We start from the raw sequence: 144179 nt of genomic DNA, 5'->3' as shown, positions 1-144179 counted from the left end.
GCGTCTTCTGGGTTCCGAAGTCTGACTGTCTTGATTGGCTGTTGGGGGGTGGCGTCACTCAAACGCATGCACAGGAGTCATTCAACTCCATACATTGGCACCATTCTGGAGATGTAAACAGAGCATGCAGTTCCATATAGATTCTGCAGGGGATTGCGAACAGGCAGGTGAAGGTACCTTATTTGACATTGCAGGTTACTGGAGCCTGTGGGTTTGCATTCTTTTTTATTTTAATTTTTGCATTTAATTCTACATTCAAAATTGAAATTTGTAAAAAGGCAGGCTCATATGATGTCTCTTCTGAAGTAAACCAAACTTCACAAAGAATTGTGACCCATTACCTATTGCATCACAATTCCACCTCTGCGCCACAGAAAAATGTAAAACATTAATAAGCAAACTCTAATTCCGAAGTTCTGCTGCTTTAAATAAATTAGATATCACAGTTATTAACAACTAGAAAATAGCGGCGCTATCAAACTATAACATTTCAAATATACTATATGTGGTGCAATTAATACACCAGTGATACAAATAAAATAACAAAAGAATACATACAAAATGACAAAACAAATCAGCATAAGAAGGTCAGTAAAAAAAATCCTTCAATCTACAAAATGTTGTATGGTTACTAATCTGACCATGCAAGTTAGCAGACTGCAAGATTTATGCTGAACACATAATATGTGAAGGAATCGTTCTCGAATGGAATGTGAGTTCTGGTGTTTGACAAAGTCTCGATGATGAAACGGTCCGGGATGTGACTTACGGCAACCAAAAGTGACATATCATACCCAGCCGGAAGTGGTGATCCAGGAACGAGGAGCTTGTGGTCAGGGTAGACGCAACTTGGTTACCTGGCTACTAGGTGCCGCTCATGGATAGCGAAGGGGTGATCGCATCTTAAGATTTTTACATATTTTTTAACATTTGCCAATTTCCAATCTTCCGGGACGACTCCTGTTACTAATGATTGGTTAAATAAATCTGTTAATGGTTTTGCCAGCTCACCACTAAGCTCTTTTAAAAATTTTGGGTGTATCTCATCAGGACCCTGTGACTTATTTGTCTTCACTTTAGACAGCAATCTTAGAACGTCTTCCTCTGTAAAGACACATGCATCAAATGATTCATTAGTCATCCTTTCAAGTGGAGGTCCTTCTCCTTCTTTTTCTTCTGTAAAAACTGAACAGAAGTATTCATTAAGGCAGTCGGCTAGCCCTTTATTCTCTTCTACATACCTTCCGTCCTTTGTTTTTAATTTAGTTATTCCTTGTTTTAATTTCCTTTTTTCATTTATATATCTGAAGAATGTCTTATCCCCCTTTTTCATAGACTGAGCTAGTTTTTCTTCTGCCTGCGCTTTAGAAGTTCTTATAACTTGCTTGGCCTCTTTCTGCCTAATCTTATAGATTTCCTTATCTTCATTGCTCTGGGTTTTTTTATAATTACAAAATGCTAGCTTTTTATTTTTAATGATTTGGGCCACTTCTGCTGAGTACCACAGTGGTCTCTTCCTTTTTTTGCTTTTACTTTCAAGTCTAATGCAATTTTCTGTTGCCTTCAATAATGCACCTTTTAAGTAGTCCCATTTTTCCTGGACTCCATGTAATCCGTTCCAGTCTGATAAGCACTAATTTATGACTAATTTCATTTTTGAAAAGTCTGTTTTTCTAAAATCTAAAACTTTTGTTTTTGTGTGGTGTGACTCTTTCACAGTTCTTATATTAAACCACATTGACTGGTGATCACTAGATCCCAAGGTTTCGCCTACAATGACATCATATACCGAATCCCCATTTGTGAATACCAAATCCAAAATGGCCTCCCTCCGGGTTGGCTCCTCAACCACTTGTTGCAGAGACAACCCCAGTAGGGAATTTAGAATATCTGTACTCCTGGTAGAACTTGCTATTTTGGTTTTCCAGTTTGTATCTGGAAGATTGAAATCTCCCATAATGATAACTTCTCCTTTCATTGTCATTTTAGCTATTTCTTCAACTAGTAGATCATCTAGTTCTTTAACTTGACCAGGTGGTCTATATATCACACCTACACGAGTTACTGCATGATTAGCAAACTGCAACGTAACCCAAACTGTCTCTATGTTGGCCTCACCAACTTGTATTAGGTTAGATTTAATGCTATCTTTCATAAACAGGGCCACTCCTCCTCCTTTCTTGCCTTCTCTGTCTCTTCTGTATAAAGAGTACCCTGGTATGGTTATGTCCCAGTCATTTCTTTCATTAAACCATGTCTCCGTAACAGCCACTAAATCTACATTCTCAGATGCCATTATTGACCCAAGTTCATTGATTTTTTTACCTAAACTGCGAGCATTTGTAGACAGGACTCTGAGCTTATCATTTCTTAACCTCTGTGCTTCTGACCTGTTCTGGCATTGTTTCGGGGGGCAATTCGACTCTTGTATTTTCACTCTTTTGCCCCCCCCCCCTTCCTAGTTTAAATACTCTTTCGCAAATTCTTGGAGTTGTTCACTAAGTACATTTGTTCCTTTGAGAGAAAGATGCAAACCATCTTTTTTGTACAGTTCCTTTCTATTCCAGGTAGAGCTATCATGAGAAACAAACCTATTTACTAGTGGTTAATTCATTGTAGTAAACCAAAATTATTTCTCTTTGCACAATTTTATTTTTTAAAATGTATTCTTTGTAGCCAGATGCCGGCAGACTGTTTCATTTCAACTGTGAACAACCGAAATCTGCAGATTCCAGCTCACCTGCCCGCCATCTCTGTTTTTGCTTCCTCTCATCCCCTCCTTTCTTCTCCCATTAGGAGGCTTCAGACTTCAAGAAAAAAAATACAACTTTGAATGGCATATTGGGAGATGTGGTTTCGATGAGGGACACTTGTGTTGTGTTAGATTGGCAAGAGACTATAGTTCCTAGGAGGCAATAGGAGGGAAAGGAGGAATAGAGGCTTGAATAACGGACTGTGTGGGAAAGTGGGACACTTGGTGCAGGGACAACAGAGAGTGCAGACCTTCTTGCCGTGTGTATCTAGCTGCAGGGATAAAGTCTGTGAGTCAGCTGCTGCCTTCGGGAAACAGAGGTTAACCACGTCAGCTGTCTTGCTACTGCCAAACGTTGGAAGTAAAGATGGTCTGATCAAACTCTATCGTCAATCGCACTTCTGTTTGCCAGAGCTGGACCCAGAGATTGATGCCCCATCTACGTCTGCAACCAACGCTGTGTCGCAGGACTGATGAAAGGGTGATAAACCCGCTATATATACTGTGTGGTAGGACCTAAGTCCCCCTGCAAACGTTTGAGTGCCATATTCTTCCTGCATATACTCGGCCTCATCACAGATATCTTGAAAAAGCATTCCTCTTTGACTTTCACTTTAGACAAATTCCATTTCTCTAAATTGCCTCTACTTTGAATTATCACCATCATCTCACCTCTACTCCTTGTGCCTCACTTTTCGACCAAGACAAGGGTCATGTCCGAACTCTATTCCGGTACATCAACTGGATGCAGTTTAATTATACACCGTTGTATGTGCCCCAACGCTAAGGGCCCCAACGATAGCCGGCAGAAGAAACAACTTAAAGTGGTTGTTAAGCCACTTAGTGTTCTTTCAACAATCCCCTCTGTTGTATTAAATAATGTCCCCAGTGTATGTGGTTTTTCAAAGAATAAGCCGCTATATGCGTTATTTTATAGCACCGCTTGACGCTCACATGACCAGCTGCCTCTCTCGATCTGACAGCTACAGTGTTAATGTGTCATTTACTGGCCCCTTCCTTTTCTGAATGAAGAGTCAGTGATCTGTACCATGTCCATTTATAACTGAAACATTGTAAACTGTGTTTACTATCCTTCAGTTTGTGAATAAATGGGACGATCTGTGCAGAGCTATTCCTGTCCATTCATTCTGTGCAGCTGAGGCTGCAGTGAAGGAGATTGAGGGTTGTGTCCTCAATCTCCTTTCTCTGTCTCAAAGGTGGAACATCGGAGGTCTGTTTAGACCCCTGATATTTCACCAAAGCCCCCCCAACAATGCTCCTTAAAAAATTGTAAAACATAATTTAAAAAATAATATTGTGAAAAAATTCACACTCACTTCTGTCATCTTTTCAGCACCCTCTTTTGGTGGTTTAGGGGAGTCACTTGTCTGTTCAGTTTTACCCTCTTCATGCATGTTTCACTTTTTCCTCTTTTCGGATTGGCTGATGTACAGCCATACACATTTTGGTTGTTTTTCTGGTATCTTGGTCTGGGCTCACTTTCTTTGCCTGGTCTGGGCTCACTTTCTTTACCAATATAAGTTTATGATCTCCACATATATACTATTGGCTTGATATATATATATATATATATATATATATATATATATATATATATATACGTTTTTGTACAGCTTTATGCTACTACCAAGCAGAGCCTTTCAAGACCTCCTATTGATATCTCTATTTCACTATGGACCTTACGCTTTGACCATGTGCGGGGACACCACTCTCTCAGTTCCCACCTTGGACTTGTTTCCGGGCGATTTTACAACCTCATTGACATTCAATATTCATGTGTAAGTTATATTTCTTACGCAATAATTACAAAATATCCTTTCATTGGATGCAATATCATTTATGTATATGTATTTTTTAGATACTATGATCATGCCTGCTCCTGAGGAAGTGAAAATGTATTTCACGAAACGTGTCGAGCTTATGAGGCAAACGATTCACCTACAAGCTCCATCATGCATATACTTCTTTTTCATTCATCTTAATTATTATTATTTGGAATACTTCCTATATTGTCTGTAAACATTATATATGGTTTTATTAGATTTTACATATACATACCTTTTATTCCTATTTACTGCTGTTGTATTGGATTTGTACAATGATGTCAACTACCATTCTTACATACTAATAAACACGTGATGTCAACTGATTCTATACTTGTTTTGTGCTTACCAGCATATGTATATGAATTACTATTCACATCATCATTTGTAAACTGGCCACATCTCATACAAAGTCCCAAACTCTTTCTGAACACTACGTGTTCTATACTTTATGTATATATAGGGATGGAGACTCAATGGCAAGAGTCTCATTTAAAGTCCCATTTATTCCCTATTTTTCCCCATTGTCCCCCCCCCCCGTTTTTTTCCTCCCCCTCCCCTTTATATAATATTGTGAAAAAAATGGTAAAAAAAAAAATAAAAGAACAAAAATAAAAAACTTTTGACACCAGTGGCAGAACTCCCAGGGCCGCAAAGGTCGCACATGCGGAGGGTCAGGGGGGTCCTTCATGGTTTCTTGCACCGGTACCCTGATATTAAACTATTTTTTTATTTCTGTCTATGAGCCCCCTTAGGGATATTTGTTCTCATTTCCTGTACCTGGGAGGCCAGAATAAGATGTGGCAGTCCTGCTAAAAATCACCGCCATTACTATTAAAAAAAAAAATAAATAAATAAAATATGCCATAAATCTATCCCCTAGTTTGTAGACGTGATAACTTTTGCGCTAACCAATCAATATACCCGTATTGAGATTTTATTTACCAAAAATGTGTGGCAGAATGCATTTTGGCCTAAAATGATGAAAAAATTAGATTTTTACATTTTGGACAAAAAACAAATAGAGATCCACCAGAGCACACTTCGTTCATGCCGCTCTGTGTGTGCAGTGTTGGTCCACAGGTAGATGACGTGATTGTAGAAGTCTGCAGGGTCTGGTCTAGGAAAGGACGTCACAAGGGTAATGACTATCTGCTGACATTTTTCGTTTTATTGGCTGTGTGTTATAGCAAAAGTAAAAAATATTGTTTTTTTTCCCAGAATTGTTGCCTTTTTTTTGTTAATAGTGAAAAAATAAATATCCCAGATGTGATAAAATACCACCAAAAGAAAGCTCTATTTGTGAGAAAGAAAGGGCATCAATTGTATTTGGGTACAGTGTCTCACGACCGCACAATTGTCAGTTAAAGTAACGCACTGCCAAATCGCAAAAAAATGGCCTGGTCATTAAAGTGGAGTTCCGGCCACATACACATTTTTTACCTAAAAATACCCCCCTAATCCTAAACTGTCCCTAATTACCCTAACACTAACCCCACATTACAGGACATTACAGTTATAGAATAAAGATAAATACTTACCTTTAAAATTGATTGCAGACCATGGCCATCTCCGGTGTGGGCATCTGTCCCCCGCTGTGTCCTTCTTCCGGGTTCCTGGCTACCCAGAATGCCGATCGCAATCTCGCGCATGCGCTGGAGATTGCGATCGGCAATCAGAGTAGCGGCCGGGGCAGTTCCCATTGCATCCTGGGATTGATGACGCTCGTTTCCCAGGATGCAATGCAAAGGAGAAAGTGACGTCGACGGCCGTGCCTGCACAAGGAGGAAGAGGAAGGAAGGTACGTTTATTTTCATTAAAAACAAGGTAAGTGAAAAAAAAACCTATCACCCACAACCCATGGCCCACTCTTAACCAACCTCCTTCCAGGTGGTTGCACCTAGATTACAACCAACAACCAGGTGGTCTCTCCCATATCACACCCACATTTTTCAATAAATGCGGGAATCAACCATTTCCTGCGGCAATCCTTTTTGTTGTAATCTTGAACACATCATCATCATGGGCAGAGCACCTGGGTGTTGGGATGTCCTGGCAAATAAAGGAAACTGGCAAAGTATGTGTCAGGTAAGACGCATGCATGTGCGCAGGCGCATGGTTCCTGTAAGCCTTATTCGTGGCTGTTTAGCAAGTGCGCATACACAGGTTTGCGCATATACCAGGCAAGCTATTTAAACTTTATTAGTGCCTTGTGTCAGTCCTGTTTGGTCTATTACGCTCCTGAAGCATTGTGTATCTGTTCCTGTATTGCTCTTCCGTCGCTGACCAGATGTGCTCCTGACTTGTACTCTGCCTGCACCGACCCTTGGCTTGCCTCTGGACTACACTTCTGCCTTCCCCTTCAGCTTCTCTGCCTTGTTGTTACCAGAGATGTATAGTAACTAAGTAGAACTACTTCACTACTGTACTTAAGTACTGAAAGGCGGTATCTGTACTTTCCTGGAGTAGAATTGTTTTCTCCTACTTCCACTTTTACTTCACTACATTTTTTCGATGATTTCAATACTTCTACTCCAATATTTTTTTTTTGTGCTGCATAGTTACTCGTTACTATTATAAGAATTACCACTGCCAGAACAGTAGATGGCAGGTTTCATGAAGTACAAAAAATTGTGATGGAAGTCTTCACCTATTATTTGGAATAGCACCTGTTTGATTCCTGCACCGTTGAAAATATATTCATCTTGTTTTGTCACACATATATATATATATATATATATATATATATATTTGAGGATTCACATTACTTTGGACTTTTTATTGACTTTGATTTCATACACTCTTCCTTTATTTCATTATTGGAATATATTGTTGTATATCACATTGGTTTATATATGATTTTGCGCACCAATAAGCTGTGGAGAAGAAAAACATGCAGGGAAGAGAAGGAGGGATGCTTTAAAAGGGGAAGGGAGGGATATACGTTATCTGTTTTTGTTTACAAAAAGTTACAGCCAAAGGAATTGTGATTGTCCTTTAGTTTAATCATTTGAAATAATAAAAAACAATATGATGTTCAAACTTTTGACTTCTTTCTTTAATAACTACATAACACAGTACTTGTACTTTTACTTTCAGTACTTGAGTAGCAAAATTAAAAAAAAAACTACTTGCAATACTTAAGTACAAAAAATGTTGAATACTTTAGTACTTCTACTCAAGTCACTTTTTGATAGAGCACTTCCACTTCTACTCAAGTCACTTTTTGATCGAGCACTTGTACTTTTACTCAAGTTTGGGTTTCGAGTACTTTATACAAGTGTGGTTGTTACCAACCCCAGTCTGACTCCTGTCTACTCTTCTTCCTGCCGCCTGTGTCTGATCTGCTTGCTAGTTGCTGACCCGGACTGATCTTGCCTGCACTGATCTGGACTGTCTGACCTTGCCTTGGCTCTTCTTCCTGCACCTGATCCAACCGTAGCTGTGCCTGACACCATTTCCTGCTCATCTGCCAGCGTACCACCAGCCAGCTGCTCCTGCGTATTCTGACGCACATCAGCATTCTCCAGAAAAAGTCTTTTCAGGCACTCGTGCCACTCGGGTCTCTGGCATTCCCTGTTACTCTACCAGGGCTCCTGAGCCAGAGCTGTAGGAGTGGCCTTTCTTTTACACTTCCAGCTCCATTACCAGGTACGTTATGTTATGTATTTGTGGGTTGGGCATCCATTTGCACCCCCCCTTTGCAAATGCAGTTGCACTTATTCAGAGCTTAGCAAATGTGGTAAGCTCTGCTGATTTCCATCATCCAATCATGTGCAAGCAACAAATGCAGTTTTTACAAAGTAAATCTTTACCACATTTACATTTACTAAGAGAAAATAGGTGCAAATGCACGTACAAAGTGCAGTCTTTTTGCCTTTAGTAAATCTACCCCTTAAAAGTGGTTGTAAAGTCAGAGTAGGATTACTGCCAGCCCCTCTGTTATACCAAGGTATACTACGCAGTGTAAATATAATTTTAAAATTATGCCGCCAAATACCTTATTTCACATCGCCTCTGTGCGCTCACATGACCTCCTGTTGCTCTCCTCCCCGATCTAAGGGCTACAGCGGGAGGGGCTGAGATCCCCTCTGACTTCAGCCAGGAGGTCTTTGTGTTGTCTACTGTAGCCCTTAGATCGGAGGAGGAGAGCGGCAGGAGCTCACATGACCGCACAGAGGCGCGATCTGAAAAAAGTATTTGTGGCATCATTTTAAACAAACATTTACACTGTGTAGCATACCTTGGTATAACAGAGGGGCTGGCAGTAATTCTACTGTGACATTACTGCCAACCACTAATAGCGGGAGGGAAGAGGAAGAGACAATGGGATGAAGGAGGCACGTAAAATGACCATGGTATCAAGGATCAGTAGCCACGATTACCGTGGTCAGTTTACATAGGGGGGCACGGGAACAGGCAGGATCAACCAGGTTTTTTTACAGCATAGAAAGGGACAGATAAGACAGCACAAGCACTATTCTGTTTAACCTGCTTTAAAGGAACAAGATCTTCTTTCTTTTTTTCTTTTAGGGTTACAACCTCTACTTTAAGTCACACCCACTCAGAGTATTTCTCTACCGATTTCCTTTTTAGGTAGAAATCATGATGGGTTCTAATGGTGTTTGTGTCTAAAGAGGATGTGTTTAGGATAAGATATTTGAGGTAGTTCTACCCTGCATGAGCATGTGAACCAGAACGCCTTGCATGTGGTTATTGGTACGTTATTTGATATGGTTCACGTATGTCACCTTGCTGGGAAGAACAGATCATGTGGGGCTTCCTGCTGTCCCCTCCTCTGTAATACCATGGATTCCCTGCTCTGTTGATCTTTTATTGAGCTGTTAACATGTATTGAGTTTACTAATGAGGACAAATGTCAGCGCTGACTGAATCGGAGCTATGAGGGACCAAGTCTCCAGCTGGAAAACAACATCATTTATTATCTATAGTCTAAATGCCTTGATAATATTCACTAACACAGGGCAAACAGTAGGAATTTGCAATAAACCCCAGCAAATGGAGATTTTAGTTTTCAATCAACTGTCTGATCTGTTAAAAACTAATTTTGGATTGGATGCTCAGCACTGCTCTTCGTATGATCTCATTAAAATAAGGCTGGGTGATGAACTTCAATAGATTTCAATGCTATAGATATTTTATAGCAGTCGTTCCGTTGCTTTGACTTTTCACACATAAAGACGCAATATACAGTATTTAAACTGTATTTAACTACTTCAATACTGGGCACTTTCACCCCCTTCCTGCCCAGGCCAATTTTCAGCGCTGTCACACTCTGAATGACAATTGTGCGGTCATGCCACATTGTACCCAAATGAATATAATTTTTGAGACAGAAATAGCTTTCTTTTGGTGGTATTTAATCACCACTGGGGTTTTTATTTTGGAAAAAACGTTTTTCTTTGTTTCTAATAGAACATTTTGTAAATAAGTAATTTTTCTCCTTCACTGATTGGGGCTGATGAGGCTACACTGATGGGCGTTGATGAGGCTACACTGATGGGCACTGATGAGATGGCACTAAAGGGCACTGATGAGGCGGAACTGATGAAGAGGCACTAATGGGCAACACTGATGAGCACTGATAGGTGGCACAGATGGACAGCACTGATGGGTGGCACTCATGGGCAGCACTAATGAGCAGGCACTGTTGTACCCAAATGAATATAATTTTTGAGACAGAAATAGCTTTCTTTTGGTGGTATTTAATCACCACTGGGGTTTTTATTTTGGAAAAAAACGTTTTTCTTTGTTTCTAATAGAACATTTTGTAAATAAGTAATTTTTCTCCTTCACTGATTGGGGCTGATGAGGCTACACTGATGGGCGTTGATGAGGCTACACTGATGGGCACTGATGAGATGGCACTAAAGGGCACTGATGAGGCGGAACTGATGAAGAGGCACTAATGGGCAACACTGATGAGCACTGATAGGTGGCACAGATGGACAGCACTGATGGGTGGCACTAATGGGCAGCACTAATGAGCAGGCACTGATGGGCACTGAAAGGCAGCACTGATTGGCATTACTGATGGGCATCTTTATGGACCTTGCTTTGTGCACAGTCACAATGGCATAATGTGCTAGTAATTTAAAAAGCGGAGTATACTACCTGTGACAGGAGTCACTTTGGCTGGCAGGCTCGTGGAACCCAGATTACTTTAGAGAGGTCAGGAAAATCCTTGTCCAGCTTCCCCGGCCCCTTTTATGTGTAAGTCACCCTGTGTCTATTAGGGGCACAGGGTGACCAAGAACCCCAATCGGATCTGCACTAATCAGACTCGTTGTACAACCACACTGGACTCAGCCTTTCATGTTACCCCGGTTATCCTGGGTTCTATATGTGTGGTTTGTGTTGAAAGAGTGAGGAGCTCTTTCCCTTGGGACAATAATATTTCTGGACAATGTCCCTTAAGAGATATATAGAGATAGACAATTTGACTTTTCAGATTGCTAGAATATTGCAGGAGTGTCTCATAGACCCTTGCTAGATAGTGAGGTGGGTTGGGGTTTGTTATTGTTAAGTACCTGTATTCCATTGTTCTATTGTTTCTGTTTGCCTTAAGACCAACTTATTATGGGATGTATATGTGTATGTGGATTGGCAGCTAATGAGGAGGGGGGGGGGGGGTTGTCCCAAAGTGTATATCTCGTTGTGCCTGCGTGTGAATAAACAGTTTTATTCTGGTTCACTTCAAAACTTGTACTGTCGAGTTCTTGGGGTAACTATAGCCATATTCACGGATCCCATGTTCCAGAGCTTAGGAAGCAGCTTCTTGGCAGAGATACCCAGTCGGGGTGTCCGGATTCCATCATACTACCGCTTTAACTTGTTGTGTGATCAGGCAATTAACTCTCTTTCCACCATGTATGTCCTTGAGCAAAAATATGTGGTAAAAATTAATATGACTAATTTGTGGTAAAAATGACCATTTTCTCATGGTGCAGGCATGGCCATCTGATATTTCTATCATATATCTATATAGGGTTCAGATCTGGTAACGCCGTTTAATGAGTATGCATTATTAATACAGTATATATATTGATTAGGAATAAATGATTTACCTATATATTATATAGTTCACATTTAGAAGAATCAGAAACTGCTATGGATACATACACAGTTATAGTATATATTGCTACACAACAACTTGTATATGTAAACTTTTCTACATATGGGATATTTCCAATCAGAATATTATCTACTAGAGGATTATTATGCTAGCAAACAATACAATCATGATTTGGGATTGGATATAAAATACGGGATATAGTCTGATCATCATACACTACTATATAACAGATATAATGTTATTCTGAATAGAATATTGTTCATTTCCACTTCATATTCATCATTTCCACATCCCCTCTTGGTATATGATGGACCATGGAAGTTGTAGATAGTTATGATCATATTCCCAAATATTTTAAAATAACGTCTGAGTAGTATGAATTGGTGACAAGAAAATAAAAAAAAACTTTCTTTCTATTGAGGGCTCTCTGTATTTAAAGTGGAGTTCCACCCATTTTAGTAACTTTAGATATATGTAATCCCCTTTAAAACTACTTTTACGATTCGCAGGGGGTGCTGGGATGTATCTCATGGCATGAAATCTCGCATTATTACACAGGAGTCCTGAGCTGTACTGTTTGTATTGAGGCCGTGCTAGGTATTTCCTAGCAAGAAAAAAAAAAAAGTTTCCATTGGTAAAAGTAATTTTAAAGGGGATTACATACATCTATGTAATCCAAGTTATTAAAAATGGGTGGAACTCCACTTTAACTTTCCCAGAGCTAAAACAATGGTCTGGTAATTGGATAACCCATTTTACTGCTGTCTCTTTGAGGTCCGTTATGCCTCGTACACACGCAACGATTATCGGCCGACCGATCGTCCGACTTTTGTCCATTGTGGTGTTTTGTTGGTTGGAATGTGCCTAGACTGTACACGAATTTTCTCGGCCAACAAAAATCTACTTCAGAAGTGATGTCATGTGCTGGTTTACTTTCCGCGTGTTTTTTCTTCTCTGAGCATGCCCAGTCTTGCTCATCAGATTTTTGTCTGCCGAAATCTGTACTGACTGACGGAAAATCGGCCGTTGTGTTGACGGCCAACAACAATTTTATAGCCTGCACACCAGATTTTATTTGGCCGAAAAGTCGGAGTCGGTTGTCGAAAGCATCATACTAACAAGCCGATCAGACGTTGGCCGAAAATTCCCGGCCAATAATCGATGCGTGTGTACGAGGCATTAGGAGATATCCTTGCATGTAAATCTCCCCCCCCCCCAATGTTGTCCCACCTGGAATAAGCAATTTAGTTGGCTGTGTTTCCAGAGTATTATATTCAAGGCTCTTCAAATACATTCTCTTTTGGTGACCATAGAATATAGCTTTTTATCTCAAGGATTGCAAACAGCCTATTCTATCTGAAGAAGCTCTGTGAATGCCTTGAGTCTGACCCTGTTTTTGGGGCTTATTCAGTTCCTAAATCTCCACATGCAATTTATGAAAAATATATCTATTTCTTCACAATAGTTCTGACTATATATATATATATATATATATATATATATAATATATATATATATATACATATATATATATATATATATATATATATATATATATCTGTCCTGCTTGATAAGCTGGTGCATATGAAGGACAGCCTGGCACGCACATACACCTGAGCGTACACATTCATTACTGTCATTGAGTCATTGACAGATGAAACATTCCTACCTCTTGGATGGAAAAGATGACATTTTAACAGTATAATCTAAATTGTCATCTCTGTAAACATGAAAAGATATCACCTCTGTTATGTTCAGGTATAAGAATTTGGGTTTAAACACTCCATGCTGTTGAGCTTGGCTTTTGATCAAGATATTATAAATGAAATCAGTGCCACGCTACCAGTCTCTACACAAAATACGTATTAATAAAGTGAAAACATTTTTTTTTTTTTTTTATTGCTTAATGGTTTCATGCAATACCAACAAAAAACAAAACAAAAAAAAAAAAAAAAGAAAGAAACCCCCCACGCAGGGCTCAATATACAAAAACATCAAAATCACAGCCTTCCCAGAAGAGTTGAAGTTGTTATAATGGAAAAAATAACTGCGCTTACAAAAATAATATGTGTGACAACACAAAATAAACAGTAAAAAAAAGAAATTTGCACTACGTGCATAAAATATTAAAGTATAAATTCAATAGATAATGCAGTGAAGAGAATAGTTCATAATATTTAATGTAAAACACAAGTGAAGTGAAACAATATCTTCAAATGTGATCCTTCCACAAATCTATGATTGATATCGCCCAGAATGAGATTCCATCTACCAAGTAAAATTAGCTTCTTACCAAAACAGAAAGACCAATGAAGGTCAACAGCGCTAGTGGTGTAACGCCACCAAGGCCTCAATGGATTGAGGGGACACAAAGGTAATCCTGGGATCAGTGTCTGCACATCCGTTCCCCCGCACTTATACAAATATCATTACCCATGGAAAGATAATAATAGCCACCATAGTGGCTAAAACCTCTTTACTTTTTTTAAAAGGATTAAAAGATTGCACTTACATCAGAAAAAGAGAATGCGCATTATAGGGATCGACCGATTATCAGCAAAGCCGATATACCGAGGGCCGATCTGCACTTTCCCCGATATATCGGAGTCGGCCCCGGAGGTTACTGATATTGCCGATATTTCGGGAAAGTGCTGTACCGGAGTGATGCCTGCAGCTAGAGGCATCACCCGGTACCGGCATCCATAGCCGACGGTCGGCTGTCTTGTAATGGCAACCAATGAGAAGCCACTCGGCTGTCATTACAAGAAACGGGAGGGGACGCCCCCTCGCGCCGCCTTCCGTGGCTCGCCCGGGTCTCCCGTCCCACCTGGAGACCCGGGCAACCAGCCTGCACGGCCGCCGAAGACCCGATAAAAGCCGCATTCGGCTCTGACCAGGTCTCCATGTAAAAACCTGGAAATTATGTCATGACATCACTTCCGGGTACTGTCTGGCGCCAAATTAAAAAAAATGCTTTTAACTGCAAAGGATGGGTTTGGAGTCTTTTAGACCCCCAGATCCCTCCACAAGGGAAGGGAGAAGCCGTGACATCACACGCCGTCTCACGGAGCCGTTCGAGGAAGTGTATGACTGTTACATTCAGCAAGAGAGGATGTGATGTGCCTGCTGTATACTGTTATTAAGTAAGAGGCTTTCTTATGTTTTAATTAATAAATGTGTTAGACATACTTCACTATATGCGATCCCTTGCCTTTCTTTGAGTCACACCACTAAGAGAGCAAGCTTTTGGATTGTCTGATCGGTATCCCCTGGAGGTATTTGGAGCAGCTGGGATCATCCCATCCATCCATCTATTCTGCCAAAGGTGTTATCGTCAGTGTTCAGTTGCAAGTGGAATCTGTCCTGGTGTTTTTGACCCTTTGTGATCAGTGCTTTAAGGTGAAAGGCCATTCTATCTGGTGGTGGATTTGTAGTTTCAAGACCACAGCATTGGCTCTGAGTGCATCTTTATCCACACGGGGCCCTTCCTCCTTTGCATGGACTATATTTCCAATTCAATCAATTCATTTTAGTTTTAGCGCTGCACTAAATTCCTATTATTGATTTTTTTGGTTATTTAGATTAACTTTGAGTGTCAGCTACTTTTGTCTTTAGTGGAGGTGTATGCGCTGATATATTTTCACTTTTGTACCCTCCACAAGGGAACTACCAAAAGAATAAAAAAAAAATAATAACATTTTTTTAAAATGTACAAAAATATCGGCGTATATTGGCCGATACCAATATGCATTGGCCAAAATATCGGTATCGGCAACTAAAAACCAATATGGGTCAATCACTAGCGCATTACAATCACATAGATGCTGGCCGCCACTTATAGTTACATAGTTACATAGTTACATAGTTTGTGAGGTTCAAAAAAGACACCAGTCCATCCAGTTCAACCTATGATGTGTGTGTGTGTTTGCTGTTAACCACACATTGTATACCCCTGTGTGTTGTGGTTTTTAATGTGTCCATCTAATAGTTTTATAGTTACATAGTTGGGAGGTTGAAAAAAGACATCAGTCCATCCATCACTTGTATACCTCTGTATGTTGTGGTTTTTAATGTGTCCATCTAATAGTTTTATAGTTACATAGTTGGGAGGTTGAAAGAAGACATCAGTCCATCCATCACTTCAAAAAACACGCCCGCCCTTCTGGGACACTTGTATGCGGTGACGTCAGCACGTCATGATCCGACGCGTTTCATCACAGATGACGTTGTCCTAGGGGCACCTAGTACTCTGGATTGAGACACACTATATGAGGATGATACTTCTAATATCGCCACTTTTACCCCCTTCCTGCCCAAGGCCAATTTTGAGCTTTCAGAGCTCTCACACTTTAAAATGACAATTTACCCAAATTACATTTTTATCATTGTTTTCACACAAATAGAGCTTACTTTTGATGGTATTTATTCACCATTGGGTTTTTATTTTTTGTTATAAAAACTACGGACAATTTTGAAATATGTTGTTTCTGTTATAAAACTCTGCAAATAAATATTGTTTCTTCATAAATTCAAAAATCAAAATACAAAAATATATTCAAAATATATACTGCTACTTTTCTTTGATGTAAAAAACTCAAATCAGTGTTTATTATTTATTCTGTAGGAAAGTTAGAGTCAACAAACTATGGTATACAGGTGCATCTCATAAAATTAGAATATCATCAAAAATTTTATTTATTTCAGTAATTCAATTCAGAAAGTGAAACTCATATATTTTATATTTATATTTTATATAGATGCATTACACACAGTGATATATTTTATGCATTTCTTATTTTAATTTTGATGATTACGACTTACACCTAGTGAAAACCAAAAATTCTAAATCTCAGAAAATTTGAATATTACATAAAACCAATAAAAATTAAAAAAAAATTAATACAGAAATGTTGACTTAATGAAAAGTATGTCCATGTACAGTATAGTATGCACTCAATACTTGGTCGGGGCTCCTTTTGCATGAATTACTGCATCAATGCAGCGTGGCATGGAGGTGATCAGCCTGTGGCACTGCTGAGGTATTATGGAAGCCCAAGTTTCTTTGATAGCGGCCTTCAGCTCATCTGCATTTTTGGGTCTGGTGTCTCTCATTTTCCTCCTGACAATACCCCACAGATTCTCTATGGGGTTTAGGTCAGGCGAGTTTGCTGGCCAATCAAGCACAGTGATACCATGATCACTAAACCAGGTATTGGTACTTTGGCAGTGTGGGCAGGTGCCAAGTCCTGCTGGAAATTAAAATCAGCATCTCCATAAAGCTGGTCAGCAGAGGGAACCATGAAGTGCTCTAGAATTTCCTGGTAGAGGGCAGAGCTGACTTTGGACTTGATAAAACTCAGTGGACCAACACCAGCAAATGACATGGCTCCCCAAATCATCACGGACTGTTGAAAATGTTGCATTTCATTTGGAAATCAAGGTCCCAGAGTCTGGAGGAAAAGTGGAGAGTAGAGTTGCTCGATTCTGAATAAAATGAGAATCATGATTGTTTTGCTTGAATAAAGATCACGATTTCTCGAGGTAACATCACCTGTTACATTATACAAAAAATTGGGCTTTGAGATTTTTAAAAATTCATTAAAGTGTATTTTTTCCCAAAAGACTGCGGTTGAAAGACTTATGCGCAAATACAGTGTGACATAAAAGATTGCAACGATCGTCATTTTGTTCTCTAGGGTCTCTTCTAAAAAAAAAAAAAAAAAAAATATATATATATATATATATATATATATATATATATATATATATATATATAACTTTCTAGAAAAACATACTGATTTTAACTTGTAAGCAACACGTGTCAGAAAAATGCTTGGTCTTTAAGAGGTTAAACTGCCCTCACAGACAGAAGTTCATTGAAATATGAGCATGCAATTTCTTTTTCAACCGATTTATAAGTATGGGCCCCCTTGGTGGCCCCCTTAGTGTGTTGCATTAGTACATTATCTACTATCTTTATCACATACCATAAACTGTTTTATTTCATAGACTTTATGTATTGCTTCAACCCCTGAGGAAGTGAACGGTTCATGAAACGTGTCGGACTACCAGGATGCATTTTCATACCTACTATGGACTGTTCTATGGAATACTGTACCTGACTATGAATATATAATATACTTTGTATAACATCACAAATCTGTTTGACAATACGGTACTTGTCCGTGTTTATTTGTTGACATTGTATGTACCAATAAACTTGCATTTTATATCTCATCATTTGGCGTGTCGCACCTTATTTAAAGTCCCAAGGGCAAACTGTTTTTGCAACTTTCTATGGTAATTAGGGATAGGTGTGCGTCACAGGGTGCATCAGGCTATATTTTATTATTGTAAATGTCCAGATTAGGGCTTCGATAGGGACACAAAGATGTCCTCCAGAGTGGTTGCTGCAGAGTACATTGCCTATGCTACAGAATATCTCAGTAAATGTGTGAACACAAAGGGGGGGGGATTTATTAAAACTGGTCTACACAGTATCTGGTGCAGCTCTGCAAAGAAACCAATCAGCTTCCATATTTATTTGCGTTTGTTACCCCCAAAACTTCATATACCTGATATGTGCCTGCTGTACCGTATACTTGTATGAGAAAGTCTCCTCTTCTCCTTGTATTGCTTCCTTTGCGTGAAATTCCTGTTGTGAGCCCCTCTGCTTTCTTAATAAAAAACTGACCACACTAAGCAGGAGATCACAACATGTATGTATGTAGGTGTGTGTGTGTATATATATATATATATATATATATAAGTGTATGTGTGTGTATATATATATATATATATATAAGTGTATGTGTGTGTATATAAGTGTATGTGTGTATGTGTATATATACTGTATATATATATATATATAAGTGTATGTGTGTATATATATATATATATATAAGTGTATGTGTGTGTATATAAGTGTATGTGTGTATGTGTATATATACTGTATATATATATATATAAGTGTATGTGTGTATATATATATATATATATATATATATATATATATATAAGTGTATGTGTGTGTATATAAGTGTATGTATGTATGTGTATATATATATATATATATATATATATATGTGTGTATGTGTATGTATATATATATACACAAACACAAAAATGTGCCTTTCACTTCTATTTTAAATTGAATGGGTTGTTTTACAAGGTGATCCTTTACAATCCCTTTAACTGAACAAGCTGAAGTTAGAAGCTGATTGGCTACCATGCAGAGCTGCACCAGATTCCGAGTATGCCAGTTTTAGTAAATCTCCCCCATAGTGGAGGGGCCGGGATCTCCCAGAGGGGATCTTGGCTGTGAGTATTTTAGAAGAACACGTGTTGTAAAATAGAAGCCAAATCCCGAACCTCCAGGCGCCAGCCGCTAATATCTCTTTTCCTCTGCTTCCCGTCCCCCCCCAAGCTGTCCCCACACCGCAGGATTTGCCCTTTTCTCTGACAGATGAAATCGCTCTCCTGATATATTAGCGGCTCTGAGAGCTTTTTCCCGCTGAGCGTCCTCCGCCAGGCGCTTCATTACTGGGAGTTCAGCACCTTGGACAGCGACACGGAGAGACGCGAGACAGACGGGGGGCTGAGACAGCTGGTGAGTGGCAGAGAGCGGAGATAATGACCGAGAGAGGAGAGGCGGCTCAGAGACAGCGATGGATGAAGACGTCTCCCTCTATGTACAAAGATAGACAGAGAGAGCCGGTGATGAGAGCACACAAGCCTTGTCTGACATCCATCTACAGGGGAAGACGGACAGCTCATGACACACACACTGAGGAATATAGATAAAGGAGGATTACTAGACAGCTAGGAATAGCATAGAAAAATCATCCTGCTCATATTTTACCTTCCCTGGTTCCTCCTTTCTTCCCTCCTCATCATCATGCTAATAACATTTTTTTTTTTTTTACATATTTTATTTTAGATGTCATCACTTAGGTCTCTATGCTGTTCTCTGCAATGCAGGCAGATCATGGCTGGTGGGAGGGGCAAGCATAGCTTCCTGAAAACATCACAGCAACCTGCATCAGTGCTCCTCCTAAAAGCCCTCGTGGGCTGGCTCTTGGGAGGGGTTATGCAAATATCAAAGTGCTCTCGGTCTGGAGGAGTGGGCATTTCTAGGCAGATTGTATTTGCATGCACATTGTTATAGGTAACACTAGTCCCAGGACAAGGTCATCTAGAGCCCAAGGTGAACATGCCGAACTACAATGCCCCCCCCCCCAACCACCCAAGATGTATGAGCAAGCATTATGTGTTAGCAAACCCCCCCCCCCCCCACAGGAAAAAAAAACCACTAATCTGCATGTGTACCCTCTAAGCATTAATTCCCCTCCTCCCTGGACAAATCTGCCCTCCTTGCTGAAATTCACCCCTCCCCAACAAATTTCCCCTCCTAGCACAAATACCCACCAATAATCCCTACTAACACAACCCCACTCCCCAAATTTCCCCTCCTAGCACAAATACCCACCAATAATCCCTACTAGCACAACCCCACTCCCCAAATTTCCCCTCCTAGCACAAATACCCTCCAATAATCCCTACTAGCACAACCCCACTCCCCAAATTTCCCCTCCTAGCACAAATACCCTCCAATCATCCCTACTAGCACAACCCCACTCCCCAACAAATTTCCCCTCCTAGCACAAATACCGTCCAATCATCCCTACTAGCACAATCCCACTCCCCAACAAATTTCCCCTCCTAGCACAAATACCCTCCAGTCATCCCTACTAGCACAATCCCACTCCCCAACAAATTTCGTCTCCTAGCACAAATACTCTCCAGTCATCCCTACTAGCACAATCCCACTCCCCAAATTTCCCCTCCTAGCACAAATACCCTCCAATCACCCCTATTAACACAATCCCACTCCCCAACAAATTTCCCCTCCTAGCACAAATACCCACCAATCATCTCTACTGAAACAACCCCACTCCACAACAAATTTCCCCTCCTAGCACAAATACCCTTCAATCATCCCTACTGATACAACCACACTCCCCAAATTTCCCCTCCTCGCACAAATACCCACCAATCATTCCTAATAGCACAACCCCACTCCCCAATACATTTCCCCTCTTAGCACAAATACCCACCAATCATCCCTACTAGCACAATCCCACTCCCCCAATTTCCCCTCCTAGCACAAATACCCTCCAATCATCCCTACTAAAACAACCCCACCTCCCAACAAATTTCCCCTCCTAGCACAAATACCCTTTAATCATCCCTACTGATACAACCCCACTCCCCAATACATTTCCCCTCCTAGCACAAATACCCACCAATTATCCCTACTAGCACAATCCCACTCCCTAACAAATTTCCCCTCCTAGCACAAATATCCTCCAATCATCCCTACTAACACAAGCCCACTCCCCAACAAATTTCCCCTCCTAGCACAAATACCCACCAATTATCCCTATTAGCACAACCCCACTCCCCAAATTTCCCCTCCTAGCACAAATACCCACCAATCATCCCTACTAACACAACCCCCTGCAAATATCAAAATGCCCTGCCAGTCTGGAGGAGCTGGCATTCCTAGGCAGATTATTAAAAAAGAATAGCGCACACATGCAAAAGAAATTACCAAATTTGAAGACAATCCATAAATAAAAATGGGGATTTGGTCCCACCATATGGCCATATAGTGCTCAAGCCCACCACTACGTCAAAGTACCCCATTATCAGTGGGTCCTACACTATCCATGAAAAAGAGATGAATCGAGCCTTTCTAACCCTTGGAGACAACACTCCTTGCTGGGAAAGATGTGCAAATGCACTACAGGGGACTCCTCCTATATCCACTTGGGTTGCTCAACCTCGGTAGTCTGGTCCCCATTTTTATTTATGGATTGTCTTCAAATTTGGTAATTTCTTTTGCATGTGTGCGCTATTCTTTTTTAATATACATGTCTTTTGGTTCATAGCTGCACCAGCTTTAGAAATACATGGGTATGCTCCCCCAAATTTTTTTGCTTGTTTATTATGTATTCGGTCTGACCAGACTACCGAGGTTGAGCAACCCACCCCACCCCCCACACACACCTGTACTCCATCAGTGTCCACTATCAAGTGGATATAGGAGGAGTCCCCTGTAGTGCATTTGCACATCTTTCCCAGCAAGGAGTGTTGTCTCCAAGGGTTAGAAAGGCTGGATTCATCTCTTTTTTATGGATAGTGTAGGACCCACTGATAATGGGGTACTTTGACGTAGTGGTGGGCTTGAGCACTATATGGCCATAAGGTTGGCACCAAATCCCCATTTTTATTTATGGATTGTCTTCAAATTTGGTAATTTCTTTTGCATGTGTGCGCTATTCTTTTTTAATATGCATGTCTTTTGGTTCATAGCTGCACCAGCTTTAGAAATACATGGGTATGCTCCCCCAAATTTTTTTGCTTATTCCTAGGCAGATTGTATTTGTATGCGCATTGTCATAGGTAACACCAGTGCCAGTGCCTGAGCAGAGAGAGATGACTGTAAGTGGAGGGGGCAGGAGCAGCTGACATGGTCAGGCATCTGGGCGGATCCTAACATTATTGTCAGGATCCCCTTAGTGCTTGGACCGGCTCCGTCACATGAGCTGATAGCGGGCTGTCCAATGATTCTGGGTCACAGGAGAGCCACAAGACCCACAGGAGAAGTATGGCCAAAAATGCTTTAGAAATACTTCTTTTTAATTTAGGATGGGTAGCTCCAAGCTGGGAACACACGTTACAATCTAATTGTACCGTCTGAATTCAACTCCAATTTATCATAAAAGGGTCGCGCTACTAAACTATAATAATAAAAATGACATTTATAAACAATTAAATACAAAGCAACTACAACTTTCCCCCAATAGGGGGTAAAAGTCAAATCCCAAACAAATAAATGATCATAGAAAATCGTGCATATAATTACCAGCCATCACCCCTTTAAGAAATGCAAACCATGACACCACCACCTCTTAGGCTCCCTTCACATATTGGCATCTCAGATCGTGAGCAGAATCGCCGCGATTCTGCCCGCGATCCCGAATCATTGCAAATCGTGAGACGCCCGTGAGATTCCCGTGCCTTCCAATGGCGCCCCAAAAGCGGCACGATTTTGCCACGATGGGTCTGGGGCGCGCGTAAGCGCTGCCGGCAACCCACTCCTGGTGTGATTGGACACAGTGGGAGCGGCGGACGCGATCATTCGGAGAGGGGCAGAAAGGCGGTCTGCCTATGTAAACAAGGTAGAACACCGCTCTGTGAGAGAGGAAGATGGAGATCTTGTGTTCCTCCTAAGCAGGATCTCTGTCTTCCCCCAGTCAAAGTATCCTCCACACAGTTAGAAAGCACTCCCAGGGGACACATTTAACCCTTTGATCGCCCCTGCTTTTAAACCCCTTCCCTGCCAGCATCATTAGTACAGTGACAGTGCATACTTTTAGCACTGATCACCGTATTGGTGTCACTGGTCCCCAAAAATGCAGTCCTGCTAAAAATCGCAGATCGACGCCATTACTAGTTAAAAAGTAAATGCATAAAAATTCCATAAAAAAATATCCCATAGTTTGTAGACGCTATAACTTTTGTGCAAACCAATCAATTACACGCTTATTGGGATTTGTAGTAGAATACATATTGGCCTAAATTGATGAAGAAATTTGATGTTTCACATTTTTTTTATTGGGTATGTTTTATAGCATAAGGTAAAAAAAAAAAAATATATATATATATATATATATATATACATACTGTATATATATATATATATATATAATTATTATTATTATTGTATATGTGTGTATATATGTATATATATATATATATATATATATATATATATATATGTATATATTTTATTTTTTTTAATTGTCTGTCTTTTTTTTTTATTATAGCGCAAAAAATAAAAACTGCAAAGCAAAAGCCGCAAAAGGTATTTGTGGAAAAAAGAAAGAACAATTGTCAGTTAAAGTAATGCAGTGCCGTAACGCATAACATGGCCTAGTCACAAGGAAGAATAAACTTTCTGGGACTGAAGATGTTAAAGTTTAAAATTGTACTCATATCGATGTATCATACATAGCGTTATAAAAGAATCCTTGCCGGCCGTTTCGACGTCTGGACACGTGACGACGTCTGGGGAACCTTTCTTTGTTTGTGATTTGATTTAAACCCCGTTTGGGGGAGATTGTATATACTTTGTATTTATTGTTTATAATTTTTTATCATTTAGTAGCGTGACCCTTTTATGGTAAGTTTGAATTACACTGTGCAAATATCTCACAGTAGAGTCGCTGCTTTTGTCACTATACAGTTATACTTTTTCATTACTGTTTATCTTAGGCATAGCTTCTTATTTAAAGCGGAGTTCCGGCTTCGGGGGTGAAATTTAAATAAAAATACCCCCGGGACAGTCAGGGCTAGTACATTCCACAATGGATAGCCTCTTAACTGTCCCGAGTCGCACTTACCTGTAAGAAGAAATACTTACCTTGAAAACTTCTTCTCCAGCGCTGCCATCTCAGGTGTGGGCAGCTGAAGCCGCAGCGTCCTCTTCGGTGACGTCGGAGTCCCAGAATGCGCCTGCACCAGCCCCACTCATCACTTCCGGGGCATGCACATCATCCCTGCACAGCTTCTGGGCATGCCCAGAAGCTGTTTAGCAGGGAATGACGTGACTGCACCGGAAGTGACGAGCGGGGCTGGTGCAGGCGCATTGACTCCTGGGAGCGATGACGTTCAGCTCCCAGGAGTCATCGCAAGCCGGAAATGACGAGCGGGCCGCGGCCGCAGAGGGAGGAAGTGGAAGGAAGGTGAGCATATTTTCTTCTATAACAAGGTAAGTGAACAAAAAAAAAAAAATGGGAGCATCCATTTCTTTCAGGTGACACTCAGCAAGCGGATGGCCCGAAATCGATTTTTTCGATTTTGAGGCCAAAACTACCCTTTAATTAAACTTCAGGCAGATATGTGTGAAAACACATCTACTAATTGTGCTCTTGTGTTGTCACCTAGTGATTTCCAACCAAGACTAGAAGTGGCATTTTCAACACATATTACATCGTCATGATTTACTGTTGTTTCCATCAATACCTGTGTGGGTAGGCTGATAAGACAGAACAGCCCTCCTGTACCGGGCCCGGGCCGCATCAGTTCAAAAGAGGGGTCCGGGCACCTGCAGAGCAGGAGGGCTATCTGTACCATCTTATTGCAGAAACTGATCCTCTTCTGCCTTCTCCTTCAGCTCCCCCCCCCCTCCAGCTGTGATGCAGGAGGATCAGGTCTAGCATCCGCACCCCTCTTCCCCCTGCTTTCAAGGCCCCCCTGTGTGCCCCTTTTCCCTGCAGCACTGGATTCCCTCTTCTCCTCTCCTGCTGGGAGTTCAGGGGCTGACTGGCAACTTTCGGCCCAGGGGGCAAGTACAAACCAGAGGCCCATGGTGCCTCTAGGCTCTTCTCACTCTCCCTCCTCCTGACCCCCATTCCAGGCTGAAGCTCCGCTCCAGGTACTCTCTATTCACTGGCCGAATCCAGGTTCCTGACCTGGCCATAAGGGTGGAGCTGGGACAGCTCGGTTGGGACTGGCCAGGGGAGGAGAGTCTGCAGTGCGGCATGGAACCGGCCTCAGCTCAGACACCATCCATGTTAGAGGAGAAGCCTGCGCTTTGTCCTTGTCTTCATCCCGCACTCAGTAGGTCAGTGGCGGGGAATTTTTATTTCTCTTCACCAGGAATCCTTTAGGCATGTCTGTGGCAAGAGCAGTGCAGCCTTTTTACAGAGCATCAGAGCGGGCTGGGGGGCAATTTCCCCCCTGCCCCCTGGCCCAGTCCTCCCATGTGGGAGTTTCATGGTAGAGAACGGGGTAAGGAGTCGGTAACTAAGTCCTAATCATTATATAATGATTTTAGTGTATTTTTAGAAAATATATTATTTGGTATCTTCTGCAGGGGGGGGGCATGATTTTTAGCAGCCCTGAGGGTAGGTAAAAGGAGTGCCTGATATCCAATTAGAAGCAAACTGAAGGTGAAAATGTAGTGATTTTATTGAAAGTAACAAAATATAATAAAGCCAACACGTTTTGGGGGAATAAGGACTCCCCTCTTCCTCAGGGCTATCAGAGACAAAAAAATAAAAGTACAGAAACATATATGTATATAGCATGATTTACATATGTAAAAGTAAAGGTTAAAAGATAAAAAAAAAAAAATCATGTATATGTCCTATATATCAGAACATTGTATAAAGGGGTGGAGCTGTATTTATCAAGCATACAGTATACATATTTTGCATTTTATTTTAAAATAATAAAAAATAATAAAAAGAGCCTAAAGGAATGAGAAGCAGAATGTTGGCATGAATAAAAGGAGCTTCTTAAAAAGTGGTGTGATCTGAAATACATTCAAAAGATACTTTAATACAATACATTTTTACAGAAAACTAGTTTAGTAACTGAGCAGCTGCCGTATGCTGGTGGTGGGTGAGAATGTATCCAAAACGGGTGTGTCCATGACATGGAAGACTGTAGGAAAAGAGTCAGTAAGATGTTAGTGCTGGGGAAAAAAAGGGGGGGGGGAGAAAACAGGGGAGGGGGGAGGGATAGATAAGGTGAAGGGAGGGGGGGGGGAGGGAAGGGTGGACAACAGAGGGGTGAGAAAATGAGGGCGACGGGAGAGTAGAGGGGGGAAGAGAGGTATGGGTAGGGGAGAAAGGGAGCCTGGAGTGTGTGGACCCAGAACAGGGGAGCGGGGAGAAGTGGATTAGATGGGGGGGGGGTGAATTTGGGGAGGGAAGGGTGGACAGCAGAGGGGTGAGAAAATGAGGGAGACGGGAGAGTAGAGGGGGGAAGTGAGGGATGGGTAGGGGAGAAATGGAGCCTGGAGTGTGTGGACCCAGATCAGGGGAGCGGGGAGAAGTGGCTTGGATGGGGGGGGGTGAATTTGGGGAGAGAAGGGTGGACACCAGAGGGGTGAGAAAATGAGGGCGACAGGAGGGTAGAGGGGGGAAAAGAGGGAGGGGGGAAAGGGAGACTGGAGTGTGTGGACCCAGGACAGGGGAGCAGGGAGAAGTGGCTTGGATGGGGGGGGGGGGGTGAATTTGGGGAGGGAAGGGTGGACAGCAGAGGGGTGAGAAAATGAGGGCTACAGGAGGGTAGAGGAGGGAAGAGAGGGATGGGGGAAGAGGGAAAGGGAGACTGGAGTGTATGGATCCATAACAGGGGGGCGGGGAGAAGTGGCTTGGATGGGGGGGGGGTGAATTTGGGGAGAGAAGGGTGGACAGCAGAGGGGTGAGAAAATGAGGGCGAAAGGAGGGTAGAGGGGGAAGAGAGGGATGGGGGAGGGGGGAAAGGGAGACTGGAGTGTGTGAACCCAGACCTGGGGAGCGGGGAGAAATGGCTTGGATCGGGGGGGGGGGGGTGAATTTGGGGAGGGAAGGGTGGACAGCAGAGGGGTGAGAAAATGAGGGCGACAGGAGGGTAGAGGGGGGAAGAGAGGGAGGGGGGAAAGGGAGCCTGGAGTGAGTGGACCCAGAACAGGGGAGCGGGGAGAAGTGGCTTGGATGGGGGGGGGGGGTGAATTTGGGGAGGGAAGGGTGGATAGCAGAGGGGTGAGAAAATGAGGGCGACAGGAGGGTAGAGGGGGGAAGAGAGGGACGGAGGAGGGGGGAAAGGGAGACTGGAGTGTGTGGACCCAGAACAGGGGAGTGGGGAGAAGTGGCTTGGATGGGGAGGGTGAATTCGGGGAAGGAGGGGCACAAGGGGGGGTGAAGGGAAGGGGGGGAGGATGTGACTGGGGGAGGTGACAACAGGAACTGTGGTTGGACCCCTGATCTGTTTCTTTGAGCGGCATAGAATGGGAGTTAGGAAAAGAGTAGATGAGAGTAGGAAAAGAGTAGATGAGAGTAGGAAAAGAGTAGATAAGAGTAGGAAAAGAGTAGATGAGAGTAGGAAAAGAGTAGATAAGAGTAGGAAAAGAGTAGATGAGAGTAGGAAAAGAGTAGATGAGAGTAGGAAAAGAGTAGATGAGAGTAGGAAAAGAGTAGATAAGAGTAGGAAAAGAGTAGATGAGAGTAGGAAAAGAGTAGATGAGAGTAGGAAAAGAGTAGATAAGAGTAGGAAAAGAGTAGATGAGAGTAGGAAAAGAGTAGATGAGAGTAGGAAAAGAGTAGATGAGAGTAGGAAAAGAGTAGATGAGAGTAGGAAAAGAGTAGATGAGAGTAGGAAAAGAGTAGATAAGAGTAGGAAAAGAGTAGATGAGAGTAGGAAAAGAGTAGATGAGAGTAGGAAAAGAGTAGATGAGAGTAGGAAAAGAGTAGATAAGAGTAGGAAAAGAGTAGATGAGAGTAGGAAAAGAGTAGAGGAGAGTAGGAAAAGAGTAGATGAGAGTAGGAAAAGAGTAGATGAGAGTATGATGAGAGACGGATGGCATTTATAGGTATAGTTGATCCAGGGAATTTCCCTGCTGTAGCAAATTGGATCATGCTTTGCTGGAGTTTATTTCGCCTTCCTCTGGATCAACTGTGGGTATAGAATTGTGTATATGGGTTTGTATGATTTTTATTTATTTTTTTAGGATATTTTTTTCTCTTTTATTGGTTGAACTAGATGGATTTGTGTATTTTTTCAACCAGACTAACTATGTAACTATGTTTTAAAAAAAAAAAGTATTGCAGCTCAAGATAAAACGCAGGGCAGCATGCAAACGCATTTTAACCTGCGCTTAAGCGCACTCAATGCACACAGTGAATGGACCCTCAATCCTAGCATTGCCTAACCCTCTCTCCACCCACTAGGAACACCAACAGAATCAGAGATATGTAGAAGAATACAGCTTTTATGGATGCACTATTTCCACTATAACCCTTTAGATTGCCTATTTCCTTCTTGTGATCAGAGTCCCCCTTTACCATTCCCTTGGCATTCATAGCGGTCCGGAGGTGAGAGCTATTTCTCAGTAACTGGGAACAGTCCTGAGATTTGTTCTTCTAAATGCAGAATCAATAAGGAATTTCATTTCCAAATAAATTAAACTAGACACTGGGAATCCTTCACTGGAATGAGAGAAGAGGGAGAAGGGCGGAGGTAGAGGAACGACGAGCGTTGGGTATGGGGGATGAAGAAGAACGGTGGATTGATCATAATGGAAATCCACATATATATTACTGCTGAGACATAATGGGGGAGAAAGAATAGGTGTGGGATGAAGAGATAAGGCACGGAGGTGAAATAAGGCGTAAATAAGGAGAGGAATAGGGAAGACAGATATGGAGAGATGGAGGATAGAGGTTAACATGTATCTTCCTGCAAGTGAGAGCAGCTAGATAAACCTCTTAGTAAGAAGATATTGTGCTGGTAACCTCTTTATTACGCTTATCACCGCAGGGAAGGGGGGGGAGAAGAGTAGGATCTGGGGCAGTCAGGATGAGGATATTAGCATGCTCTTATCGCCTCGCCAAGATAGGAATTATGGCGCTCTGCCACCGTTGCAGAGTAAGGAAAACTGATATATGGAAAATTAAACTTAATTAACAGCGTTGGCTGCGGATAGGTATAGACACGCGTTGAGCAAATGCAGAATTCGCTACAGAGATAATTGGAGGAGACGCCTTGTTCATCTCTCTTCTCTCCACCGCCTACTATGAGACTTTGCTGACATTGTTGATTTCTCATCTTGCAAATTGCGCGGTTGTCACGCTGATCCTCTCACTTTTATACTTTTGCTTGACTCGGAACACTTATGCAGATCAGGACTGAAATTCTTGATATGAGCACTGGTTCTGGTGTGGATCTTTGGGTTTTGGGTCGACGTGACAGCCTGGCAACTAGCATTTTCAGAAGGTTAGCAGTCCTCCTATTTCTCTTAGGCCCCATTCACAACAGAGCGTTTTGTAGCACGAAGCTTCAAAATGCTCAGCATGTGGGTGGGTGGGTGCAGCTCGATGTGTTAGAAATAAAACACACTCCAGGTACAGTTGAAAGAACTTGTATTGAAGAAGAAGCAAAATAGTTTACAGGCCGGACAGAAGGGAAACCAACCAGGAAAACTCATGCACAGGGACTGGGCTGTGGAAAAGGGGGTAACACCAGTCAGGGGCGTAACTACAGGGGTTGCAGGGGTTGAAATTGCAACCGGGCCCCATGCTCCAGGGGGCCTGTGCGGCTCCCCTGTACACCTGGATAGAAGGAGGCGGCGGGGGCAGCATGTAGAGAAATCACTGTATATAGAGGTGAACCTATGCGCTATCAATAGAAAAAAGGAAACGGAGGTGAGGAGCAGACCTAATAATATAATGGAGCACCAGAAATCTGCGGCTCTTATGTAGAGAAATTACTGTCCTCCTTTTTCCTCCTGTAGCTACAGGAGGAAAATGAAGGAGATTGGTTCCTCTGTATGCTGCCCCCGCCACTCCTATCCAGTTCACTTGTGTTCTGCTGTCTCTGGTCCCCTGTGTGCTCCCCTGGTTCCCCTTGTGCTCTCTCCCCTCTCCTGCCAGCTGCTGCAGGGGATGTGTCACAACAGAGAACCAGGAAGGGGTCAGTAAATATGAAATTTACCAGCTCCTTCATTTTCTGAATGGACAGAGTCAAAGTCAGTGGGTGAACTTCCAGGATCGCAGAGGTCACACTTGGGACCGGCCCTGGCATTCCACCACTGTGGGGAGGCCCCAAGATGGCAGGAAGGGGGCCCACTGCAGAACTTGTGAAAGGGTCCCTCTGCTGGACTGCAATAATGAGCCCCGCAAAGAGAGTAAAGGGCCCTAAGATCAGTAGGAAGAGTCCCAGGCTTTAAAGGAAGGGCTTAGCCAGGAGTCCAGGGGGCCCTTCATGGTTTTTTGCACCGGTGCCCTGAAGATTCTAGTTACGCCTCTGCCACCAGTCCTCCAGTGCGGGGCCCAGACTGGCAGGATGTGGGCAGGGAGGGTGATTGGCACAGCGGGGGGGGGGGCAATTGCTGGAACCAATCCCCTGCATGGCTTTCTCTGCAGCAGCTGAAAGCTGGCTTCTTCTCCTCTCTCTCCTGCCGGCGTTCAGCTGCCACAGAGAAAGCCATAAAGAGGATTGGTTCCATTAATTGCCCCCTCCACTGCACTGATCACCCTCCCTGTGTGTGCACCATACATTTCCCCCTACTCCCCTATATGCCCCCCTCATCCTTGGAGTACTGCCGGTTTCCTTCTTAAAGTGGTTGTATCCCACAATCCCCAAAACAATAAAAACCCCTGCAGGACAATGGCATAATGTGCTAGTATGCATCGCTATATGCTGTTATAGCTGCAAAGGGTGGGCCAACTCAATATTGAACCCTACGGACTAAGACTGGGATGTCTTCATGTGCGTGTAAAAGCAGGTGTCCCAATACTTTTGACCATATAGTGTATTCATTGCAACTGTGTATTTAGCTATTTGCCTGGAGGTCAGCTTTGATTGAATTTATTTGTTTTGGAAATTTTCGGAAGAAATGATTTGTTCCCCTATACGTCCCACCTTTAATTAACCTCAGGCTCCAGCAGGGAGCGTGCAAATAAAAATATTATAGGGGGGAGAGTTTGTCTTAATAAGGGGATTGGGAGGTAGAGGAAAAGCAGCAAGCAGCCGCAGCAGTTAGAGTGGCCACGGAAGGCAATGCTATTTTTACCTTCCTATTTGTTTTGTTTTTCGGTGTATTAGCTGAAGCAGCACAAGAGGAAGCAGAAGAGTCGGTGACTGCTCAGCAAAAGACTTAAAGCAAAAATCTCCCAAAAAAATCATAATCCCACAAACTCAGTATTATGGGACTCCAATAGTTATATCTACATGGGACTAATGGACTAATCTGCAGACCTCATCTGTGTGTATGGAAGGTGAGGACTGATCCAGAGGCATAACTAGAACCTTCAGGGCCCCGGTGCAAGAAACCATGAAGGGCCCCCCCCCCCCGGACCCCCTGGCCGGGGTCCTTCCTTTCAAGCCTGGGGCTCTTCCCACTGATCCTGGGGCCCTTTACTCTCGTTGCGGGGCCCTTTATTACGGTCCAGCAGCGGGACCCTTTCACAAGTTCTGCAGTGGGCCCCCTTCCTGCCATCTTGGCACCTCCCCACGGTGGTCGCATGCCAGGGCCCGGTCGCAAGTGTGACCTTTGTGATCCTGGAAGTTCACCCACTGGTGTCTGTAGTTTTTATTTTTTGGTATTTTAATTTTAATTTTTGTATTATTTTTTTAGCATTTTATTTTATTTTTTTTAAATGTGACTGACTATGACTCTGTCCATTCAGAAAAGGAAGGAGCTGGTAAATTACATATTTACGGACCCTTTGCTGGTTCTCTATTGTGACACATCCCCTGCAGCAGCCAGCAGGAGAGGGGAGGGAGCACAGTAGGGGGGGGGGGCAGAAGAGCACAGTGGGGGGGGGGGGCAGGGGAGCACATGGGTGGGGCCAGGGGAACACAGTGGGGGGGCAGGGGAGCACAGTGGGGGGGGGACCAGGGGAGCACACAGGGGCCCAGAGACAGCAGAACACAAGTGAACTGGATAGGAGGGGCGGCGGGGGCAGCATACAGAGGAACCAATCTCCTCCTTTTTCCTCCTGCAGCTACAGGAGGAAAAAGGAGGACAGAGATTTCTCTACATGCTGCCCCCGCCGCCCCTCCTATCCAGGTGTACAGGGGAGCCGCACAGGCCCCCTGGAGCATGGGGCCCGGTTGCAATTGCAACCCCTGCAACCCCTGTAGTTACGCCCCTGGACTGATCTGTGTATGGAAGGTGAGGACTGATCTGTGTATGGAAGGTGAGGACTGATCTGTGTATGGAAGGTGAGGACTGATCTGTGTATGGGAGGTGAGGACTGATCTGTGTATGGAAGGTGAGGACTGATCTGTGTATGGAAGGTGAGGACTGATCTGTGTATGGTAGGTGAGGACTGATCTGTGTATGGAAAGTGAGGACTGATCTGTGTATGGAACATATGAATCCAATTGTTTGATGCTATTTATTGAACACCACAGATGGTCGCTCTATTATATGGTCCCGCCACCTGCCCCAGAATGGATTTCTCCTTGCATGTACAGTTATCCAGGTCTGTGTCAATATACCCTGTATTGTAGCAATGTATAACATGAAAAAAGTGTATTCTGGATGTAAAAATTATACTTTTTATATCTTTTTGTAGACCAGTAATGTAAGGTCTGTATAGCCCTGAAGAAGCCTGTGGCGAAACGCGTTGGCTTTGAAGACCTGCACTACATATTTGGACCTTTTGTATTCACATATATTCCCAATAGGAATATTTTTTAACTTGTATTGGTTTGTCTTTATGTAATTGATTTTTAACATTTTCTTGGATTTAATAAAAAGTATACATTTCATACTATTTTGATTATCCCTCCTTTTGTGGGCTTAAAACTCCAATATCTCTATTGTCCATTGACAGACGCAGCACTTATGCTTCTTATACCATAGGGTTATGCTGCCCCCTACAGGAGTAGTACTAGGCAGGAAAAAATTCACTGACACGCCTACAGGGGCTGTCCTTCACGGCATAACCCCACACACTCTGCCACAAGCCAGTTTCTTGCTGCCTAGTGAAGGAGTAGTTCCTGCTGGGTCTCAGTTTTTCTGGTTTTTTTTTTTGGTAGTGTTCTTCCCCATCCTCATGCCTACACTGCTTTGGGACGTTCCCATGGTATAAGAAGCATAAGAGCTGCGTCTGTCAATGGACGATAGAGAAAACTGGATTTTTGTAAGAACTTACCATAAAATCCTTTTCTCTGCAGTCCATTGACAGACGCAGCACCTGCCCCTCTCTTATGGGGATGGTTTGTGTCTTTTTCACTGCTTGCTACGAAACTGGCTTGTGCCAGAGTGTGTGTGGGGGGGGGGAGGGGGTTATGCCGTGAAGGACAGCCCCTGTAGGCGTGTCAGTGAATTTTTATTCCTGCCTAGTACTACTCCTGTAGGGGGCAGCATAACCCTATGGTATAAGAAGCAAAAGAGCTGCGTCTGTCAATGGACGATAGAGAAAACTGGATTTTTGTAAGAGCTTACCGTAAAATCCTTTTCTCTGAAGTCCATTGACAGACGCAGCACCCGCCCCTCTGTTATGGGGATGGTTTGTGTCTTCTTTTTCACTGCTTGCTATGAAACTGGCTTGTGCCAGAGTGTGTGTGTGTGTGTGGGGGGGGAGGGGGGTTATGCCGTGAAGGACAGCCCCTATAGGCATGTCAGTGAATTTTTTCCTGCCTAGTACTACTCCTGTAGGGGGCAGCATAACCCTATGGTATAAGAAGCATAAGAGCTGCGTCTGTCAATGAACGATAGAGAAAACTGGATTTTTGTAAGAACTTACCATAAAATCCTTTTCTCTGAAGTCCATTGACAGACGCAGCACCTGCCCCTCTGTTATGGGGATGGTTTGTGTCTTCTTTTTCACTGCTTGCTACGAAACTGGCTTGTGCTAGAGTGTGTGTGTGGGGAGGGGGTTATGCCATGAAGGACAGCCCCTGTAGGCGTGTCAGTGAATTTTTATTCCTGCCTAGTACTACTCCTGTAGCGGGCAGCATAACCCTATGGTATAAGAAGCATAAGAGCTGCGTCTGTCAATGAACGATAGAGAAAACTGGATTTTTGTAAGATCTTACTGTAAAATCCTTTTCTCTGAAGTCCATTGACAGACGCAGCACCTGCCCCTCTGTTATGGGGATGGTTTGTGTCTTCTTTTTCACTGCTTGCTACGAAACTGGCTTGTGGCAGAGTGTGTGTGGGGGTTATGCCACGAAGGACAGCCCTGTAGGCGTGTCAGTGAATTTTTTTCCTGCCTAGTACTACTCCTGTAAGGGGCAGCATAACCCTATGGTATAAGAAGCATACGAGCTGCGTCTGTCAATGGACTTCAGAGAAAAGGATTTTACTGTAAGTTCTTACAAAAATCCAGTTTTTTCCATTTCTTTTTTTCTATTTACGCAATCATGGATGATGGCCATATGGATCATGGTTATTTTTCCATATATTGTAAGTTGTCATGAATTTATTGCATGTGGATTTGTAAAGTTACTGAGTGAAGATCCACTATAAAAAATATCTGGGTATTCCACAGCAATGATTAATATTCCGGTTATAGTTTGTCTGCTGCAGCATTGAAAATGAAATAAATATTCAACTTTTTGCAATCGGCACAAAGCCATTCCCTTCAGTTTTAATATGAGACGCCATAAACAGAATATCGGAATTCTCTGGAGAGAAGTTCCAGGACTCAGCATTCCTCATTACATGTGGGAACAATGGTCTGTAAATCTACTAACAATTAGAAGGTAATTCTATATTTTAATTGCAAAATGAGGATACGGCCTCCCGCTGAGCCATGAGCTCCAGTCAGGTTGCACTATATTAGACAGCGCAATAAGCAATCTGAAGATTTAACTCCCTGTCTGTGCTAGCGTTTCCGTTCGCTGATGTCCTATATATGTCGGCTGCTGATGCAGTGATGGTATCTCCATCGTGAAGGCACATCAAGGGAATCTGTCATCAAACACCAAAAGAATGTTCACCTAAGCCGGCCGTACAATTGTAGATTTTCACACGAACATTTGTATGAAATTTCTTAGAACATTCATTGACAAGGGGAATGTTATTCAAAAGTATTTAATCACTTCCATACTGGGCACTCTCACCCCCTTCCTGCCCAGGCCAATTTTCAGATTTCAGTGCGGTCGCAGTTTGAATGACAATTGCACGGTCATGCAACACTGTGCCATTATGAAACTTTTATCATTTTTATCCCACAGATAGAGCTTTCTTTTGATGGTATTTAAGCACTGTTGGGTTTTTTATTTTTTGCTAAACAAATAATAAAATACCGATAATTTTGAAAAAAACGTTTTTCTTAGTTTCTGTTATAAAATTTTGTAAAAAAGAACGTTTTCTGTTTCAATGACAGGCACTGAAGGGTACTAAAGAGGAGGCACTAATATGCAGCACTGATAGATAGCATTGATGGACACTGATAGGCGGCACTGATAGACGGCATTGATGGGCACTGATAGGTGGCACTGATGGGCACTGATAGGTGGCATTGATGGACACTGATAGATGGCATTGATGGGCACTGATAGGTGGCACTGATGGGCACTGATAGGTGGCATTAATGGGCACTGATAGACAGCATTGATGGGCACTGATAGGTGGCACTGATGGGCACTGATAGGTGGCATTGATGGGCACTGATAGATGGCATTGATGGGCACTGATAAGCAGCACTGACAGGCATTACTGATAGGCACTAATTGGCATCCCTAATGGGCACTGATTGGCATCCCTGATGGGCACTGATGAGCAGGGGGATGACAGGTCTGTCTCCACTCACTGTGCAGAGGTGGACCTGTTAGATCCCTGCTCTCCTCTATGGGGAGATCAGATGAAAACGAACTGTCTTCGTTTCGTTTCCGTGTCCCTTTTTATCTGATCCCATCCGATCCGATCCTCCAGACGGATGGAAAATACCTTATTTACCATCCGTCTGGATTTCACGGACAGGATCGGAGAGCAGTAGGTGTCAGCGAACATCTCATCTCACCACTGACATCCGCTGCCCCATAGGGATGCATGGAGCTTCCGATCAGGTCCGCCTGAAAAACTGACAGGTGGACCTGATCGGAAAGCCTGTGTGAAAGGGGTCTTATCAGTTGGCATTGTTCTCAGTTCCCCGTGTAAACTACAGACCAACCCCCCCCCCCCCCCCCTTCCCATGTGTTATAAAGATGAGAAGAGGGGTTCTAGTCCTGTCCTAGGGTGACAACACTGCTCTTCCATAGATACACTGAGAAAGCATTTTACCTTATTACAGAAAGTGTGTCACTGGCAATATCACCAGGAGAAAATAGAAAAGCCTGAAAAAAAGACAACTAATGCAGCCACCACATTCAAAAATCGATAAGCTGCAATATATAACAATATTGTTCTTGCGTTTAGACACACAGGTCCTCCCATAGAGAAATTATCTAAAGGAATCTAAATTGGTATTAGCCTCTAATCTCCTCTCCAGTAGATTTCAGGTTGTGAGAATGAGTCTGCCTGTAGAGTGGCGCATCTGTACAATGTATAGAGCCTGCTGCAGCAATACTGACATTTGTATAGAAAAAAATGTAATTTAAACTTGCTCGCGGCTGTAATGTAATATTTAATACCAGGCCTCACATTTTTTTAAAAATGGCATAGGGCCCCCTTAAAATCCATACCAGACCCTTATCCGAGCATGCAGCCTGGCAGGTCAGGAATGGGGGCCACATGCCCTCAAAATGGGGGGTGAGTGCTTTGGGCCCCTTCCTGACAACCCTGGGCTGTGGTTTCCGTGGTCTGTGGGTGGGGGGCTTATCAGGATCTGGAAGCCCCCTTTAACAAAGGGGGTCCCCAGATCCCGCCCACCCCCCATGTGATTGGATACAGAGTACCCCTACCCATTCACAAAAAAAGTGTCAAAAAGTAAGAAACACAGGAAACAGTTTTTGAAAAGTCCTTTATTAAAAAATAAAAATGATAAAATTGTGTCCCTCAATGTAAATCCATCGTCAATCACGAAGCCCATTGGACCTGAAAAATAGAAAAAAATCAAAAAACGCTTCCACCTCTTGGGAGGCCTCTGCCGTCTGCCCGATCTGCGCTTTGACAGCTCTTATATAGGCAAGGGGCGGGGCCACTGAACTAGGTCCCCCGCTGGCACTGCCTCCTTCTGATGTCACATGATGTCATGCAACATCAGAAGGGGCGGTGCCATCGAGTGACGTAGCCGGGTGGCCCCGCCCCTTCCCTTTATAATAACTGTCAAAGCGCAGATCGGGCAGACGGCTACGACCTCACAGGAGGCTGAAGCATTTTTTTATTTTTTCGGGTCTGGCGGCCGTCGTGATTGAAGATGGATTTACATAGAGGGAAACTATTTTTTTCTTTTTTTATAAAGGACTTGTCAAAAACTGTTTTCTTTGGTTCTTACTTTTTGAAATTTTTTTGGTGAATGGGTAGGGGTACTATGTACCCGATACCCATTTACATGGGGGGGCTGAGATATGGGGGCCCCCTTGTTAAATGGGCAGCTTTACCTTGTGAGAAGATAAAGAGCCTCATCCACAAAAAATACTTCAAGCTGTCATTGGTGTTCAAGAGGGCAACACACGGTATTAAGAACTGGGGTGTGTAAACTTTTGATCAGAGTCATTTGGGTAGTTTCTGTTGTCATTATGATTTAAAAAGAGTAAACACAGTTGATTGATAATAAGACCCCGTTCACACTGGGGCGATCCGACTTGCCGGGGCGACCTCATAGGTCGCGGCGCGCAGCTCGCACCGCGACCTCGGAGCAGCCGGCACGGACTTCATAACATTGAAGTCAATGCAGGTCGCTCCAGGTCGCCCCAAAGAAGCTCCGGACCCTTTTTCTAAGTCAGAGCGACTTGTGTCGCTCCTATTAGAATGGGTCCACAGCTTCTCTATGGCAGGCGACCTACGGCGACCTGTCAGGCGACCAGGTCGCCTGACAGGTCGCCCCAGTGTGAACGGGGTCTAAATGGCTTCAGCCAAACACTAACCAAGAGTGAAAGAAAAGTTTTTGTGTTGTCATTCATATTCTCTGAAAATGGCCAAGAAATCATAAATTCTGCCAGGGTATGTAAACTTATGAGCACAACTGTACGTATGTAAAAGGAAGCCAGATTTGATCATCTAAAATACTATTCAGTGCTTCTGTAATCAGGAGCTTCACTGAAACTCATTTTATTTTATGGTGTAAAAAACACCCACAGCCTCTAGATAACTACCTTCTGCAGACTATGTCTTCATACCTGGCTATTGTATGATAGAAAGTTGGGTCTCTCTTCAGTAACTTTTCTGACTTGAGCCAGGCCAGTAAACCCTGCTTCTGTACATACACCAGGAATATTCGGCTTTACTGGCTTGCTTCCAGTGGTGTAATTCCTTGATGAGCCAGCTGCCTGACTTACCAGCACCAGTGCTGTATCTTGGCCTAGGCCAACAAGGCCCAGGCCTAGGGCAGCACTTTGCAGGGGGGCAGCAAAAAAGCTGTACCCCCGCACGGAAAAAAAAACAGCCTTCTCCTGGCTCATGCACGAAAAGGGTCCCCACCGCCAGTGCTGTATTTTGGCCTAGGCCAACAAGGCCCAGGCCTAGGGCAGCACTTTGCAGGGGGGAAGCAAACCCCCCCCCTCCACCTGAGACTCTATTGTCCACTGGCTGCTAGAGCCGCCTCTCTCTCTCTCTCTCTCTCCCCCCCTCTCTCTCTCTCTCTCTCTCTCTCTCACCCCCTCTGTCTTTCTCTCTCATCCCCCCTCTCTCTCTCTCTCTCTCGCTTTCTCTCTCATCCCCATCTCTCACCCCCCCTCTCTTTCTCTCTCTCACCCCCTCTGTCTTTCTCTCTCACCCCCCCCCCCTCTCTCTCTCATCCCCCCTCTCTCTCTCTCTCTCTCTCTCTTTCTCTCTCATCCCCATCTCTCACCCCCCCCTCTCTTTCTCTCTCTCACCCCCTCTGTCTTTCTCTCTCACCCCCCCTCTCTCTCTCTCATCCCCTCTCTCTCATCCCCCTTCTCTCTCTCGCTCTCTCTCTCATCCCCATCTCTCATCCCCCCTCTCTTTCTCTCACCCCCTCTGTCTTTCTCTCTCACCCCCTCTCTCTCTCTCTCTCTCTCTCATCCCCCCTCTCTATCATCTCCCCCTCTTACTCTCATCCCCTCTCTCATCCTCTCTGATCCCCCCTCTCTCTCTCTTTCTCTCACCCCCTCCCTCTTTCATCACCCACCTCTCTCTCCCTCACCCTCTCTCTCTCATCCCCCCTCTCTCTCTCCCTCTCTCCCTCACCCACCCCCTCTCTCTCTCCCTCACCCACCTCCCTCTCCCACCCCCTTCTCACTCTCCCACCCCCATACCCCCCCCCTCTCGTGACATCTCAGAGGTTCATGCTGGGACTTGTAGTCCTTCAATTTTGGAGGTAGTCACATCCGTTAAAAAAGGAGTGGGGCAGATTTACATGGGAGGCGCCCAATTTTAGTCTTGCCTAGGCAGCACAAAAGCAAAATACACCACTGTTGTAGATGTAAGGCTGTGAACACAGGTCAGCCCCTCGACCGGTCTCTGGCTACGCAGCCCCATACACAATAAACTGAGATGCACTGTGTGTTCTAACACCTTTCTATTGGAACCAGCATTACCTTTTCCAGCAATTGAGCTACAGTAGCTCTTCTTTGGGATCGAACTTCAAGTGTAAGAAATGGCATTACCCAATAAAATATTGCAGGAAATATATAAAATTAGTATATTGCCATGGGAATATTAAGAGATGGTTTAGGTTAACAGTTTTTTTTTTTCCTGTTTATAATATTATTAGGCCAATGCCAAATTGTAATTTAAGATTGCCCTTTTGTTTTTAGGGGGCTGGTGAATAAGTTTACGCATATTTTAGTCCAGGCCATTAGGGTTCTTTCACACTGTGTGTCCGTCGGACGGACTCCATTTACCTCAGCGGGGGATTGATCCGCCAATCCCCCGCTGAGCAGGAGAATGACAGCTGTCCTCCGCACTCCGTACTCTGTGTGTGGAGACACAGCTGTCAGAGCCCCATACATCAGTATGGGGGAATCGGATGGGAACGGACTGTCTGCATTTTTATCCGATCCGACCCGATCGGCTGGATGGATGGAAAATAGGGTTTCCGTCCGTCCAGATTTGACGGATCGGATGTCAGCGGACATGTCTCCGTTGACATCCGATGCCCCATAGGGATGCATGGGGGGACCGTTCAGATCCGCCAAAAAAACTGAACTGAACAATCCGTCTGTGTGAAAGGGGCCTTATAAAGAAAATATAGAAAAAAATGCTATATATTTCCCTTAAATAAAAGCAATGGCAGGGATATCTCTATAGTGTTATAGTGCACATACTATAGATTCCCAAGCACATTTTGTGTATTTGCAGGTTAGAAAAGTTGGATCAAAATTAAACTGGCCTGGTATGTGGAGAAAATTACTTAAGCAGCTGATCACACCAAACTGGATGTGTTGGCATGGAGAGACAATTCAGCTGTACAGTGTTCATTTGTATGGATCTTTCACATGATTTGTATGTTTGACTTCAGCGCCAAGCAGCTGGCAGTATGGGCAAAGCTGATAAGAGATTCGGCAGCCAACTGGTGACGTGTCCAAACAGCCCATCTGCTGGTATGTGGCCAGAATAAAGGGCCACTAAGCATTCAAACTTTTCTTAGCTAAGTACTCTGCTAAGTGCTATTTATATGTAATACTGCTAATGTAATTCCAGAAACACAACATCCCTTTAGGGCAGCCTTTTTCAACCAGGGTGCCTTGAGGTTTCTTCAGGGGTGCCTCAGCAAAATGCCTAAAAATTGCCCAAAAATTGTATACAAGGTGGCGTGTGGACGAAGCCTGCTTTTGAGTTACACAAAGCCACAGATTTTCATTGTGCACCATTAGGACCTTCTAGCTGCCAACCTGCAAACAACCAAGGGTGTCATCAGTTGATAAAGAGGATGTCAGTCGTCTGTATAGCATCCTTGTTTGACCATCCCCTGCCTCTCTCCATCAGCTTTGGGGTTAGATTAGCTGAGTGATGGAGAAACATTGAAATACTACTAGTCAGTACCAGTTTGCACCTCTAATGGCACTTTTCCACTGCAAGTACCGGCTCGGCTCTACTCGGCCCTGCTTGGCCCGGTTTGCTTTTCCACTGCTGGTACCGCATGGTACGGTGTTGGAACGGTTCGGTACGGTCCGGTATGGTTTGCTTTTCCACTAAAGTAGTACTAAAGTTAAGTGGGTGGGATAACAACGGGGTGGGTGGGATTCTCTGACCAATCAGTGGCTAGTAGTGACTGCATGCAAAGGATTGTGGGATATGGTACCGGGTATGGTACCTCTTGGAACCACAATTGAGTAGGTACTGTTTTTGAGAGCCATACCGTTAGGTTCCATGCAGTGGAAAAGCGCCGCCATACCATACCGAACCGTTCCTACGCTATACCATGTGGTACCAGCAGTATAAAAGCACAAAAGCGAGCCGAACCGTTCGGTTCCATGCAGTGGAAAAGCGCCATAACATTGGGTCACCTACAGGTATGGATGTTGCTGCATTATGTAAAACGAATAGAATAGTTTTTACATTTTAGGATGGGGTGCCATAAGACTGTTCATAATTTTAAAGGGTGCCTTGAGACTGTCCATAATTTTAAAGGTTGCCTCGAGACTGTCCATAATTTTGGAGGGTGCCTTGACGAAAAAAAGGTTGAGAAACACTGCTTTAGGGTACCCTTGTTGTAAAACAGTGCACATTTAAAAAATGTAACCTCTTGCCGACCTGCTCACAGCAGATGTACTGTGAATGGGAGCACAGCGAAGTATCCGTATATCGCGGTGTACTTCCTGGTTTGGCCTGTGCTGTGACTGGACATAGCACAAGTTTGGAAGCAGATTTCAGCCAGTGATTTCGGCTGAAACCTGCTGATCAACTGTGTCCAATCACACACACAGAGCTCTGTGTTTATAAATACACAGAACTCTGTGTACAGAGAACAATGATCTGACTATTTCTTCTCCCTGAAAAGCAGGGAGAAAAAAATAAGCCAAATCAGTAAGTAAAAGCAGCACACATTACACTTGTTTGGCACACAGTTAACCCTTTCCCAGCCAGTGTTATTAGTATAGTGTTATTGCTGATTACTGTATTAGTGTCACTAGCAACCTCAGAGTCAGTTAGTGACCCTCCCAGCCACAGATTGCCTGGCCCAATATCACCGTCACATTATGAGTCGCTGATCACCGCCATTACCAGTATACCCTCTATAGCTACGTAAATTCCACTGTGTGTGTATGTGTATATATATATATATATATATATATATATATATATATACATACATACATACATACAGTGTCTTGCAAAAGTATTCGGCCCCCTTGAACTTTTCGACCTTTTGCCACATTTCAGGCTTCAAACATAGATATAAAACTGTAATTTTTTGTGAAGAATCAACAACAAGTGGGACACAATCATGAAGTGGAACGAAATTTATTGGATATTTCAAACTTTGTTAACAAATAAAAAACTGAAAAATTGGGCATGCAAAATTATTCAGCCCCCTTAAGTTAATACTTTGTAGTGCCACCTTTTGCTGCGATTACAGCTGTAAGTCGCTTGGGGTATGTCTCTATCAGTTTTGCACATCGAGAGACTGAAATTTTTGCCCATTCCTCCTTGCAAAACAGCTTGAGCTCAGTAAAGGTTGGATGGAGAGCGTTTGTGAACAGCAGTTTTGTGGGAACAGTTTGGGGATGGCTCCTTCCTATTCCAACATAACTGCGCACCAGTGCACAAAGCAAGGTCCATAATAACATGGATGAGTGAGTTTGGGGTGGAGGAACTTGACTGGCCTGCACAGAGTCCTGACCTTATCCAGATAGAACACCTTTGGGCAGAATTGAATTAGGACAGAGACGGCGAAGTAGGCCTTCTCGTCCACTTCATGCCTGACCTCACACATGCGCTTCTGGAAGAATGGTCAAACATTCCTTGTGGACAGCCTTCCCAGAAGAGTTGAAGCTGTTATAGCTGCAAAGGGTGGGCCAACTCAATATTGAACCCTACGGACTAAGACTTTGGTGCCATTAAAGTTCATGTGCGTGTAAAGGCAGGCGTCCCAATACTTTTGGTAATATAGTTTATAATTAGGCCTTTTGCAAACTAATTGGCCCAGTTGTATGGAGAAAAATAGAGACCACTCATCAAATCACAATGCTATTTTTGTTCCAGGTTCTGCATCTTTTCGTGCTTTGACTTTTTAGCAGTTACCAGCTAAGTGTCTGTTTTTCTGTGTCAGAGAGCTTTGACTTGATATCACTGTTCCTCTATGCAGAGGCGGTTTGGTAAGATTTAGCAAATTGTGTTACTATATTTAAGATCATTCTCTTATCGTTGTCTTCTATTAAAATAGAAATAATGATTCCGGTTTAATTTCATGTTTTTAAAAATAGGTTAATTTTTTTCTAACTACACTGCTCAACAAAATTAAAGTAACACTTTAAAAACACATCAGATCTCAAAAGGGAAAAATATGATGCTGGATATTCTGACGGTGGCGGGTATCAGACCCCTAGCCTTCTCATCCAACTCGTGACCAAAGACCAAGCAATCTCACACCCTGCCGTCACTTGCGTAACAATGCCACTCTCAGCTGCACCCAGCACACAGATTGTCCAGCTTGCGGGACCACAATCTAGATGCCAGCAGACTGAGAGCGATAGTCACCGGGTTAATTAAACGATTAACCCTTTCTCTGCCACCACCGCTACGTTTGAGCCTAGCGGACACTCGTGATTTTACAAATATCAATTATGACTTTAGAATAACCGTCTGTAACACACACAGTCACCTCAGACCACAACGTTTCAGATAGGTTAGCCTAAACAGTACAAATATCAATTATGACTTTAGAATAACCGTCTGTAACACACAGTAGCGCGCTTCAGGAGGCAGGTTCGTTTGGGTCAAGTTGCGTTTAAGAGCTTAGAGACAAAGTTAACACTTTTCAAAATAAGGTTTAATTATAAGAAAGGTTAAAATTGGTGCGAATAAAAATATTTACAGAAAAATGGGTTACAAAGAAATAGAGACACAATACAGCAATTCAGAAATAAAGAATGGAAATACTTGCATTAAACGGTCCTGGTATTACCTTAGTTTCGGAAGCTGAACATGTGATATTTGGTTCCCCTTGAGCGGTGTTATGGCTTCCAGGTTAGCATGAGAACTGAGAACTCTCTCAGTCCCTGTCTTTTTCTCTGACCCTCCAGGGGGTGTCACCAGAAGTACTCAGCCAATGGCTCTGAGTCTATAAACTGCTAAGTGACCTCCCGCGTTGACAGATTCATAAAAGCACTCATATCTGGAGAAATGAAACGGTTACATACTTGAAACCGATATTTTATGGTACGTATTTGAATGTCCTATCTTTAGACACTAAACATGGGTTAGCACGGAATAACCCCTGACCGGTAAGGCATCGGATCGCTAGCTTGTCTTTCCTAGGCATGAAGGTGTCCGTGTTGGGACTTAATTCGATTGGTATTTTATGGGGCACCCAAATATCTACTTTTTGTTAATATGTTATGTTCGGGTAAAAAAGATATGATTTGAGCACGGATTGTGAGATGTAACTTAACAGTTTGACTTTGCTAGTTCACAAGGCAGTCTCACTGGACATCTGCTCTGACCCCCTGCTGTCCTCAGAGACACAACTCCTGCTTGGTCAAGCTGCTTGTGTATATTAAAGGTGTGAAAAATGTCAGCTTAGCAGGAACCTGGCATTCAGTGACCCAGGGGGTCATTACAGTGCCAAAAGGCTGGGGGATGAGGCTGGTATGAATGGCCATTTCTGACACTGTCAACTAAGCTCGCACCACAAGATGGATGCTTGCGACAGCGTTTGAACGAAATGGCGGCCTGACAAACTAGGGTGCCAATGCACAATACCATTACAGATATCTATACTGATATGGAATAGGTATTGTGTTAGGATCCATACTGATATGGACTGGGTAATGTGTTAAGAAGGAATGGATGCCACATCATTTGATGGAAATGAAAATTATCACCCTACAGAGGGCTGAATTCAAAGACACCCCGAAAATCAAAGTGAAAAAATTATGCAGCAGGCTAGTCCATTTTGCTGAAATCTCATCGCAGCAACTCAAAATGGTACTCATTAGTTTGAATGGCCCCCACATGCTTGTATGCATGTCTGACAACATCGGGGCATGCTACTAATGAGACGATGGATGGTGTCCTTTGAACACTGAAGACCTATAGCAGGAAGTGGGAGTATACTCCTAGAGAGTGCCCCATAGGCATGCTCAAGCTCTTTTCTCTGCCTAGTGTCCTACTACTGTAGGGGGCAGTATAACCTAAGGTCAAGAAGGTGAAGTGCTGTGTCCGTCAATGAACAAAAGAGAAATAGTGCCTTATCATTGGTATCAATGGAATGGATACTGCCCCATCATTGGGATCAGCAAGGGGGAATTGTGCTTCATCATTGGTGTCAGTGGGAGATATCGTACATAATTGTTGGTATCAATGTAAGAAATTCTGCCCCACATCGGCGTCAGTGGGTAAAACCTTTAGAAATAGTGCCTTATCGTTGGTGTCAGCGGGAGGAATAGTGCCTTATCGTTGGTGTCAGTGGGAGGAATTGTGCCCCCTCGGTGTCAGCAGGAGGATATGTGCCCCATCCTTGGTGTCAGCAGGAAGAATTGTTCCCCATCTTTGCTATCAATGGAAATAGTTCTGCCCCATCGTTGGTGTCAACAAGCATACGGGTGTGCTACTTTGTTTCAGTAATTTTCCGCAATTGTTTGACTTGAAGGTTGAACAGGGAACCTTGCTAACTGAACAATCAAGTTTCAGCAGTACACCAATGAGGTCATTCCTGTGAGTTCCCCTCCTGGAGAATTGTAAACAGTGTTAGACTAGAAGCACTGAAACATTAGAATCTTCAGTGCTGCCAACCCTTACAAGCCATATACAGGTCCCTCTCAAAAAATTAGCATATTGTGATAAACTTCATTATTTTCTGTAATGTACTGATAAACATTAGACTTTCATATATTTTAGATTCATTACACACAACTGAAGTAGTGCAAGCCTTTTATGGTTTTAATATTGATGATTTTGGCATACAGCTCATGAAAAACCAAAATTCCTATCTCAGAAAATTAGCATATTTCATCCGACCAATAAAAAAAAGTGTTTTTAATACAAAAAAAGTCAACCTTCAAATAATTATGTTCAGTTATGCACTCAATACTTGGTCGGGAATCCTTTCGCAGAAATGACTGCTTCAATGCGGCGTGGCATGGAGGCAATCAGCCTGTGGCACTGCTGAGGTGTTATGGAGGCACAGGATGCTTCGATAGCGGCCTTGAGCTCATCCAGAGTGTTGGGTCTTGCGTCTCTCAACTTTCTCTTCACAACATCCCACAGATTCTCTATGGGGTTCAGGTCAGGAGAGTTGGCAGGCCAATTCAGCACAGTAATACCATGGTCAGTAAACCATTTACCAGTGGTTTTTGCACTGTGAGCAGGTGCCAGGTCATGCTGAAAAATGAAATCTTCATCTCCATAAAGCTTTTCAGCAGATGGAAGCATGAAGTGCTCCAAAATCTCCTGATAGCTAGCTGCATTGACCCTGCCCTTGATAAAACACAGTGGACCAACACCAGCAGCTGACATGGCACCCCAGACCATCACTGACTGTGGGTACTTGACACTGGACTTCAGGCATTTCCCTCTCCCCAGTCTTCCTCCAGACTCTGGCACCTTGATTTCCGAATGACATGCAAAATTTGCTTTCATCCGAAAAAAGTACTTTGGACCACTGAGCAACAGTCCAGTGCTGCTTCTCTGTAGGCCAGGTCAGGCGCTTCTGCCGCTGTTTGTGGTTCAAAAGTGGTTTGACCTGGCGAATGCGGCACCTGTAGCCCATTTCCTGCACACGCCTGTACATGGTGGCTCTAGATGTTTCTACTCCAGACTCAGTCCACTGCTTCCGCAGGTCCCCCAAGGTCTGGAATCGGTCCTTCTCCACAATCTTCCTCAGGGTCCGGTCTCTTCTCGTTATGCAGCGTTTTGTGCCACACTTTTTCCTTCCCACAGACTTCCCACTGAGGTGCCTTGATACAGCACTCTGGGAACAGCCTATTCGTTCAGAAATTTCTTTCTGTGTCTTACCCTCTTGAGGGTGTCAATGATGGCCTTCTGGACAGCAGTCAGGTCGGCAGTCTTACCCATGATTGCGGTTTTGAGTAATGAACCAGGCTGGGAGTTTTTTAAAAGCCTCAGGAATCTTTTGCAGGTGTTTAGAGTTAATTAGTTGATTCAGATGATTAGGTTAATAGCTCGTTTAGAGAACCTTTTCATGATATGCTAATTTTTTGAGATAGGAATTTTGGTTTTTCATGAGCTGTATGCCAAAATTATCAATATTAAAACCATAAAAGGCTTACACTACTTCAGCTGTGTGTAATGAATCTAAAATATATGAAAGTCTAATGTTTATCAGTACATTACAGAAAATAATGAACTTTATCACAATATGCTAATTTTTTGAGAGGGACCTGTATTATACAATTTTCTTTCCTTCAAAGACAGGTTAAAGTTAAGGAAATTGCTTGATTCTCCCATCAACAGTCAGTGTTGATGGGGAAAACCCTCCTGCAGCACTATTGTGTTCTGCCAGCAGAGTCTTCCTTGCTGACAGAACACAATAATCACTGCTGGCAACTATAGCCGCCAGCAGGGATCACACAAAAAACCCGACAGGCTGGTTGTACTTCAGTACAACCAGCCTGCCTATAGATGAATCAAATCCCTGCTGCATCGGCTAAGATTCAATACATCTATATGCTTTAGGCTAGCCATACATTGATCTGCTTTTTTTGTTCAACCACCGAGTTGAAAAAAAAAAAAAAAAAAAGGCCTGTTTCCCCCATCCACACATTCAAGGTGGATGGGGGAATCACTCCCGCTATGACATTGTGTTCTCATGGTGGGTAAACTTCCCTGCCATCAGAATACACTGATCAGTTTTGCCCGCTATAGCTGGCTGCACTGATCAGGAAAAGCCTGATAAGTTTGTTTAAACAATCCCTGCTGAATTTCGATCCATGTGTGGCCGGCCTTAGTGGTGCAGTCCAGGGGAACAGAAGGGTAAGACGTATTCAGGTACTTGAACTAGCTGCATTTAATTTTTTTTTTTTTTTTAAGAATAGAAACTGGACTAAACGTTGCTCAACTCAATAATAAATGCATCTATAAAAGTATTAAACTCCCATATGACAAACAGTTCTACAAGAAGGTGATGCCATATTGGCCATCAGTTTCCAAGCGCACTGCACATATACAAGGCTTTGTGTAGCTCTCCTTCGATATATTTAGCTCTGTAGTCTGAAGGTCTCCTTAGGAATGAATCTGTCAAAGCAACAAAGGATAAGGAATAACTTGTGGGGGGGGTCATTAGCAGCAGTATTTGTCATATGAAGGAAGAGGTGAAGGTTATTAGGACAATGAATTAGACACAGCATTGGCCTACAGAACTGGGTGGAATTGTTCCAGAAGGGCACAAAGCTGGCATTGCCTGTAACCCTGCATGAAAAAGATAAGACGCTGCCTGACAGTAATACACCAAAATGTCACACTTGCTTTTTTTTTTTTTTTTTAACTCTTCTACTGACGGGGCTGCAGAAAATACATTTTGATAAGGGGTTAAAAATCTTATGTTACAGGTCTACATCGCCTTTGCCCTCCTGTCCTAGCCACGTCTCCACTCCACTCATTAGGCGGTCTGCATGTCATTCCTAGTGTGGCTTATAAGATTTTAATGACCAAAACTGTCTCATGGTCGCAGAATGGTTATCAGTTATAGCTGTGCTGGCATCACAGACAATCTGCTCCATCCACTATGCTGCAGAGGTGGGGGAGCAAGGACAGCAATGAGACGCAAGATCCAACAAGAAAGGATACATGGAAATTGATTTTTTTTTTTCCCCTTCCATTTGATATATTGAATCAGGATTAATGCGCATAGACAATAAGCGGGCTATGCTGTACTTGACTTTGGAGATAATGAATATGTCTTAACTCATGAATACAGGAAAGGCTTAGAATGCTTTCCATTAGCACAAACTGTGCGACGAGACCTTCTCAGAGTTCTATGATGAGATAAATGGGAGCTGGCAGCTTTGAAAAAGACAGAGCAATGATATTGAGGAATCAGTTCTTTATTCCATCAGTAAACACATCCAAAATTATTTTACAATGCTACCATACCCCTTATCTGCTAGAATACCGGCAGAAGCCTCCCCTTTTTGCCAGAGGGACTATGCCACCAAGGAAAGCTAGGACACATTTTTCGGTTATGGTCTCATTTAATAGGATTCTGGAATCAACTAGCTGCTAGACCATTATCAATGACCTTGAAAAAATTTATACCCAAAGATGCAATAAATTTCTCATTTAGGAAACCAGTGTGGGATCAATTTCTCTTAGCATCATGTCAGTGTAATCTATATCAAAGTATTTTATCTTTGGTTAGGAATGCAACCTCTGAAGTTTTATAGCTGGCTGGGAAAAGAAAATAATCCAGAAGCAAACCACAAACCATCATCAAGACATAAGCTGTTCAAATGCCAAAAAAAAAGTGATGGCCTGAAAGGGTGTTGGGTATAGATAAAAGTTATTATACTACAACAAAATATATGTACCTTACTCCAATACAGAGGGTCAGAGGCTCAAAAGAAAATGGATTTGAACGGATTCAAAGATGTCTTAGACATTGTAATGCATTTCAATGGTTTTAATAGCCTTTTATCAGGGCTGTATAATAAGGTGAATCACTGATCTAAATTTTATTGTTCCATGCATGCTAGTGCTTGTAATGGAGAAAGACCCAGCAGAACCCGCTCTCTTAGGTAGTGTAGTGGTTAACGCCCCTGCCTGGTAGCACTTGAGTGGTCAGTTTGAAACCCCAAGCATGGTGCTGCCTGCATGGTGTTTGCATGTTCCCCCTTGGAAAAAGGAAAGAAATGCCCCCAGGGGTTTTAAGGAAGCAAATGTTCCCCCTTTGCCTGCATGGGATTTCTGTGTGTACTTTGATTTCCTTCCTTTCCAAAGACATGCTGGTAGATAAGGTCATTGTTTCTCAACTTTTTTCAGTCAAAGCACCCTGTAAAATTCTGCATCATCTTGAGACACCTTATTTAGGACAAAATTTAGGACACCCAACAGGTATATTATTCTTACAAAGCAAACAGTATATACTTTTGCACACTGGTGCTGACTAGTATTCCATTGTTTCTCTTCTCCATCAGTTTCTCTCCATCACTAATGTGACCCCAGTGCTGATGGAGATGGACAAACAAAACCATCCTCAGGCATCTGCTGACCTCCTTATCAACTCGGTACACAATATAAACTTGTTGCTTTTTGTAACAAAAAGGCTTGATACAAATTTTTGGGCAATTTGAGGTACATTTTAGGCATTTTGCCAAGGCACCCTGATTGAAAAGGGTTGGGTTAAGTGGCCCTACTATGTGAATGAATGAATCAGAGTTAAGCCTAGTACACACAACTGGATTTGTTCTATGCATATTGCAAAAAAATAATTAGGCAATTTTCTTTCCAGGTTGTATGTTATTTTCATACAGAATACAGTTAAAAAAAAAAAAAAAAAAAATAAAATCGGAAAAATACAGCATTATGGCCCCCGCATGCATTGAACAGCAAATCATATGTGCATTGGTGAAAACTGGCGTCCAAAATGCAGTGTTTTACCGATTTACCTTTTTCTGTATGAAGAACATTTGACCTGTAGAGAGAAAATAGTCTAGTGCCTCATGCACACTGCACATTTTTACAGCTGTTGTTTTTTGCTTCATATGTTTTTTTCTGCAGCCAATTAACTTCCCGGCATGTTATCCCATGTGTCCAAGCACACACAAGGCTGTGATCAGCAGTTTTCTGGCTGGAACCCCCCCCCCCCCCCAAAAAAAAAAAAAAAATAGTGGGTTTTGAGGAGTTTTTCAACTGTAAAAACTCTTGAACTCTAATAAAAGCTTAAAAACGCTGAAACCCCCCCCCCCCCCAAAAAAGCCGCTGAAAAAACGCAGCTATTCAGCTTTTTTTGAGCATTAGCTTTTGTGAGAGAATAGTTTTGCTAAAGACTAAGAAAAGCTACAGCTGGAAAAAAAAAAAAGATTCAAAAATGCTGAGAAACTTCTTCTATAGCTACAGCTTTCGACTGGCATTTTGGTAACGTCCAGTGTGCATGAGCCCGAATATTCATTGTTGCCCCCATTGGCACAGTGTACCTGCAGTTTTACAGGACAAAAAGCTCTGCTAATTTTTCTTTTCATAAATACGGCCCTGAATTTCACAAAAACATATAAAAAGTTTAAAAGCCTAAAGACCTAAAATTGGTTTAAACACATTTTATCTCCAGAAAAAGCACTATCTTTTTACTATCCTGAGACGGCAATCATTACAATATAGTAGACAAAGGGGTTGATTAACTAAAGGCAAATAGTCTGAACCTTGCAAGTGCAGTTGCACCCTCCCCTAAGGCCTGAATATGGGGAAGCTCTGCTGATTTCCATCGTCCAATCATGTGGAAGGAAAATTTGGTTTTTTTATTTACCTTGCACCTTTACCACATTTATCAAGCTCTAGGCTAAATGAGTGTAACTGCACTTGCAAAAAAACACATTTGTTTGCCTTTTGTAAATTAATCCCCAAAGAGTTGAAAGCAAGAAAGTTATGTGACATCACTGATCACTGGGGGTGAACCATGACATCACTATAATCCAATTGTGTCAAATATGGAGCAGGACAAGAAAGAATTTTAAATTCCCTACATTCATGCTATACAGAAGGTAACTATAAAACTACACTGCTCAAAAAAAAAAAAAAAAAAATTACAAAAGAACACTAAATTAAACTCCTGTAATATTGCTCTGGTCAGTTAAGTAGCAGAGGAGGTTGTTAATCAATTTCAGCTGCTTTGGAGTTAATGAACTTAACAACAGGGGCACTAGATGGGCAACAATGAAACGACCTCCAAAACAGAATGGTTTTACAGGTGGAGGCCACTGAAATGTTTTCCACCTACTCATCTTTTCTGACTGTTTTTCACTAGTTTTGCATTTGGCTAGGGTCAGTGTCACTACTGGTAGAATGAGGCGATAATTGGACCCTATAGCCGTTGCACAGGCAGTCCAACTCCTCCAGGATAGCACATCAATACGTGCCATTGCCAGAAGGTTTGCTGTGTCTCCCACCACAGTCTCAAGATCATGGAGGAGATTCCAGGAGCCTTTACTCTGGGAGAGCTGGACAGGGCCATAGAAGGTCCATAAACCCATCAGCAGGACCGGTATCTGCTCCTTTGTGCAAGGAGGAACAAGATGAGCACTGCCAGAGCCCTAAAAAAATGGCCTCCAGCAGGCCACTGGTGTGAATGTTTCTGACCAATCAGAAACCGACTTCAGGATGGTGGCCTGAGAGCCCAAGTCCTCTAGCGGGCCTTGTGCTCACTGCCAGCCACCATGATTGACATTTGCCAATAAACACCAGAATTGGCAGGTTCGCCACTGGTGCCCTGTGCTATTCACAGAAAAGAGCAGGTATACCCTAAATATGTGACAGATGTCTCCATGGAGAATGTTATGCTGCCTGTAACATCATTCAGCATGACCGGTTTGGTGGTGGGTCAGTGATGGTCTGGGCAGGCATATCCATGGGAGGGACACACAGACCTCTATAGACTAGACAATGGCACCCTGACTGCCACTAGGTATTGGGATAAAATCCTTGGACCCATTGTCAGACCCTATGCTGGTGCACGACAATGCCCGGCCTCATGTGGCGAGATTATGCAGCCAGTTCCTGGAGGATGAAGGAATTGATACCATTGAATGGCCCCCACACTTGCCTGACCTAAATCCAATAGAACACCTCAGGGACATTATGTGTTAGTCCATCTGAGGCCACAAGGTTGCACCTCAGTCTGTTCAGGAGCTCAGTGATGCCCTGGTCCAAATCTGGGAGGAAATACCCCAGGACACCATCCGTCTCAAAAGGAGCATGCCCCAACGTTGTCAGGCATGCATACAGGCACATGGTGGCCATACAAAACTACTGAGCACCATTTGGAGTTGCTGCAATGAAATTTCATCAAAATGGACTAGCCTGCTGCATCATTTTTTTTACTTAGATTTTTGGGGTGTCTTTGAATTCAGCCCTTTGTAGGATGATAATTTTTAATTCCATCAAACGATGTTCCATCCTTTCGTTCCCAACACATTACCCAGTCCAGTATAGATATCCAGCATGATATTTTTTTTCCATTGAGATCTGATGTGTTTTCAAAGTGTTCCTTTAATTTTTTTGAGCAGTGTATATCTAGTAGTGGTGCACAGAAATTAAAATTCTGGACGGGAACCAAAAATTCAGGATGCATTTGGCCAAAAACCAAAATGGGCAGTAAAAAAACCCCTATATATATATATATATATATATATATATATATATATATATATATATATATATATATTTTTTTATATCTAATTGTATTCGACTTTTTAAATAATATAATGAATTTAAATTAACATGAATTTATTTTGGTCCATTATCGGCACCTTTTCAGCCGATCGGTTGCTTTCACACTAAGTCGTTTTTGAAGCGCATTTGAGTTTAAAAAAAAAAAAAGTGCAAGAAAAGCTTCAGAAAAATGCATCTCTTTAAATTCTATGTATGTCTTCACAAATCCTGCTTGCCGCATTTTTTTTGGTGCATATATGGTCAGTTAAAAAAACCACACCAAAAACGCAACTCCCCATTGAAATGGTGGCAAAAATGCCTCAAGACCACACCCGTGTGGTGTTTGAGTCACATGACCTATGAAAAACACTGTAAAAGTAGTAAAATTGCGGCAAAATCGCACACGTTTTTCGGTGGCCACTATCGGTGCCTTTTTTTTCTATTGGCAAAAGGCAGATAACCCTATTTTCGGCTGATATAATTGGTGCATCCCCAATATAGGACCTTGCCGAAGACTGGACAGTCCAAGATGGAGCCTAATGAATTGCTATAGCTAGGTGACATGGCTCCTTGCTCTGAATAAGACTTCTAATGTTTAATTTTTATGCAGGGCTTAAAGTAAGAAAGCTCAGATCTTTCTGACTTTAAAAATTGTAGTCTGCAATAGCTGAAAAAATAAATTTCAACAAGCTCTGTAGAGTAAGAGCAGAGGAATGATTGGGGGTGGGTGGGGGATATATATTCAGACAACTCATTTGGAGAATTAGCTCATGCATGGATGACTAGCACTCAACAACAAACTAGTGTGCTTTTTCAAATTAAAATGTGTGAAATTAAACAAATTACCTGGAGAAGAGGTGACAGTAATTTACCACTCATGAATATCATCAAGCAAATAATTTGACAAATCTGTGCAGAATCTCCCTTTTAGTTTACATGATTAGGAACAAACATCAGAGGCATCAGACTTTCATTAATTAGCTTTATATAAAAATAACGCACATGAAATTCCGGAGAAAAAATTCATAAAGGGTCCAATAGATAGCCAATGAGTAGGAGCGCAAGGTGAAGAGTGATACGTCAGGTGTCAAAATCCTATTTACAGACGGATCCCTGAAATTGTGCAATGTTCTGCAGAATATCCACATCCTGGGACAGCACAAAAGGATTATTTTCACAAGGTCTCAAGCAGATCCAGAATTCGCTTTTGTTCACTCTCCCGAAACTCTGCACTCTTCCCATCGCCTATGCTTTCCGAATATTCTGCAAGAGATCAGGGTGAATTGTGTTGAATAACATTTATTAATCCATTTACATACCATACTTCCAGTCAAACTACCTCTCTTCTAAATGTAACTGGTGGCACTACATGGAGGTGTGTTCTAACATTAGCTAGCGTTTGACTGCAGAAATGATCAAAAGGATCAAGGTAACCCAACACCAACAAGTTACACAGTTAAATGGAGGGCATGTTTGGTTGCCTTAATCTGCCTAATAGATCTGCAATCAAAAATTGCCAGACCGTTGCCTGTGTGTATCCAGCTTAATACCTTGGCAGTGACAGAGTTCCAAATCAGGATTAAAGTAGACTCCGCTAGCCAAAGCTCCAAATCATGAATGAAGTAGACTCTGCTACGGCCAGCATGCAGCGCTGTGGAACATTTTGATGCTAGTGGAAATTAGGGAGGCATAATAGGGTCATCTTATACTCTAATCACACAAATAATGCTGTATATGGGAGAAAGGCAGAGAAGGTTGATGCTGTTCTTGGTTCCAGAGATCTATGGATCTTTCAGACAGGTCGCTGGATGGGGGGGGGGTTCGTAAAAACAGGTGGCCGAGATGCAGTTTTACAGTCACCTGGCCACTCACCCAAATTTAAATTCCACAGCCTGACAGGGCTGAACACATGCAGCGTCCACAAAGCTTTGCAGCCGCTGAATTTTTAATTCGGCTTGCGGCACTGCCAGTCAGACTCGCACATTGAGTTCCATGGGGCTGCACTGCAACTGCAAGCAAGACACTTAGCTTGGCAATGCCCCATTTGACAATTTAAAGTAATAGAAAAAAAGGCATTTAGGAGGTGGCAGTAATGCCTGCTAAAGGCTTGTCGGCCGCTACTCTACTGCCCTCTGAAAAGTGATCCACCGAAAGCAGTACTGCGAATGCGAAAAACGACACACAGGCTTTGGCAAACGTTTTTTTTTTTTTTATTATGTTGGATAATGTGGCAAATTTATATTTCTGTCTGTATGCCTCACTTTATTTTACTAGTGACCATTGTCAAGTGAGAGCAAATCCCACATTTTAGGATTGTCTCCAGAACAAAAGGCAAGGGAAATCTTCCAGTGCAGACACTTGTTCCAAGATTTGACACAGTCTCAGTCCTGTAGGTGGGAGCCTATTGAGAGAGGTAGAAACACGCTCAAAGCTGTTGCTGTGAGCTGGTTTTTGACCCCTTTCAATGCCTGGGGCATATGGGACATGCTCAAGGAGCCTAAGTGGTTAAAGCCTACTGAGGCCAGACAGAAATTGCTTTGAAAGCAACCAATCCACTTGAAAGTGGCTGAAAGCTTTATAAAAGCTTGCTGTACACACTGCTTACACAAGCTGATGTCCGTGTGTACTATCTATAAGGTGTTTTAGAGGTGAATGGGTTGCTGTAACAATGTGAATGCCTTTAAAGTAAACCACTGGGGGAGAATTATGAAGATGGCATGCTGATCCAATGACTTCAGCACTTTGACCTGCAATAAACTATGCAAAAAAAAAAGAGTTCCGATTGGCTCCATACGTATTTCAGTATTAGGGAGCCAGAATGATTCTTTAAATATACAGCTAAATATTGCACAGTACTGCATCCAATTATATCTTGGTCTATAAATCATTTATTTAGAAGCTCTCACATAAGGTAACCTCTGCTTAGGCATTTTCACTGCATACTCTGGTTGTATATGTACATTAAAGAGTTGTAAAGTCAGCAAAGTTTTTTTTATCTTATTGCATTCTATGCACTATGATAAAAAGCCTTCTGGGTGTAGCAGTTCCCCAGCACCCCCCTAATACTTACCTGAGCCCCATCTCTCTCCAGCGATGTCCACAAGTCCCTCGGTCGATCAGGAGAGAGAGAGAGAGAGAGAGAGAGAGACGGGGCCAAACAGCAACTCTGTGTCTGAATGGACACACGGAGCTGCAGCTCGGCTTCCCCCATAGCAAGCTGCTTGCTGTGGGGGCACTCAACGGGAGGGAGGGGACAGGAGAGCCAAAAGGAGGACCCGGGCAGAGGAGGATCTGTGCAAAACCAACTGCATAGAGTAGGTATGTTTACTTTTCTTTTTTTAAAAACGAGACTTTACAATCACGTTAAAAACCTTCATATACCAAATGTAAATAGAAATAGAAAACTTATATATATACTTTTTTTTTTTTTAATTCTATGCACCACGAAAGGGACATTTATAAAAGGAAAGTAGATAATGTTTTCCTCTGCCAAAATGGAGACTGCAGCGTAGAGCCTACAGTTCTCATTTGAGTCTTGTCTGCATGACGCTGCAAAGAACACTCCATAATAGGAAGAAAGCCCAGTCACAAAAGTCATGAGAGACTGGGCTATCCTCTTCCTGCACCCCACTGAAATAAAAGGTGCTTTGCCTCCTTCGAAGTTCTTAAAGAGGAAGTAAAGTCCCCCAAAAAAACCGAGAAAAAAAAATCCCTGTAAAGAGAAAGGCATAATGAGCTAGTATGCATCGCATACTAGCTCATTATGTAGTACTTACCTTAAAACGAAGCCCCCGCCGTGCCACCACCTCAGCGACAGGACGGCGACATGTCCGGCCGTCCTGCTTCCGGGTTCGCGTCCTCCGGCCATCTGATTGGCCGGAGGCGCGATTACATCACTCCCGCGCCTGCGCGCGGGAGCCGCCGTTCACGGCACTTTACAACCTCTTTAAAAGAGAAGTATGGGAATTTTTTTTTTTTTTACTTACCTATTTGGATGCTGCATCTGTCGCCGGCTCTAAGCCTGAGAAGTGAGCAAACAACACAGATCACTCAGTTCTCAGAGCTCCCTGAGCAGAGAGCTAGTCACTCACCGCTGCCTGATCTGACCCCCCCCCCCATGCTCACAGGAGTGCTAGGATGTGGATAGGGCGGGAGCGGCTCGCTGAGAGGCTGAGCCGTGTGTCGGTCCAGGCATGTGGGCAATTCCCAACCATATGGTCATGATCTTTCCCTAGCCTGGACCGGCTCTGTGATGTCAGCCGACAACAGGCTTCAGCCTGCTGTCTACTGAAAGCGGGTCACAGGAGTGCATAACGAACTGCACTTCTGTTATTCACAGGACAAAAACAGCCAAATGAGCATTGGCTGTACTTCTTTAAGTGAAGGGCTAAGCACATTGCTGTATTTCTTCTTTTTTTTTTTTTTTAAAGCAACGATTTGGCCTCAGTATGTCCCCTTAGAGGAGGGGAAACCAAGACTGACAGCTCTGTTATACTCACCCTTTAGTATGTGTCGCATGATTTTTATGGAGCTTCCCCTCATGGTCAAGATCTGCATCACCCTCTGTCGGACCTGAACAAAAATAAAACATGAAATTATCTGGTGTATAACAGCTCGGGAACAGGTGGACAAGTGTGAAGGGGTTATGCAGATCACTGGTAAAAAGTGTGTGTTTTTTATATTTATATTTATATATATATATATATATATATATATATATATATATATATATATATATAAAAAAGACTCAGTACAGGCAGCACCCTCCTGTACTTTCAGGAGGGTGCCTGAAGATTTGTGCACAACCTCACATAGGTAGAAAATATAAAAACAGATTTTTTTCGCAGCATCCCTTTGAGTATTTCATAGTAACAAGAACACGTACTATAGTTTCAAAAGTACAAAGTTCTTTCTTTAGGTTAAGCTAACGATACAGTACAATAGCAAACACATGTCTGCCCAACAGTCCAGATGGAACCCCACAGTTGGAATTACTGTTGGCCAGGCATTTCAAGCAATGTGGACAGTCTGTATCCCAGCTTGGATTCTTTGTAATTGATCATATACCACAACCAAGCAGAGGAGGTGACGATGAGTTCCAATTAAAACACAAAAAAGTGAGATGGATATCAGACTTGCATATGATTTCTTCAAAGGGTTTTAACATTCATTTCAAATAACATTTATTTTTCTAATGTTAATGTCTATTTAGTGTCTTTTTTGTTATGTTTATCTTTGTGAATAGCCAGATGGCGCTGCAACTATGTGTCATTTAGTTTAATTTGAATATATTCTAGATGGGCTGCCATTTGTGTTAATTACTGCAGGTGATACTTCTTTTCGATTTCAGAGTGGGGCAGTTGTGTTTCCCATTGTATATGGTTGCTTTACCTGAAGGATTGCTTGTGGATTTGAAACTGCTGTATATGACCTTGATGCAACAGTTATGCTGAATAGCTGAATATTGACAATACGCTGCAGAATCATCTGTCTGAAGTGTGTGTGTGTGTGTGTGTGTATATATATATATATATATATATATATATATATATATATATATCTATAGATATATATATACATACATACATACACACACACGCATGTAAATACATACTACTGATTTAATTGTTTAAGTTTTTAAGTTTAAGTGTTATTAATAACTTGCATTTTCCCATTTAAAAAGTCCTGCAAAGCCATGACTTCTGTACACTGCCCTCCACAGTCCCTGTGCTCTGGAATGTATAAATCCGTTCGCCTCCTGTTGCTGTGGTTACCTGTGGCAGGCTGCTGTTACAGATTTCTGCAATAATGTAGCACAACAGTTGAAGCAGAAACAGACCGGCATCCAGCCTGCGCAGGTAAAACTCGTCCTCCAGATCATCATCTAGAATTTCACCACGACGCACCATGTCCTGGGATAACAGAAAAGAAACAGTAATAAAGAAAGGGTTAATTGTTCTGTCCTACAAGACAGAGGCTGCCTAAGTGTTAAAGAACAACTCCAATGCAAAAAGCAGACCTGAAGTTATTGCTCTTTTATGGCACTTTTCCACTGCAAGTACCGGCTCGGTTCTACTCGGCCCTGCTTGGCCCGGTTTGCTTTTCCACTGTTGGTACCGCATGGTACGGTATGGTTTGCTTTTCCACTAAAGTAGTACTAAATTTAAGTGGGTGGGATAACAACGGGGTGGGTGGGATTCTCTGACCAATCAGTGGCTAGTAGTGACTGCATGCAAAGGATTGTGGGATATGGTACCGGGTATGGTACCTGTTGGAACCACAATCGAGGTGGTACTGTTTTTGAGAGCCGTACCGTTCGGTTCCATGCAGTGGAAAAGCGCCGCCGTACCGTACCGAACCGTTCCTACACTATACCATGCGGTACCAGCAGTGGAAAAACACAAAAGCGAGCCGAACCGTTCGGTTCCATGCAGTGGAAAAGCGCCAATAGTGCTTTGCTGCTGGGATTTTACCGATTTGTCAGACAACCTGAAATGTTTCTGTGCCTATCCCCCTCCACTGCAGCCAAATGCCTCCAAAGACCCTACAATGCTGCACAAGCTACAATATTTATTCCTCCACATAATAAGCAGAAATAAGTACAAAACATGGGAAGCAGAATTTTGGACTTCAATTCATGTCCTAAATTAGATCTACAACCCCCTCCTTTTTTCCCACAGAAGTACTTTTACTTTGTTAAAGAAATGATGTTATATAGATTTCTTCCATTTTAGTGTTCTACTACACTGCCACTAACCATTAGCACTGAAATATTTGCTCATATTATCCACAAATGTCTTGATGACGCAGGCTTGTTTCCTAAAGTGACTCCGTTGCTATTTTCAAGCGGAACGAAAATCGTAACACAAAAGATTGCTAGGCGGTAGGGTTTTTTTTTTTTTTTTGGCAGAAGAGACATGCAAAGTCTCTTCTGCCAAAACATTCTTCCTCTCTCCCTCATCAAGCTTTTTTTCCCTGTGAGCATTGTGTACAATCTCAGCATCAGTCAGATACTGAAAATGGAGCTGGCAACAACGTAACTTTTTTTTATTGTTTTTACCCTGTTATTTATCTGCTCTTTTCTTTTTATTGGTTGAGCCAGATGGACTTATGTCTTTTTTTTAAACTGACTAACTATTTAGCCATGTGTGCATGTGCAGATGTTATACCATCAGCTTCCACCCAACAGCTCAAGAGGAGCTACAGGAGACTGGGAAGGAGCAGAGATGTATAGTAACAAAATAGAACTACTTCACTACTGTACTTAAGTACTTTACTAGAGTATCATTTTTTTTCCTCCTACTGTTACTTCAGTACATATTTTCGAGGAGTTTAATACTTTTACTCCGATATTTTTTTTATGTGCTGCATCGTTACTCGTTACAATTATAAAAATGTTACGAACCATTCCATTCCAAACCTGCACCGCCACTGACTTTTTTTTTTTTTACTTGAGTCGCACTGTCTCTGAGACTCACAAGTCCTGACCAATCCCCGACCCGATGCGATGGCTCAGGGGCAGAGCCTCGCCGCCTCTGCCCTCCCTTGACTCGGCCCGAGTCCCGCCTCCGGCTCGGCTCTCAAGTGAAGTGGTGGTGGTGACAGAGGAGAGACACCTGTCTGCAGAGTGATCTCTCTGGGTCCTGGGTGGGGGAGGGACTGTGAGTTACTAGAGTCTAGACTACTAAACTGTCTCTGGGCACTGTGCAGCGTGGCCGCCCAGCGCGGGAGAACTGGATGGAGGTAGGAATATATTCTTCTTTCAGCAGGGGGGACTGGACTGGGGACTGTGGAGAGAGAGAGGCTGGAGGACTTGAGACAGCCTAAAGTAGAAAAAGTAAGAACTGTCTTGAAGTCAAGTCACTCACTAAGGGGATCAGATCTATTCAATGGGGGGAGGGACCTGCCCTACTCTAAGGGGGATCTATAATGGGAGAGAGACCCTGGCCTGCTCTAAGGGGGCTCTATAATGGGAGGGGACCCCAGCCAGCTCTAAGGGGAATCTATAATGGGAGGGGGACACTGGCCTGCTCTAAAGGGAATCTATAATGGGAGGGGGACACTGGCCTGCTCTAAGGGGGATCTATAATGGGAGGGGGACCCTGGCCTGCTCTAAGGGGAATCTATAATGGGAGGGGGACACTGGCCTGCTCTAAGGGGGATCTATAATGGGAGGGGGACCCTGGCCTGCTCTAAGGGGGATCTATAATGGGAGGGGGACCCTGGCCTGCTCTAAGGGGGATCTATAATGGGAGGGGGACCCTGGCCTGCTCTAAGGGGGATCTATAATGGGAGGGGGACCCTGGCTTGCTCCAAGTGGGATCTATAATGGGAGGGGGGGCCCTGGCCTGCTCTAATGGGGGATCTACAGTGGGAGGGGGACCCTGGCCTGCTCTAAGCGAAATCTGTAATGGGAGGGGGACCCTGGACTGCTCTAAGGGGGATCTATAAAGTCCTCTATGCAATGAAAAGGTTGAAGGATAAATTCACCTTTTAGGAAAAAATAAATAAATGCACATATTTTTGCAGGAAAAAAAAATGTGCATTTTTTTCCTGCAGGAGCCTGGAAAGCATTGCACCCGTGATTAGTGGTGCAATGTCAGGCTTGTGCAGACAAGCCCTGAGGATTTTAACCCATACGTCCGGTACAGGCTATTTACAAGCTGCAGAGCTTGTGAATAAACTATGAGAGCGCTCATCAGTGCCCTTGCAGTCCATTCAGAACTACAAGACATCAGCCGCGGTGGCTGACAGTTATTATTATAGCCAAATTTACCACCCTAACTCCTCCCACACCTTTTACACTACATAGACAGTAATATACCGAAATGTGCGGATTATTCCCTATTGGTTTCGCCGAATGGTTCACAAAATATCGGCGTTTTTGTGGCCAAATTGGTCCCATAGGAATGAATGGCGGAATGTTCAAAACTAGAGTGGGAGCTGACAAAAGCTAGAGTGGGAGCTGAAAATCAGGACATGATTTCTAAACTGCCACCACTCCCTCATTTAATAGCAAAACGTTCAGCTATCCCTGCTTCCACTAAAAATGTCCATAGTCCTGATATTTTTCACAATATGACTGATGGAGGCAAGAACACTTCACACAATTTCCCCAGAAATTGTAGCTTTTCTAGTTGTTGTCCATTCTCCCTGCACCAGCTTTCACAATTCAAAAACAGCGTGGCTATGTGGGACTCCCCCCCCACCACAGATCTGCTTCCTTCATTCACAGAGTACCGTACGGCCATGCAGTTTTTGAATTGGGACAGTGGGTGCAGGGAGAATATCCCCTGCCCGCTGTCATATCAATGGGGAGCGTGGGGGGGGGGGGGAGTGGCTGCAGGAGCTGGAAGATGTTACATGTTCTACCCTAAATACAGGTGAAATATGTAACATAACCCGAAATGTGAACCTTTCCTTTAATACTTACCTGTGTCACCTTTCGTCTTGTGCATCGGATACCTGGTGCCCTTCTGTACCCTTCATCCACTTAGGAGACAGAGGAAGGAACCACAAAAGCACAGATGGGTACCAAGGTTTCAAAAGATTATTTCTCCAAGAAGGCAAACTTCAACTGTGTGCAGTGGGACAGATAAGGGCTGTTTGTTTAAACAGCTCATTTATGACTTTATGAATAAAGTTTACACCATTTTATCACATTTTGCCTAACCTACAACCAAAGGTTCCTGAAATGTTGCAAGACAAATGGTTTTGATGAAAGGAAAAAAAAAAAAAATAGTTTTGCTGTTCTGTGCACTGCTGCAGTAAATAAATCAATTTGCCGATTGAACTCAACCCTCTGCCCACATTGCCTCTTATTAAAAGGAGGATTTTTACACTCTCCTCTGGGGAATAAGCTAAAAGCTGGTGTCATCTAGAGAGCTTATGAGGAGTTTCTTCTCATCAGCTTGGAGATGGGAAAAATGGAAAAATAAAGAACTGATAGTGATTTATACCAGCACAGTGGTCTGTCTTCTCCTATGAATATCTAGCTGCAAATGATCACAGGGTTACAGGAGGCAAGTACAGCCCAGAATAGATGAGTTGCCCCTCTCAATTTCAGAGTTTGGTCCTCTAATGGACATGAAAAGAAAACTGCAGGACTTAGGGTTAGCTTAAAACAAATGATACAAAAACTAACATGTTTTTCTCCTTCTATTTTCTTGTCTGCCACCCGCACAGCATCCAGATACTTAAAATACAGCTCCATCAGACGATCGACCTGTGAAAAAAAAAAAAGAAGAAGAGGTTGCCATAATACCATAGAAAGTGGTAAGGAAATTAACAGTTGGAGATAAGTTGAGAGACTGCAGACTGATCACAGGTACAAGGGAACCTGATCTACACACTGACCTTCTCACAATCATTCTCTGTGAACTTGCTCAGAAGTCTTGTCCTTTGTTGCCCTCTCAGATTACGAAGCAGGGAGGCCAGAATGGAGCAGACATGCTCTGTACAGAAAAAAAATAGATATATTTTTTTTTTTTTTTTAGGTATGCATTTCACAAAGCTATTATACTGATTAGGTGGGATCTTGCAGCAAATTGATAATACCCCCTCCTCAGTAACACACACTTAACCTTCCTTCACCCATTGTGACTCTGGTCACCGGGATATAAAAAATACATGGTACCTTTAGGCATAAGGAATTAAGGGTCTTGCCTTCACCTTATGATAGTGCTGTTATATGGTGGTGGTAGGGGGGGGGGGGGGGGGGGGTACAAACCTATTTTGTCCTAAATAGGCAAGGCAAAAGGTTGCTTAAAGACGCTCATGACTGCTCAAGAACTCCTCTAGGGCAGTGGTTCTCAAATCCGGTCCTCGGGACCCACTAACAGGCCAGATTTTAAGTATTACCTTGGGGGATGCAGACTAGAATACTGCAATCACTGAGAAGCAAATGAGATCACCTGTGATGTAATTTAGTTATCTTGCAAACCTGGCCTGTTGGTGGGTCCTGAGGACCGGATTTGAGAACCACTGCTCTAGGGCACTGTGAATTCTTAACCACTTAAGCCCCGGAAGATTTTACCCCCTTCCTGACCAGGGCCTATTTTGCGATTCGGCACTGCGTGACTTTAACGGACAATTGCGCAGTCGTGCGACGCTGTACCCAAATTAAATTTAGGTCCTTTTTTCCCCCACAAACAGAGCTTTCTTTTGGTGGTATTTGATCACCTGTGCGATTTTTTGAACATGCGCTATAAACAAATAAAGAGCAACAATTTTGCAAAAATAATATTTTTCACATTTTTTTATATGAAATTCCCCAAAAAAATGTAAAAATTTTTTTTTAACATTTTAGGCCAATTTGTTTTCTGCTACATATGTTTGGTAAAAAAAAAAAAAAAAAAAAAACGACGATCGCGAGTGACCGGCGGGACATCGGGTCCGCCGGTCACTCGCACGGGGGGTCCGCGAGCAGGAGCGCGCCTCCTGCGGCACACGCTCCCTACAGCCTCACAGGCTAGTGACGTACCCATACGTCACTTTGCCTGTGAGGGGCTGACTGCCGTCGGCAAGTGGTTAAAGGATATCTACACTCAAGAATAAAAGTGTAATATATTGCAGGTTATAAGTCCTTGGATGTGAAGGCTGCATTTCCAGTTTTTGGGTGTAACCGGCTGTTGACCCACCAGTCTGTATGGAAATATAAACTGGACTTTGCGTGACTGGTAGCTTGCAACCTCCTCGCATGCGTCTACAGATATACACAAACACTTTTTTCCCCCCACATTTTGTAATGTTACAGCCTTCTTCCAAAATGGATTATTTTTTTCCTCAAAATTCTACAAACAATACCCCATAATGACAACATGAATGAAGTTGGTTTGAAATCTTTGCAAATTTATAAAAAAATGAAAAAAATCACATGTACATAAGTATTCACAGCCTTTGCCATGACACTTAAAATTGAGCTCAGGTGCATCTTGTAGAAACATCCCAAGGATGATTAGTGGAAACAACTTGATTGGAGTTGACTTGTGGTAAATTCAGTTGATTTGACATTTTTTGGAAAGGCACACACCTGTATATATAAGGTCCAACAGTTAACAGTGCATGTCAAAGCACAAACCAAGCCATGAAGTCCAAGGAATTGTCTGTAGACCTCCAAGACAAGATTGTATGGAGGCACAGATCTGGAGAAGGGTACATAAAGATTTCTGCAGCATTGAAGGTCCCAATGAGAACAGTGGACTCCATTATCTATAAATGTAAGAAGTTTGGAACCACCTGGACTCTTCCTAGAGCGGGCTGCCCGGCCAAACTGAGCGATCGGATGAGAAGGGCCTTAGTCAGGGAGGTAACCAAAAACCTGATGGTAGCTCTTACAGAGCTCCAGCGTTTCTCTGTTGAGAGAGGAGAACCTGCCTCGTTTTGCCCACCTTAGAATGCCGGCTACTTCCCAAGCTGCCAGGACACTTCTTATGCCCCCTTGGTGATTGACATAGGCCACAGCCATGGCACTATCCCATTGAATTTGTTTCGGACAACCCTGAAGACGACTTGTCCAATGATCCAGACAAGGTCTGATCGCTCAGAGTTCCAGTACATTGATTGGCAGTCCAGACCCCCTGAGCACAATATGTTCCGAGGATGTCTCCCCGCCTGAACAGGCTGGCATCCGTGGTGGCAACCTTCCAGTACAGGGGGGAGAAGGACTTTCTCTGTCAAAGTGCCGGAGAATGAAGCCACAAGATCAGTGACTCTCTCGTACCCCTGCTCAACAGGATCAGATTGTCTAGAGACTGTGGATTCTTGTCCCATTTCACCAAAATCTCTCTTTACAGAGATCTTGTGTGGAACTGTGCAAACGGAACCTACCCAAAAGGTAGACATCAGGCCCAGCACCTGCCTGCAAGCCCAGAGGGATGACTGTCTGCCAGACAAAGCTGAATTGCCTCCTGCAATTTCTGGAGTTTTTCCAGAAGAATTACTCTGACTGAGGCCGAGTCCAGAGTCAGACCCAGATAGTCCAGTTTTGTGGACGGAACCAGAGAAGACTTCTGAAGGTTCAGAATCCGAACGGAACCCCCTAATTTGCAGACTAATCTCCAAGTTGTTCATCAGAGCAGTCAGAGACTCGGTTTGCAGAAGATAATCATTCAGGTACCCCAGTACCACGATCCCCCACTGACGCAACAATGCCAACACCGGTGGCAAAATGATTTTGAAGACCCGAGGAGCGGAGGCGAGACCAAAGGGTAAGGCCACAAACTGAAAATGCTCCTCGCACACGGCAAAGAAGAGGAAGAGCTTGTGACCGGCACATATTGGAATGTGGAGGTAGACGTCCTTGATGTCGATAGAAGCTCCCTGAAAATCCCAGAGGTAGGGACACCACTACTGTGCAAATTAACTTCAGTCGGAACTTCTGTACTCGCACAAAGCAGTTAAGCACCTTGAGGTCCAAAAGTGGGACGTACCGTGCTTTCCTCCCAGGGAACTCTAAAGAGGGTAAACCCTTGAAAATGTAGAGAGTAAAACCCTTGTAAACGTTCCAAAGTCAGAACCGGTACAATCACCCATTGAAGTAACAAGTTTTGCGCTGCCCCAAAAAGAACCCATACGCAATCCGGGGATAAATGCAGGCTGGAAGGGAAGAACCTTTTCGGAGGATAAAACCGAAACTCGATCTTGTAGCCGGAACGAATGACTGGGACCCTGAGGGATGAAAAAGCCTCTTATAAGCAGAGAAGAATGGCCCATGTCTACGACAGAGCTCCTCGAAGGAAGCTCCAAAAAGGGGATCTCCTACAAAGGGGAGATCAGATAAGGCCTTCTTAGAAGTCTGGTCCGCAGACTAGCATTTCAGCCAGGTAATACGCCGAAGGACCACTGCTAATACAGGCAGCCTAGAAATCAAAAGGAGACGCATCCAAAGAGGCATCATAGATAAACTGTAGCCCCTGGAACAACTGATCCGCCAGCTCCGCAAAAGGCAGGGGGAAGCCATTTCTCCTCAAGGTCCCGGCGTAAAAGTTTAGCCCACTTGGTCAAAGTTTGTGACACCGGGGCAATAGTAAATACCGACCAAAGTGCCGAACCAGCCATCGTGAACATATGGCGTGCCAGAGCCTCCTATCAGTGGGATTTTTAAAGGCCAGGGGGTCCTGACCTGGAATTATGGTAGCTTTATTTGGAAACTAGAGAGTCCATTACAGGTGGGACCATCCACTTTTTAGGCAGGGAATCCTCATAAGGATACCGCGTAGCAAAACGCTTAGGGACCACAAGAGTACGTTTTGGACAACCCCACTGTTTTGTGACAATGTTGTCAAAGTAAAGCGGGAAAGGGGGAACACCCTCGTCGCTTTGGAGGGCCTGTAGGTGCCAAAAGGGACCAGCACCTCCGACGCAGCATCCTCCAGTTTTAAAGTTTCACAATCAGTGCATCCACCAGCGCCTTTTCATTCGCGGCTAGAGAAGCAGAGGAATCATCCTCACTATCTCAGCACTCAGGGTGTGTGGACGCAGACCCAATAGGGTGATTTGCGGCCACGGCGGCCGAATCAGATTCAGAATCTGAGGAGACCGAAGAGGCAGGGGGCGCTATATATACCTAACCTGTAAAACATAATGAGGAAAAGGCCGCCAACTGCGATCCCGCAAAGGGGACGCCGACCAAGGGCCCACGAATGGACCACCTACTGGACCCCACAAAAAAAAAAAAAACAAGGGGGGGGGGGGGGGTCGCCCTCTGACCACTCCCCTAGGGTCACATTTAACCCCTTGATCACCTATACTGTTAACCTCTTCCTTGCCAGTGTCATTATTAAAGTAACAGTGCATATTTATAGCACTGATTACTGTAGTAATGTCACTGGTACCCCCAAAAGTGTCAAAAATGGCAGTCAGGGGTCCGATCTGTCCGCCGCAATGTCGCAGTCACGCATAAAAAAAAAAAAAAAAAAAAATGCAGATTGCCGCCATTACTAGTAAAAAACAAAAAAAATAAAAAAACACAACATTAAAAATTACAAATCTTTCCCGTACTTAGACGCCATTACTTTTGCGTAAACCAATTTAAAATACGCTTATTGCAATTTTCTTTTTACCAAAAGATGTATCAAAAAACAAATTAGCCTAAAATGTTTAAAAATTTAGATTTTTTTAAATTTCTTTTTTTGAGAATGTCATAGCAGAATGTGAAAAATATTGTTTTTATTTTCAAAATTGTCGCTTTTTTCTTTTTGTTTATAACGCAAAACAAAAAAAAAAAATATCGCTCAGGTGATCAAATACAGCAAAAAGAAAGCTATATTTGTGGGGGAAAAAAGGACGTCAATTTTATTTGGGTACAGTGTCGCATGACCACGCAATTCGCCGCTAAAGTAACGCAGCGCCGAATCGCAAAATAGGGCCTGGGCAGGAATGGGGCAAAGCCTTCCGGGCTTAAAGTGTTTAATTGAGTTCTTGAGCAGTCGTGAGCTCCTTTAAGCAAAACAAAAATTATATATATTTTTTTTTTTTTTTTTTCTAAGAAGGCCTTCAACAGTTACCCACACACTTACAACGTATAGTAAACTATTAAACCGAGTTCATGGTACATATTATGGTCCTAGGAGGGAACCTATAATGCAGCTGACTGCCATAAAACATTTCTCTACTAAAGACAAACTGTTGTTTCTCAGACTAGGTTGTTTATTAGGGAGAATTGTGTCCAGCGTTGAGCATTCTACCAACAAAAATAAAATCAAAAAAAAAAAAAAAAAAGAAAAAGACGAATGCTGTTTGTGATGCAGATCCAATAGGACTGTGCTTTGCCATAAAGGTCAGAGCCCGTAATGACAGCGGCATTTTCTACTGGGAGAGGAACGAGTGCACTGAGGGTTTTAGCTTCCTGTCATCAAAAACTGACTAACAGTTTCACCTGGGACTGCTGTCTAAAAGCAACATGCGGCGGGTGCTCCTGGGTAATCAGATGGATTAGCCTGCTGTGAAAGCAGCTCCCATAAAAGCCCGCTAGGATTTTCTGGCAGAAGACAATAAACATCCTGCATGGCATTCATGATAAGCTGCTTGCTGCAGTTCAGTGCAGGGCATGTCCTTCTATGATAGTTTGCCATTTTTCTTTTAAAAGTACACCCCAGACAAACGAAAACTTAGCATTTATACTGACTTTGTCACCCTGCAGAGTGCTTTCCTCCTGCCATTCATGCTCTTCCCCATTAAACTAAGCACTACAGCTGTCAGTTTCCTCCTCTTCTGAATATGTTAAAGAACAGGCCAGGGTGTTCCATGATTCTATCACTTCCTCTTCCCTTAGCTACCTACTGCAGCTTTGCTTATCTGCTGGCACACAAGACTGCAAAGTACAGAATCATGTAACAAGAGCATACAGTCCTGCACAGAAGCAAACGTGTAACATGCAGGAGGTCATTGTTTTTTTTTTTTTTTAACTATAATAAATTAGAACTTCAGCTAAAACATTTTCTTTTCAGAAGGAAGGAAGACTGTCAGGCTTTTTATAGCATAGTCCCCATTATGGAAATTCACCAGCACCATCTTTCCTTGAGAAAGAACAGGAGCTGAGAGGAAATATCTCACTGGAACACCAATACTGGTGACCAGTCTTAAAAAATATATATTTTGTTTTCTCAAAAGTCCTCTCCCTTTCTAGACAGGAGGCAAAGGGAAATTTAACCTACAGAAAACACAGATAAAGGCTCCACCCTTTTTGCATACTCAATTCTATGAATTTACAGGTTTCCCTCACCTTCCTTAGATAAAGGCGATGATGAGGCTTTAGATTTTACCGAGTATACAGTGCACACTAAACATGCTACAGGTTCGTAAGACGCTGAGTAGTCGTCCTTATCATTGAATATTTAAGTGGTTATGTATTCATTAAGGCTACGTTCACATGTGAGCGTAGCGATCGCGGGCAGAATCACCGCGATTCTGCCCGCGATCCGGAAATCAATGCAAATCGCGGGACGCCTGTGTGTTGCCCATGATTTGCAATAGCACCCCAAACGCTGTGCAATGTTGTCGATTTCCGCCTGCCGAATCGCGGTAACATCGCGTAAACAATGCATGACGCCCAAAAAAGGAACAAGAGCTTCTTTGGGGCGTCATGCGTTGTTTGCGCGATGTTACCGCTATTCGGCAGGTGGAAATCGTGGCAACATCGCACAGCGTTTGGGATGCTATAGCAAATCACGGGCAATGCACATGCGTCCCGCGATTTGCAATGATTTCCGGTTCGTGGGCAGAATCGCGGCGAATCTGCCCGCGATCCCTACGCTCACATGTAAATGTAGCCTAAAGAATCATTAAATGTACGTATTTAAAAAAACAAAACAAAAAACAACCAGTTAAAGAATATGTCAACCCAGAATTTCATATTTCTGTGTCTGCTATACCAAGTACTTGCATGAAAATGTATCCTATTCTTTGTATGAAGGGGTTCCAGCCAATCCCTCTGCTTTCCCATCAAAAACTGACCACACTGGGCATGAGAGCACAGTGTGATCAATTTTCTAGCTGTGCCAAGAAACTCACCCTGCTCACCCCTAATGATCAGACTTGTGCTGACCCGCCCCCCTGCACAGTTATTTATTGGAAAGACCAGTGCACTGCTGCTCCTCCTCCCCTTAGCTCTCTTAGATCCTTATGCAGCTGAAAATAGAAGTTATGTGGCAAAAAAAAAAAAAAAAAAAAAAAAAAAAAAAAAAAAAAAAAGGTATTTATATTGTTTTTATACAGTCATGGCCAAAAATATGGGCACTCCTGCATTTCTGTGCATCTAGAAATGGTTTAAGACAAAGCACTGGAGAGTACTGAACTGGCCAGCAATGAGTCCAGATCCAAATCCCAGAGATTTTAAAACAGTAGTTGGGAAAGAGAACTCTACCAATCTGAGAAACCTGGAGCAGTTGGCAAAAGAATTGTGTTCCAAAATTCCAGTAGAGAAGTGTAAGAAAATCATTGATGGTTACAGGATGCAATTTATTTCAGTTATTTTTTTCCAAGTGGTGTGCTACCAAATATTAAATTGAGGTTGCCAATAATTTTGTCTGGTCCATTTTTGGAGTTTCGCGTAGAATGTGTCAGATTTGGCTTTTTTTGTTTCTCCAATTTTTTGTTTCCAACTAATACAAGCAAAAAAAAAATAAACATGAGAATGCCTAAACATTTGTAATTGCAACAATTTTCTGGGTGAAGTGGTGCATCATCTGACAGAAATGCAGGGGTGCCTATATTTTTGGCCATGACTATATGGAATACAAAAATGTTTTGCCTTTCATCTCTATTTTAAACTAAATGGGTTGTTTTTCAAGGTGAGGGTTTACATATACTTTAAAAGCAGAGTTCCCCCCCCCCCCCTCCAAAAATTAAAAGTCAGCAGCTACACACACTGTAGCTGACTTTTAATATTAGGATACTTACCTGTCCTGGAGTCCAGTGATATCAGCACCGCAGCCGATGTTTCCATTGGCTGTCGGGTGCTGCCGCCGCCATCGCCGCTAAAAGGGAACCCGGCAGTGAAGCCTTGCGGCTTCACGGGCGGGTCCCTATTGCACATGCGCAAAGCACGCTGCGCATTCGGATTAGCTTGGCGGTGGGGGGTAGGAGGAGGGGACCAAACTTCGCCGCAGCACTGTTTCCAGGAAGTGGGGAAGGGTACATGTCATAAACAGGTACCCGTTCCCCCCGAAAGGTGCCAAATGTGGCACCGGAGGGGGGGAGGAAGCAAACTAGCGGAAGTTCCACATTTTGGTGGAACTCTGCTTTAAAGAGGTTGTACACCGAGAAAAAAAAATCTTCTCTTCTTTACATCCTGAAAGAGAAACCCATAATGAGCTAGTATGCATCGCATAGTAGCTCATTATGAAATACTTACCTTAGAACGAGCCCCCGCCGTGCCGTCCGCTTACCTGTATGACGGGCGACATGTATAGTAGCCCGTCTTCCGGGATCGCGGCATCCGGCCATCTGATTGGCCGGAGCCGCGGTGACGTCGCGCACGCGCGCGGGAGCCGACGGTCACGGCACGGGGCTCTGAAGGAACGGCACGATCTGCCGTTCCTTCAGAGCGCATGCGCCAGTGACGTCACTGGCTGCATTAAAGGTAAATATCTCCTAAACGGTGCATGTTTAGGAGATATTTACAGTACCTATAGGTAAGCCTTAATATAGGCTTACCTATAGGTACAACTTCCTGAGGAGGGTTTACTTCCTCTTTAAAGTGATTGTAAGGTCTCATTTAAAAAAACAAAAACAAAAAAAAACAAACATGTTATATTTACCTCCTCTGTGCAGTTGGTTTTTCACAGAGGAGCCCGCATCCTCCTCTTCTTGGGTCCCTCGTTGCTGTTCCTGGCCCCTCCCTCTTATTGAGTGCCCCCACAGCAAGCAGCTTGCTATGGGGACACCCAAGCTGAACTGTGGCTCCGTGTGTGCATTCAGACACGGAGCTGCCCCCTCTCTCCTGATTGGCTGACTTTGATTTACAGCCGCAGGAGTCTCAGCCAATCAGGAGGGACTCATGGACATTGCTGGACAGAGAGAGACCTCAGGTAAGTATTGGGGGGGGGGGGGGGCTGCTGCACACAGAAGGCTTTTTATCTTAATGCATAGAATGCATTAAGATAAAAAACCTTCTGACTTTACAACTCCTTTAAGCATCTCTCTTGGCATTAACGATTATAAAGCCAGATTTACACAGCAGCACTCGTGCTGCAAGAGGGCGGGATTGCTCTAGGAGCCAATTAGGAGCCCATCATGTGAGTTGCAAGAAAACATGCTAGTAAGGAACATGCTAGTAAGGAACAAACACACAGGAGAAGAGAGCAGAGGGATCAGCTCATCCATCTGTGGTTGGTTCTTCACTGTCCAATCACAGATTGGGGGCAGCGTAGGGACCTACCTGTATTTCTACAGTAAAGAAAGAGTCAACAGCCTGGCTGCCATTTCTGTGCAAATCTTAGGACAGATAGAAATACAAATCCTTTGGCAGTTAACAAGCTTCCATATACTTCAAATGTAGAGGTAGTTGTTTTGTAGAGTTCATCTTTAAAGCTAAACTAAAAAGACTTTTAAGTACTGCTGCAGTGCTTCCTAAATTGGGCCAGCAGTTCACTGATTTTACTCAATGTCAGAAGCTGCTCTTCAGTTGAGTAGGTAGACACTTTTCTACTTCCCTAGAATGCCGATTTCATATAAAATGTGGCTTTGTGCAGTGAGTGTGTTGTGTAGTGGGTGGATGTGTAGGAGAGGCACTGCCGGTTCATTATTTTTGTTAGCGTCTAACAGAAAGCAGGGCCGCCACTTATCACACAGTAAGCACTGCCAATATCAGTTTCCTAACCCTCATGCTCCTTTTCAGGGATGCCGCTCTTCTTCATCTTTTTAGGCGATTTCATGAAGAGTGGGAAGATGGTCCGCAGTCCCAAGATGTCCACAAATTTGTGACAGTTGTCGCTGCCCTCAGGGCCAATCATAGCGTGATCCAACACACGAAGTGCACTGCAGCGTGACATTTTCTTCTCTCTGCATAAGAAAAAGAAAGATTAAGATTCCCTCAGTGGTTTAAGTATCTCACAGCAATCACATGCTGTGCACATTGCTAATGAAGAAACTATTTTCATGTTTGGTGCTTTATGGTTGTAGCAACTCTGATGCAGGGGCAGAGAGGGGGGGGAAAAAAAAAAAAAAAAAAAAAAAAAAAAAAGGGGGGGGGGGTGCTCAGTGCAAGGGCAGGCAGTTCACACTTGCCCTTGCAACCAGTCTTGACTTGAATCATTGATCTGAAGATCCTGGTGTGACCTGTGGTTTTTCTTGTCTGCTGCAAAATCTTCTCTGATCTTCCACTGTCCACAATTCACCTGCTGACAGTGAAGAGCCTAGGGGGCACTCCGCACATGCTCAGTTTGGTGTGTATTGTTAGAGAGTTATTTTTTTGGGGATGGTGCATATAATTGGCACAGGACCAGAGGGTCAGGGGGGTCCTGCAGCCTCATAGGACAGTCAGAGGAGAATAAAAACTCCTCCTACAAGCTTTAACCAGACACCCCTAGAAGTCATAAGACTGCTATATACTGCTGATGAGAAAAGCTATTTAGCAGTTTATATTTACTAAAATAATTGCATTTTCATGTGCCTGTATACTGTGGGAGACCAGATATTGTGAATGCAGGGTGCTGGGTTTAGTAACAAATTAATGGTTCAAGTCACTGCCCCCCCCTTTCCCCCCCCCTCAATAGACTTGCAACAGTGTCACTTTAGGTGCACTTACCGCTATCTGCATTTCCTCCGCTGCCCCAACACTTGGAATACAGACCATACTTGCCTACAAAGATTGATTTGATGTAATGATGGATAAAATGACAGAATAGACCCTTTGAAGCAAGGATTTTGAAATATAGGATTCCTTCATCTTAATTATTGTAATACTGAACAATCTTCAAAATGTTTGTAATACTGAACAAGCTTCTTGTTTATGTATCTATGTATAGACATTTTAATATCGCCTTGTTTTTCACGCAGGTCTTATCTCAATTTAGGGGCAAGTTGCATTAAAATGAAGGCACAAGGTGGCGTCTGATCTACTATCATTAAAGTGGAACTTTACCCATCACAACTTTAGCAAGGAACATACACTCCAGTATTATTAATTATGCTAACAAAATTAGCGTGTGCAGTAAATTGCTTAGAGCATTGCTCCTGTTTCTTCTTGCTGGAGGCTGCCATTTTGCTGAAGCCCAGAGCCCATGAGCTGTAGTAAATCTTAGGGCTACGGTCACATCTAGGCATTGCTAGTTTATAGGCATTTTACAGGCGTTTTTAGGTTGACAGTGACCAATGAAAAAAAACGAAAACGCCTGTAATCTGCTATAAAAGAAGCTCGTACTTTTTTGAGCGGCATGCATTTTGCTTAAGGCAACAGAACGCTCAGATGTGAACAGGGGCCATTGAAATGAATGGAATTTATCTTGTTGGGCATTTTTAGAGCTGAGGCTTAGAGCAGAAAATCGCCCAAAAACGCCTAGATGTGAACAGAGCCTTAGGCTGTCAGCAGATCGGCTTCTACAAATTTGGCACAGGGCCTAAAAACACAGTGCCTAAAAACTGAGCATGCACAAAGCAGGGTTAGACAGTGAATTGCGGGATTTTAACGGTTTCGCTGCCAGGTCTGTGCGTCGTAGGGACCCGACAGCGGGGTTTCATAGGATTGTGTGTAAAACTGACAGGCCGACTCCTGCCGCTTCATTTCCTCCACGCATCCCCCCCCCACATCATGTATTTCAGGCTCTGCTTGCCCATCTGCTGGTCAGGGACTGACATGGCAGGTGTAAGGGAGGGAGAAGAGCAGACACACATCTCTCCTCCCCTTCTTGCTGTGCCCCGGAAAGCAACGTGTATGACATCACTTCCGGGTCAGCCACTCCGTGTCCCCAGCTAGCACAGCGATCTGCATTGCAATACATTCAGTGGAGCACAGGGGAGACATGCAGGGTCTTTAAGGGCCAATTTTTTTTTTTAAACATGTGCAAAAAATGCAAAAACGGCTCTGGCAGAAAAACAGTTAAACAGTATAGGCAGTTACTTTCGCTATACTTGCAAAAGGGGACAGCCTGAAGTGATCCAGCAGGACTTTATCCTGACGAAAGTACCACTTTAAACAAACATGTAGAAGTGGGTCTCTTTGCTTCAATAAAGTCTACCTGGTACACCTATTGTTCTCCAGTCTTTGTGGACAACACTTTTATTTTTGCTTTTGTAAACTAATGTACACTACTAGGCAAAGTTTATTAGTCCATGTACCTTAGCATTAAATTCATAAGCTGCAGCCCTTCTCCTTTTAGGAACCTCTCCCTGTTACTGCTGAGCATGAGGCAGGAGCAAAGACCATCAAACAAATTCTCCATCATCTCCTGCTCCTCCGCTGTGCTGGGATCATGTCTCTTGAACACCTGAAGCCAAAAACAGTTTAAAAGAGTTATTGTTGCAATGCTTGCCTTACCGTAACCTTTCATATTTCTACATGCTTAATGCTGGAGAGGTGTGTAGATTAGCCACTAGGATTAAAGCTGGCAAACAGACAAACAGCTAAACATACATATAAAATACATATATGACAATTATTAAACTTAAAGTGGTAGTATACTCCGCTTTTTAAATTTTATCTACAGGTAAGCCTATAATAAGTATTACCTGTAGGTAAAATTAATATCTCCTAAACCTGCACAGTTTAGGAGATATTCACCCTGCATGCAGCCACTGGCACCAGCGGCGCACGGGAGTGACATCATCGCAGGTCCGGTCATTCACAGCGCCGGAGCCACCGAACCCGGAAGAGACACCGAGCGAAGATGTCGGCTACCTCAGCGGTGTCCGGGCGACCGTGTCAGGGCTTCGTTCTAAGGTAAGTGTTTCATAATGAGCTAGTATGCTATGCATACTAGCTCATTATGCCTTTGTCCTGCGGGGTTTTTTTTTTTTGAGGATACAACCGTTTTAACTGCAGGGATGCCCGCCCTCTTCCCGCCGAGCAGACCACCCGTGTGAAAGGACCCTTTGGCGATGTTGCGGGCCAGTACTGCATGATCAAGGGTTTAAAATATCTGCCTGGAGTTCTGCTTGTGCTTTACAGCTGTTGAGCTAACATATCAGCCGCACAGGAAGTACATTGTTATCAATTATGTTGCCCAACACATTGACTAGCATTGTGCATAGAATCAGCTTTAGATCACATGACCCAAAACCAGAGCACCATGGGAACTCCTGCTTACAGCTAAAAAGTAAGCTTATGCTCATTATTATACTCATTAAGCCCCTCGGTTAATTATTAAAATGGACCCAATCTTATGAGTCAACAGCCGCTTAAAAGCTGTACAAAGATGAAATATATACTGTATATAGGAGTAGTTTTGTCTGTCATAGAATTTCTATTTGTGCCACACACACACTATATATATATATATATATATATATATATATATATATATATATATATATATATATATATATATATATACACACACATACATACATACACACACACACTAATATATATATACATTATATATATATATATATATATATATATATATATACACACACACACACACACACACACACATACATACACATACATACATACACACACACACACACAGAGCTACATATACTATATATTAAACCTGTGTAATTTAGATCTGTCTGGAGTTCAACTTTGAAACAGCAAATGAATAGAACCGAAAAAAAGTTTACATTTTTTTTTTTTTTTAGAACTATAATGTAAGGGAGACTATTTTCTGTAAAGAAATAAGAACAAAGAGTATAAAAAGGTAAAAACCGTTAACATTTGCAAAACTGGTAAAAGGAGTACTATGAAAATGGCACTGGGTGAAAATTGTTATGCAGAAAGGTATCTTGGTACTGAAGCACAGTGGGTGGCCCAGGTTTGGCTCCAGCAGACAATGACATGGGCAGACGTGCATTGACATTCTCTTGTAAAAGCTGAGGCAGCAGTCTACCACCATACGCTCGGAGAGATGCCAAGGTGTAAATGGGCAGGGAGTGGGAGGCCCTCACCGATAACTGCTGAAGCAGCACGTCTATTCCATCCAGCTCCCCCAGGAGTTCCCGAGTGTCTGTGAGAGGGGAAGATAATGTCAGCACAGAAGAATAAATCCATCAGCACAGAGGATCAATACACTGTGACAGGGGGCAAGACAGTACATGATGCTGAGCAGGGAGGAGATAGACGAGAGAGTGAAACTGAGAATAAGGAGCAGGCACCTGTATAGAGAACTACATCATAAACGTGTTGAAAGAGATGAAAATTACAGTTAGCTACCAAATTCAGAGGCAATATTAGGGAGAACTAAAATGGGAAGAAGGGATGATGAGAGCTGAATGGGAGGAGGCAATTAAGATGAAGAAAAGGACAAATTCTAAACTCTAAGAAAATAAGCAGAAAATGACAGTGAATTCATAATCCTCTTACCATCATTGTTCTGTAGAAGAATAGCCAGGATTTCACTGCAGTAGAGCTTGTTGGCATCAAATGGCATCTTGGCCTGGGCGGAACAGAAAATAAGGGCATTCAAGCAGCGTGAAACATTAAGAGCAATATGGGAAGCAGAGTGAGTAGGAGGCTTGAAGATGGATAAATGTGTTGCAAAATGGCATTTGGGGAGGAAGCAATAAGCATAATGACAAAAAACAGCAGTCTGCAAGAAGCTCAAACTACTGAATGTAATATCTCAAATAATGGGATTTTTGACTTACCGTAAAATCCATTTCTCTAAATGTTCATTGATGGACACAGCTCCTGATCTTCTTGACCACTGGGTTATACTGTCCACTACAGCAGTAAGACAAGAGGCAGAAAATAACTTGACTACGCCTATGGGCAGTCCCAGGAGATGCACTCCCCCTCTCTGCTATAGGTACTCAGTTTTGTTACAAGCAGTGTCAGAAGTAATACAACTCCATAGAGGGGTGGGTGCTGCGTTTGTCAATGAACATCAGAGAAATGGATTTACGGCAAGTCAAAAATACAATTTTCTCTTTCGTTCATTGACAGACACCGCTCCTGATCTTCTTGACCATCGAGACATCCAAAAGCAGTGTCAAACATGAGGGCTGGGAACAGCATGAAAAAAATTCCCAAGGTTAAACCGTAGCCAACCAGGTAACAGGAACTCAACCAAAACAACTGGAGCCCACCTGAAAAACATTACATTCCCAAAGAGGAAACAAGCCCCTTAAACAGCAGCCTGCAAACCTTGAAGACAAAAGAGGCATCCGTGATGCCAACACATCCAGGTTTTTAAAATTTTGTGAAAGTGTGCACAGACGACCAAGTAGCCACCTTGCACACCTGTGTTACTGACACCGGATGATGAAAGGCCCAAGAAGCACTAAGTGCTAGCGTAGAGTGCGCCTTCACAGGGAAAGGAGGAACCTGACCCTTAATTGAATAGGCCTGAGTCGCCGTCTGTCTGATCCATCTAGAATTTGTCGCAGAAGCAGCAGATAGTCCCTTTCGAGGCCCATCCGTAAGCACAAATAGTGAGTCTGACTTCCTAAAAGACTCCATAGCTGCCAGGTACACCACAACAGCCCGAACCACATCCAGGGAATGCAATTTCCTTAGGATGTTTTGGCCTGGGACACAGAGAAGGCAACACAATATCCTCATTCAGATGGAAATCAGAGACCATCTTTGGAAGGAACAATGGACAGGAGGCGAAGAACCACCTTATCTTTGTGGACCACCAAATAAGGGGAACGACGGGAGTGCATGGCAAAGGGTCGTTGAAAGAATACCGCCAAGGCCGACAACTGACCCTTAATGGTACTCAAGGCCAATTTCTGCTCAACCCCCCCCGTTGAAGGAAGGTCAAGACCTCAGCCACCGAAAAAGAGCGAGGGTGAACACCAAACGACTCACACAACGAAATGTACGCTTTCCACGCACGATGGTAGATCTTCCTAGAAGTGGACTTTCTAACCTTCAGTAATGTGGGAATCACCAACCCAGACAAACCTCTATCTTTCAGCACCTGGCTTTCAACAGTCAAGCCTTTAAAGCCAGCGACTTAAGCAAGATGGAAGATTGGCCCTTGGGACAGCAGATCCTCTCTGAGAGGTAGTCTCCAGGGGGCGTCAGTGACCAGCAGCACCAGGTCGTCATACCAAGGCCAGCGATGCCAATCCGGGGACACTAGAATGACCTTTTTGAAGACCTGAGGAGCAGAGGTGAGACCAAAGGGTAACGCCACAAACTGAGAATGCTCCTCTCCAACGGCAAAGCAGAGGAAGCGGTGACAGACACATATTTGAATGTGTAAGAAAGCGTCCTTGATGTCGATAGAGGCAAGGAAATCCCCCTGATTCAAGGATACCTCTATCGTGTAAACAGACTCCATCCTGAACTTCTGTACCCCCACAAAGCAGTTCAGAGCCTTGAGATCCAGAATTGGACACACCTTGCCTTCTCTCTTTGGGACCGCGAACAGATTTGAACAAAACCCCTGAAAATCTCCTGAAATTGGAACCGGAACAATTACCCCTTGAAATAACAGGTCTTGCATTGCCCCGAAGAGGGTTTGCAATCGGTCCAGCAGGCCTGCAGGAGAAGGGTGCTCTTCCCCCTGTGAGACTCTTACTGATGTCATCCAGGGCAGCCCCAAACAGGGGATCTCCTTGAAAAGGAAGATCAGTTAAGGCTTTTTTCTAGAGGTCTGGTCCGCAGACCAACACTTGAGCCACAAAACACGTTTAAGGACCACTGCTGAAACAGACAGTCTAGAAATCAGGGGAGCCTCATCCAAAGAGGCATCACAGATAAACTGCAGCCCCCGGACCAACTGGTTCGCAAAGGCAGGGGGGAGCTGCTCACCCTCCAGGTTACTGGGGAAAAAGCTTAGCCCACTTGGTCAGTTTGTGACACAAGGGAAATGGTGAAGTCCGGTCTGAGTGCCAAGCCAGCCACAGTGAACATACTGCGTGCCACAGCCTTCACCTGTCAGCCGGATACTTAAAATCCGGGGATTTTTCTACCGGAATCATGGTTGCCGCCTTCCATCTGGAACCTGGGAGATCTGCCACTGCTGGAACAGTCCACTTCTTAAGGAGGGACTCTTCAAGTGGGTACCTCATTGCGAATCGCTTCGGCACCACAAAGGAAGGTTCACACTCTTTTGGACAAATCTGTCAAAATAGGAAGGAAATGGAAACACCTTTGCCACTATAGAAGGCTTGTCAATGCCAAAGGGCAACAAGTGCCTCAGCTTCAGCTGCGTCCTCCATTTTTAAAGTCTCATGCACAGACACAACCAGTGAGTCCACCAGCACCTTTTCATGCTACAGGAGTGAAGGAATCACCCTCACTATCTGAAAACTCAGGGCGGGCCCCATCCGTGGCAGCCAGGTCAGATTCAGAATCTGAGGAGACAGATGAAACAGGGGAAGGCGGGGGACGGGAATGACTTTGTGGACCCACTTGTCTTGTACCAGGGAAGTCCACAGGTCCAGAAACCAATGAAGATGTCCCCCCACCTCCCCATACAGGTGAGGGCGCACCTTTATGCTAAAGGACTTTGTCCGGGGGTCTGGAGAAGCCAGGTCTTGGCTTGCCAGACCAGTTTCGTTTGGATCTTCCAGAGGAGGCCCTAAAAGGCTTTGAGCCCTTGTTAGTCGACCCTGAGGGACGAAAACATTTTTTAGGAGCCGAGAAGGAGGGCCCACATCTACAACGAGGTTTCTTGCCCCGAGTAGCCTGTGGAAGAAAAGTAAAGTACTCTTTCCCCCTGTGAGACAATTGATGTCATCCAGGTTAGCCCCAAATAGGCAAACCCTGTGAAAGGGGAGATCAAAGTCTGTTTAGAAGCCTGGACCGCAGAACAGCATTTAAGCCAAAACACACGCTGAAGGACCACTGTTGAAACAAAGAGCCGAGCCACTAGGCGTGCCACATTCAAAGAGGCATCACAAATAAACTGCAGCCCCTGAACCAGCTGGTCTGCCAGCTCAGCAAAGGCAGGGGGGAGCTGTTCTCCCTCCAGGTCACAGCGCAAAAGCTTAGCCCACTCAGAGTTTGCAACACCAGGGCAATGGTGAATACCGGCCTTAGTGCCGAACCAGCCAGAGTGTACACATTTGCAGGCCACAGCCTCTGCCTGTCAGTCAGAACCTTAAAGGCTGGCGACTCTTCAACTCGAATCATGGTTGCCTTGTTCAATCTGGAAACCAATGGGTCCACCACCGGTGGAACAGTCCACTTCTCAATAAGGGACTCCTTATAGGGGTAATGCCTAGTAAATCGCTGAGGGACCCCTTTGCCGCTCTAGATGGCTTGCGAGTGCCAAAGGGAATCTGCGCCTCCATCGCAGCTGCAGCTATGTCCCAGACCCAGCAGGGTGACCCACGTCCTCGGCGACCGTATCAGATTCAGGATCCGATGAGACAGATGAGGCAGGGGGCACTTTTTGCAAGCTTGTCACCCGAAAAAGCCACCTCCACCTGGAACAAAAAGGACTCGAGGACCGAATCTCAGTGCATCGATGGATGGTTGGGACCCGGAGGGCCCCGCAGCCTAAGAGAGGCGATCAGGTGGGGAAATGTGCTTCAAAGATTCCATGGGCTCCACCGTCATGGCCGCTGCCATTTTCAATGGCAAACCACCGCAAGATTATACAAACATGGCTGCCGTGCAAAGAAACACACTGGCTACAGCAAGATGGGGGCCCCGCTCGGCACCATGAGACTCCCAGGGACCCAGGAGGGATCCCTAGGACTCAGGCCCAGGCAGGACAGAGGGCCCTGGCAGGAGCCCTCACCACGCAACCCCCCCACCCACACTGCCGATCGTCCGGTTGACAGTGGCGCACCCCCCCTATGGCCAGCATAGCGCCCTCCCCCCACCCCAGGAGGTGGACCAGACACCCACACATACCCAGCGTAAGTGGAGGGGGGGTAAAACTGAGGACAGATGAAAGTGGGGTGCCTGACGGGAAGAAGGGAAACCTGGGGGTCCGACCATCCCAAGGAGGGGCCCACATCCATCCAAAAGCCCTCCAAGGGGAGAGGAGGGGACATCTACTCATCATACCAGGAACCAGGCGGGCACTGCTCCAGACAAAAACCTTGCCATCAAAATGGAGGCACTGTCGCCCAGGGGAACGATGTGACTCGGCCTGAGACTAGGTCGTATGTGACCTCGCGAGGCGTTTAACTCACAGGCCAGCCCCCATCCAGTGGGGTTATGTCGCGGCTGACTTAGCACAAAGCTGAGGTCTGCACACACTCGCTGGCCAGACTGGGGTGACCAATGGGTCTAGATTATCCTGCTTGTCGCCCAGTCCGACAGTTGCTTGTAGACCTCACAGGAAAAAACCAGGAGAAAAAATTTCTATCTAAAGAAAAAAATTTGCCAGGACCAAAGAACCCAGCAGGGAACTAGGTCCTTACTCCTGACTAGGCTGAAAAAAAGTAGATGTATATGTGGTGTGGGGTGCGCTAAACAACAAATAAATAATGAATATATAAATATATAACATATCTATGTGTGAACCAAATCAACAAAAGTAAATATATATAGCATATATCAATCTGTGAAGCCAATTAATAATGCAAATCAATTGGTGCATAAACCTAAAAGTAAAAGTCTCAGTAGAAGTCCTATGGGAAGAAACCGGTCAGATTAGGAGGCGCACACGTCACACACAACTTGCGGTCCGTGCTGCAGCCGGCCGCAAGCCTTTGCAGGAATTCGTATGCCTATGTTTATGCTGAATACAAGACATCCAATTGTAAGTGCATTATCAACTGTTTTTTGAATAAATCTCAAGGGTAATACACTATTAGTCCCCTTTTTTCCTTTAATACACGGTGGTTTTGTGAGCTTGTAAAGAAGGATGAGGCTGTGTTTCTTGCTGGTACTCGTTGCCATCTAGTGGAGAAAGAAAGGTAGAGCGGTTCTACATCCCACTTCAGGATTTTAAAGAGGAAGCAAGGCGGTGGTTTCACTGAACAAGTGCATACCTATTACCATCTGGTAAGAGGCTAATTCTTGGTGATTTACACGTGGTGTTTGTTCACAAGGAGATTGGATATTTTTTCAGCACAAGAAAATATAGTTGCACCTTATTTATTTCCGTTTGGTAAGGATGAATTTCACTCGGTGGTGGATACACGTATTATTTGGATAGAATACAATTCTACTCACCTGCACAATATTTATGGACACTTATGAACTTTTAGGTTTATGCACCAATTGATTTGCATTATTAATTGGCTTCACAGATTGATATATGCTATATATATTTACTTTTGTTGATTTGGTTCACACATAGATATATGTTATATATTCATTATTTATTTGTTGTTTAGCGCACCCCACACCACATATACATTTATCTATATTCAAAAGCACTGAATACCGGGAGCAGCTTCACCACACTATCAGCGCACCCATCCCCCCTTACAACATTGAAAAAAAGTAGAGTAACTATAGCAAAGAGGGGGGGTATACCCTCTTGGACTGCCCCTAGGCGTGGTTATGAAGATCAGGAGCTGTGTCCATCAATGAACGAAAGAGAAATGGCATCTTTTGTTAGAAAGCTGAAAAATCTGAGCCTTTTTAGGCATTCCAAAAACATTAAAACCAAAACAATTATCAGCGTGATGTAGAAACTGCCCGCAGGTGACACATTTACCACTGCAAAGTAATAGAGTAGTGTATGGTCATATACTGTACTATGTACAAACCTGAGTCAAAGCTCACAATCAAGATAAAGAGATTGTATACAGTGAGGGGAAAAAAGTTTTTGATCTCCTGCTGATTTTGTACTTTTGCACACGGACAAAAATGATCAGTCTATAGTTTTAATGGTAGGTTTATTGCAACAATGAGAGACAAAGTAACAACAAAAATATCCAGAAAAAAACATTTAAAAAAAGTTATAAACTGCATTTTAATGAGTGAAATTAGTATTTGATCCCCTATCAATCGGCAAGATTTCTGGCTCCCAGGTGTCTTCTATACAGGTAACGAACTGAGATTAGGAGCACTCTTTTAAAAAGGAGTGCTCCTAATCTCAGCTTGTTACCTGTATAAAAAGACACCTGGTAATCTGGCGGCCCTTCACATCTAAATGATAGACTTGCTCTAACTTGTTGCTCTAGGTACCTAGAATTTTTAGGCGAGCAATGGCAGCCCTCATCATATTCATCTCAGTACAGGTTTCCTTTAAATTACAGATTATATACCTTTAAATAACAGCGTGTCCCTAATGGCTTATAAACGTACTAGCATAGAAGCACATTCTGCATTACAAAAGCCTCAGATACAGTAGAAGCACAGTTATGCTATCATAGAAGGTCAGCCGCACTATATAATAAAGGCATTGCCAGCAGTGGGATGAGGAGTAGAGTGGAGGCCACTATGGTATTTTTTTTTTAAAAAAAAAGGAGAAATCAGTTTTTCTTATAAGTGCGCTATTAGTTAGACCGTGTTTTCAATATGCTGGATGTAGTAAAATAACAAAAGAAAAAAGCACAGCCTAAATGAAAAAGGCACCATTCTGGAAATGTCAAGGAGGAAGGTGGGGAAAGGGAAATCAATTTACCCACCTTTAAGCGTTTTAGCAGCCATTGGAGCAAACCTTGCTGTGCTGCCTCAGTGCAGATCTCAGGGCGGAATTCAGTCATGTTCTCAATGATTGCTGAAGGAAGAAAAGGTTATCACTGAACACGTGCAGCTACAGATCAATACTGTTCCCAATGTCCTGCATGGCCTATATAACACATTACCACCAGCATGCAAAACCTCCATTAAAGACCCATAAGGCTTCGTAAATCTATTACGTTCACTGCTTTTCTATGTAGTTATAAATTATATCTATACACTGTTACATGTCAAAATACAGTACATGAATAGTATTGAAATGAATTGTAACATTTTACTTGAATACCATTTTGTTTACATATGCAATACTGCTATCAGCAGGTGGAGCTCTGCACTGTTTGACATAACAATGTGCTGTGCACATTACATACATACCATTTAAAATGATTAAAAAGTCTTGGCTGCTCCAGGTAAGTCTGCTGGGCGGAAAGTGAACAAACACGCAAGTCGTGTGAAACGCGTCAACCTTTTGTGCCCTGCTGTAAGCCTTGCACCATCTGTGCTTATTTTATTTATTTTCTCCTGAATTTACATCTTATGGGAGTGCAGCCAATTCCTCATCCATTCATCCATGACTGATTGACAGCCATGTAAGCCAATGGTGCCCCTGATGTGTCACAGCCAATCAGGAGGGAGAGTCCCGGACGGCCGAGGGACTTGTGGACATCACTGGCCAGATATGGGGCTCAAGTAAGTATTAGAGAGTGCTGGGGAGGCTGCTGCACACAGAAGGCTTTTTATCTTAATGCATAGAATGCATCAATATAAAAAAAAAAAAACCTTCTGCCTTTCCTACTCCTTTATTGAATGAAGAGGGACACACCTTCCTCACTTTTTAACAGAGACAGAACATTTTAAATTAGGTCTGCAGTGACCTTCACCAAGCAGTAAGGCCATCTATTCCCAGTTCAAATCTCGGCCAGTTCAACAGGAACAGACCGAGATTCGAACCGTTAATAGGCAGGCTGAATGTACCAGGTTAATCAATCAAACTGGGTACAGCCAGCCTACTGGATTCTCTTGCGATTAATGCTAGGGGCTGCCATAGCCCCTAGCAATAATCACTGTCTTCTGGCGGGGACAGCTTCCCCTGCCCGCCCTTGCGCTGATAGAAGACAATTACGGATTCCTCTGTCAACACTGTGTTGATGGGGGAATCGTGCAAATTTCTTTCCTGCAAACCTTGATTGCAGGAATGAAATTTGCATCATGTATAGCCTGCCTAAGGGTTTATACATTGATATAAAATCAGTTTACAAGCTTGAAAAAAAAAACAAATTGGAAAAAAAAACGAACAAAAGAGAATCTGTGCTTTACCACGCAGAGCAAAATAGGATTTTTGAATTCCACATAAAATCTTTTTCTTGAAGTCCATTGAGGGACACAAGTCCTACACCTTTGCAAAAGTATTCCAACTGAGGGGTGGGCAATACAGTAAGAGGCTCAACAAAAAAACAACAGAATTGGGGATGGGCTGCAGCTCCAAGAGCTGGGTGAAGAATCCTACACCCAAAGCTTGCATCAGATGAGGCAGACATGTCCATCATGGTAGAATTTAGAGAACTTGTTAACAGAAAACCAGACGGCAGCCTTTCAAACCTGAGAAACAGGGGCTTCATTGCCAAATCTGAAGAGGTGTTCGTTGTCCTAGTGGACTGGGCTTTAATTGGGAAGGGGGTACCTAATCTTTGAACACAAGCTTGAACAATGATTTAGTTACCTCAAAATAGAACAAGAAGCCAGGACGCCCTTCCGGGGCCCACCCTGGATGACGGGAAAAAAAAAAAGGAATCAAGAGCAAACAACTTGCACAGCATTAACCACATCCACTGACAGATGTGACCCACGACAGAATGTTGTGTTGTTACAGATGTCTGGAGGAAACTGGGCAAAGGTAACAGCCTCAAAAGAAGCTACCATCAGCCCTAAGACCCTCATGCAGAAGAGGATAGTTTCTGGATTGAGGAACACGAACTGGAGTCTGAAGTTTTTCTGGGGGAGGGACAGTCTGGTCTGAAAAAAATACTCCAAGCAAGGAGTCAGAATCTGCAACGTTTTCTGATACTTCTGGGTTCATCCGAACCTCTTCAACATCTGACAGATATGCGCTGTCCTCCTTAGCCCTCACTGACGATTTCCTCAACAGAAGGTTGTTCAAGTAATACATGATGGGCACAACAAGGTCAGAGTCTTGGTGAACAACCAAGGTCCAGGCAAATAGAAGAGCCATGAGAACTGTAAGTGCAGAAGTGGACCTCAAACTAAAAGCTGAGGGCATGCTGAAGTGAAAGGGGTGTTTGAGTGCTACAGATGGAGATGTTTGTTCCTTAGACTTCTGAGGAAGGAGAGTGCTTTTGCCCCCAATAGCATCCTTGATGATCGTATCGAGAGATGGTTCAAAGAAGCAACATCCTTTGAATGCCATGTGGAGTAAACTCTTCTTGGAAGTAAGCCAAGCACTTAAAGTGATTGTAAAGACTCTTTTTTTAAAAATAACAAACATACCTGCCCTTTGCAGTTGGTTTTGCACAGAGCAGCCCGGATCCTCCTCTTCTTGGGTCGGTCCCTGCTGCTGCTCCCACCCCCTCCCTCCTGTTTATTGCCCCCCACAGCAAGCAGCTTGCTATGGGGGCACTCGAGCCGAGCAGCAGTTCTGTGTGTCCATTCAGACATGGAGCTGCTGTTCGGCCCTGCCCCCTCCTGATTGGCTAACTGACCTCGATTGGCAGCCACAGGAGCAAATGATGCCGCTTATGCTTCCCGGCCAACCAGAAGGGAGAGTCCCGGACAGCCAAGGGACTCGTAAACATCGCTGGAGAGAGATAGGGCTATGGTAATTAGGTTCTGCTGGGGAGGCTGCTACAGCCAGAAGTTTTTTTATCTTAATGCATAGAATGCATTAAGATAAAATACCTTCTGAATTTACAACGCCTTTAAGCAGAAAAGGGCCCTGTGCATATGTATTGACAAAACACTATTACAAGAAAGAAGATAGAAAGCTTCTTAGAGGCCATCAAAGCACATTTTCAACACCACATACAGCTGTTGCATGTGATCAATGATCCAAGGTTCCATGGAAGTGGCCAGATAGACTTCAACAAATCAGACATGGTTTGGCAGAGAATTACAGCCAGAACCAGGTGCAAAACTGCTAAAGAGAACGTGGTTCTGTAAAGTGCCCCAAGCCTTTAATCAGTTGGGTCCCAGAAGGCAGGTGCATCCTCCACTAGTATGGTGGTCTCTGTTAAAGCGAGAATAGACTAGATTGACTGTGTGAACAGACCACTTTCGAACAAAGCCGTCACTAAAAGTATACAAAAAAAAAGCAAGCACTAGGAGGAGGAGGAAAAAAAATAGAAAACACACACACAATCTCCAATTTTCATACAGAAATAACTGACAAAGCAGATGGAAAGGGAAAGTATTCATGGCTTTAGGGGTCCTGTAAAAATCAAGGCTCGAAAAAATGGATTTTTGTAAGAACTTACCGTAAAATCCTTTTCTCTTAAGCTCATTGACAGACGTAGTCTTCTTGATTCTCAAGAGCTGGGTTATGTTGTTTCCGCAGGAGTAGGACTAGGCAGAATGACAAAAACGTTCTGGCTCCACCCTAGGGGCAGTCCCTGAGGGTATATCCTCCCTCTCTCTGCTACAGGGAATCAGTTCTGTTTAAAGCAGTACAGAGAATTTAACCCAACCCAACTCAATGATAGAGGGGCGGGTACTACGTCTGTCAATGAGCTTAAGAGAAAAGGATTTTACGGTAAGTTCTTACAAAAATCCATTTTTTTCTATCGCTCATTGACAGACGTAGTCTTCTTGATTCTCAAGAGCTGGGACATCCAGAAGCAGTGCCACAAATGAGGGGTGGGATTGACAAAATCAAATCCAATCTAGAAGGCCCAACCGGTGCCAAACTAGAAGTTTTAAAGGCTCATTATAAACAAAGAATGAGGCTAAAGAAAAATTTTTCCAACGGAAAAAAAACCCTCGAGGTAGACCACTGGTCTCCTCAAATTGCGGCCTGCAAAACCTTGCGGCCAAATGAGGCATCAGACGATGCCATTACATCAACTTTATAATGTTTAGAGAAGGTATGCACCGACGACCAGGTAGCCGCCTTGCACACCTGGACCACTGACGCCTGATGGCGAAAAGCCCATGACGCACTAAGTGCCCGAGTGGAGTGCGCCTTAACAGGGAACGGGGGCTCCCGACCCTTAATAGAATAAGCCTGCACTACCGTCTGTCTGATCCATCTGGAAATGGTCGCGGCAGATGCAGGCAACCCCTTTTTGGGTCCATCTGGGATCACAAAAAGTGAATCCGTCTTGCGAAACGAGACTGTCGTTTTCAAGTATACCCTGATCGCCCGGACCACATCCAAGGAGTGCAAAGCAAATTCCCGAGGATGACTGGGCTTAGGACACAGGGAAGGTAATACAATTTCTTCATTCAGATGAAATTCTGAAACCACTTTTGGTAGGAAGGATGGATTCGGACGAAGAACCACCTTATCTCTATGAACCACCAGATATGGTGAACGACAAGATAATGCGGCCAGTTCTGACACCCTGCGTGCAGAAGTAATAGCCACCAAGAAGGCCACCTTCTGGGACAACGTGGGTAGAGGAATCTCCCTAATATCTTCAAAGGGAGGTTTCTGAAGAACCGACAACACTAGATTAAGATCCCAGGGGGGTAACGGCGCGTGCACTGGCGGAGCCAGATGTCGCACCCCCTGGATGAAATTCCGCACCAAGGAATGAGTAGCCAAAGGCTTCTGAAAGAAGATGGCTAATGCTGAGACCTGACCCTTGATAGTACTCAAGGCCAGTTTCTGCTCAACCCCTTGTTGCAGAAAAGCCAATATTCGACTAATCGAATAAGACCGAGGACGGAACCCCAAAGGTTCACACCATGCAATGTAGGACTTCCATGTGCGATGATAAATCTTTCTGGAAGTCACTTTCCTTGCTTCAACTAGAGTAGGAATAACTGAAGCTGACAAACCTTTGTCCTTCAGCACCTGGGTCTCAATAGCCAGGCCGTTAAAGCCAGCGATCGTAAAGCAGGATGGAAGATCGGTCCCTGAGACAGTAGATCCTCCCTGAGAGGAAGTCTCCATGGGACGTCCGCCACCAGTCTGACCATGTCGGCGTACCAAGCTCGACGAGGCCAGTCCGGAGCTACCAGGATTACTGGGATTCCTTCCTCCTCTACCCTGCGAAGAAGTCTTGGCAGTAACGCGAGAGGAGGGAAGGCATATATTAGCTGGTATTGCCCCCACGGGGCGATCAGTGCGTCTGCGGTTTCTGCTAGAGGATCGCGGGAGCGAGCCACGAATCTCTGAACTTTCCTGTTGAATCGTGATGCCAACAGATCCACATCCGGGGTGCCCCACCGTAGGCACAACTGGTGGAAAACGTCTGGATGGAGGGACCATTCCCCCTGATCCAGGGTCTGACGGCTGAGATAATCTGCCTGCCAATTCTCCACCCCCGGAATGAACACCGCAGAGATTGTTGGAACAAATCGTTCCGCCCAGCGAAGAATGCAAGCCACTTCTTTGGCCGCTCGGACACTCTTGGTGCCCCCCTGATGATTGACATAAGCCACGGCCGTGGCATTGTCCGACTGGATCCGAACCGGGCTGCCCTGGAGCTGCTCGGTCCAGTGAATCAGACAAAGTCTGATCGCTCTCAGTTCCAATACATTTATCGGTAACCTGGATTCTTCCGGGGACCAAAGTCCCTGGACAGATAACTGACCAAGAATTCCTCCCCATCCGGATAGACTGGCATCCGTGGTCACTATCGTCCAATATATTGGCAGAAATGACTTTCCCTGGCTGAGCATTGGAGACCGAAGCCACCAAACCAGAGACTCTCTGGTCTGTTTGCTCAATCGTATCTGATTGTCCAGGGATTCCGGATTCCGATTCTATCTGAGAAGAATCTCTTGCTGAAGAATTCGGGTATGGGACTGGGCAAATGGGACTGCTTCGAATGAAGCCACCATCAACCCCAGAACCCTCATGCACGTCCGAAGGGAAGACCAGCTGTTGGACAGTAACAACTGGACTGCTGATTGAATCTTTCGAAGTTTCCCTACCGGAAGGAAAACTCTCGTCCTGACTGTGTCTAGAATTAGACCCAGATATTCGAGCCTCTGGGTGGGAACCAGAAATGACTTTTGCTGGTTCACCAGCCACCCGAATTCCTGTAAAGAAATCATAGTAATTTCTATGTTTTGTAGCAAGGTCTGAGGAGACTCTGCATGAAGCAGAAGATCGTCTAGGTAACCTAGAATCGATATACCTCTTTGGCGCAGAAGTGCCAACATTGGGGCCAACACCTTTGTGAAGACCCGCGGAGCCGTGGCGAGACCGAAAGGTAACGCCACAAACTGATAGTGGTTCTCCTCTACGGAAAAGCGTAGAAAACGCTGATGTCCTGCGAAAATGGGAATGTGAAGATAGGCGTCCTTGATGTCTATGGACGCTAGGACATCCCCTGGATGCAGGAAGGCTGCTACCGTGCGAATGGACTCCATTCTGAATCTTCTTATGTTGACGAAAGAATTGAGTGCTCTTAAGTCCAGAATTGGACGCACTTTGCCCTCTTTCCTGGGTATTGTAAACAGGTTTGAATAAAACCCTTGAAACCGTTCTGTCCAAGGAACGTGGACTACCACTCCTTGTTGTAGTAAATCTGTGACTGCTCTCCTCAGATCTTCTAAACGATCTGCGGATAGACGGATATTGGAAGGGAAGAATCGCGCCGGTGGGAGAGATCGAAACTCGATCTTGTACCCTGACCTTATGACTTCGCAAACCCAATTGTCCGGGATTCTGGAAAGCCATGGATCCGGGAACCGGCGAAGACGTCCCCCCACCCCAGTTATGGGTGGGGGCGCACCTTCAGGCTTTGGATGGTTTATCTTCAGGTCTGGAGGGGGCGGGCTTTTGCTTGCCCGACCAACGACCCCTGACGCCTCCTGTAGGAGCTTTGGAGGACTTAGTTTTTTCACCCGCTGGACGAAAAAACCTCTTGTGAGCAGAAAAAGAAGGCCCTCGTCTTTGACGAGTTCCTCTACCTTTAAAATTTTGCGGTAAAAAGGTGCTTTTTCCACCGGTGAGATCCTTAATGATCTCATCTAAGTTGGCTCCAAATAGACGCTCTCCTGAAAAGGGGATATTAGCCAATGCTTTTTTGGAACCTTGGTCGGCTAACCAACCTTTTAGCCACAGTGTACGCCTGAGAACCACTGCTGAGACTGATGCTCGCGCCATTAATGGAGTGGCGTCTAACGCCGCATCACATACAAACTGTAACCCCTGTATCATTTGTTCCAACAAATCTGATACCGCCTGAGGGACTTCTTCTAAGTCCCGGCGTAACCACTTGGTCCATTCAGTTACAGCCTGCGAAACCAGACCAATAGCAATTATTGGTCTGAAAGCTGATCCAATCAAGGAAAACATGGTGCGAGACATAGCTTCTATCTTGCGATCCACTGGATCTTTAAAAGACGGAGCGTCTTCTAAAGGAATAACCGTGGCTTTATTCAATCTAGCAATAGGTGAATCCACCACAGGTGGTTCTGTCCATTTCTTAATAAGGGTTTCCTCAAACGGATAACGCCTGTCAATGCGTTTAGAAATATTAAAAGTGCGTTTTGGCAGACGCCATTCTTCTTCGATTGGATTGCCAAAACATTTGGGCAATGGAAAAACCTTCGCCACTTTGATGCGCTTTTTAGTCCCAAAAGGGATCTCAGTTTCAGCTATTTCCGATGGAGTACCCTGTAACCTTAAAGTCTCTTGAACAGATACAATGAGTGCGTTTACCAACGCTTCCTCTCGGGCTATGGCGGATGCCGAAACATCCTCCTCACTGTCTGAAGAGACAGGACCCGAGACACCAATACCAGATGAAGTACCTGCAACTGCAGAAATAGGCTCAGAGTCTGAATCCGAAGTTTCAGATAATAAGGGGTTAGGCGGGGGTCGCTTTCTTGCGCCCTGTCCCTGACAAGCCACTTCCACCCGGGACACAAAAGTTTCCATAATAGCTGACAAAGATTCAATTGTCAATGGGGTGCTGGAGGATCCCGCAGACCCCTCGAGGGGATCCGGAGGAGATACATGAGTGGCAGGGTCCATGTTAATACAGGACACCTTTGCCAGCAAAAACAAAAAAACTTTTTCTTTTTTTTTTTTTTTTTTGTGTGTCTCCCCCTAGCGCAATAGCGCCCCTCAGAGTACCTGCTTCTCGATCCCAGAGAGAGAGAGAGAGAGGGACCCCCAAGGCTCACCAACCGATGCAGTGCAGTTTCCAACAAACTGCAGTCAGCGTCTGTCTTACACAGACTGGAAGGAGCTGTTTGCTTTTTTCCCGGGCAGAAGGCGTGGCTCCGCCCCCTGTGTACGCCTTCCGGCGTTCCCAGCCCTCCACGAGGTAGCTGGGCTCACAAAACATGGCCGCCCCCATAGAAGAGACATAAGACTCCAAAAACATGGCGGCCGGCGTGACCTGAGGACATACATGCATTCGGTCTACGGCAAAATGGCGGCGGACCGCCGATATCGTCTTCCCAGCACATCCACCTGCACTCTGCTAAGAGGTGACATATGGATCTACAGAGATACACTGCACATAAGGTAGGATTATACCTCCTATGTCTGCTGTAATTTACAGTCTGCTGGGTAGAGTGTTAGCTCTTGAACCAAGTCCACTTCCCACAAACACATGCTGTATTACAAGGGGGACTTGTAAGTATCAGATATATACTGACCATATATTGAGGGGCCCATAATATATACTGCCTCATAATGAGGAAAAAAGGGAACGTTTACTCACCATACCGAACCGACAGGCACCCTCTCTTCACAATACCCTCTCCACCGGGGTGGGGGTTTGTGGACGCCTCGACTCTCTGGTACCTGGCGTCCAAGCGAGCTTTTAACTCGCAAAGTCAGTCCCTTTGCTGGGACTCCGTCGCGGCCGACTCAGCGCACTGGTCTGCACGCGCTCTTAGGCAGAAACCGGGGTGACCACTGGATCTCAACATCCAGCCCGTCGCCCGGCCCCGCATACTTACTTGAATATGTCGCGGCCGACCAAGCGCAATGCCATGGTCTGCGCGCGCTCGTAGGCCGGCTGGGGTGACCACAAGTGTCGCCCAGTCCGGCATTTTTGCTTGAAGATCTCACAGGAAAAAAACACTGGAGAAAACTACCTAAAAAATGTCTTTTTCTTAAAGAAAAAAAGTCTTGCCAGGACCAAAAGATCCCAGCAAGGAACTTAGGTCCTTACTCCTGACTAGACAGAAAAAAACTGATTCCCTGTAGCAGAGAGAGGGAGGATATACCCTCAGGGACTGCCCCTAGGGTGGAGCCAGAACGTTTTTGTCATTCTGCCTAGTCCTACTCCTGCGGAGACAACATAACCCAGCTCTTGAGAATCAAGAAGACTACGTCTGTCAATGAGCGATAGAGAAATACTGGTAGAGGAAACAGGCTGATCCTATGCATCAATATGGTGTGCATCATATAAATACGGGCCAAAAAAGGCCCCCTTTAATATGGGAGTAAAAGCAGTGGACTGTGACTTCTCAGGATAAAAGTTCCTCTGGGATAAGAGTGACTCTGCAGCCGATGGGTCAAAAACAGTTTACAGTCAAAGTAAATCAGACCATGAATCTGCTGGAGAAGGTGTAGTAGCATGCTTGCAGCTTCTGCAATCAGAGTCGAAACTGAACTGGGTACTTTGGGACAAATTCCTGCTTGACCATTTTAGAAACCTCAAAGACGGCAGAGGACCCAGCCATACTTAGAGGAATAAACTCTAATGGCAGAGCGCAACATGATACCAGGGTACAGGCATCACTCCGACCAGTTAATAGATAAAAGTGCCGGGGGCACCTGGCATGGCAGGACTGCCCCTCATCTAGATTTGCCACAAGCATCCTGACCCTCATGTCTAAAAAGTAGACATGTCGCAGCCACAGCGTGGTAGACAACTTACAGGCTCGGGATAGGAGGCAAGGCCTTGAATGCTCATGAAACCTGGATAGCCAGCTGGTAGAGAATTTCACAACCAGAGTGTCAGGTGACAAGAGGTGAATCAAAAGTCATTGTAGAAAAGCAGTAGGAATGAACTGAAGCTCCACACGGCTCTATGCAGCAGGAGCAACAGCATGGAGACGCTTCCTCAAAGCTGTTTTTTGGGGGGGGGGGGGGGAGCACAAGAGTGCAAATGACACTTCACCCAGCAGAATGATGCCATCGCTCTGTCCCCCAGCACTAACCCATTCCAATGCAACGTTGACAGCAAATGGGTAAAAGTATGCCCAGAGACAAACAAAAATAAAGGAGCGCCCAGGCAGAATAGCCTACTTACTACATCTTCAGAGACAGGGCAAGCACAAAGTATTACAAAACAGCAGTACTATTCCTGGAGCGTGAGCCACAGATAATTTATCTAGTACCAGTCTGGAAAGTGCCCAAGCAGAGCCTAGTGCCTGAGGGTACTTCCAGGCTTACCCCACAACAACTTGTCCAGCTGCTGTAATCGTCCAAAGCCAGTCTGAGGATGAATGCACCAGATAGCTGCTAAAGCCCCAAGGAGCCGTTTAAAAAAGAATGTTGACTGAAGAGAAATGAAAAACATGGGTGCATGCTAGTTGAAAAAATGGGTTATTCTTGGGCTGGCCTACAGTTTTTTTTTTTGTTTGCTAGTGTCCAATCTTTCTATAGGCAGCAGTATAATCTGAAGGTTTAAATCAGGCATGTCCAACCTGCGGCCCGAGGGCCGCATGCAGCCCTGAACCGCAGGCAATGCGGCCCACTGCCCCCTGACAAATTTTTTTTTTCTGGGGAGGAAGGAAGTCGGGTTGGTGGCACGGCCACAGCAGCTTCCAACTAACTCAGCTGCGAGCGCGGCTGAGGGATGAGGAGGGGAGAGGAGGAGGGGAGGCGAACGCGTGCAGTGTTTCTGACTCCTACCACCATGACCACTTCAAATCACTAAAGTGGTCATGGTGGTTAGAGTGTTCCTTTATTGTCTCTCAGAAGTAAACCTCTGTATACCGATTCCATTTAATTTGATCATCCTCTGGTTGTGTTAAAATTAGTGAGGGGGGTGCGGCGGCATTTTATTACATGCCTTAACTATAGTATATATTTTATATGCGGCCCGAGAAAATTTCTCTACACTCAATGTGGCCCAGAGAGGCCAAAAGGTTGGAAACCTATGGTTTAAATTGTAACAGCAAAACTTTTTTTTTTCGTTTTGGATAAACTGGGGAGGGATTAGATGAACCCCTGTCAAACTTTATAATGGTGCCCCCGTTAGGGAGATTCACAATGTGCCGTTTACCGGTATCACTGAAGGTGAAAGTTAAAGAAAATCCCAAATTTTTAGGGGACATCCCAGGATTCCCTCACTTTGGAGAGACCTCCTCTCACTTCTTGTTTTGGCTATGGAACAGGAAGTGAAGGGAAATCTGCCCTATGGGACACAGATGGAAAACAAAAAAAACACTGAAAGGAGTTTCTAACCCTCTCCCTTACTCTATCCTATATGGAAAAAAAAAAAAAAAAAAAAAAAAAAAAAAAAAAAATCGCCCTCAGTTCTACTTTAAGATCTCACTACCTGATACATCCAGGTTTGGGAAATTCCACCCCCATTCTCCCACTCTGCAGTGATAGATGGCAGATTACCACCGGGCAGTTGCTATGCTGCAGCGCACGGATTTGTGGAGAGTCCTCAGCCCTGTGTATGCATCCACAGCAACTTGAAGAATACACAGGGCTCACTCTTTTCTGCCATAGAGAAATGAAGAAAAGAAAAGGCAAGTATAAGCAGCATGGGGGGGGGGGCTTTTGCCTTGTAGAGAAAAAAAAAAAAGCAGAGGTCAACTGCTCTAATATAGTATGATTATGTTCTTAAGATCGCTATACAAAGGCTGAACATCTAACAGATCAGAATAGTTTAGAGCAAAGTTTCTGTCAGTTGGAATTTTCTTGGGGTGAAAATGCATGGCACAGTGAACAGAAATCTACAGGGTCATATCATGAACATCTGACAAAGTACACAGTCACTTGCTAGCTTTCTATTAGTCCTCTCACAATCGAGAGGTTTAGGCAATTTGTTTAAGTGACTTTAACTCACATCTCACAAAACTAATTATAGGGATTTCCCGCTGGCTTCTTGTGTCTCTTTAGACTTTAGAGCCAGGACCGCTCTGTAGATCTGGGCTCTGTATAATCCCATGCATTCTCCAAAGATAATATAATACAGAAAATCACATGAGTGGATCTCCTTGAAAAGACCTCAGCAGGTGATAGGCCCTGGAAGCTCAACTAAGAGACATTCCCAAGATACACAGAAGAAGAAGATATCAGTTTGAGTGAAATGAGTGTTAAGTAATGAATTAAAGTAATGTACATTTATGGTGAAAGGCATTACTCGAGCTAACCACAAAAGGGGCAGAGGTCTTCCCAAGAAAAATAGACAGGAAGACTTCAGCTAATTGTCCATAGTGCCGAGACTTTCCAGTGTTTCTCATGTGAAATCTCTTAAAGTTGTAACCCTAAGATGCGAAAAATGGACAAAGCATGTCCATTGTGTGTACGTGTGTCAATTAAGAGCACAAAGTGTAATTTCTGTCTGCTGTTTTGTTCCTCTGCTATCAGCATGAGTCACTTCTGACAAGCTGTGTGAAGGGGGGTGTGTTCCTTCCCTCCAATCCGCTCTCATAGCTCTCCTCACTGAGCTCTGCAGAGTGTAACTTTAGCTCTCCGCCCCTTTTTTTGTGAACTCTCAGACAAGATGATTAATTCTGCACTTTGAATGTATGTAAAGAAGAGAAGACTGCAGATAAACAGGTACAATTCATGTAGGAGGATTGGTTTTATTTTTGTGCATCACCTGAGGCCAGTCACTTTACTGGGTATATGTAGCCAGTTAACAACCACTTTAGCCAGTTGCCAACCGCATATATACTGTGGCAGGCTGGCTCGGCTGCACGTGCCCCCCCCCCCCCCCCCGATGTTCTGATTTGGTTCAAGACCGATCAGTCATCAGGTCCAGGCCAATGATTTTTGGCCTGGACCTGTTGATCAGCTCCAACCAATGGCAGAACCTCCTGTACCTATGTAATGTAAACACATGCACAGGATATGATGCAATCTTCTCTCCTGGAGTCCTTTTCGGTTCCAGCGTGAGAGGAGATAACATCTACCGTGAGTACACAATTAGCACACTGACACCAGTACACATAGGCACACTTAACCCCCTGATCACCCCCTAATTAACCCTTTCACTCCCTGTCACAGTGCACACTATACAGTATGTGATGTGTACAATACACCTAGGTAGGTATATCTCTCGCGCCACTAACTAAATGTGGTAACAATTAATATCTATAGAGTAAAAAGGATGATATCCTATACAAATCTTGTGTATATATGCAGCAGCTGGGGTCAAATGGGTATGTAGAAGATATATTTAAGCCTCTGTAGTTGTTGGCTACCACCAGCGCTTGCCTATAATGTATTGCAAACCAAAAGTGCTATGTACATATACCCTAAATTCTCAATCAGTTGCAGTGAATAATGGAAAGCAAAAAGGAAACTCCGGATAGTGTATTACCAACAAAAGCTTTCATTGCCCTGAAGACGTCAGTTTGCATGACGAAACGCGTAAAATGGAACGCACGTGGTGACATCATGAGGAGCGAGTGGAACGCACGCCGGAAGTTACAAGGCAGTCCACTCCAACTCCGTTGTGAGACTAGTCAGGAAATTTTTTAACAGCTTTTTATACCATTATTGTGGATGTTTTTAACCCATGGACGGGCAATAAAAGCTTTTTATGGTAATACACTATCCGAAGTTTCCTTTTTGCTTTCCATCCCTGCCACAAAAGAGGAGTGCTGGAGAGGCGGTATACAGACTGTCGTTCCTGGTCAGGGTGACCACACAGGATACATCGCATACCGTTCCTGGTCGGGATGACCACCAAAGCGCTATTTGGTCTTGATGTTATGCAGCAGCCAAGACCAGCACCTTCTGGTGAGTGGCCCATTCACATTTATTTTTGGATTTGTTTTCGGTGAAGCGTAGCTACCACACGGTTGGCGGGGGAAGATTATTATTAGCACCTGCACTTTGAACTAGCACGGAACTATTCACATCATTGCACAAGATATTAATTATTTTTGCACCGAAATATTAAATGGACAATTTTAGACAGCATTTTATGTTATACGTCACTTTTTATAACCAGTGGTTGTTGATTTACTTCACATAGCACAATATTGATTTTAGATTATTTTTTATAACTTATATCTTTTATCTTAATTGATTGAATATATATAGATATATACACATATATTATATACAGTGGGTACGGAAAGTATTTAGACCCCCTTAAATTTTTCACTCTTTGTTATATTGCAGCCATTTGCTAAAATCATTTAAGTTCATTCTTCTTCCTCATGAATGTACACATAGCACCCCATACTGACAGAAAAACACAGAATTGTTGACATTGTTGCAGATTTATTAAAAAAGAAAAACTGAAATATCACATGGTCCTAAGTATTCAGACCCTTTGCTCAGTATTTAGTGGGGCTTTGTTGCGGCCGACCTAGCGTGGAGCTGTGGTCTGCACACGCTCCCCGGCCAGACATAGCTTCCTTAACCGCTTGCCGCCCGCCCGCTGTCATATGACGGCGGAGCGGAGCGACCATTATCCTGGGCCGCCGTCATATGATGGCGGCACTTTAAGCAGGGCAGGCGCGCGATCGCGTGCGCGCCGCCCTGCACTGCCGGTGTCGGGGTGTCCCCGGGACACCTCCCGTCACCGGCAGGGGGGAAACAGCCAATGGGCGTGGCTGTTTCCCACGTGATCGGCTGTGTTCCCAAGACACAGCCGATCACAATGAAGGCGCCCACAAGATGACCGCGCATGCGCGATCGGGAGCGCGCAGCGCGGTCATGTCGGTGGCACTATGTTCCGTAGGAAGACAGCTGTCACCGGCGGTAGTAAACAGTCACTGGCAGTGACTGTTTACTATGTGATCGGCTGTGAATCCATTCACAGCCGATCACAAAATGTAAACAAAGAGCAGTAATTCACTGTTACTAGCTCTTCTCCCCTCATACAGCTTCCAGTGTGAGGAGAGCAGAGCTAGAAATAGTGAGTTACTGCTCTGTACACATGTCACAAAGTAAAAGCACAGAAATAAATGTCCCCACACAGTCCTCAGCCCCCCCCCCCCATGTCACCTGTCACCCAACAGTCACCTCATCAGTGCCCAGAAATTGACACCCATAACGTTCACATGTGAGCGCAGCGATCGCGGGCAGAATCACAGCGATTCTGCCCGCGATCCGGAAATCATTGCAAATCGTGAGACGCCTGTGCGTTGCCCGTGATTTGCAATAGCACCCCAAACGCGGTGCGATGTTGCCGCCATTTCCGCCTGCCGATTCGCGGTAACATCGCGCAAACAACGCATGACGCCCAAAAAAGGTACAAGAGTTTCTTTGGGGCGTCATGCGTTGTTTGCGCGATGTTACCGCAATTCGGCAGGCGGAAATGGCGGCAACATCGCACAGCGTATGGGGTGCTATTGCAAATCACGGGCAACGCACAGGCGCCCCGCGATTTGCAATGATTTCTGGATCGCGGGCAGAATCGCAGTGATCCTGCCCGCGATCGCTACGCTCACATGTGAACGTAGCCTAAAGTTCACCGGTCACCAGAGACTGCCATCAGTACCGCCGTGCACCATCGCCCGTCACCTGTCACCCATCGGTGACCATCGCCCGTCACCTGTCACCCCATCAATCACTGTCACCTGTCACCCCATCAGTGATCGTCACTTGACACCCCATCAGTGATTGTCATCTGTCACCCCATCAATCATCGTCACCTGTCACCTCATCAATCATCGTCACCTGTCACCCCATCAATCATCGTCACCTGTCACCCCATCAATCATCGTCACCTGTCACCCCATCAATCATCGTCACCTGTCACCCCATCAATCATCGTCACCTGTCACCCCATCAATCATCGTCACCTGTCACCCCATCAGTCATCGTCACCTGTCACCCCGTCAGTCATCGTCACCTGTCACCCCGTCAGTCATCGTCACCTGTCACCCCGTCAGTCATCGTCACCTGTCACCCCGTCAGTCATCGTCACCTGTCACCCCGTCAGTCATCGTCACCTGTCACCCCGTCAGTCATCGTCACCTGTCACCCCATCAGTCATCGTCACCTGTCACCCCATCAGTCATCGTCACCTGTCACCCCATCAGTCATCGTCACCTGTCACCCCATCAGTCATCGTCACCTGTCACCCCATCAGTCATCGTCACCTGTCACCCCATCAGTCATCGTCACCTGTCACCCCATCAGTCATCGTCACCTGTCACCCCATCAGTCATCGTCACCTGTCACCCCATCAGTCATCGTCACCTGTCACCCCATCAGTCATCGTCACCTGTCACCCCATCAGTCATCGTCACCTGTCACCCCATCAGTCATCGTCACCTGTCACCCCATCAGTCATCGTCACCTGTCACCCCATCAGTCATCGTCACCTGTCACCCCATCAGTCATCGTCACCTGTCACCCCATCAGTCATCGTCACCTGTCACCCCATCAGTCATCGTCACCTGTCACCCCATCAGTCATCGTCACCTGTTTGCCATATACATGCAATCACTTACTGACCGCCTAACGACTATATGCGTCGGCCATTAAAAGCTAAATACTGGGGTTATGGCAGCAAATAGCCCCCATAACCCCGGTATTTTTTGAAACGGCGAGCGGTCGGCTTTCAGATAAGGGTGGTCCCAGTGGCGGATTCGTCGCGGAATTACCCTTACGGTGCAGGGGGAAGAGGTGCCCCCCCCCTCCTGCCGCGTCCCAGATGTTTTCCCAGCTTACCGGACCCGCCGGCAGCGGGGAAAACTATCCGGTCCCGGATCCTCAGAGACAGGAAGTCGAGTGAGGGCAAGATGGCCCTCACTCGACTCTATGGTCTTGGAGGACCGGAGCTACGTCAAAAGACGTTGCCTAGCAACCGGTTTAAAGGGCCGCTTTTTTTTTTTTCTTTCCTCTTTCAACAATTTTTTTTTTTTCTTTAGTGTAGTTGTGAGGTCTTTTTGACCCCAGATCTCACAATAAAGAGGACCTGTCATGCCTATTTCTATTACAAGGGATGTTTACATTCCTTGTAATAGGAATAAAAATGATCAAAACATTTTTTTTTTAAACTGTGTAAAAATAAAATAATAATAAATAAAATAAATAGGAAAAAAAAAAAATTAAAGCGCCCTGTCCCCGTTAGCTCGCGCGCAGAAGCAAACGCATACGCAAGTCCCGCCCACATTTGTAAATGGTGTTCAAACCATACATGTGAGGTATCGCCGCGATCGTTAGAGCGAGAGCAATAATTTGAGCTCTAGATCTCCTCTGTAACTCTAAGCTAGTAACCTGCAGAAATTTTTAAAATGTTGCCTATGGGGATTTTTAAGTACCAATGTTTGGCGTCATTCTGTGAGCATGCGCAATTTTGAAGCATGACATGTTGGGTATCTAATTACTCGGCGTAACATTATCTTTCACATTATGGAAAAAAATTGGGCTAAATTTACTGTTTTCTTATTTTTTAGTTCAGAAAAGTGAAAAAAAAATCGCATTTGGAAGACTGCTGCGCAAATATGGTGTGATAAAAAATATTGCAACGATCTCCATTTTATTCTCTAGGGTCTCTGCTAAAAAAATATATATAATGTTTGGGGGTTCCAAGTAGTTTCCTAGCAAAAAAAATTATTTTAGCTTGTAAACACCAAGTGTCAAAAATAGGCCCAGTCTTAAAGTGGATAAATGGACAACTTTGTGTAAAGCGCTACTTGGATGTTAGGCCTATGTATGTGGCCAGGCTGTGAAAAAGTGTTACACATGTGGTATCGCCATACTCAGGAGGAATAGCAGAATGTATTTTGGGGTGCAATTTTTGCTATGTACATGCTATGTGTTAGAAATATTGCATAAATGGACAGCTTTGTGTAAAAGAAATGTGTTTTCATTTTCTTTCCACATTTTCCAAAAACTTGTGGAAAAAAAAATGACATATTCAAAAGACTCATTATGCCTCAAAAATTATACGTTGGGCTGTTTGCTTTCCAAAATGGGGTCATTTTATGGGGGTTTCCATTGTCCTGGTGCTCCAGGGCCTTCAAAAGTGCGATAGGTTGTCAGGAAATTATATGTGTAATTTGTGCTCCTAGAATGCCGGACGGTACTACTTGGATGTTAGGCCTCTGTATGTGGCCAGGCTGTGAAAAAGTCTCACACATGTGGTATCGCCATACTCAGGAGTAGTAGAATGTGTTTTGGGGTGTAGTTGCAAGTATACATGTGCTGTGTGAGAAATAACCTGTTAATACGGCAATTTGTAAAAAAAAAAAAAAAAAAAATTATCTTCATTTTGCAAAGCATTGCGGGAAAAAATTACAACTTCAAAAAACTCACCATGCCCCTTATTAAATACCTTGGAATGTCTACTTTCCAAAAAGGGGTCATTTGGGGGGTATTTGTACTTTCCTGACTTTTTAGTGTCTCAAGAATTGAGATAGGCCTTCAGTACATCAGGTGTGATCAATTTTCAATGATTCGCACCATAGCTTGTGGAATCTATAACTTTCACAAAGACCAAATAATATACACTTACTTGGGTTATTTTTACCAAAGATAAGTAGCAGTATAAATTTTGGCCAAAATTTGTGAAGAAAAATGACTAATTTGCAAAATTTTATTACAGAAACAAAGAAAAATGCGTTTTTTCACGATATTTTCAGTCTTTTTATTTATAGCACAAAAAATAAAAAAACCCAGTATTGATCAAATACCATCAAAAGAAAGCTCTATTTGTGTGAAAAAAAGGACACAATTTTTGTATGGGTACAGTGTTGCATGACTGAGTAATTCTCAGTCAAAGTGTGAGAGCACTGAAAGCTGAAAATCGGTCTGGGCAGGAAGGGGGTGAAAGTGCACTGTAGGCAAGTGGTTAAATAGTCAGAGAGGAATAGGGTACACGTGGCACAAAACCGAAAACCCCTTGGTTTGTTTCAGCGGGAAGAACACTTACGGTCAAAATGGAACGTGTGTGTTTGTAAGGAGGAGGGGGAAGCTATGGGGCTGTGTGTTTTAATTAATGTACAAAGTGTAGAGATAGACACAACTGTAGTCCCTGCATGCAAGGGTGGTTCTAAAGGATGCAGCATTAGAAAAGAGCCACCGTGATAAACAAACCTGGAGCAATGGTCATGGCATCAGCTTAAACTTGAACACAGACAAGGGTTAAAAGTTAAAGCAGCTTCATACTCTGTAAAGCTCCGTTTACATCTAGTGTACTAGACTAAGCTCTGTTTACAGCTAGATGCTTTTTGCACACAATTTGAGTAACACCATAGGGCAGCCAATTTATTTGAATGAGCTGCTCTACGTGTGACAGACACACCAAAATAAGCTCCTGCATCTTTTTTGGGCATAGAAAACAAAGGATAAAAAGGGCAAAAGGTTTACACTGTACATATTACAGACATGTCATACAGATGAACTGGATGGATTGGTGTCATTATTCAACCTTACCAACTAGGTAACATGCAAAGCACTGCTAGTGCTATCTGGCAGTTCAAATGTATCCAGTCCTGATAAAGATCCTATGTGCTGATGATGTAATATGGATCAATGCACATATTCAGCAGCACACCATGGATCTTCAAATGTAGTCCAAAGCTTTTTGCTGCAGAACGATTACATCACTAAAGAGCAAGTGCAATGTTTTGGAGCCGTGCAGGGCCCCTTTGTCAGGCATGTGATCATCACATAGGTGATGTGATGTCAGCGCATGTCCTACAAAGGGGGTCCTGCGCGGCTCCAAAACATTGCACTTGTTTTTTTGTGATGTGATCGTTCTGAAATAAAACCTTTGGACTACATTTGAAGATCCATGGTGTGCTGGTGAATATATGCATTGATTCGTGTTGAATCTAGTATTCAGCTGGTAGTCACTACAACACCCATTACTGATGAGCTGTGTGATCCAGGAAAATATGCAATGGGAATATAGACAAATATTGTGGATCAATTCACATGAATCAGAATATGTCAACATTACCAAAATCGCATTATAATTTTGGAATAACTTAAAATAAAAAAATGCTATCCCTCCTAAGCTAGATAGCCTAAAAATCTTGATTTCTGTTCTACCCATTATTATAAATACATCAGAAGGATGCAATGGAAGTTAAAAGTAGAATCTGCATATATCAAGAGCAAATATGCCTGCCCCAGCATATAGGGGTATTTACTAAACTATTTGTAGAAGCCATTTGTTATACATTAAAACGTTTGTTATCCTGAAAAAAAGGAAAATAAAAAAAGGGATCCTGTTCCTTTAAAGCATGCTTATGCAGCACAGTGCTTGTGCTGTGTAATTTGGCCCCTTGTATCACCTGAAATACCTGGCTGATCCTGCCCTCCCCCTTGTAAAACTGACCATGTTTTACTACGTCTGCTGAGCCCCGACATCGTGGTCAGTTTACGTGGCTCTGTCATCCGCAGCTCTCCTCTCTGCTCTCCCCACTCTCCTCCCTGCCTGTCAGCTAGTGACAGTGTCCACCCCTCCACTCCTGCGGCTAAAATAACATTTACATTTTTATATAATCCTCTCCATTTCCTAACCCTGTGTGCCCGTGTGTGCGTTTTATTAAAAAACTGACGTCTATACCCGATTTCAGAGCGGCGCTCACGTGACCGGCTTCCTCTCTCCTCTCAACTGAAAGTCAGCGGGGGAGTCTCGGCCCGCTGAAGCTATCAGAAGGGGAGAGGAAAGAGGCAGCCAGTCACGTGAGCACCGCTCTGAAATCAGGTATAAATGGCTTTTTTTTTTTTATAAAAACGCACACACAGGGGAACACAGGATTAGAAAACAGAGAAGATTATATAAAAAGTATATAGCGGCTTAACAACCACTTAAACACACACTGAGTCTTTTTAAACAAAGCTTAACTCTTTCATGCATTATATTAACTATTAACAAGATGACCAATCGCCTTTTAGCATCACTGCATTATTGATAAAGTAAACAATCTTATCAGTGCATTTAAATGTATTAAAACCCTTGGTTTTTATGGATAATTATTGCCCTTTACTGTTCTAGAATTAAAACAGGTCATACCTAGAGTGTTGTGTACACCATCTGCTTCTTCCTTCACAGACTCATCCAGCCGCTCTAGATTCTGCACCAAGAGGGCAATCACCTGCCCCTCCACCTAACACAGGACCAGAAAAGGCAGTGAAGTGACACATAGGATTGCCATAAAAATCAACTTTATGAAATAAAGGGTTTTAAAAAGTTAACCGTTACTCACCAAAGCATCTATAAGGACCTGAGCTCCTTCCTCACTCTCATGTAAAGTATCAATGTCAGTCAGCTCTTGCAGCAGGTCAACCACAGCGATACATACATGTGACATGCTAAGGATAACAACTTGTAATAATATAAAAAGGCAAAAAAAAGGTTTGTGCACCCTGTTATGAACTATCATTGTGTCAATTTAAACTGAAGTTATACCTCAACAACTTTCCCCAGGATCCTGCCAGGTTGATGTCACCCTCACCTAGGTACTGTAGGCAGAAGCCTCGGGCAAGGAAAGTATATTAGGTTTTTCCCTTTATGTTTTTTTTTTTTCATATATACATCTCTGGGCAATATTTAAAGGTGGTGTAGGGCAGTGGTCTCCAAACTGCAGCCCTTTGTGCAATATTTCATCCTCTGACACCAACATTGGGGCATAACTCCCCACACTGATAACAATGAAGGGGCAGAGTTCCTTCCAATGCACCAACAATGGGGTAAAGTTCCTGCCAATGATGGGGAATGATTCTTCCCACTAAATGACACCAAAGATGGGGCATTGTTTACTCCCCACTGATACCGAGGCATTTTCTAGTTTCAATGGCCGCAGTCCGGCAACCCTAAAGTCTGAAAGACCTTAAACCGGCCCTTTGTTTAGAAAGTTTGGAGACTCCTGGTGTAGGGGCTCACTCAATACATTACTTATGTCTTGTGGCCATTCAGAATGTAAAAAAGTGTCTGCAAGTATATTGTAAATGTCTTGAGGTGCCCTCTAGGGAGCCCAGTTACTAAACCCATCTACATAGGTCTATATTAGCTCTGACGTTGAGCTCTGTCTCATAACCTACTATAACTAAAAGTTCTCTCTTGTGGTCAACAACCCAATACCAGAGCATCTACTGGCTAAGGCTCTTGAATGGATTATTGACTGGCAGGGGCAAGGCTAAGCTCCAGGCCAAAGTTGATGTCAAAGGCCTATGATGACAGTGTGCACAGGATTAGGAAAAATGCACCAGAAGCGGTTTGAAGGATTTAAAAATGTACTTGCATATCTTTTGGTTCCTGCTTTTCAGTCAAATGCTTTATAACTGTTAAAAGTGGTTTTAAAGGTTCAAGGAATGTTGTTACTTTAATGCAATCTTTGCATTAAGGTAAAAAAAAAACCTGTGCCACAGGATCCCCCCCAGTCTCTCGCTTATACCTAACCTGAGCCCGATCTTGATGCAGTGCTGTGCACTAAAGCATCAGCTCTCCCTCCTTACAGGACAAATTGATAGCAGCGTAAGCAACCACCTCCTACTGCGGTCAATTAAATCCTGTGATGAGGGGGCGGGGCTCTAGACAAGTCTATATAGATGCAGACAGTATGGCTCGGGGTCTAGCCTGCATGAGTGCCCCTCCCAGGAAGTCGCTTCCTAGGGAGGCACTAGCCAAAGAGGAGTCGTCTGGAGCACTGGTGGGGGACCCCAGAAAAGGAGGATTGGGCTGCTCGGAGCCAAAATATAGCACAGAGCAGGTAGGTATAACACCTTTATTAAAAAAATAAATAAATAAAATAAAAGGTTTACAATCACAATAACGATGACTTCAACTGGTATCCCTTATTTATGTGTGTTATGTCTTTTGACAATAAATACATGTGCCAAAGTCAGGACAATACTATAATAAAGTGTGACAGACCAATGCTACCAATATACACAAGCGCCATCCCTGAAAATCTTGATATCTATTAACATATCTCTTCTACATGCTCCCTTGTCACCCTGGTTTCACTCAAATGTTTCACAGAAAGGATATCAGAATTTTCATGTCCCAGCAGGCCAAGCAAAGACTGCACTGCATTAAGTTCGACTAGAAGATGATACAGGTCTGGTATAGTGGCGATGACATGCATTTCTTGTATAATGTCGTTCAGGTCCAGCTCTGACTCCATGAACCTAAAATCAGGGAGATGAAGTCAATATTGTGCACAGTCGTACAGAAAAACAAGACAAACTTCACCAAGTAGAAAGAGACATCCTTACTTCTCAGGATTGTCAGGGAATTTAATACGCAACTCCTGGTTCTTGTAAGATCGCTTCTCAAAAGCTAGAATCATCTTCTTTACTGCACCTTCATCCATTGTTTCCACCTAATCAAAAAAAACAGATCATGTAGCTGTGGTGTTACAAAAGATGTTTAGGCAAGGCGGAAATAAGGTGCAGGACCTTTTCAGCATGTTTTATCTGTGTTCACATCGCATACTAGCTCATTATGAAACACCTTAGAACGAAGCCCCGACACAGACCCCCGGACACCGCTGTGGGAGAGGACATGATCCCTCGGCGTCTCTTCCGGGTTCGGCGGCTACGGCGCTGTGATTGGCCGGAGCCGCGATGACGTCACTCCCGCACATGCGCACGGGAGTGATTTTCCGGCAAGGAACTCTGAAGGTCCGCCGGACCTTCAGAGCGCATGCGCCGCTCGCGTAGGCGGCTGCATGCAGCGCAAATATCTCATAAACCGTGCCGGTTTAGGAGATATTAATTGTACCTACAGGTAAGCCTTATTATAGGCCTACCTGTAGTTAAAAAAAAAAAAAAAATCACAAAAAGCGGGATACTACCGCTTTAAAATCTGGCCTGTTAGTGGGCCCCGAGGATCGGAGTTGAGGACCACTGCTATAGAGAACATCTAGAAATGTTGCATCTAAGCAGTACCATGAAAAGAATACTTTAATCAGGTAAATATAAAATACAAAACAAATGGCAACCACTCCAACCTATAACTGGCCTTTACAGCAATGCAGCACATGGAAACGTGACTCATGTCAAAAAGCAAACTAATCCACAGACTCCTATACAAACATAGAGGCTGCCCCCACAAGTTCAACAAAATCTGGGATAGATGGGTACAATGTCCTGACACAAATCTATAGCATTATTTGAGTATGCTCCTTACTCACCGGGCGATATTACCCATTGTCCATGCATGTTACTGCATGCTGTTTGGCTGTTTATTCTTTATACTTGTACAGTTACTGTTTCAATTACCTTTTTTGCAGTCTTTGAAAAACTTTTTATTTTTGTATTGTACCAAACTTTAATAAAACTCACTGTTTAAAAAAAAAAAAAAAAAAAAAAAGCAAAATGAATTCCCAGCTCACTTAGTGCCGGTTCACACTAGGGCGACCCATAGGGTAGGGAAGCTGCGGACCCGTTCTAATAGGAGCGACACAAGTCGCTCCGACCTAGAAAAAGGGTCCGGAGCTTCTTTGGGGCGACCAGGAGGCGACCGCCATAGACTTCAATGTTATGGAGTCCGTGGCGGCCGCTCCGAGGCCTCCGCGTCGCTGCAGTGTGAACCGGCACTTACTAGCCAGCATGCAACAAAACAAATTGATCCTGTCTAAAATGTTGACATTCAAACCCAGGGGTTTTGTTTGCACACATAATACATGTGCAAGCTGTAGCGGCCACATCACGGCACCCCAATGTACTGCAGTCCTAAATCTATAATTTTGAGAATCTCCCGAGTTGGAGCGCATAAATAATAAATGATAGCTTAAAGGCAGATATGCCTGGAGGGAGCCCACCTCTACTTAAATGTACAAAAATGGACTGGACAGTCAGCAATAGCGCATTGACAGCAATGGTATCCAGTCCCCTCGCCAATTACTAGAGCTGCGCAATTCTGGATAAAATGAGAATCACAATTTTTTTGCTTAAAATAAAGATTCTCGGCGTATCATCCTTCACATTATACAAAAAAAACTGGGCTAACCTTACTGAAGTGTATTTTTTCCAAAGAAATTGAGTTTGAAAGACTGCTGCGCAAATACAGTGGGACATATAAATCTTAGTACCCAGTTGCAATATTTAAAGTAAAGTTTATCCAGGGAATATCCGTTTGCCTCTTGGGGGATCTGGGAGGAATTTTTTCCCCTGCTGTAGCAAATTGGATCAGGTTTAGCTGGGGGTTGGTTTTCGCCTTCCTCTGGATCAACTGCGGGTATAGGGTTGTGTATATGGGATTGTTTGGTTGTGTTTTTTTTTTTTTTTGTAGTATAAAAATTCTCCTGCGCTCGAGTATAACATAGGCCGGAGGGAAGAGAGATACTTCAAACTTGAGTGGACAAGCTTGTGGTCTTGCTGCCCCTTCAGCAGCAGCAACTCTTTTTTGGCTCTGAGGAAGGTGGTTCGCCCCTGAAACACGTCAGCCTAGACACAGCAGCCCCATGCGGCACACTGTATACCATTCAGCACAGTGCGGTTCCTTGGCTACCTTGGAGACTATATGTGTATTATGTTGATGTGTGGTTATACACACCTGCTTTGTGAGTATAATATATACTTAACATTTTTAATAAAAATTTTAGTGGTAACGCACTAGGTCGGTGCGCCCTCTTTTGTTGTCTCCTAGGTGTTTTTTTTTTTTTTTTTAATAAATATATAAATAAATAAAATGATTGGGGGTTCCAAGCACATTTCTAGTAAAAAAAATACTGTTTTTAACTCGTAAGCAACAAGTGTCAGAAAAATGGGATTTTTGACTTACCATAAAATCCTTTTTCTCTGATGTTAATTGACAGATACAGCTCCTGATTCTTAACCATTGGGTTTTACTGCCCCCTACAGGAGTAGGACAGGACACTAGGCAGGAAAAAGCTTGACTACGCCTATGGGCAGTCCCAGGGGGTATACTCCCTCTCTCTGCTCTAGGCACTCAGTTTTGTTACAAGCAGTGTCAGAAGAAAGCCAACTCCACAGAGGGGTGGGTGCTGTGTCCGCCAATGAACATCAGAGAAATTGATTTTACGATAAGTCACAAACCCCATTTTCTCTTTCGTTGATTAAAAAGGACACAGCTCCTGATTCTTTTTAACCATTAGGATGTCACAAGGCCGTGTTAAACATGAGGGGTGGGAAAAAATCTGAAAAAAATTCCCACGGCTAACCATAGCCAACCAGGTAACAGAGCTCACCCATAAACTGGAGCTCACCTGAAAAACAAAAAACACCCTCAAAGAGGACCAGGTCCTCTAAACAGCAGCCAACAAAAGCTAGCGGCCAAAAGAAGCATCCGCAGATGCCAACACAACCACTTTACAAAAAACTGTAAAAGTGTGCACCGATGACCAGGTGGCCGCCATGTAAAACCTGCATCACTGACGCTTGAAGACGGAAAGCCCGCAAGACACTTAAGTACCCTAGTAGAGTGCGCCTAAACAGGGAAAGGAAGAACCTAGAACCTTCCTAAAAAGACTCCATAGCCGCCAGGTACACCCCAATTGCCCTGGCCACATTCAAGACATGCAAGGCAATTTCCTTCTGATGTTGAGGCCTGGGACACAGGGAAGGCAACAGAATGTCTTCATTCAAATGGCAATCAGACACCACATTAGGAAGGAATGACAGACAGAGGCAAAGCACCACCTTATCCTTGTGAAGCACCATAAGGTGGATAGGATAACGCCGTCAGTTCCGACACCCTGCATGCAGCGGTGATAGCCACCAAAGAAGGCCACCTGTGTAAGCAGGGAAACCTCCCGAATATTTCCAAAGGGAAGCGTCAGTAGAGCTGAAAGCACCACATTAAGATTCAAGGGCATAAACGGAGTCCGCACTGAAGGAAACAAATGTCAGACACCCTAAAGAAAAAAGGTACGCACCAGGCAGAGTGTGGCCAAAGGTTATTGGAAAAAGACCACCAAAACCCCATACCTGGCCAATTTTTGTTCAACCCCCCGTTGAAGGAATATTAAGATCCGATTCACCGAGAATGAGCGAGGATGAACCCCTCACGCCACGCAACTAACATCTTCCACGTACAACGATAGATCTTCCTAGAGGCAGATTTCCTAGTTTTTAACAGTGTAGGAAATCACCAATTCAACCAACCCCCCCCCCCTCTCTTCAGGACCTGCTTTCAACAGCCAAGTCGTTAAAACCAGTGACTGTAAAGGAGGATGGAAGATTAGTCCTTGGGACAGCAAATCCTCCCTGAGAGGAAGTCCCCAAGCAGTGTCGGCGACCAGCCGTACCAGATCGGCGAGGCCAGTCTGGAGTCACTACAATGGCCGGAATCTCTTCTGCCTGAATCCTGCACAGGAGTCGTGGCAGAAGTTTGAGAGGGCTGGAATGAATCAGTGAGCCCACCTTAGAATGCCGGCTACTTGATGAGCCCCCAGGACACTTCTTTTGCCCCCTTGGTGATGGACATATACCACGGCCATGGCATTGTCCAAATTAATTTGTACCGGACACCCCTAAAGACGATTGTCCAATGTGCCAGACAAAGTCTGATCGCTCGGACTTCCAGTACACTAATCGGCAGTCTGGGCTCTGCTAGAGTCCAGACCCCCTGTGCATGTCTGTGCGTGCTGAGGACACCTCCCCATCCGGACAGGCTGGCATCCGTGGAGACAACTGTCCAGTACAGGAGGAGAAGGCTTTTCCCTGTTGAAGTGCCAGAGAGTGAAGCCACCTCTAGAGACCGTGGATCCCTGACCCATTTCAGCAGAATCTCTTTAGCAGAGATCTAGTGTGGAACTGTTCAAACAGACCGCCACGAGGGTGGACGCCATCAGTCCCGGGACGCGCATGCAGAGTCCAGAGTCAGACCCAGATAGGCCATTTTTGTGGACAGAACCAAAAGTAGACTCCTGAATGTTCAGGATCCCACCAAACTCTCTCAGAGTTCGCAGAGCAACCTCAGGTAGTCCATCAGAGCAGTCGGAGACTCCGCTCGCAGAAGATGATCATCCAGGTGCCCCAGTACCGTTATTTTGTGACAATGTTGTCAAGGTAAGAGGAACACCCTCACCCCTTTGGAGGGCCTGTGGGTGCCAAAAGGAACCGGTGCCTCAGACGCGGCATGAGCCACAACTTCCATTTTTAAAGTTTCACGCACTGACACAAACAGTGCATCCACCAGAGCCTATTTAAGCGCGGCTAGAGAAGCAGAGGAATCATCCTCACTATCCGAGCACCAAGAGTGCGTGGATGCAGACCCAGTTGTTTTGCTATATACTGAGCCCACCTTGAAAACATAATCAAGGGAGGCTGCCGACTGCGATCCTGCAAAGGGGACGCTGGCCAAGGGTCCACAAATGGACCACCTATTGGACCCGCAAAAAACAAGGGGGGGGGGGTCACCCCCCGAGCCCTCCATAGAGGACATAATAGGACATAGCCCCCTTAAAAGAGGGCCACCCGCTGTGAAGCTGAAGTGCATAAAGGGTACCCTCGCTAAAACAAAGCAGGTGCCCCACACAATGGCGGCAAGACTATCATTAAACATGAAGCGCCCCCACAGCGCCACTCGGTCAAAGGGAGGTGCCCAGCTGACCATATGGCCCAGAAGGCCTCAAGCCACATGCCTCAATGTTTGTGAGGGCCCAGCTGCAATTGCACAGAACCTCAGCCCGGCAGATGCCCAAAGTGGGGACTTCAGCTACACGCACTGGGGCCGCCACCCAATGGCGGCTCCCATCTTGGCCGCATGACCGAGTAGGTCGCAGCCTAAATTCTTGAGGGCGCCTGGCCGCCAGGACGCAAGCCCCAGCGGAGCCGACCACCCATGGCAGCGGAGGGGAAGGTGGATGCCCAAACAGGAGGCAGTGGCTTCCATTTACAGACCAAAGTTTATCCCTTTGAACTAAAAGAACAAAATGATTCAATGTTTCTCAGCGCTGAGCAATGATGTGATAAACTTTGCCGGCTGTTTTTCTTTCTTTGACAGCTGTGAGCACGAAATGGCTCTGCGCTGTCTGTTACATGAATCGTGAAAATGCCGGATCAGGATCGTGAGGGGGGTTGAATCGAGATTGCGATTTTTTAACGAATAAGCGTGCAGCTACAGACAGGAATCGGATTGCATGTGTGTGAATACCCATGCGATCCGATTTCAGTGCAGACCAAAAAAAGGGTCTTGCACTATTTTGGTCCGAATGCAATGCAAATTCAGCCATAGAAACTGTATGTCTAAATTTGCATCGCACAGACATCACAGGTGATGTGCACAGCCACGCAGTGCGAATCACATGTGATGTCGGTCATCACAATAGTGTGAACCCAGCCTTAAAGCAAAACTAAAGTTTCCAATTAAAAAAAACTGAGCAGGCAGACTCTTTATTGCATGCCAACATCCTTCTTTAGAATTTACACGTGTGCAGCTGAGTTTTCATTCAGACAGACTCTGTGTGCTGCGATGACGGAAGTCTTGCATATGAACAGATAGGACGTCATTCCACCCCGGAAGCCCAGCATGTGGAAGAAGCTGAGTTGAAGATGCCAGCAAGAGACCCCAGACCGTTAAAAGAGAGGCAATTGCAAACTTTGCTTTGAAGGTCTATTTATAAGGTCGTGAATGTGACTTTCACCAAATATTCTCTGGTGGTGAATCACTGTCATTTACCACACATACACCTGTTGCTAAATTGTCAGAATTACTGCTTTTTAAAGATGCCCCCTATTAATTAATTTTACAGCCAGCCTGCTTTTCCTAAGCAGTGTGATCACCTATAAACTAGGAAGGTTTGGGAAGCAGGGAACATGGAGAATAACATACATTTTTCCATAAAGCCGGACACCTGCTGAAATGTTATTTTTACACATTTCCTAATGGGATTCTGGGACTTTTCCAGCTCTGGTTAACTGGTAGCAACACATACCTCATCATCTTCAGCATTAGGTGCTCCATCAGCTATATCTAGTGCTTTATCGTCTTCCTGTGTGCCTCTTTCTTCATCACGGTGCCAGTTCCGGCCTCCTCTCTCTTTCCTCTGAGCTTTACCCTCCTCAGGGTCATCGTCCCTCGTTCGTTTAGTACCCCTGTCCGGCTGCAATGAGCACAGAAGAATGTAAAAGTTAGGGTGAAAATACCATAAGGTCTGAAATCAATGACTTGTACAGTAAGGCCATATACATTAGGGCCATATCATACTTGGAGACCAATTAAAAAAACATTGGATAACTAATAACCAGCTTAAAAAAACATTACACTAGAACAAAGCAAAACCCCCAATATCTTATCATGTGAAATAGTAAGGTTCTAGGTTTAGTAAGGTCAAGGTTTCCGTATACAAGCTTCAACTCTGAATCTGAATGGACACAGGGAGCTCCGACTCGACCCAGTTGCCACCCACAGCAAGCTGCTTGCTGTGGGGGCACTGAAAAGGAGGGAGGGACCAGGATCACAGAAGAGGGGCCCAAGGGGGCTGCTCTGTGCAAATCCACTGCAACAGAGGAGGTAAGTATAACAGTTTGATATTTTTATAGGGAAAAAAAAAAAAAAAACACGAGACTTTACAATCACTTTAAATATCATTGATGCAAGAGTAACTTTATTACGTGCGGAATACATTTTTACAATCTTACACTATGTGGAGCATTTTATGTTTTGGGGAACTCCAATGAGAGAACTTATTAGGAAGAGTGGTGGGCCAATGGTGAAAAGTCTCTGGAATCGCTAAAGGCCCTGGCAGGGCATATAACCACAAGCGCTAGTGACCTTCTGTAGTGGTGAGGTCCATGTGAGCTGGTAAGCGAGCTTTTCAGCCTTTAGTGGCAGTATTGATGCACAGATCACGTGTCAAGGTGGTGGAGATATACACCAGGAATAATTATCACATTACTTGTGGACATTTTATTTTTCTTTATTAGCGCAACTCTGCATAGAGATCTATATATATATATATATATATATATATATATATATATGTGTAATATATATCTGCTACTCCTATCAGAAACAGGCACTAGGCAGGAAAATAGCTTAACCACCCCTATGGGGGGCTGTCCCTGCAGGCATAACCCCACACACCCTGCTTGGGGAAAGTTGGCCACTGCATGCTGATTTATTGCTCATACACAGCAACCCCAAAAGCAACCCCAATACAATACAATTTCAAAACACAATTCTTGCTAACAAAAAAACTACAACTAGTGAAGATCCTGAAAATTGTTCACTTTAACCACTTCTGGACCAAAAGGATTTGCCCCCTTAATGACCAGGCCATTTTTTGCAATTCGGCACTGCGTTACTTTAAACAGACAATTGCGCAGTCGTGCGACGCTGTACCTAAATAAAATTGATGTTCTTTTTTCCCCACAAACAGAGCTTTCTTTTGGAGGCATTTGATCACCTGTGCGATTTTTATTTTTTACGCTATAATCAAAAAAAGAGCGACAATTGTAAAAATAAAAACAATATTTATTACATTCTGCTTTATAACATTCCCAAAAAAAAAAAATTTAAAAAAAATCAAAATTTTTTCATCCTTTTAGGCCAATTTGTATTCTGCAACATATTTTTTGGTAAAAAATCCCAATAAGCGTATTTTGTTTGGTTTGTGCAAAAGTTATCGTATCTACAAACTAGGGGAAAGATTTATGTCATATATATATTTTTTTTTTTTTACTAGTAATGGCGGCGATCTGCGATTTTTAGCGGTACGGCGACATTGCGGCGGACAGAACGGATCCCTAACTGACATTTTTGACACTTTTGGGGGGACCAGTGACATTACTACAGTAATCAGTGCTAAAAATATGCACGTTACTGTACTAATGACACTGGCAGGGAAGGGGTTAACCCAGGGGCGATCAAAGGATTAAGTGTGAGCCCAGGGGAGTGTTTTCTAACTGTATGGGGGAGTGACTTGTGAAATGAACATATAGACCTGTGATCCTATATAGAAAGATCACAGGTGCACTGTGATCATCTCAGAGAGAACAACGGTCTGCTGTGTTTACAACAGCTGACCGTTGTTCTCTCTCAGCGGGGAGCGATCGCGGGTGCCCGGCAGCAATCACGGCCGCTGGCCCCCATGGATCGGCATTCCCGCTGCCCAGGAGGTACGGCGGTTCGCGCAGCCCAGCCAGCCTGCCGCAGTATATCTGAGGGAGGCAGTCGGAAAGTGGTTAAATGGATGTAGGGCAGGGGAGTCAAACTCAATTTCATCACGGGCTGCATAAGCATCATGGCCACCCTCAAAGGGCCAGTTGTATCTGTAAGACTAGATGTCCAGACCACCCCTCCCCACTTACATCAGAAGTCAAAAGTCCCCTACCATCCCTTACATCACAGTGCACCCCCCTTTACCATGTGCTGCTGCTGGGAATAAACTGGGGGCAGAGCTGGGAAGCAGACATCGCAGGGTCTGGAGGAGGACTAGAGGAGGGCTGGAGTCTGCTGAATGCTCAGACCAGAGGAGGTGGGTGTTGCGGCTGCATAGAGAGGCGCAGGATCTGTAAAAGTTCTGACCTCCTCTCTGCTGCCGACTGCTGGGACAAGGTGGGGGGGGAGGATGGAAGGGGGTGCCGCAGCTGCAGGAGAGGTGCGAGGGCCACATGAAATGGCCTGGAGGGCCGGATTCGGCCCGCCGGCCTTGTGTTTGACACGTGATGTAGGGGAAAGACAACTGTATCCAGGTACAACTTATGAAGGAGGATTGGTTTCATCTCTGTATATCTTCTGAGGCCAGTCACTTCACTAGATAGATAGATAGATAGATAGATAGATAGATAGATAGATAGATAGATAGATAGATAGATAGATAGATAGATAGATAGATAGATAGATAGATAGATAGATAGATAGATAGATAGAAATAAAAGGGTTTACAACCACTTTAAGCTAAAGGCTAGTGGTTGTTATCCTAAAGCCAGCATTACCAGCCACTATATAATCTTTGAGGATGGTTGTACTACAGAACACCTCCTGATAGAAAGCTGCCCCACGCTGCGCAGGCCAGGCAGATAAAAGCCTTTAGTCTGCATCTTAAGTCTGTAATTTAATTTTCAATTTTTCCATCAAGAGTACAAGACAGGGGATTTTACTAATAATTGCCGTTACCCTATAAGACCAGCGCATGCAAATCACATGAGCTTCAGATAAATACATTAAATAATTGTACAGCTGAATACTTCTCTAGAATCTCCGCAAGGGAAATAAAATCAACACAAGTATCTATTTTTGAAACAAGACAAACAAGAGACATCTGCTCGGAGGAGCCGGGAAGGAGAGGCGTTTAATGTTTCCTGCCCAACATAACCTTGCTCAATAAAAAGGTGCGGCAAAGGCAAGCAATCAAAACGTGCGGCTTGGGGGTTACAGAGCAAGGCAGAGCCTTGTTCTGGATGCAAGTGGTAATTTGCCAATTAATAATTCATGCCCCTCGTTAGACATTCACTAATCTTGCCCTGCCAGCTTACACCGATGCTCAGATGAAGTGCTGGGGATTTGGTGGTGTAAGTGGATCCCTTCTGTCCGCTCGTCTCCCCGCGCTGAGGCCAATTTGTGGGCTTTAATTAAAATTATTAATTACCAAGCACGAAAAGACCAAATTTTATCTTCCGAAGACAGCGGGAAGACAGATTTTTTTTTTTGAGACCGTGCAAAACTGATGATATTTCGATGCCCGCGCTTCCAGGTCCATATGCCCTCCTTATGCGTCACTCAGATGCCTCCAACCCACGCTGCCTTGATGAAGTGTCTGCAATAAGCTGCGAAAGGTTAATGTTTCAGCCTGTAATTTCTGTAATCAACCTTCAACTCTTCGCTGCCCCCGGTGAAATCATTAGGTATTAAACAGTTATGAAGCAGGAGAAGGTACAAGGTACAAGACATGATTTGAAAACCAATTTAGAAGCAGTTTGCATACTGATGGGCCCACTACGTGCACAAGGAAAAAGAAAAGAAAAAAAATGTATGCACTAAAAAAAGCTGTTTAATTGCCCTTTTCACACTCACTCTGCTAATGTAAATTATTCAATTTTCTAACATCAGTTTCTCTAGCAGCTTGCTAAAGTAGCAACTGTACTAAAAAATAGAAAATCTGACTCTAAAACACTTCACAAGAGCTGTGAGAAAACAAGAAACTGCAAACTCTTAAAAAGGTAAAGCCGCCAAATTCATGCAATTCAGTCCAAGCAAAAAAGGGGAGGATTTCCCGTCACCAGACCATTCAACATCCACAAACATCTTTCCATAAGTTTATACACCAATCAGCCATAAAACCTTATAACCACTCACAAGTTAAGTGAATAATATATATATATATATATACATATACACACACAGTGCATTGTGAAAGTATTCGGCCCCCTTGGAATTTTCAACCTTTTGCCACATTTCAGGCTTCAAACAAAGATATAAAACTGTAATTTTTTTTGAAGAAACAACAACAAGTGGGACACAATCATGAAGTGGAACAAAATTTATTGGATATTTCAAACTTTAACAAATAAAAAAATCTGAAAAATTGGGCGTGCAAAATTATTCAGCGCCTTTAATTTCAGTGCAGCAAACTCTCTCCAGAAGTTCTGTGAGGATCTCTGAGTGCCGGTTCACACAATATAATGAATGTCTATGCAAGTCGCTCCGAGGTCTCCCCGAAGTAGTACAGGACCCTTTTTTCTAAGTCGGAGCGACTTGTGTTGCTCCTATTAAAACGGGTCCTGTAGCACTGCATGGACCGCGACTTGTCAGGCTGAGTCACGGTAGTGTGAATGGATACTGAAATGATCCAATGTTGACCTAAATGACTAATGATGATAAATAGAATCCACCTGTGTGTAATCACATCTCCGTATAAATGCACCTGCACTGTGATAGTCTCAGAGGTCCGTTTAAAGCTCAGAGAGCATCATGAAGAACAAGGAACACACCAGGCAGGTCCGAGATACTGTTGTGGAGAAGTTTAAAGCCGGATTTGGATACAAAAAGATTTCCCAAGCTTTAAACATCCCAAGGAGCACTGTGCAAGCGATAATATTGAAATGGGAGTATCAGACCACTGCAAATCTACGAAGACCTGGCCATCCCTCTAAACTTTCAGCTCATACAAGGAGAAGACTGATCAGAGATGCAGCCAAGAGGCCCATGATCACTCTGGATGAACTGCAGAGATCTACAGCTGAGGTGGGAGACTCTGTCCATAGGACAACAATCATTCGCATACTGCACAAATCTGGCCTTTATGGAAGAGTGGCAAGAAGAAAGCTATTTCTTAAAGATATCCATAAAAAGTGTTTAAAGTTTGCCACAAGCCACCTGGGAGACACACCAAACATGTGGAAGAAGGTGCTCTGGTCAGATGAAACCAAAATCAAACTTTTTGGCAACAATGCAAAACGTTATGTTTGGCGTAAAAGCAACACAGCTCATCACCCTGAACACACCATCCCCACTGTCAAACATGGTGGTGGCAGCATCATGGTTTGGGCCTGATTTTCTTCAGCAGGGACAGGGAAGATGGTTAAAATTGATGCAAAGATGGATGGAGCCAAATACAGGACCATTCTGGAAGAAAACCTGATGGATTCTGCAAAAGACCTGAGACTGGGACGGAGATTTGTCTTCCAACAAGACAATGATCCAAAACATAAAGCAAAATCTACAATGGAATGGTTCACAAATAAACATATCCAGGTGTTAGAATGGCCAAGAACTGAAAACTGCTGTTCACAAACGCTCTCCATCCAACCTCACTGAGCTCGAGCTGTTTTGCAAGGAGGAATGGGCAAAAATGTCAGTCTCTCGATGTGCAAAACTGATGGAGACAATTATCTAAATAGATAAGGAAGAAATGTATAATATAGTTCAGGCAAGAGATCCCCTCGGTCACGTTCTCCTCTCCCTTTGGGGGTTTTTTTTTTTTTTTTTCTCTCTCTTCCCTTTCTCATCGGGCCAAGATTCAAGTATGAAAATTCTGCATCTGAAAACAGGAGGGTATATGTAAAAAAAAAAAAAAAAAAAAAAAAAAAAAAAATGATCTATTTATCCCCCAAACAGGGGGAAGGTGGGTTGGGTAGGGGAAACTGGAAAATCCTCACCGGTAGTCTCCAACCTCTAACCCCAGAAGGCTTGCGCCCGAGTACTGGTCTAGGACCGCCGGACGCCTATACGCCTATTTTTTCTTTTTTCTCCCTTTTTTTTTTTTTTTTTTTCCTTTTCTCTCTTCCTATTTTTTTTTTTTTTTTTTTTTTTTTTTTTTTTTTTTTCTCCTTTCCACAACATGGACACTATTAAAATATGCTCATTAAATGCTAAGGGATTAAATGTTCCCGAGAAAAGGCGGATGCTATTCTCGGACTTAAAAAGCTCACGTATTGATATCGCTTATATACAGGAAACTCATTTCAAGGAAGTAAAAACACCATTACTTAAAAATAGATTCTACCCATCGATATATCATTCTACCAGCTCGAATAGTAGAACCAGAGGCGTATCTATAATGATCTCTGGACAGGTACCTTGGACATGCTCACAGGTCTGTGCTGATTCGGAGGGAAGATTCCTTTTTCTGAAAGGAAATATTGGAAACATTAAGGTGACTTTAGCCTCAGTATATGCCCCAAATATACAACAAGACGTATTCATGGCGAGATGTCTTGATAAACTCCAAGAATTTCAGGAGGGTCAACTTATCTTCGGAGGAGATCTTAACATGTCCCTGATACCATCAGAGGATTCGTCATCAGGAACCTCCTCCTTACCTCCTAGAATCAGAAAGCGAATTGCGAAACAACTTCACAAGGCACGCTTGATTGATGCATGGCGTTTGTTACACTCTGGGGAGAGGGACTATACTTTTTACTCCCCCCCACATGCATCATATTCACGGATAGATTATTTTCTCATCCCACATTCACAATTACATTCAGTACAGTCGGTAATTATTGGTTCTATTACATGGTCCGATCATGCGCCATTGACACTTACATATACTTTAACAGAAACACCACTTACTAGATCACAGACATGGACATTGAATCTGAGCCTTCTCCAAGAGGTAGCGGTTACCACTGAGGTGGAGAAAGAACTTACACATTATTTTCAAACTAATTTAGATGAGGAAATAAGCCCAGGGGTGACATGGGAAGCCCATAAAGCAGTAATTAGAGGGGTGTTTATTAAACACGGGGCTCGGCTCAAGAGACTTCGTACACAACAAACGACCTTACTCCTACAGACCTTACATGATTTAGAATCACGACATAAACATGCACCTACGGCAGAGTTGCTGAAGGAACTTAATAATATACGTAAACAAATAGTAGATCTTTTACAATATAAAGCTAAAGCAGCATTACAAAGAGGCCGAAGGGTGATGTATGAGTCGGGTGATAAATGCGGGAAAGTGTTGGCTCGAACCTTACGTGACATGCAAACCAAGGCTTATGTCCCGAAGCTTATATCCCCTACGGGTCAGAAAGCTGAACGACCTGAGGACATAGCACGAGACTTTAGGAAATATTACTCGTCACTTTACAACTTGCTTCCGCAGCCCCCTGACTCAGATGATGTGATTAATTACCTCACTAAGTCAGGAATGCCAAGCCTACCAGAGGAGGTGAAAGAGGAGTTATCGGCTACTATCTCCCTGGTGGAGTTACAAACAGCAATTAATAACACTAAAACCGGAAAAGCACCAGGGCCAGATGGGCTGCCGTTACAATATTATAAGATCTTCTTCCCAATCCTCGGTCAACAAATGGCTGATCTGTTCAACAAATTGAGCCCTGACTCCCCATTCCATAGAGACACATTGCGAGCCCATATATCGGTGCTCCCAAAGGAAGGGAAGGACCCTACAACGTGCCCTAGCTATAGACCAATCTCACTACTTAATGTAGATCTGAAACTATTTTCTAAGATTCTTGCCACCAGACTTCAATCCCATTTACCTTCTCTGATACACTTAGATCAGGTGGGCTTTGTACCCACCCGGGAAGCGCGGGATAATACCGTGAAAGCCCTCAACCTTTTACACATAGCCTATGATTCCAAACAAGCATGCACTTTCGTCGGGACAGACGCGGAAAAGGCATTTGATCGGGTCAGTTGGGACTTTATGGCCGCGGTATTACGACATATAGGGGTGGGGGATATGATGAGAAACTGGATATTACAACTATATTCAACCCCATCGGCCCGAGTTAAGGTAAATGGGGTTTTGTCTGAAGGATTTGACATCTCGAACGGTACAAGGCAGGGTTGTCCGTTATCACCCTTATTATTTGTCCTTACCTTAGAACCCTTTCTTTGTACAATTCGAGACAACCCTGATATCAGTGGCATAAAAATCATGGGCACTCAACAGAAAGTCTCTGCATATGCTGATGATATGCTCTTTACTTTAACTAATCCCATCATTTCTTTACCGAATCTACTTCAGGAATTCCGCTTATACGGTGCATTATCTAATTTGAAGATCAATTTGAGTAAGTCTGAAGCGATGGGAGTAGGGATGTCTCAATCCCTTAAAGCACAATTGCATACAAATTTTAACTTAAAGTGGACAGAACGGGCTTTGAAATACCTGGGAACTCTCTTACCTCCTGAGCCTTCCCAGGTGTATATATTAAACTTTCCACCACTTTTGAGTAAAATAAGCAATCAACTATGTAAATGGCATACAGGACTTAGTTCCTGGTTCGGACGCTGTAATATATTAAAAATGAATATTCTCCCGAAAATTCTCTATCTTCTTCAGGCTCTACCCATTTCGATACCTTCTAATTATTTCCGACAGATACAGACAGTGTTCTTGAAGTTTATATGGGCCCAAAGGAGACCAAGACTTCAAAAACAACTACTCTCTCTCCCTAAAAAATATGGAGGCCTGGCGGTCCCAGATCTATTAAAATACTATCATGCGGTACATTTAAGTAGACTTATAGATTGGTGTCGCCACACGGAGACCAAACTTTGGCCCAATATAGAACAGGCGCAATGTGATATACCCTTGAATAGAGCACCGTGGTGTCTTGGCTTTTTGCCTCGAGACATGACACGTCACCCGACAGTGGGAACAACGATTCGGATATGCGCAAAATTTCTTCTTAATCCAGCTTTCTCTACAAGACACTCCCCACTAACGCCAGCCCTGGGGAACCCACAGTTTGCACCGGGATATCAGGATAGATCCTTTCGTAGATTAATAAACATGGGGATCTTCCAAGTTTCTCACTTCTTGATATCGGGAGCATGGGCGCCAGTGGCTACCTTGACCTCTTTAGGAGGGGACTATGGACTAGATAACTGGAAAGCATTCCAACTGAATCATTTTTTACAATCCTTACCCCCCCCTGGGGAATTTGACAGACCACTTACTACCTTTGAGGACATGTGTACACAAACAGGTACGATATCCCATGTACTCTCAAAAATCTACTCTCTTATAGTCACTCCATCATTAGATTATAGACCACCTTATATTGCTGGTTGGGAGAGAGAATTAAACTACAAATTTACATTAAAACAATTACAACATATATTACAATCTGTATTTAAATCCTCTATTTGTACACGGATACAGGAGACAAATTATAAATTGATATCTAGATGGTATTACACACCGGCACGACTACATATAATTTCATCCCAAATATCAGATAGATGTTGGCGGTGTCAGGAGGAAAAGGGGACTCTATTGCACATTTTTTGGAGCTGCTCCAGACTTAAGGGATTTTGGAAACAAATACGGGAGATATCTCAGAAATTCACGGAATATATAATACCTGATGAACCTATTTTTTTTCTTTTCCATGCACCGGAGATATCAGGTAGACAATACAAACATTCTATTATCCGACATTTTTTGGATGCGGCAAAAACTTGTATACCCATAAGATGGCGAGACCCCAATCCACCAACCATTAACATGTGGATGAGTAAGGTAGAGGAAATAAATAAGTTTGAAGATATGATCCTGTCGGCACAAGGGCAACATGAACGATATACAAAAATATGGGCAATGTGGAATCAGTTTGTTGTCTCAGATGAAGGGAGGGCACTTGTCACCGGTCCCTAATGACCATTGTTACACCTTTTCCCGGGCTTAGTTGTAATAAGAAAATAGAGGGAAGCAATGTCGTGAATTAAACAAGAAATGGAACATATTAAGATATGGTGCCGCTTGGAATTGGGGAGGAGATGGGCCATCTGGGGGGGGGGGGGGGGGAGGAAGGAGAGGAGAGGAAGAACTCGAATACATAAGAAATGGTATTTATATAGTACCATAAGGTATAATGGACATAATAGAAATACAAAATGGGCATTTAAGGGAACACAATGAGAAGGGGAAGGAAGAGTTGGAAGAATGGACACAAGGTGGAGTAAAATTAAGCTTAAGGCACTGAGACGGTTGGACACGGGAGGTAGAGAGATAGCACTGGGGAAGAAGAGAATAGCACAACGGGATAAGAGAGATTAGGACCCCCCTGCGGGGGTATGAGATTAACACAGACAGCAGATTGTTTGCACAGAAGGGGGTACATCGGGATTGGCAATTTTTTTTTTCTTTCTTTTTTCTTTTTCACAAGTAGATAATTCTAGGCATTGAGATAACCTGGACACGGGGGGTAGAGACATAGCACCGACAGCACTAATGGAATATGAGGGATTATGACCCTCCTGAGGGGGTATTGGATTGACACGGATGGTAAATTGTTTGCACTGAGGGGGGCACATTGGAACTAGTATAATTTAATATATCACCTAAGTAAAATATGTCCCGAATTCCCTTCCTCCTACCCCCTTCTCCTCCTCCCCGGCCCTTCCTCGTGTTTGCCCCCTATTTTTCTCTCCTTCTCTATGACTATCCCTTAATGTCAGAGAAGGTTAAACTTCGCAACGAGCAGACTGATACTTAAAGTATCAAGTCTGAATACCATACCAAACTGGGAAATGATTTAGGTTCCCAGATAAGTTCCCCCCCCCCCTAAATTATAGGAGGGGGGCACAATTTTTTGGGGAGAGGAGGGGAAACATTTATACTGACTTAGACTGGTTGCCTTATGGCAGTAGTGTATATGAGAGAAGGAATGGAGGAGAAGAGGTGATGACGATCCTCTGTAACATAAGCTAGAAGATAAAAGTTGAATAAACATCTTTTGTGGGTAGAGAGAAGGTGGTCAAGGTCTCCTATGACTAAATGAATTTCTGGGTTGGATGGATCTGTGAGCAGTACAAGGATGGTTTTGGTAGAATAAATGAGATATGACATAAATTGGCATGATACCAGTTGTGGTATCTTCCCCCCCCCCCTTTTTTTTTCCTTCTTTTTTTTTTTTTTTTTTTCCTTTTCTTTTTTTCTATTATTCTTTTGTCCTTATTTTGTATTTAATTTTTTCTCTCTTTTTCTTGGTTGTATTCTATATACTTTTTAAATATTTTGGAAAAATGTTTAAGAGACACGGGAGAGTACCGCTGTTTTTCACGATATGGCTAATATAAGTTCTATAATTTTGATTATACCTGTTGAGATGGTGATTAATACACAATGGACTATGATTGAAATAATTATATGTTAATATTTGAGCCATGTAATTTGGACTTGGAATGTGATGTTGGAATATCTTCTTTGTCTCTTTTGTATAAATAAATAAATTTAAAAAAAAAAAAAAAAAAAAAAAACTGATGGAGACATACCCCAAGCGACTTACAGCTGTAATCGCAGCAAAAGGTGGCACTACAAAGTATTAACTTAAGGGGGCTGAATAATTTTGCACGCCAAATTTTTCCGTTTTTTATTTATTAAAAAAGTTTGAAATATCCAATAAATTTCATTCCACTTCATGATTGTGTCCCACTTGTTGATTCTTCAAAAAAAATTAGTTTTATATCTATGTTTGAAGCCTGAAATGTGGCAAAAGGTCAAAAAGTTCAAGGGGGCCGAATATTTCCGCAATGCACTGTAAAATATATAATAGGGATGCACCGATCTGATATTGGGATCGGATATCGGTGCAGATACTGCCACGATAGCTGGATCGGTAAAATTAACGATCCACGGGCCGATCCTGTTTTGCTGAGTCCCAGCGCCGCCGATCCACAGGCTGATCCTGTTTTGCTGAGTCCCGGCTCAGCCGTACCTTACTTGGTGTAGTAGTATGGGATGGGAAACGCTACTTCCTGTATAGGTCCGGCTCACAGGAGGAGTGATATCAGATGCACTCCGCCTCTGAATGGAGGAGCCATACACAGGAGGCAGCGGCTTTGCTCTGTACAGCAGCCGCATGCATATTGTGAAGTTCCGGATCGGTATCGGCAGATACACAATGCCAGATATCGGTATTGGTACAAGAAAAGTCGGATCAGCGCACCCCTAATATATATATTATATATACACATACATACATACACACACATACCTCATAAAATTTTAATATCATAAAAAAGTTAAATTACAGTAAATCAATTCAAAAAGTGAAACACTTATATTTTACATAGATGCGTTACAGAGTAAAATATTTCAAGCATTTCGTTATTTTATTTTGACGATTATGCCTTACAGCTAGTGAAAACCCAAAATTCAGTATCTCAGAAAATTTGAATATTACATAAGACCAATAGAAAAAGAGGATTTTCAATACAGAAATGTTGGCTTACTTAAATGTATGCCCATGTACAGTATAGTATGCACTCAGTACTTGGTCGGGGCTCCTTTTGCATGAATTACTGCATCAATGTGGCGTGGCATGGAGGGGATCAGCCTGTGGCACTGCTGAGGTGTTGGGGAAGCTCAGGTTGCTTTGATAGCAGCCTTCAGCTCATCTGCTCTGTTGGGTCTGGCGTCTCTCATCTTCCTCTTGCCAATACCCCACAGATTCTCTATGGGGTTTAGGTCAGCGAATTTGCTGGCCAATTAAGCACAGTGATACCATGATCATTAAACCAGATATTGGTACTTTTGGCAATGTGGGCAGGCGCAAAATCCTGCTGGAAAATGAAATCAACATCTCCATAAAGCTGGTCAGCAGAGGGAAGCATGAAGTGCTCTAGAATTTCCTGGTAGAGGGCTGCCTAGACTTTGGACTCAATAAAACGTAGTGGACCAACACCAGCAGATGACATGGCTCCCCAAATCATAACTGACTGTGGAAACCTCGCATTGGACCTCATGCAACTTGGATTCTGTGCCTCTCCACTCTTCCTCCAGACTCTGGGACCTTGATTTCCAAAAGAAATGCAAGATTTTTCAGTCAGCGATGATTTGGGGAGCCATGTCATCTACTGGTGTTGGTCCACTGTTTTTTCTCTTAGAGACTCTTTGGGGTATTGTCAAGAGGAAGATGAGACACCAGACCCAACAATGCAGATGAGCTGAAGGCCGCTATCAAAGCAACCTGGGCTTCCATAATACCTCAGCAGTGCCACAGGCTGATCGCCTCCATGCCACACCGCATTAATGCAGTAATTCATGCAAAAGGAGCCCTTGCCAAGTACTGAGTGCATACTATACTGTAGTGTACATGGACATACTTTCCAGTAAGCCAATATTTCTGTATTAAAAATCCTTGTTTTATTGGTCTTATGTAATATTCTAAATTTTCTGAGATACTGCATTTTGGGTTTTCACTTGCTGTAAGCCATAATCATCAAAATTAAAAGAAACAAATGCTTGAAATATATCACTCTGTGTGCAGTGCATCTACAGTATATAAAATATTTGAGCTTCACTTTTTAAAATGAATTACTGATATAAAATATTTTTTGATGATATTCTAATCTTATGATATATACACACACATACACACATTATATATATATATATATATATATATATATATATACACACACACACACACACATACACACACACACACACAGTATATATAAACTCCCTCCGACGAAGCCGATAACGAAACACATTAGGGCGTGACCACGCAGCAGCGTCACGAACGGCTTCCAGCGACTGTCCTCAGCCCTCTGCGCCGGCGGTGACCGCAGGACTGCCTAATGATGAGAGACGCTGACAGTGAGCCTGGAGCCTGGTTATTTGGATGCATTGCTTTTATATTCTTGTGCCATGTAAGTAAATTATGAGAAGGGGGGTTCTGTGTGGATGAATAAAGTTTACAGACTAGGGCTGGGCGATAAAACGATACCGATATGTATCGCGATAGTGACATTTTCGATAGCAATAAAAGACTGAACGATAAAACGAAAAGTCCGCTCCGACGGGTTTAAGCTTTAAAAATGGCGCCGCCCGTCACATACATGTCACCGCGCACGCGCCGCTCAGGAGAGGCCTGGAATAGCCGAAATTACACGAGCGGTGGCGGCGCGTGCGCAATGACGTGGCGGCGCCATTTTTAAAATGAAGGCGCCTCTGGAACAGGTAAGTGAAACAGCTTCACTACCTGCCATTATGCAGGGCTGCGGGCATGGTCTACCTGTACCAAGCCCACAGCACTGCATCTCCTGTAGTATGCCCACAACCCCGGATCCTCTTGTACCATGCCAGTACCCTGCATTCTCCTGCACCATGCCAGTGCCCTGCATTCTCCTGCACCATGCCAGTGCCCTGCATTCTCCTGCACCATGCCAGTGCCCTGCATTCTCCTGCACCATGCCCGCCGCCCTGCATTCTCACCCTAGGGTCCTTATTTTAAATGGGTAATAAAAAATATCAATAATTATCGATATCGACCGATATGAAACACCGATATCGTGATACAGTTTTCAGCCATATCGCCCAGCCCTATTACAGACTACACTAGCTGTGCTGTCGTCCTTTTCTTATGATGCTGGGACCGTTTGTTACTCTATCTTGAGAGAACAAGATCAGCCTGCTAAGAGATAGTGGCCGGTGTCTGATGTTAGGAGATCAATGCCTTACTGATTTCGATTGGCGGTGAGTTTTCTACCATAAGGGGGAGGATTTGCACGAGGTGTGGCGACGGTCAAGTTTGTTTCCTGCCATGTACATCCCTGCAGTTATCTTTAATCACTGCTGTATCACATGGTGTGCCGCCAATCATGCATTAGCGGACTGTCATTATGGGACTGCTATTAAATTTATTGCTATATGCACAGCACCCATGTGCCATTTATTACACGCCGCTAATGTTAGATTTCATCCAATATCTAGCACATTTTAATTTCTCATATTTTTTAGTGGCTGCTCTTTTTTATGTGTATGTTTTGATCAATTTCACATTATTTATCACGATCTATTGAATTTTTTGGCGCTGAGTGGATACATCAATCTGTATTGGTGTTTCCCTTTGTTCTTTGCGAGTATATATATTTATTATATATTATTATACACACACACACACACAGCAGTCAGGAAATCCAGCATCAGATATTTTTTATGCTAAGTGATGTAATAGAAGTGATGTAGACACCTACATGTGCTTATTGCCTCTCACTGACATCAGTCATCCCTCTGGTAATACTGCGTTTCTCTTCAGGACAAAGCCTTTATTCAAACAATAGAAATACAAAAGAGAGCACCAGACCAACTACCCTTATTTTTGCTCAGCAACTGATGTAAATTTATTACTTCATGTGCAGAAGAATTCAATTCTGGTTGTAATATATAGTATATCTGTGAAGTCACTGTTTTCTGAGTGCATGCAAGTTTCATCCCGAGTTAATCCCTGATGGAGTGGTGTCGCTGTTGAAATGGGTTGGTTGTTTGACTTTATTTTATTACCAACAATCAAAAATATCTTTGACGCTTATCAAGTTTTGATCTGGCGCTTCTTTTTGTATTTCTATGGTTCGCGCTACTATTGAAGGAAGCCACTCCACCAGAGCTATTGAGCTTGTTGACTACATTTACAAGGCTAAATATTCCCAGCACCTCTGAGTATATTGTTCTAGAGCAGGGGAACCTATGGCTCGCGATCCAGACTTGGCTCTTTTGATGGCTGCATCTGGCTCGCAGACAAATCTTTAATAAAGGGGGGCGTGTCCAGACGTGAGCCGCGCTAAAAGTGTAGTCCCAGAGCTCCGCCGCGTCTACCACTCAATCCAGTACCATCCGCGTAGCTGTGCCCAGTGCCAAGGAGATTTCTGCATCCATCGAAGGCACACTTTGTGGGCTACCCACCGTTCGTCTCTGGGTGACCAGATTGCCGCGCTACGGACCCTACAGCCTACTCGTGGTACCGCCACCGGCTCATGCGCTGTGCATCTGAGGGCCTTGGCAATCACCGCCCGGTAAGGAGACCTGCCATCTGCTCCCTGTGCCTCGACAGACACAATCTCCTTCCCCTCTTGAGCTGCCTCTCACATCCACTTCTGAGGCCTTCAGCAGCCGGCCGCCATTTTCTCAGGGCCTATGCTCACCTCCATCACTCGCAGGCGCTTCACCACTCCGGCCTCATTGCATACCTGCCTGCTCTGCTCTCTTCCCGACCGGACTCCAGGCACTTTCACACGGCTCCATCTACTCACTGTATAGCTGTGGCCCATGAATATTAAATAAAGGTTCCCGACCCTGAAATATAGTGTATGGCTCTCACGGAATTACATTTAAAAATATGTGGTGTTCATGGCTCTCTCAGCCAAAAAGGTTCCCGACCCTGTTCTAGAGCCTATGTACAGGCATTATCCAGTCACTGCATCCAATCCTGCACTCCAAATGCTTCCCCAGAAAGAAACAATTAATCATGTAAATCCTAATACCCAAGCTATTTTTTTATACCGTTGCTGTTTATTGTGATATGAATTTCATTTTTTCATACAAATACTGAGATCCACTTTAAGAAAAAGTTGCTTTCAGCGAAAACCAAAAAGTAAAATAAGATTAGATCTTATTCAACATTGGATCAGACACGGACTGCTGGAATAAGCCTGGGACTTTATTGGCTCAAATGTACTACCACAATCGTATGAGATTGATCTCTTTGTTTGGATCACATTATTTTCAATGTGAGCTGCTACATAAAAAGATTTTCAGTAGCACGATCGAGCAATTTGTCTTCCATGATCGCACAATGCTGCAGCTTAATCACATAGAGGGAGATAAATCACTAATAGTTTCCCTCTTCCATAGACTTGAATGACAGCAAGAGAATAATTGGTCATTTGGAAAGATTTCTGGGTGATTGTTCTCATTCTGATACACCATTATTTTTTCAAGTTTTTTCAAGCTCAACTCTATTGGCGCTTTTCCACTGCATGGAACCGAACGGTTCGGCTCGCTTTTGTGCTTTTCCACTGCTGGTACCGCATGGTACGGTGTAGGAACGGTTCGGTACGGTACGGCGGCGCTTTTCCACTGCATGGAACCGAACGGTACGGCTCTCAAAAACAGTACCGACTCGATTGTGGTTCCAAGAGGTACCATACCGGTACCATATCCCACAATCCTTTGCATGCAGTCACTACTAGCCACTGATTGGTCAGAGAATTGTTATCCCACCCACTTAACTTTAGTACTACTTTAGTGGAAAAGCAAACCATACCGTACCGAACCGTTCCAACGCCGTACCATGCGGTACCAGCCGTCGAAAAGCAAACCGGGCCAAGCAGGGCTGAGCCGGTACTTGCAGTGGAAAAGTGCCATATGTTGGGAAGACCCCCTTTGAAGCACCACCACTTGCATTTTTTTAATCCCAATGAACCCTCTTTAAAGTGGTAGTAAACTAATTTTGCCTATTTTTGCAAATTTTTATTTATTATTATTTTTGCCTATTTATTTAGTTTATAATAAAGCTTACCTGTGGATAAAATGAATATCTCCTAAACAAGCACTGTTTAGGAACTATTCCAGCGAGCAGCAGCCTGTGACGTCACCGGCGCATGCGCTCTGAAGGAACAGCATACTCGTGCCGTTACTTTAGAGCGAAGTGACCTGCCTGGGGCTCTTGCACGCATTCGCGGGAGTGATTGTATCGCGGCTTGGCCAATCAGAAGGCTGGAGCCCGCGAAACCAGAAGGAAGACCAGGTAAAGATGGAAACCCTGTCAGTGGTAACAGCTCATCACTGGGGAGCTTTTAGGGTAAAGTATTTTATAATGTGTTCATATGTAATGCCTACTAACATCACATTACCTTGCAAAGAAACTTTTTTTTTTTTTTTTCCCTAACAAGCTTTACTACCATTTTAAGTTATTACTGTAATGCAGTCATGTTTTTTATTATAAAACTAAGGGTTGAAAAACCAGCAGCCCCTCTCCTGTGGTCTATCATGGCACTGAGCACTTCTCTAATCCACATAGATGTTTCCTAATACCATGAATTAGGTAGTGTTCAGATGGGAATGTCAGAGCTGGGCTGCTGCTTAACCACTTAAGCCCCGGAAGATTTTACCCCCTTCCTGACCAGGGCCTATTTTGCGATTCGGCACTGCGTGACTTTAACGGACAATTGCGCGGTCGTGCGACGCTGTACCTAAACGAATTTGACATCCTTTTTTTCCCCACAAACAGAGCTTTCTTTTGGTGGTATTTGATCACCTGTGCGGTTTTTTGATCATGAGCTATAAACAAAAAAAGAGCGTCAATTTTGCAAAAATAACAATATTTTTATATGAAATCCCCCCCCCCCCCCCAAAAAAAAAATGTAAAAATCTAAATTTAACATTTTAGGCCAATTTGTTTTAGGCTACATATTTTTGGTAAAAAAAAAAAAAAAAAAAAAGTCGCAAAAAGCGTATTTTGATTTTTTTGCGGGACTGCGACATTGCGGCGGACAGATCGGACCCTTGACTGACATTTTTGACACTTTTGGGATTACCAGTGACATTACTACAGTAATTAGTGCTATACATATGCACTGTTACTGTATAAATGACACTGGCAGTGAAGGGGTTAACTTTTTGAGAGGGAGGGGTTAAGTGTGTCCCTAGGGGCGTGATTCTTACTGTGATTGGCTGTGGCTAGTTGTGTAAGAACAGTGATCAACGGTCCTACATAGTAGAACCGTATGATCACCATTTTTACACAGGGGAGAATGACAGGCGGCTTTGTTTACATTAGCCGCCTGCCTTTCTCCCGGTGTCACGAATGATCGCGAGTGCCCAGCGGACATCGGGTCCGCCGGGCACACGCGCAGGGGGAATCCGTGACCGAGCGGGAGCGCGCATTCGGCGGCGCGCGCTCGCTCGCTCCCCAGAGCCTCACAGGCTAGCGACCTACGTCGCTTTGCCTGTGAGGGGCTTACTGCTGCAGTAAATCTACTGACGGCAGCCGGCAAGTGGTTAAGCATGAGAATCAAGTGCGTGCTGCCAACGAATATTTTTTAAAAATATGTAGATAACTGCGCTGAGTAAAAGAGTCCCAACCATATAAAAAATTAAAATAGCAGATACACTAGTCATATACTGAACATATGATGAGAACAAGATGATTAAAAGTATGTAGCGCTTATCACAAATTAGTTGTTATGGGCAAATTATTTAAAAGATAGTCCATAAAAAGTCCATAGAGAAGAACTTTCGGAGATCCTCGTGGAAGAGTATAATCACACGACAACCAAAACTGAGTGGGAGGGTGCAACAGATCCGCAACCAAATGAAATGCCAAAACATGCTTACCAGACAGATGAATAAACACGCTTCTAAGCAATAGCCATGGCAAGCTGCAGGTAGCTAGAGAACCTCAAGGCATGGCCTGAAGAGCTTATCCTGACAGTCCAAGCCCACCTAGATGAGGAGCTCCCAGTTGCTCCTCTTGTACTTGTGTGGGTGGTCTCCATCCTGGACATCTGGACCCTAAAAGTGTTAGTCCACCCTAAAACTAAAATCCCTACAGCTAAAGATCTCCACGTTCTAACACTAACCTATCTAGCCCTGTAAAGAAATCAGTATACATCCTTTTTTTTAAGCCGATCAAATTCGGTCCCCAGCGGCGGAAACTCTGCAGAGGACACAGCCGACAACTGTGAAATGAATGGGGAAGTGACATCACCCATAAACTTACTATGGGGCTTCCGTTGTTGGTTGTGTCTTCTGCACCCGCCTCCACAGTGAAGCCGCGGCTGACAGCTCAGCGTGGGATCGGGTCGGATCAGCTTAAAAAAAAAGGTGTGTATACTGTTTTTTACAGGGCTAGATAGGTTAGTGTTAGATCGTGGAGGTCTATAGATGCAGGGATTTTAGTGCTAGGGTGGACTTCTACTTTAAAGCGGAGTTCCACCCAAAAGTGGAACTTCCGCTTTAGGGAGTCCTGACCCCCCGACATGCCACATTTGGCATGTCATTTTTTTTTGGGGGGGGGGGGGGAGCGGGTACCTAGTTTTGACAGGTACCCGCTCCCACTTCCGCTCGGAGCGCCGCGGCGCCCTGAGCGGAAGTTCTCCTCTCCCCCTCCCTCCCTGCAATCTTCTGGGACACGTCAGAGATCCCAGAAGATTGCCGGCCAATCACGGCGCGCAGCGCGACTCGCGCATGCGCAGTGGGTACCCGGCTGTGAAGCCGCAAACTGTAACAGCCGGGTGCCCACAGCAGTGATGCCGGTGCCGAGGGAGAGGATCGAGGCTTCCGGCGGCCGCATCGCTGGACCGTTGGACAGGTGAGTAAATGGCTGGAACTCCGCTTTAAGGTGCTTTCTTCAGGCCATGCCCAAATATTCAGGTGTCCTTAATGTCACAGATTGTGCTGACAAGTTTTGCCTGTCTGCCACAAAAGCACTGAAACAGCCCAAGGAAGAACACTAAAGTCGTCAATAAATGGAACCAAATTAGTCTGGTTCAGCTGAATCTGGGTCATAGGAGTGCAAAACGAAGTGCAATCCTGTGACACACAGGAGAAGTATGGCCAATAGAGCTTTGGCCATACTTCTCCTTTGAAATATTTTGGTCCAGCTTAGAATAAATGATTTGTATGCCAGAACAGACTGGCCGCTGCTGAGGCTCTAATATACTGTAGTAGCTTGTGCAGGCAGCAGTACCAGCGACTTCTGCTCTACTATCAGATATTGAGAGTTGTACCACATCACCATTTATTAAGGAATACAAGCTTCCTCTGATGGAAAGAAGCGCAGATGACACCACAATCTCCACCTTGGCCAATCAGAGGAAGCCGGCTGCCATATATTCTTGGCGGCTAGCCTTGGAGGGCCAATATTGCAAAATTCACATATGGGATGGTGCTATACGTATTTGAATTTAGATTTAGGGATGATAATTGCAAATAGAGATAGAGATATATATATATATCTATCTATCTATCTCTCTCTCTATCTATCTATATATCTAGCTATATATTTCTACATACATACAGACATACAGTATCTCACAAAAGTAAGTACACCCCTCATATTTTTGGAAATATATTATCTTTTCATGTGACAACACTGAAGAAATGACACTTTCCTACAATGTAAAGTAGTGAGTGTACAACTTGTATAACAGTGTAAATTTGCTGCCGCCTCAAAATAACTCAAAGGCAATAATGTGTAAACCGCTGGCAACAAAAGTGAGTACACCCCCTAAGTGAAAATGTCCAAATTGGGTCCAATTAGCCATTTCCCTCCCTGGTGTCATGTGACTCCTCAGTGTTACAAGGTCTCAGGTGTGAATGGGGAGCAGGTGTGTTAAATTTGGTGTCATCGCTCTCACTCTCTCATACTGGTCCCTGGAAGTTCAACATGGCACCCTACGGCAAAGAACTCTGAGGATCTGAAAAAAAGAATTGTTGATCTACATATAGATGACCTAGGCCAGTGATGGCGAACCTTGGCACCCCAGATGTTTTGGAACTACATTTCCCATGATGCTCATGCACTCTGCAGTATATATGAGCATCATGGGAAATGTAGTTCCAAAACATCTGGGGTGCCAAGGTTCGCCATCACTGACCTAGGCTATAGGAAGATTGCAGAGACCCTGAAACTGAGCTGCAGCACAGTGGCCAAGACCATACAGCGGTTTAACAGGACAGGTTCCACTCAGAACAGGCCTCGCCATGGTCAACCAAAGAAGTTGAGTGCACGTGCTCAGTGTCATATCCAGAGGTTGTCTTTCGGAAATAGATGTATGAGTGCTGCCAGTATTGCTGCAGAGGTTGAAGGGGTGGGGGGGTCAGCCTGTCAGGGCTCAGATCATACACCGCACACTGCATCAAATTGGTCTGCATGGCTGTCATGCCAGAAGGAAGCCTCTTCTAAAGATAATGTACAAGAAAACCCGCAAACAGTTTGCTGAAGACAAGCAGACTAAGGACATGGACTACTGGAACCATGTTCTGTGGTCTGATGAGACCAAGATAAACTTATTTGGTTCAAATGATGTCAAGTGTGTGGTGAGTACAAAGACAAGTGTGCCTTGCCTACAGTCAAAAATGGTGGTGGGAGTGTCATGGTCTGGGGCTGCATGAGTGCTGCCGGTACTGGGGAGCTACAGTTCATTGAGGGAACCATGAATGCCAACATGTACTGTGACATACTGAAGCAGAGCATGATCCCCTCCCTTTGGAGACTGGGCCTCAGGGCACTATTCCAACATGATAACGAACGACCCCAAACACACCTCCAAGCCAACCACTGCCTTGAGGGTAAAGGTGATGGACTGGCCCATCATGTCTCCACACCTAAACCTTATTGAGCACCTGTGGGGCATCCTCAAACAGAAGGTGGAGGAGCGCAAGGTCTCTAACATCCACCAGCTCTGTGATGTCATCATGGAGGAGTGGAAGAGGACTCCAGTGGCAACCTGTGAAGTTCTGGTGAACTCCGTGCCCCAGAGGGTTAAGGCAGTGCTGGAAAATAATAGTGACTACACAAAATATTGACAGTTTGGGCCCAATTAGGACATATTGATTTAGACTCCATTCACACTGGGGCGACCTGTCAGGCGACCTGGTCGCCTGACAGGTCGCCTGCCATAGAGAAGATGTGGACCCGTTCTAATAGGAGCGACACAAGTCGCTCCGACTTAGAAAAAGGGTCCGGAGCTTCTTTGGGGCGACCTGGAGCGACCTGCATTGACTTCAATGATATGAAGTCCATGCCGGCCTCTCCGAGGTCGCGGTGCGAGCTGCACACTGCGACCTGTGAGGTCGCCCCGGCAAGTAGCGTCGCCCCAGTGTGAACGGGGTCTTAGGGGTGTACTCATCTTTGTTGCCAGCGGTTTAGACATTAATTGCTGTGTGTTGAGTTATTTTGAGGGGACAGCAAATTTACACTGTTATACAAGCTGTACACTCACTACTTTACATTGTAGCAAAGTGTCATTTCTTCAGTGTTGTCACGTGAAAAGATATGATAAAAAAAATTTACAAGAATGTGAGGGGTGTACTCACTTTTGTGAGATACTGTGAGATATATATATCTATCTATCTCTATCTTGATCCCTCCATCAGGAACCGAAAATCAGTATCACATCCAATATTTGGAGAAATCAATAAGGAACTCTCAATGACGCTTTAGAGAAAACAAAAACAGCATTGCCTCTGGCTATTAGCCAGAAGTGATGCCATTTTGTTTCCCTTGAAGCATTATTGGGGTTTGTCCTTCGATTGCTACAAATAGTTGATTGATGCATATGACAAAGACTTCCTGGGGATACATATTTTGCATGCAGCTGAGTTATACATGTGCTTTCCATAGCCAAGGAAGGGTCCTGGGAGATCTGAAACTGTTGCAATTTCATTGCAAGCTGGATTATTCAGAAAAAGAAGTATAGCAAACAGCTAAACTCCCAGCATTCAGTAAAGATATAGGCCCCTTTCACACTGAGTCCGCCAGCCAATCCGCCCACTCAGCAGGGGATCTCTCTACTGAATTCTGGCCGAGCAGGTGACAGGTCTGTGCACACTCTGCTAATGCAGCGTAGAAACTGACACAGCCTGTTGTCAGATGGAAACAGACTGCTTGTCCGTTTCCATCCGACTGCCATCTGACCGACGGATGGGGAATGGTCAGGATCGGATGCCGGCGGGGTGTCTGGACACGTGTGTTGACATCCCCCACTCCATAGAGAGCAAAGGTTGGTCCGATCGGGTCCGGCTGAAAAACTGACAGGTGGACTCAATTGGCCCATCAGTGTAAATCAGCCATAAACTTGTAAAAAAAAAATATAAAAAAAATGTATAAGCCCACAAGGTGGCATTACCTCCTTGGAATTAAAGTGATTGAAAAGGAAAAAAAATAATAAAAAAAAAAAAAATACATACATCACACTTACCTGCTCTGTGCAGTTGGGTTTTGCACAGAGCAGCCCCGATCCTCCTCTTCTCGGGTCCTCCGCCAGCACTCTGGGCCCCTCCCCCTTGCTGAGTGCCCCCATAGCAAGCCACAGGCTGTGGGGGCACTTGTGTGTGCTTGCATTGTGTCCAAAACAATGCCTCCATGGCGCCTATGGGCCAGCGGCGAGCCTCCATGGCACCAATGGGCCCGCGTGGCGAGCCTCCACAGCGCCTACGGGCCGGCGGCGAGCCTCCACAGCGCCTACGGGCCGGCGGCGAGCCTCCACAGCGCCTACGGGCCGGCGGCGAGCCTCCACAGCGCCTACGGGCCGGCGGCGAGCCTCCACAGCGCCTACGGGCCGGCGGCGAGCCTCCACAGCGCCTACGGGCCGGCGGCGAGCCTCCACAGCGCCAATGGGCCGGCGGCGAGCCTCCACAGCGCCTGTTAGTCGGCGAGCCTCCACAGCACCTACAGGTCGGCGGCGAGCCTCCACAGCGCCTACGGGCCGGCGGCGAGCCTCCACAGCGCCTGTTAGTCGGCGAGCCTCCACAGCGCCAATGGGCCGGCGGCGAGCCTCCACAGCGCCTGTTAGTCGGCGAGCCTCCACAGCGCCAATGGGCCGGCGGCAAGCCTCCACAGCGCCAATGGGCCAGCGGCGAGCCTCCACAGCGCCTGTTAGTCGGCGAGCCTCCACAGCGCCTACAGGTCAGCGGCGAGCCTCCACAGCGCCTACGGGTCGGCGGCGAGCCTCCACAGCGCCTACGGGTCGGCGGCGAGCCTCCACAGCGCCTACGGGTCGGCGGCGAGCCTCCACAGCGCCTACGGGTCGGCGGCGAGCCTCCACAGCGCCTACGGGTCGGCGGCGAGCCACCACTGCGCCTACGGGTCGGCGGCGAGCCACCACTGCGCCTACGGACCGGCGGCGAGCCTCCACAGCGCCTACGGGTCGGCGGCGAGCCTCCACTGCGCCTACGGGTCGGCGGCGAGCCTCCACTGCGCCTACGGGTCGGCGGCGAGCCTCCACAGCGCCTACGGGCCGGCGGCGAGCCTCCACAGCGCCTACGGGCCGGCGGCGAGCCTCCACACCGCCAATGGGCCGGCGGCGAGCCTCCACACCGCCAATGGGCCGGCGGCGAGCCTCCACAGCGCCTGTTAGTCGGCGAGCCTCCACAGCGCCTACGGGTCGGCGGCGAGCCTCCACAACGCCTACGGGTCGGTGGCGAGCCTCCACAGCGCCTACGGGTCGGCGGCGAGCCTCCACAGCGCCTGTTAGTCGGCGAGCCTCCACAGCGCCAATGGGCCGGCGGCGAGCCTCCACAGCGCCTGTTAGTCGGCGAGCCTCCACAGCGCCAATGGGCCGGCGGCGAGCCTCCACAGCGCCAATGGGCCGGCGGCGAGCCTCCACAGCGCCTGTTAGTCGGCGAGCCTCCACAGCGCCTGTTAGTCGGCGAGCCTCCACAGCGCCTACGGGTCGGCGGCGAGCCTCCACAGCGCCTACGGGTCGGCGGCGAGCCTCCACAGCGCCTACGGGTCGGCGGCGAGCCACCACTGCGCCTACGGGTCGGCGGCGAGCCACCACTGCGCCTACGGGTCGGCGGCGAGCCACCACTGCGCCTACGGGTCGGCGGCGAGCCACCACTGCGCCTACGGACCGGCGGCGAGCCTCCACAGCGCCTACGGGTCGGCGGCGAGCCTCCACTACGCCTACGGGTCGGCGGCGAGCCTCCACAGCGCCTACGGGTCGGCGGCGAGCCTCCACAGCGCCTACGGGCCGGCGGCGAGCCTCCACAGCGCCTGTTAGTCGGCGAGCCTCCACAGCGCCAATGGGCCGGCGGCGAGCCTCCACAGCGCCTGTTAGTCGGCGAGCCTCCACAGCGCCAATGGGCCGGCGGCGAGCCTCCACAGCGCCAATGGGCCGGCGGCGAGCCTCCACAGCGCCTGTTAGTCGGCGAGCCTCCACAGCGCCTGTTAGTCGGCGAGCCTCCACAGCGCCTATGGGTCAGCGGCGAGCCTCCACAGCGCCTACGGGTCGGCGGCGAGCCTCCACAGCGCCTACGGGTCGGCGGCGAGCCTCCACTGCGCCTACGGGTCGGCGGCGAGCCACCACTGCGCCTACGGGTCGGCGGCAAGCCACCACTGCGCCTACGGGTCGGCGGCGAGCCACCACTGCGCCTACGGACCGGCGGCGAGCCTCCACAGCGCCTACGGGTCGGCGGCGAGCCTCCACTACGCCTACGGGTCGGCGGCGAGCCTCCACTACGCCTACGGGTCGGCGGCGAGCCTCCACAGCGCCTACGGGTCGGCGGCGAGCCTCCACAGCGCCTACGGGTCGGCGGCGAGCCTCCACTGCGCCTACAGGTCGGCGGCGAGCCTCCACTGCGCCTACGGGCCGGCGGCGAGCCTCCACTGCGCCTAGGGGGTGGCGGCGAGCCTCCACTGCGCCTATGGGCCGGCGGCGAGCCTCCATTTCTAAATGGGTGAGCGGCGAGCCTCTACAGCAGTAGCAGTCCATAGCTGGGTCAGTGGCAAACCTCCATAGCTGGATCAGTTGTCAGCGAACCTCTACAACAGGACCTCCTCTGTGGCGGGCCCCCTTATCGGAATGGGTGAGCTTCTATGGCAGAACCTGTTCTGTGGCGAGCCTCTACAGTGGACTCCATCAGTCCCATAAGACTAGCAGAGTCACAGCACTTCCCCCACACTGCTGTACACTGAGAGCATTCTGAGCACAAAAACCACCATAATAATACACTGAGCACTGACACCGCAACCCCAGTGCTGCTCCACTACACAAATCCCCATTCACAGCCCCCACCACCTCACCTGATACCGCAGCAGCTCTCCTACATCCATTTCTATCAGTATAGCACAGCGCTGTAAAGCGACGAAGCATCTACCGTAAACTGCGCCGTCGTGAATCAGGCATGCCACGCCGCTGTAAAGCGTGACGCGTCCAGAATGATGTAAAAGGGCCGCTGTGCAGTCCTGCCACGCTGCCGTAAAGCAAGCTGGAAAGCCTGGAGGTGCTACAATAAAGTTTTGTTTCGGCTGTTGAAGAGCAGTAATGACATCTTCTGTCCATGGCTGAACTTCACTTGTAAAATCCACTTTGTGTTAAAATGTAAACTTAGAATTGAACTTATTCCTCTGCAAAGTAAATAGCAATTTTAAATACATTTACATTTTAACCACTTTAGCTCCGGAAGGTTCTACCCCCCTCCCTGACCAGAGAGCACTTTTTGCAATTTGGCACTGCTCTGATTCAACTGGTAATTGTGCGGTCATACAACACTGTACCCAAATTTGCGTCCTTTTTTTCCCCACAAATAGAGTTATTTTTTGGTGGGATTTGATCAACACTGGGATTTTTATTTTTTTTGCGATATAAACAGCAAAAAGACCGCAAATGCTTTAACCGGTTGCTGACCGCCGCAAGTACATATACTGCGGCGGTCAGCCCCGGCCAGGCAAAGTGACGTATGGGGACGTCACTAGCCTGGGAGCCAATAGCAGGGGAGCTCCCGCCTCGGCTCGTTCACGGACACCTCCGTGCGTGTGACTGGCGGACCCGATGTCTGCCGGTCACTCGCGATCGTCCGCTGTGAAGGGAGAAAGGCAGGCGGCTAATGTAAACAAAGCCGCCTGTCATTCTTCCCTGTGTAACAGCACAGATCACTCGGTCCTGCTATGTAGGACCGTTGATCTGTGCTGTTACACACACAGCCACATCCAATCACAGTTAGAAGCACGCCCCTAGGGACACACTTAACCCCTCCTTCTCCAATAAAGTTAACCCCTTCCCTGCCAGTGTCATTTTTACAGTAACAGTGCATATGTATAGCACTAATTACTGTAGTAATGTCACTGGTAACCCCAAAAGTGTCAAAAATGTCAGTCA

General features: G+C 44.5%; 1 protein-coding gene across 1 annotated transcript; it reads right to left on the bottom strand.

The window, feature by feature from the left end:
- Window positions 1–54781: 54781 nt before the first annotated feature.
- On the bottom strand, window positions 54782–143230 carry CTNNBL1 (catenin beta like 1). Its single transcript, XM_082272537.1, has 16 exons — window positions 143105–143230; window positions 116077–116244; window positions 109448–109554; window positions 109219–109360; window positions 107437–107532; window positions 107244–107337; window positions 85914–86005; window positions 78778–78850; window positions 78363–78421; window positions 76590–76738; window positions 74134–74315; window positions 64170–64267; window positions 63958–64038; window positions 59588–59725; window positions 58313–58385; window positions 54782–55076 (listed from the first exon to the last, which is right to left on the bottom strand). Exons 1-16 carry the CDS (start codon window positions 143132–143134, stop codon window positions 54988–54990), a joined length of 1671 nt encoding a protein of 556 aa, XP_082128663.1. The 5' UTR covers window positions 143135–143230; the 3' UTR covers window positions 54782–54987.
- Between the last annotated feature and the right edge of the window lie 949 nt (window positions 143231–144179).

This window comes from Pelophylax lessonae (genome assembly GCF_965119305.1).
Source record: "Pelophylax lessonae genome assembly, chromosome: 11".
NCBI lineage: Eukaryota > Metazoa > Chordata > Amphibia > Anura > Ranidae > Pelophylax > Pelophylax lessonae.
This window is presented reverse-complemented; position numbering and strand designations above follow the sequence as displayed.

Excerpts from the sequence above, each read along its gene's own strand:
- CTNNBL1 (XM_082272537.1), bottom strand. The coding sequence starts at position 143,134 with ATGGATGTAGGAGAGCTGCTGCGGTATCAG. Across the intron at positions 107,533-109,218 it reads TGGGACATGAAAATTCTGAT|GTATGTATCGCTGTGGTTGA; the intron begins ATCCTTTCTGTG and ends AGCATGTCACAT. Across the intron at positions 55,077-58,312 it reads CATGCGACACATACTAAAGG|AATATTCGGAAAGCATAGGC; the intron begins GTGAGTATAACA and ends GATCTCTTGCAG.